The sequence below is a fragment of the Poromitra crassiceps genome, assembly GCF_964638095.1.
Source record: "Poromitra crassiceps genome assembly, chromosome: 3".
NCBI lineage: Eukaryota > Metazoa > Chordata > Actinopteri > Beryciformes > Melamphaidae > Poromitra > Poromitra crassiceps.
The window spans coordinates 56577995-56688223 of record NC_139625.1 but is presented as its reverse complement, the minus strand read 5'-3'; the positions used below and the strand labels follow the sequence as shown (position 1 = coordinate 56688223).

General features: G+C 43.5%; 2 protein-coding genes across 4 annotated transcripts; one reads left to right on the top strand and one right to left on the bottom strand.

Annotated features, from left to right (window-relative positions):
• Window positions 1-35161: 35161 nt before the first annotated feature.
• On the bottom strand, window positions 35162-81545 carry txndc16 (thioredoxin domain containing 16). 3 transcript variants are annotated; one of them, XM_083633606.1, is made up of 20 exons: window positions 81441-81545; window positions 74979-75163; window positions 71792-71874; window positions 71036-71109; window positions 68207-68281; window positions 67502-67623; window positions 67095-67185; window positions 66769-66922; window positions 65887-66056; window positions 65582-65642; window positions 65307-65436; window positions 64390-64536; window positions 64050-64109; window positions 61721-61925; window positions 60939-61075; window positions 56443-56527; window positions 56027-56168; window positions 47858-48039; window positions 47039-47229; window positions 35162-37548 (listed from the first exon to the last, which is right to left on the bottom strand). In XM_083633606.1, exons 2-20 carry the CDS (start codon window positions 75133-75135, stop codon window positions 37331-37333), a joined length of 2484 nt encoding a protein of 827 aa, XP_083489732.1. In that variant the 5' UTR covers window positions 75136-75163; window positions 81441-81545; the 3' UTR covers window positions 35162-37330. The 3 variants fall into 3 exon arrangements, with proteins under 3 accessions (XP_083489732.1, XP_083489731.1, XP_083489733.1); XM_083633605.1 differs by lacking the exon at window positions 81441-81545 and adding an exon at window positions 79941-80211; XM_083633607.1 differs by lacking the exon at window positions 81441-81545 and adding an exon at window positions 79941-80211 and having other exon boundaries at window positions 37424-37548; window positions 47905-48039.
• gpr137c (G protein-coupled receptor 137c) lies at window positions 81140-102521 on the top strand (the record flags this gene model as incomplete). The annotated part of the gene is made up of 8 exons (XM_083633608.1): window positions 81140-81774; window positions 90361-90410; window positions 91296-91403; window positions 91578-91716; window positions 93790-93939; window positions 96454-96579; window positions 97956-98077; window positions 102239-102521. Exons 1-8 carry the CDS (start codon window positions 81394-81396, stop codon window positions 102519-102521), a joined length of 1359 nt encoding a protein of 452 aa, XP_083489734.1. The 5' UTR covers window positions 81140-81393.
• Between the last annotated feature and the right edge of the window lie 7708 nt (window positions 102522-110229).

Below are 110229 nucleotides of genomic sequence, written 5' to 3'. Positions count from 1 at the left end.
AGAGAGTGCACTCCTTAATCAACCTTTTAATGCTTTGAAGATAACAGTGTGCCAAATTTGAATAACTTTTCTTTATATTTAATTTGCAAATGCTATTGACATATGCTGACTATGCTACTTCAATGGATGTGTGTCTGTGTGTGTGCTGTCCTGCACTTAAACGAATTAGGTACATTACTGTAATGCACTGTATTGTAATCACAGAAGACATTTGGAAAGTAGCCCTAAAAAATAAATCAGTTTCTACCACTCAGAATATTCCCTTGATGGGTTTCAAGTTGCTGTTTTAGTTTGTTTCAGAATCCTCCTCTGATGAGAGGAGGAGGGGGGCAGGGCAGGCCCACCACACTGAAACCATATCCTCTGATGAGAGGAGGGGGGCAGGGCAGGCCCACCACACTGAAACCATATCCTCTGATGAGAGGAGGGGGGCAGGGCAGGCCCACCACACTGAAACCAGACGTCAGCCTTTGCAATCAACGCTCTGCAGGACAGACAGCAGGATCGACAGCAGCAGAGGTGCCTCAATACAAAAAGTCTACTCTAAATAGATCGTTTCAGCCAAGATGATCTTCTTCTGTTGAGTTGGGGTTGTGTTAGTTTTGCTATTATGTTGGCATTGGTATAAAGCCAGGGACACAGCAGGACTACGGCAATGAAGGCCGACTGTTGCGTCGCATCGCCTGTGTCCAGGCCAAAAAGTTGTACTTGAACACACTGCAAAGACTACAGCCGACACTCAACTAGCAGGTACGTTCTGCAACTGTGAGACTTACTGTAGGACTGCGGCTGTACAAACCAGATACATGAAACAAAGCTGTGTTTGCCAACGATTTTCACACCATCGCTCACACTTTCATAATACAGGTAGGTTACTTCTAAAGCTTAATTTATACTTAGTATAAAGTGTCACTCAGCACATGGTCGCAGACGAAAAAGAAAGTGTCGCTCATGGTGTTGCATTTATACTTCAGACTGAGGACGTTCGCCTCGGTTCAACGGTCACGTGACGCTCGAAAGCTATAAGCAGCTGCAGACAGCCACGGCAAGAGAGGGAACGAAATGCACAGTGAAACCACCTCGGAGGCAAGATGTAACGTACTTGGCTGCATCCGCATATAAACAGCAAACAACCACACAACTCACCTCCTCTTTCTCTGGGAAATTGGTCACGACGTTCTTTGTGATTTTCACGAAGTCATACATCAAGGACAGGCTGATAAGAATAGCGGGGACATGTTCATTCATTTCAATCGAGCGAACACTAGCGGGTGGACCCCAACCGTCTATATAGCCAATCAGACTTGCGCGATACTATGACGTAGTCAGCGACACTAGACATTTCACCAGGTAGCAGACACTGCTCGCCGACACTTGAAAGTTTCGACTCAAGTCCTCATTTCTGTCAGCGACCGTTTCAAAAGTGTCGGCAGATGAAGCATAAATTGGGCTTAAGGATGCGTTTACACTGCAGGTCTTGATGCTCAGATCAGTTTAGCCTACATGCGATTTCTTTTTACCTTCTGCACGGTGGCTCAGTGGTAGAGCTGTCGCCTCGCAGTCAAAAGGTCCTGAGTTCGATTCTCGCCTGGGACACTGTGGGCGACCACTGCTCCTGGCCTGCCCCCCGGAGGAAAGGACAAAGCCAGGATGGGTTAAATGCAGAGGACAAATTTCACCGGCCACCGTCAGCATGTGTGTGTTGTGGCCCTCCGTGCATGTGTTGATTGTAATCGTGTGACAATAAAGACGGGCTTGTCCGTCTGAAATCGTGTTGTTTTTTTGTTTGTTTTTTTAATCGTGCTTTCTTTGGGGGGACCACAGATGGCCCGAAGCCAATTCAACATGTAGAATCGCCTGAAAAAGCTGACGACAAGGCTGACGACTGGAGCAAACGGTGTGGGACACACCACAGAAACTAGGTCCACAGACACTCACCGACGGTCCAGACATTGTAGACGGCCGAAAATTGCCCCGGTGTGTCCCAGGCTTTGCCATTGCATTGGTATTTGTAGGATAGGATAGGATAAACTTTATTGTCAGATTTCTCTGAGTAAAACACAGTAAAACACATAATCACACCACATTCAAATACACATCAACATCCGAATTGCACATAAATAGCAATAATAGCACAGTTCTCCCCATCCTGCATTAAGCTGCTTTATTGCACTCTCCACCCAAAGTCCACAGTTCACATGTTACCAATAAACTTACTGCACAGGGGTCCCTGCACCACTGAGTGGTCTGCTGTTAACCGACTGGGAAATAAAAGACTTCCTCAGTCTAATGTGTTGGAACTGCGGAACTCTGAACACCCTTGGGACAAATTAAAATAATCTTGAATCTTGAATCTTGATCTTGAACTGCCTGTGTGAGGGCAGAAGTTGGTGTAAAGCACATGTGAAGGGTCCGAGGAGACGGGCTACTTACTATCCGCTAGCCTTAACATGTTCCTCAGATACACTAAGCTGCCTGAAAAGGTTGCTCTCGGGCTGGACAGCCTGGCACCCGAGGGGATGGAAGTGTCCAAGGTAAACAATAAACAAGTTTCATTCTCAGTGGCTGGTGCGAGCATTCATCCTCATAATGGTACATGTTGAAATGAAGAAAAATAAAGACATTTTCTGGTGTATTAACTAAAATCACAATATGAAATGGCAATCCACATTAGCTGATATTCCAGAAAAAACAGCCAATACATTTTTTCAAAGTGGCAAAGATAACAGCAACAAATACTAAAGCTCAACTTGTTGCAGTCTGTGCAGACACTCCTCTGTTCCTCTTTCAAATTAACACGTTTAGCGAAATGTGAGAGGAAGAAACAAGAAGCACTTCTATTTAAACATTTACGATATCACTTTCTGTTTGGGTCACCGTTTTCACACTGCTCAACATTGCACTTATTATTTATTGAGTCACATCTTGAGGAAATGAGTCTTTTACATCCCATGAGAGCTTCCCCTCCTCCTTACGACACATAGAACATGTCAGAAAGTTACATCTGATCTTGATTTGGCTCTTGTAAAACAGATATGTGACTCTGGGACACATCATCACCGGCCGACCCGGGATGGAAATATATGTTTGATTCCCAGGACACTGCCATCGCCATCCACGTCCCACTCCCAGGAAACTTCCTTTAAAACAAACTCTGCTTTAAAAGCTGCAGTTTATCACATGCTTTTTATGCACCGACTTCCTTGTCTGTGTGTTAACCAATAAAAAGCTGACCCACTCGCTGAAAAGCATAAAAATTATTTTCTGTTTTTGTTCTCAATCAAATCCAGCTGATACAACTCAGAAGCTTGTATCAGTGTTGTTGTTTTTACGGCGTTGAACTCTGACCTCTGGCAGAGGTTCGAGGCACCCGGTGTTTCTTCACGATGCCTCTACTCTAGTCTCTGCTGGATCAGAGTCTCTGGAGGACGACGGGGGGGATGTGGAGCCCTGTTTTTCCCTCTCCCTGGGTCTCTCCCTCTCTCTCCCTCTAATCGGCCTCCAATAAAAACACCTCATTTAATCTGTTCTGAAGTCAGAAAGCAAGTATGCAAAGTATGCTTGTTATTATAGGAGCAAGATCTGTCATCAAGAACAAAGCCAAATTAAAAGGGCACTACAGACAAGAAATACATTCTGCATATAATTCTAAGTACAGTATGTACGCATGCTTTTTAAAATCCTCTTGAGTTACAGTAATAAGAATTCGAAGTCAGTGTGTGTGTGTGTGTGTGTGTGTGTGAGTGAGTGAGCAGAACAGCCACAGCTATGACATTTTACGTGCCATCAGGCTGAATCTTTCAGGAAGTGTAAAGAGCACTCCTGCAGGTGGCCTAATGCAGACCGATTTTTGAATTAGGTAATTAGGGCAAAAATGGGCAAAAATGGCTAATTAGTGGCCAAAATGCCTCAACACATGTTCAGCACCATGGAGAGCTCCAGAGTGGAGCAGCACACATCTGAGTGGAGTTGGAATCAGCCAGTGAAGTAGACTATGAAAACCCTCTGGGGAGAGAGAGGAGTGGCTGCATGCCAACTCTGTGAGCGAGGCCTGACTAAATGGCCAGTCACACATTCTGTGAGTATGATGAAATAGTGGCACCATCATTATGAAAAGTCTCTCTCGCCCTGACACACCTTGATCTCCACCTGGGTCTGTCCATCCGCTGCTGTGGAGAACACCTGGCTCTTCTTGGTGGGGATGGTAGTGTTTCTGTTGATGAGTTTGGAGAAGACTCCGCCCAGCGTCTCGATGCCCAGGGGCGTGACGTCCAGGAGCAACACGTCCATCACATCGCCCGTCAGCACGCCGCCCTGGATGGCTGCCCCGATAGCCACCGCTTGAAGGGGATGTTCTTCAGGTCTTTCTGGACCTCCTTGTCATCGAAACAGCAACCTATGAGCCTCTTATGGCCCATTTCCACCGCAGGTAGTAGCGCGGTCCCGCTCCGCCCGACTCGATAAATGGTCTCATTCCACCGGTAAAAACTGTCCCAGCCCGGGTTGTATTGGAGTTGAGTCATGCTACTTTTCGTACCTGCCTCGTCGGGGTTCTATTCTGTGAACCCGGTACCATACGGTGACGTGAAAACATTGTTGACGACTGATTGGTCAGGCAGAATCGTGTTTACTCTGTCTATCTACTGACTGTCAATGCAATGCTGCATACCAGTTTAGTGGGCTTACCTTCTCTTCTGTTATGTATATTTCCATCAGTCTTTTGTGTTGATGCCTTCGCCTCTGGTGAAATAAAATCGTGGCGGTGGTTTCAATTGTCTGAGAGAGAAAAAAGTCCGCTGCTCAGGAAGCTCCTGGTAACGAGCGTCGGGGGGCAGTAGCCATTCCCCCCCATGTTAAATCGCCCGACTTTGTAACATGATTAAACATCTTTCCAGTTAGGGTTAAAACACGGTTTTGGTCTATATAGCTAATTTCACAACAACTGTAGGCAGGTAATTTTTTATATAACTCGCCCGTTTGGAGTAAAATAGATGATAGAAAAGGGGGTGATTGACAGATCGCCTGTCCAGTGATTGCGCAGCTTGCCGATCACGGACCAATAGCAGGCGGAACTGCGGCTCTGGGAAACTCCCATCTCACGTGAGCAGCGTAAGGACTCAACCCATTCCCTCCCACTCTGCTGACAAAAAATCAAGATGGCGACAGCCAACTCCAAACGGGAGACCAAGATCAATGGGATAGCCTGGCCATATTATTTAGGTCAGTGGACATAACATCATCAGTGGGTAATGGGTATGAGATCGTCAGTCACCAGTGGCCACCACTTGACGTTTTGAGCAAACTTATTCTGCCCTGGAGGTGGTTCGGCTGAGCCCCTTCAGTCGTAGGCTGATCCCACCCAAGTGCAGGACTGAACGTTACAGGAAGTCCTTCCTGTTAGCTGCCATCAGGTTGTTTAATCAACCCATCAAATAATGTCTTTATATGCTGTGCATATACAGTATGCACTTCCCTGCACTTATATTTGTGCAATGTACCGGGGTATGTTTTGTGTGTGTGTGTGATTTGATTTGATTTATTTATTTAGACGGGACAATGCAAAATTGATGAACACAATAACCATGGAACAGATAAAAACATCTGGAACATATAATAATAAAAGTGTAAAGATCGCCGGATTTAGCACGAGGCTAGTTTCCATCCGTTGTCCCCGAAACATAAAACACAAAAACATAAAAACAGAATATATAAAACAACAAAACATAGGCATCAAAGTGCTTTACACCCTTAAAACAAGTATACATGTGCAAAACAGCAAAACACAAGCAGCAGTAATACACTCAAAAAAACACAACAGTATAACATCTACAGAGAGATTCATTAAAGAAAAGAAAAGAAAAAAAAGTTCAGAAGTTGACCTTATTACCTGTGGCCACAAGACTGGTGGCTTTTCAGCCATTCTTTCAGTGAACCCTTAAAAGTGGCAAGTGTGGGACTTTCCCTTATGGGGACTGGCAGACTGTTCCACGTTTGGCTGCCTTTAACTGAGAGGACGTTCTGACCAAACGTGGTCAGTCTGCGCTGGACCTTACAGTCACCTCTAGTTTCAGACCTGGTGCCAAGTCCACTAGTTCTGTTTCTGTGAATGAATTCATTTATAGGCGGGGGAGCTAATCCATGAAGGCATTTGTAGAAAAAACACACACTTTTTAAGACCTTGATATTCTCAAAGGTCAAAAAGCGGTGTTGTTCCAGAATGTTACAGTGGTGGTATGACAATGGTTTTCTAGCAAATACCTTGATGTGTGTGTGTGTGTGTGTGTGTGTGTGTGTGTGTGTGTGCTTGTGCGTGTGCTTGTGTGCGTGTTGCTGTTTATATTGTATTTTATCTTGTTGGCGGTGCCTGTTCTTTATCTAGATACTTGTAAGTCACTTTATGCAAATTCTTTGCACGTTAGTATTATTATTATCAGTATTTTGCTGCCCCTTTTTCTTTTCTTTTCTTAGAACTTGACAGTACTTTTTGTGTGCCTTGCTACATGTTTCAATGTCCTCATGTTTTCCTGTTTTTGTCCTGACATGTTGAATGTAGCTGCATTACGTGACACATGAATTTCCTGCAAAGGATCAATAAAGTATCTATCTATCTATCTATGCCAGATCCCTGAACAGTGTTTTGGCAAAGTTTGGAGGTGTACCGGAGCAATGGTGTGCGAGTTACGGCCATTTAAAATCTGAAACATTGTTGTAGCGCTCCCTATGGTGCAATTCTTTTGTTTTTGGTGTGACCAAACTTCTGCCAGACCCTTGAACAGTGTTTGGATGATCGGAGCAATGCTGTGCCTTCCCTGTCTGTGTGAATCCAGCCAAAGGCACAAGAGAAAAGAACATTGACTAATAAAGAGAGCCATCGTCCCACGCACTTTACTCCTTCCCAAGGCACGCACACACCCACACATACTGTACACACACACACACACACACACTGTACACACACACACACACACACACACACACACACACACATACTGTAGCCTACACACACACACACACACACACACACACACACACACACACTCCCTGCTGATTCAGTGAACTTTTACTCCCTCCCTTAATAGCCTGCATTGACCCTAGAATTAATCTTGTAACGCGTGAGGAATGACAGGAGGCTTTTTTGCCGCATCGTCGTCATTCTTATGACACAACACACACATGTCCAGCAGTGACCTACCCGTCGGTTGTCACGGCGACGCGACGACAACTTTCTCCGCTCTTTGTCTTAATTGTTTCAGCACCTCATTCCCAACCTCCCAAAAAATCCCGGAGACTGTCCCAGGTGAGAAAGAGCACGCACGCACGCACGCACGCACACACACACACACACACACACACACACACACACACACACACACACACACACACACACACACACACACACACACACACACACACACACACACACACACACACACACACACACACACACACACACACACACACAGCCTTTGTTAACGACTCCAATAGGTGTTAAAAGGATTGTGGATTAGCAGCCAATAACTATTATTAACCTAAAATGACTGTGGGAAAGAATGAATTGATTTTCACCGCACTGAGGAGAATGAAACTCACAAAGCCTTATTTGATATCCAGTCTTTTCAGGTGCTTTGGTCCCAGGTGACACAGGTGGAGTGAGTGGGAGCAAACACACAGACCAGAGCATAAAATGCATCACTTTCCCGGGAAAGAGCTACCAGACAGACAATAGGCCCTTTTCACAGCAACCGTTTTGAGGTGGTAAAGCAGGAAGTAAAGCAGGTGTAACCAATTACATTAATGAGGGCCCTGGCACTGGAACACCAAAATGGAATGGAACCATCATTAATGGTCTACTATAATAAACAGATTAAATTCATAGATCATAGGAGAACAGAGCTGGAAAAGAGCAACATCGAGTATAATCGAGGTATAATCATAAGATGAAAACCAGAAGATTAAAATAAATTATAAAACGGCTCTCTCAAATCAAGCAATCTGATTGGTTCACAGCCATTGTATAATTCCAGTAACCGAGTTCAATAACCCATGGCCATGGGTTATTGGTTGCCATGGCAACTCTCTTACTAAAAGGCTCGAGCTCCGTGTTGGGCTTTCCAGAAAGCTCTCAGCTTCTCAGCAAGCGCCAGGATTGGCCAATGTCAACTTCAGTCTCCAGAACGATCCAATCAAATCACCCGCACGTCTATCTTCTTGCTAGAGGTCCCGCCTTACAGTAGTGTCAAAACAAAAAGCTACTCGCTTGCAGCCAGACGCATGATGGCGCAACTCTCTAGGCTTTGGTTACCTCAAAAACAAAATGGCGGAGACAACTTTCAGATCCTTGTGAATCGATCTTTGCTTATAACTTTACTAATACTTTGCAGAAAATGATGTTTTGTACAAGAATAGACGCGGGCTAATGTCTTAACCCCTCTCTCGCGCGCCCTCACTCTTAACCCCGCATTTCTAAATAAGACGTAACGTTACTTGGTGTCGGCATAAGGCTCTGGTGTCGGGCTATGCAAAACCTCTCAGCAAGCGCCAGGATTGGCCAATGTCGACTTCAGTCTCCAGAACGATCCAATCAAATCACCCGCACGTCTATCTTCTTGCTAGAGGTCCCGCCTTACAGTAGTGTTTCAACTGACTCTATCAGAATAAAATGCCAGTCGGACTTATAGTATTATTATTATTATATTATTATACTTGGAAACCGTTTTATAAAAGCAATATAGCACTCGAGCTGCGTGGTGTTGTGGAATATATCCCGCTGATAAGCTGTTATCCCACTCGGCCTGCGTCCTCGTGGGATAACAGCTTATCAGCGGGATATATTCACCACAACACACTTGCTCTCGTGATATATTGCTTAAATATAGGTCAAATTCAAATTAAGATAAAGTTAAGATAAAAAGATAAAAGAAGTAAAAAAGATAATAGAAACATGTTAAGACAAGCGCGAATTCGCAATAGCTGTGACAGCATGAGCAAATTTCCAAAATGCCCCCCCCGCCCCCCCTCCTCCCCCCCCAATTGGTATGAACACAACACACACCTTCACACACTTGGGGCTCTATTCTCCCCCTGGCCTTAAATGTGCGTTTATGGCTGGGCGCAGCGCAATGAGTGGGCGTGGTCACGCGCATTCCTTAATTTTTCCTTGACGCTAAACGCCAGAATGCGCCGCGCTAACCATTTAACCACGCCTTTTTAAGCGTAGAATTATTCACAAGTGTTTGATTGGTGATCTCCAGTAAAACAATCACATTCTTCCCTTCCAGGCTCCGATCTGTGCAGAGCGACTCCAGTCCGGTCAGGAAAGCCCTAAAGCCCCCGTGACCAAAGCGCTCTGAGCTCCCCCCCTCCCTCTCTGCCCACTTTCATCCCCGTCTGTCTCGATATGCTCCTCAAACAAATCTCACGGCAGTTTAAATACAGCAAGCATGTAAATACGCTACACTATAGCAAGAACAAAGTGAGAATAATGTTCTAAACGCATCGGCTAGCAAAATATAGCCTATCCCTGGATGTCATGATGAGATTAGATTGGTGAAAGTTTGGACAGAGTGATTGCATCATTTTCTCCCGGTGAGCTGCATTTTTTTCTCCCCCTCTGCACGGCAGACAGGTAGGATGATGCAACAGCCTCTGAATGACAGGGGCTCAAATACTACGGTATAACAACTTTTTTTTCATCTGTCATTGTGCCTGCCTACATATAAATGAGTGGCCTTTCCCCCAAAATAGTGATGGTTCTGTCATTCTGTGGTGTAGCCTACATTTCAGATCTGATGCTTGCAGTGCGCTATAGGGGCAGAAATTGACGCGCGAGAGAGAGAGGGAGAGAGAGAGTGAGAGAGAGAGGCGGGAGAGAGAGTGAGATAGCGGCAGAGAGAGTGATTGAATAACACCGTGGGTGCAACCCCCCGGCGCACTGAATAAGGCCTGGTTTTGAAAAGCGTTAACCGCAAAATTAACGCCCATTGGGGAAATCGCTTTAGGCTGGTATTTAAGGCCGAAATGCCCATTTTGGCCTATTGTGGCACTGCACCACGCCTCTTCAGCGTAAAGAGCATTTCGGGGCGTAAAAACATGATGGTATCCTCCCGACTCAGCGGTAGGCAGGCGTAAAGCGTGTTTTTTTGCATTTAAGGCCAGTTTAGCGCCTAAGGCCAGGGGGAGAATAGAGCCCTTAATCTCCATGCCAAATTTCAGCCCTCTGTATTTTGACTTCCCCCCCCCCCCCCTTAGCCAATTGGCATGAACACAAACACACACCTTACACACACACACCTACACACACACACGACTAGCCAACCAACCGACCGACCAAGTGACTTCTAGAGCTGCTGCAGCTAAAATGAGCTAAACGAGGCAATAAAAGAGGCCAAAGGAGCTTATAAGGAGAAGGTAGTGAGGCTCTTTCAGGAGGGCAAAGCTAGAGATGCCTGGAAAGACACTGGCTGGCCCCCCAAATAACCGGCCCCCATCCTACCCAAGATCAGAGGAATGTGTGGAGTTTGCGGAGCAGCTTTTACTGCAGGTTTGACAACAACTTCCCACACGAGAGGGAGGGGCAGACTCACTAACACCAATAGACGAATCACAATGTTTGTTTTCAATAACGTCCTGGTAGACAACGCCTCTGTCGTGTGTAGCCTACCTACAATTTAATGAAGCGAAAAGGGGCGGGACTTAGGAAAGGTCACTTGTGGTACCTTGGTATATCAATCAATCAATCAATCAATTAATCAATCAATCAATTAATTGTATATTTATATACCGCCAAATCATAACAGGCTCTTTATTTCAGATCCAACAATGAAGCAAATCTCTCACATGCACTGCCGATTTCTAAGTCCCGCCCCTTTTCGGTCTACCAGCAGAACATTGGTCAACTTTCCCTTTCCTGTTATACTCACCAAGGACACATCTGTTCAAAGGTAAGCACAAGTCAAGTATAATCACAGTAAACAAATGAGATCATGGTGGAGATGATTGGCTGCCTCTATCTCACATCAGTGGTATTTTTAGTGCTGGTGTACTTCAAAATTAAAAGCACATTTCCCATAAACCCTGTCACGTCATGTCATAAAAAAGAAAGAGCTTCCCCAGTATTTGCTCTTTTAATGAAGAGGATAAACAGTCCTTAATTCACAATCTGCTATAAGCAGGAACTCTGAAAGCATAACCCCTCTGCGGCCGAAGGCACAGCGATTCATCAGAAAACGGACAGAATTATAAACGGATAGATTTCTGTACGTTGGGTTGTTTATGTCCAGTGGGCTACGTCGGAAAGCCTTTATCGTGTCTGATTGGCTAAAAGGACAGTGACGAATCCGTTCATCCAGAAAAAGTTCAACCCCCTTGAACTTATGTCCATCAAAACGTATGGAAATCTGCTCTCCCTGCCTTAGGCTTTCCATGTAAGCGCATGGAAGGGCAGGAAGCTCCCAGAACAGAGCCATACTGCCAAATATAAATATTGCATATTATGATAGCTAATGAAGTTTATTTTTGACTATAGTGGTCCTGACAGAAATTAATTCAAATCACACAGAGAACAATAATAACAAAGGTTTTTGGTGTTCTCCCAAGTCTTAGTGATCATGGGTGGAAAAAAACTTGCACACATCAAATACTAGTTGTTTTTTGTTAGAAAGTAGTCCTTTCACTTTTTTTTATCCAATTTGTTATTAGTCTCCAAAAGGACATCGTAGTTCAAAGCCGGATTACAAAGCTTCTGAAAGGGCTGCAAAGCTTTCAGAGGGAAAACAGTAAGCGAATTGGCCATAGCGTTCCAGAGATATTCAATATAACATTCAGAATATTGCTGTCAGATATAAGGTCACCGACCAGGGTTTATCTTCCTCCGTTTTCATTTTATTCAGGCGACCAGGCCGGATTAAGTGCCTTGCTCAAGGGCATTTCGGTAGCAGTTATTAAAAGCAGAGGAGACCCTTTCCCATTTACTCCACACACCCCGATTTTGCCAACTGCCACTGGGATTTGAACTGGCGGCCTGTGAACACAAACGAGACATTTTTGGGAGGATTTATTTGGAGCGGTGTAACCATCAACCATCTCTCTCTCTCTCACACACACACACACACACACACACACACACACACACACACACACACACACACACACACACACACACACACACACAAAATTCCCTTTCCTGCCATCTGCAGCTCTATCCAGGGCTATTGTGTTTCTCTTCCCAGAATTGTATAACAAACCCAATAAAACAGCTCTTAGATGGCTCTCTCACTCTTTCACACACTCACACACACACACACACACAAACACACACACCCACACACACACGCACGCACACACACACACACACACGCACACACACACACACACACACACACACACACACACAAACACAAAACCTGGATTTTTCCCGTGTATCAGCCTGTACAAACAAGCATTAAAAAATGTCCGCAAATGCATTAATAGTTCTGTCTGCCTTTTTTTCCTTTCATTCAATACATCCAAGCCTGTAGCACAGCACAGTCGCCAGAATAAAATGTCGGCATATACGTTTGTAGAATCCACAGAAATGTCAAATATGAACATTTCTGAACCACAACACGTTGCATTTCACGCTTCTAGATACGTGAATAATTAACCTTATATATGTCATAGTGACGTGTAACGTTAATATTCACATTCATGACGGTCTCATGTGAAGTACTGTACGTCGCGGACGCCTAGTGGAGTAGGGGTGGGATTGGCGGGTAGCGCCCGTGTCTCTCAAACAAGAGTGTCAGAGCGAGGCATGTTGTGTTTTTACTTTCGCTTTTAACAACAACCCAAACCATAACCCTAACCCTATGCTTTAGTGGCCTAAACCTAACACATTGTTTTATTGCCTAAACATAACCAAAGTTGTTTTATTTGCGTTTAGCGTTGGAAAGGCAGCGAGGTTTTCTAATTAACCAGCGTTTTGTTTCAAATTAACGTTGCGATTGTAGACAGATTGTGATATGCAACAAATTTTCATTCAGAAATATATTTTACATTCCCGTGTATTCTAGAAACATACAATGCTGACATTTTATTGTGGCGATTTGGTTGTGTAGCAAGAGACACGCACGCACGCACGCGCGCACACACACACACACACACACACACACACACACACACACACACACACACACACACACACACACACACAAATCTTCCTAATTTGAACAGGATAAATCATTGAAACCCTCTCATGTGTTATTATAAAATAGACTTGGCACACGCACACTTTATCAATTCATGTGAACGACACTTCTAAATGAAACGACACTCGCCAGCGCGACACCTAGGTGACATGTGAAACACCTGTGTCTCCATTGTGAGTCTGTGTAAATTGATGCCGTGTGTTTAGAGGTTTGCTTGGATCAGGTTCAGCTTCAACTTTATTGTCACGAGGGGAAATGAGTCTTGGGCACACCACTGTACATCAGTTGCTGGCTGCATATTAAAAAACACATTGCAGAAACATCAGATATAAGTGTTTGACACAGTGCTAGAGGTTGCGTCACATAAAGGCCAAAAACATAAGACCTTTGACATTGACAACATGACGGCTTATAGCCAAGAGACTGTAGGAGTTAAAGTGCCAAGTGCTTTTATGTTCATTGCATATTGCTGGCTTTCAAAGTCTCACACTAGTTGGGTTTCCATCCAAAGGTATCGCAAATTTTAATCAAATTTTCAGAAAGTCGGCAAAAGAAAATAAGAAACAATGCGAGTTTCCATCCGCTGATATTATGCGAATTATAGAGCTGTCAATCACCTCGTGTTTGAGGCTGATAGGCTGCTAGACCCCATACAGCTGTATTAAACACATCTAACGCTATTAATTTAAAGCAGTGGTAGCCATCACGGTGCCCGCGGGCACCTGGTCGCCCGCGGGGTGGCGCCCAAAGGCCACGTTCAGATTTTTTTATTTTTTTTATTTTTTCAGACACAGGGGAAAGAAAGGAAAAACAAAACAATAATCAATTTTTTTTATTTTTTATTTGTTTTTCTCCTCCCTTCCCACAATAACACACGAATGTAGAAAATAATTGGTTTAACAATGCATACGTTTTAAAAACGTTTATTGTCTGTGTATAATTTATTGTCTGTGTATAATTAATTATTGATTAACTATTTTGATCCGCCTGGGCTGGGGTCAAAGTTTAGTTTTACGTTACGTCACTACGTCATTCAATCTGCGACAGTGCGACTGCCAGCTGCCAATGATTATATCAGTCGGCTAAGCTAAATGATGGAAAGCAAGAACAATGGCAGAAAAGCAAAAGAAAAAACATTACCTATTTCACGAGGAGTGGGAGGAAGAGTTCTTCTTCACAACAGTGAAAGAAAAGAGTGTATGTCTCGATTAAATGCATAATACTCATTATTTAAAGGTAAATCGAGCAAATTTCAACAGGTAGCCCCCCACATAGTCTCGCTAGCCAGCCTCTCTTCCTTTCCGTCAGAGAGTCTGGCGTCGCATGTTTCCATTGTGGGATTGCGAAAAAAATGCTCTGTTTGGGTTAACCAATCAGCCTCGTCTTGGGCGGTGCTTAGCGTTAGTGCCCTTGGAAAATAGTTTCGGGGTGGAACTTGTGCCGAGCAGGCCTTCTTTATTGCACAATCCAAATTTTCTTCAAAACTTGCCATTTTCAGCGTGTAGCAACGAGTTAGCCTGTAGGTTTCTGCCGTTAGCTTTCTACGCTAGCTAGTTAGCGTTCGGCGGGAGCATTACAGCGACACACATGGGAGCGGAAGCCGCTCTGATTGACATATGGTCGGAGCCAATGACAGAGCATGACAGAGCTTGCAAGCGGGGGAGCGGATATCCTGCTGCCACCGAAACAGCCGCTCGAATGGGAGAGCAGCTTTAGAGCAGGGGCGGGCTGATCCCTGTTGCCTGTTTCCCCAGCGCCAGACTCTCTGACGGAAAGGAAGAGAGGCTGGCTAGCGAGACTACCCCCCACATGACTCTCTACCCTTCAGGTAGCCCTCGACCTCAAAAAGGTTGGTGACCCCTGATTTAAAGCATACGTTTATAATCCACGGAGCAGATAGTAAGTGAATACAATTTCATTCAATTCTAGAAGTGAGTCGCCTTAAAGTTAATATCCCAGTCTTCTTCTGTTTACCACGGCGGGTATTGTGCGTAGCCTGTGTGTCCCTATTGTGTAGGCTACACAGCATGTCATGTTTTGCAGTGATCAAGGCAAACTGCGTGGTTTTTGAATGGAGAGACAATGGAATATCTCTTAATCTGTTTCCTCTGCACTTATCGCATTTTCCTTTTATCAACGCACCCGACTTTTCCACCTCCCTCAAGCGTGAAAACTTTTTTGCGATATTTGGAGGCTTTTGCGAATCTTGGAGCGTTTCCACTCAGTTTTTTTATGCGCAAATTGAAATTTTGCATAAAAACAGGTGGATGGAAACCCGACTACTGCGGGCCTCCCCCTCTGCCAAACCCTTGACCCCCCCCCTCCAGTTTACTTGCTTAGTTTCACTCAATTCCTAGATGTCTAAGGGATCATGATTGTTATTTGATCCCATAGACACTTAACAATTGAGCCAAGATAGCCTGATATTGCTGTTTGACTTCAGACTACATCATACATAAAAAGGTCTGTCTGAAGGCATTTATTTGTTTCTGTCTCTGGGAGTCACACACAAAATAGGCTATTCTATGTGATCTCATTTTGAGGGCTGTACAACTAATGTAGCTACCAACTAACTAACTTCCATTCACTGAGCCCCCCCTGGGAGGCCCACCTCCCACTTTGAAAACATCTGCTCTATGGCACTGAGATTTAGGCCTAGTGTCCAAATTAAATTCTTTCATGTCTGAATTCAGCTCTTAGATGTCCGAGGTAGGTGCTAGTGAGACGTTTGACATTGGTACCCTGAAACCTATACAAACACATGGACACGCACACACACATCTTTGCTCCTGGTTCCTGGAGATTTTGGGACATTACATCATGAACCACAGCAATAAAATACCCATTAGTGTATGTGTGCAGCTGTGTGTCTCTGTCTGTGTGTGTGTGTGTTTCTCAGTCCATGATGTTGAAGCCATGTACTGTATGCATACGTGCATGCTGTCTGTTTGTTTGCACAGTTAACAGGGCTACACATTTTTCCATAAAAAGTTTTCTGTTTCTCATCATTTCAACAGTGAGGTGAGAAACTGTGAAAACTTGAATTAAAGGGCCATTCCACAGATTTTTCCATATAATTTTCCAGCTTTCTGCTCGGCTATGATAGCCTGATATCAGACTGAATTGTCAACTCGTTAGACTCCATTTCCATCTTCTGCTTGACATTGCCTCCACTCTAACCGATTTCTGTGGGGGAGGGGGATTTGATTTCCCCTAACCAATCACTAGAGACCAACGTATCTGCGTTATAGGCTTTTGCACACCACACACGTTTTAAAATAAATATGACCTCATGTTGTGTCATTCACGTTCACACACTGACTCCGAAACTTTCGTCCGTCTTTAAAGTTTTCGGAACAGGTTTGATTTTCAGCATTTTTCACATCAGTCAATAGCCTTTTGCAAGCTCTTCGACCCGTGTGCAAAGACCTTTAGTCATATAGATCACCGTTTCTCAACTGGTGGGTCGCGACCCAAAGGTGGGTCGCGGGGCCGTTTTGATTGGGTCGCGGACATTGGCCAATTTTTTTTTTTTTTTTCATATTTCATTTGAGTTAAATTCAGATTATTGAAACTGGATTAGCCTGACCAGTTTTACTTGTTTAACAAGCTGAAGCATATGCTCTGCCTGTAATTCAAGAGAAGTCTGCCTTTTCATTTCATATTTAATTTTAGTTCAATTCAGATGATTGAAACTGGATTAGCATGGCCCCAGTTTAATTAAAAGTTATGACCAGTTTAACTAAAAAGCATATAGCCTGCCTGTGATTCCTTTTTATTTCATATTAGTTAAATTCAGACTATTTAAACTGGATTAGCATGACCAGGTTAACTTGTTTTATTATTATTATTCTGATTCTTATTCTTATTATTCTTATTCTTATTATTAACTTGTTTAAAAACATATAGGCATGTAATTCAAGATAAGTCTGCCTTTTATTTCATATTTCATAGAGTTAAAATAAGACTTTCTGAGCATGACCAGTTTGACTTGTTTAAATTTAAAAACATATAGGCCTGTAATTCAAGTCTGCCTTATTTCAATTGGGTTTTAGCCCTAGTTGCACTTCTGTTGCACTTTTTTGTTCATTTGAGGTTTATAACAGTGCATGAAGGCATTGTGTATTAAATTAATGCGCTATTTTTTGTGCAATAAATTTGAGTGGTTTAAAAAAAAATCTGAAATTTGGGTCGCGACTTCATGACAAGGAAAATAGTGGGTCCTGAGGCTACACCAGTTGAGAACCACTGCTATAGATGATCAGACCAATCATTTTTCAAAATGAGAAACTGCTATTTCATGTCACGATGCCAGACCAGAATCAGGGTGCTTTCTCACTGGGGACCCGGGAGCAGAAGCGAGCACACTTGACCCCAGGTGCAGTTCGTTTCATGAGTGTGAACATTGCGTTCCATGCCCGGGCGCGGAACAGCGTACCATGGTACCAGGGTCCACTTGAAAAGGTGGTTTGGGGAACGCCGTGTGTCCATCTAGCTTATTTTTCTGACCGTTAAATGCTGGAAGTACGCTGGGAAGCGCTGATCTCAACGCACAATATGCAAGGAAGCAGTCTGAAAGTAACGTTAGCTCAGTGCGGTAGCTAGCTTGATAGCTGACGGCTAACATTAGCTAACAACACACATACAGTGATTTAGCTCAACAAATATTAAGTGTCTAGCCAATCTGCTCCCACAATTGAGCCTTTCTGTCTCTGTTGTGATATTTTCTCCATATGATTAGTTGCCAGAAAAGGAGCAGGAGCAGGAGCTGGAAGCGCTGGGATCCAGTGCACAAAAACGCTGGAGCGCTCTGAAAATAAACGCTGGGCGCAGCGCACTTTCTCTAGATGTCCGTGTGCGCCCGCATACGCTCGCTCCTCATTGGAAAGATGCTGGAGCTGAGGAAAAGAAGCTAGATGGACATACGGCCTTAGTCAACTCGGTGGAGTGGGCAGATTCAAAGGTCTAGAGACCAAGGCAATGTTTATGAGGCATCTGGACTGTAAATTGGTGTTTTTAAATTGGAGTTTTTAATCACTGTACTATTCATTATTTTAGTGGATTTATTGCTAAGATGATTTTCCAGCAGCACAAACTGAATTTAAATTCACCAACACGGGTGCATAAAATACCTTAAAATTAGCATAAGACTTTTTTTGTACTTTAATTATGTATCATTTCCCCTCTCAAAATCAGTAGGCTACAGAGGAAAGTTATGTATCTGTATTAGTGCTTAAATTAGAAGAAGCTTCTCTCAGAGTCTTAATATCTTCACTGGTGTCACCTGCCGTAAATGCTGCAGTTGCAGTTATACAAATGTGAAACCAGTCAAAGTTTCATCTTTGTGTTTGCTGTTGGGTGTCAGCTTTTCAGGAACCTTTCATAAATAATTCAGTCTTGTTTTTAGTTTGGAGCTTATCCAACACGGTTTTGAAAGGGTTTTTCTAAGCTTCTATGGTTTGCAGAATTTTCTCAACCCACAGAGAGACGTGAAAAAACAACCATCACCATAATTGAAGCTATTTTGTAGGTCCAGTTGCATTATCTGGTAGTCTTTGATTTTAACGTGTGGCTCCCCCTATTGGCTGATTGTACAACTGATGCAGTGACTCCTTGGACCAATCAGTAAATCAATGAAAAAGCTGGATTAATGCATTAGATTCCATGTCATTCCAACTTCCAATATGGGAGATGTGACTGGCTATTCAATATCAGAAGAAAACGGTCAGTGGTGAAATGCTTTACTTCCTTAAAACTGACAGTAGCTGCTGCTCTTGAATGAATAATGAAAAAAATAATCTATATATATTCTGTTGTAGGAGCACATTTTTTAGTTGGGTCGATTTTTCCGGATGGACATATAATAATTCTCTGAAGCAATGTGTGCAGGATTGCAAAGTCAGATGAGTCACAAATGCCCGGCCTATGGGAATTGCCCTTAAGCGTTCTATGAAATAGAAAAATAAATGTGTCTCTTACTTCTAAACCTTGATTTTTGTTTACTTCTGTTTGAAGTCACTGCAACTTAAACTCTGCAAAACATAATCTTTTAGAGCTTTTGGACAGATCGGTTTCTTCACCTTGGATCATTCGGGTCCAGTTCCTGGTGATGTCATCGCCCAATTCTCTTTTTCCCACTTGGGTGGGGAGGCAGGATATGACACGGAGCGCTTCCCACAGTGAGGTGGTGTGTCACCTCACCAATCACATCAGGCCAAATATTAGCACAGACCTCTGGGGCTGATAAATAAAACATATTAATAAAACATTTAGAGCGAGTTTGACCGAGGGCCCCGCGGGTTCAAACACACACATCATAATTATTCCTGACTGCCACAATGCTCAATTTCCTACTGCGTGTGTTTGGACTGACTTGAATGGAAACTCAGGTGAAGCTCAAGCGGAAATATCAAATAACTGATTTTATTTGAAACCACTCCAGTGTGCAAGCTGCCATCACCAGCTTTTCCATTACCAATAACACAAGGTCTTTTTTACACCGTTTTTATGGCTCGTTCTGCTGTTTTACTGGAGGGTATACAGCAGAGATGGAGTGCAATGATGAGAGAGAGATCCACTCTTTACAAAAAGGGTTCTATAGCACCAGAAAATGGTTTCAAGCTTGAACCATATCCGAACCCTTGATATTGCTGTGAAGAAGCATGGGACCAGCAGTATGAACTATTTATTCTGATTTGCCGGTTCTGTTATTATAACAGATCATTATGGTTCCATAACCACAAGCCAAACCAGTTAACCCTTGATGAACCCTCCTTTTTCCAATGATACCAAATTCAGACCAATGATCAATCACCAATGACCAATATCAATATCATGGGTTACTTGACCCATGTTCAACCGTTCATTTGTCAATTCACACCAAGTCAGTCAACACTGGTTAATCCCTGGTCATGACAATTCAGATATGACCCAGGTCACAACCAGGGAGAAATGTAGAACAATAACTCACAGGCGTCTGGTAGTCTAGAGGTAAAAGCACTCACCTACCATCACATAGACCCGGGTTCAATTCCCAGCAGCGGTACTTCCGTCTTGGTCCGATGCTCTTACAGACACAATTGGCCGTGTCTGTGGGTGGGAAGCCGGGGGGTATGAGTCTTGGTCGCTGCACTAGTGCCTCCTCTAGTCGGCCTGTTCAAGAAAGAGAGGAACTGGGGGGAATAGCATGATCCTTCCAGGCGCTACGTCCTGCCGGTGAAACACCTCGCTGTCAGGTGTAAAGAAGCAGCTGGCGACTGCACATGTATCGGAGAAAGCATGTGCTAGTCTACATGGGGGCGGCATTAGCTCAGGAGGTAGAGCTGTCGCCTGGGAATCAGAAGGTTCCCGGTTCGAGGCTGGCTCCTCCCAATAGCTTGTTGAGGTGTCCTTGAGCAAGACACTGCACGCCTAACTGCTCCCGACGAGCAGCTAGCGCCTTGCATGGCTGCAGATGCTGTCGGTGTGTGAATGGGTGAATGTCAGGTATTCATGTAAAAGAGCTTTGGGTAGTTGATAGACTATATAAAATGCACTCTATAAATACAGTCCATTGACAATTTCCAACTCTCCCCAGATGGGCAGATGTGGTGGAGCAACGACTGGGACAGCAGGGGGAATTTGCCAAGTACAATTGGAGAGAAAATGGAAAAGAAAAAATAAATCTTTCAAAAAATAAATAAATAACTTCAGCTGGAAATGGGTACATGGTCCCCAATGTTGTTTTGCTACCACGAGGCATCCTAAATGCGTTTCATCGTGGAGTATGATGTTTCTGTTCTGAAAAGTGTGTGTCTCTCGAGACTCCTGTCAGCTAGCGATCTGTAGCTAACGGCTAGCTGCTACTGTAGCACTAACCCTGCTGGGCACCCACATTTGTAACCAATGAGTTCCGTTTGTCTCTCCTCGGTTGTTAGCAACCCGGGTGGTGTTTCACACTGAAATCAACCCTTATCCAAACAACATCTTGAGGTGCAGCTGACGTCAGCAACAAAACGGAGCTCATGGTTGTGGCTCCCAGTCCCAAGGTGCTGCTCCGGAAGTCCTCGATGTGGACGACTGCTCCATCTCCCCATCTCCTGAAGTCCGCAACCTGGATGTCATCCTGGACTCCGCCCTCTCCTATCAGTCACACATCAAATCCATCACCAAATCTGCCTTATGCCACCTCAAAAACATTTCCAGACTCTGGCCCTCACTCTCTGACTCTGTTGCTGAGAAGCTCATCCATGCCGTCATCACCTCCCGTCTGGATTACTGCAATGGAGTCCTGTCCGGGGTACCCAGCAAAGCCCTGGACAGCCTCCATTATGTGCAGAACTCAGCTGCGGAGGGTTCTCACCCACACCAACCCCTGGCAGCACATCACTCCCACCCTCATCCACCTCCACTGGCTCTCGGTCAAGTCCCGCATCACCTATAAAATGTTCCTCCTCACTTACAAATCCCTCGACGCTCTCGCCTCCCCAGTATTTGTGACCTCCTCCACCCCTACACCCCGTCCGGGGACCTGCGATCCTCTGACACGGGTCTGCTTTCCATCCCCCACACTCGCCTGCGGACCTTTTGGGACAGAGCTTTTAGTGTGGCGGCCCCCACCTTATGGAACTCTCTCCCTGCAAGATCTGCAGTGCCCCGTCTCTGTCCACTTTCAAAGAAAACCTGAAAACCCACCTGTCCACCAAGGCCTACGGCTTCTAGTCTTTCGTTCGTCCCTGACATTCATTGCCACTATTATTTATGTTTGTGTGCTATTTATTCTGATTTGATTTCTTGAAAGGCGCTTTATAAATCTAATTTATTATTATTATTATTATTATTATTATTATTATTATTATTAGAGACTGAATGGTCTGCAGGCTTTTAAAGCCAAATGAGTTCACCGGGCCCAGGTGCACTCAATCAGCCTAACGACCCCAACCACCAGGCTCCTGCAAGACAGAGCCAGGAGAGTGGGAGGGTCATCACAGTCACTGTGTGTAGCAGTTTCTCGGAAGGATCCTCATTTGGCTGAATTTCAAGGAAGTACTGTTCCAATGTCTGAATCCTACAAAGGAGATGTGTATCCTCAACGCACGTGAACTACCCACAATTCTATGCACGCGGATGAATGATTGCCAGCAAATGTTTTAATGTCCAATTTTTTATTAATAAGCTAGAAACTCTGATGAAATCTGACGGTGGGACCATGACGCAATCTAAAAAAGTGAGAAAAAGCCAGCACTCAATAAAGTCCTTTAGGCGTTTTCATACTTAGCATGTACAGCAGCAACAACGTATGCGTTTCAGCAGGTAGCCTTCATCAGCGTTGGGCGCAACCATGACGCAATCACACACACGCGCTAGCCTGTTCCAAATGTTTGCTCTTCCAATGTGAGGATGAACTCTTGCCTGCAGAGGTAGGATGTGACTAGCAAGGACAAGTCCTGCCGAGGAAGGATCCTTGACATTGAGAAACAGCTTGTGTGTGTGACCATGTAATCGAGAAGTGTGCACTCACATGCATGAGCCTCTGTATCTGTCTCTCTTGTTTCATAATTAGCCTAATGAGAGAGAGCAAGAGAGAGAGAGAGAGAGAGAGAGAGAGAGAGAGAGAGAGAGAGAGGACTCCCACTAGCCATCTTGCAGAAGCCTTTTGGTTGGGGTCATTAGGCTGACTAGTGCAATGCCCGTTCCCCCATGCACCACTCCGTGGGTGCTCCCCCTCGCACACACACTGAACTCTGTCAGGTCCCCCTAAGCGCAAGTTTGAAGTCGATCCAACAAACGGTTCTCGAGATATGCGAAGGAAATACATACAAACAGTCCTGGAATAAGTCCAAATTGCATGAAATGCACACCATCGGGGTCCGAGCAGCGCACTCCCCAAGTTTGAAGTCGATTGGACGAATGGTTCTCAAGATAAACCACTTTTTGTGTGGCCAGTAGGTGGCGCTGTGCCGAATTGCACAACATTCTGTCTTTTTTTGTACAGAGCGCATGCACCTTGCCCCGTTTGCGCCCGTTATAGCCTGTTTGAGGATGCTACTCCGAGCTCAAAATGTTCTGTGGACATCCGAATGAAACCAAAGTTATTTGGGTGAGTAAAAGATCATATTTTAAGCTGGAAATAAGGACCGTGGTGTAAAAAACCGAAATTCTCCTTTAACCTAACTATCAGGTGTGCACAACATTGTCAGACTAAACTCCGGCTGACACCCCAAAAAACTACAATCCGCTACAGAAAAATGTATATTGTTTGTTTGTTTGAGGCCCCTGGCCTCCTATCATTTCACAAAAGTGGCCCCCGGGCAAAGCAAGTTGAGTATCCCTGACCTAGAGGATATTATTTCTGAATGCGTGACTCATTATAGCCTACCATTATAGTCACATGAAAAACTGAGCTCTACTGATTATTTCCCCTTGATTTTATTCATGACAGACTTGTAAATGAATATTTGGACAGGCACATACATAGGAGGAGATTTCTTCACCCTCTGCTCTTAATTGGAACCTGAGGAGAGATGCTGCCCCCCCTAAACACAGGGTCGTTCCTCTGTTTACTCTCTCAGTAGGTGTGAACGGCCCTAATTAAAGCTGCGGCTTAGGGCTGAAGGAGTAGAACTGAAGGAGCAGAACTGAAGACAAATATTCAAATATTGAACGTGTTTCACGTCCGAATCGCACGGAAACAGGGCACTGCCCTCCGTCGGGTCGCCATCAGCGCACCCCCCCAAGTTTCAAGTCGATCCGACCAACGGTTCTCGAGATACACGAAGGACTGAGAGACAGACAGACAGACGGTATCGTCATTATAGTATAGATAGATAGATGGGGTGCACCTGGGCCTGGTGAACTCATTGGACTTTAAAAGCCTGCAGACCATTCAGTCTCTCTCCCTCTTCATCTGTGTGCATTTTTTTGTTCCATTTCGGTTCGTTGTTGTGTTGTTTGGTTCTTAGTTTTAAGTAATGAATTATTGTTATAACTTTTACAGGTACATTGGTGTGTGACTCCCTCCTTTTGTTACTTCCTTCAGAGTCGAGTTGTAACAACACACACACGCCCATGGGAACGTCCTGTAAGTGCTCATCATAAGAGCATGATGTCATCTGATTGCTGTACAGACAGAAGCTGGCTTTGTGTTCAGACAGTGAAGACAAGCCGGTTGGTTTACAGGCCACTGCAAGTGAGGTCCTGCTGTCAATGCTGTGTCGTCTCCCCACACTCACTCACATGCTGTGTGTCTGTCTCCCCACACACACTCACATGCTGTGTGTCTGTCTCCCCACACACTCACATGCTGTGTGTCTCTGTCTCCACACACACACACTCACATGCTGTGTGTCTGTCTCCCCACACACTCACATGCTGTGTCTGTCTCCCCACACACACTCACATGCTGTGTGTCTCTGTCTCCTCACACACACATGCTGTCTGTCTCCTCACACACACTCACACGCTGTGTCTCTGTCTCCCCACACTCACATGCTGTGTGTCTGTCTCCTCACACACACATGGGGTGTGTCTGTCTCCCCACACACACTCACATGCTGTGTGTCTCTGTCTCCTCACACACACATACTGTGTGTCTCTGTCTCCTCACACACACTCACATGCTGTGTGTCTGTCTCCCCACACTCACATGCTGTGTGTCTGTCTCCCCACACTCACATGCTGTGTGTCTGTCTCCCCACACTCACATGCTGTGTGTATGTCTCCCCACACACTCACATGCTGTGTGTCTGTCTCCCCACACACTCACATGCTGTGTGTCTCTGTCTCCTCACACACACTCACATGCTGTGTGTATGTCTCCCCACACACTCACATGCTATGTGTCTCTGTCTCCTCACACACACTTACATGCTGTGTGTGTCTCCCCACACACTCACATGCTGTGTGTCTGTCTCCCCACACACTCACATGCTGTGTGTCTCTGTCTCCTCACACACACTCACATGCTGTGTGTCTCTGTCTCCCCACACACTCACATGCTATGTGTCTCTGTCTCCTCACACACACTTACATGCTGTGTGTGTCTCCCCACACTCACATGCTGTGTGTCTGTCTCCCCACACACTCACATGCTGTGTGTCTGTCTCCTCACACACACTCACATGCTGTGTGTCTCTGCCTCCTCACACACACTCACATGCTGTGTGTCTCTGTCTCCTCACACACACTTACATGCCTGCCGTCATCTGTGTGCCATTATACCATCAAGCCTGTGTGTGGACCTGTGATTGCCTCCATCGGCCATGTAACCAGGCCAGACTGCTGTGGTCTGCGTTTCCACTAGCTGATCAAATGCTTGGAACCAATAGCTTGTTGTTGCTATTTAACTGTAACTGTCATTTGCTTTGGCATGTTTCAACTCAAGTGTTAGAGTTAATATTGCATCAGAAGCTGGCCAGTTTACACATGAATGAAGGATTGTTACGATAGAGCAGTGATCCTCACTATTTCTTCGATGAGAGCCGCACTGGCAGGACAAAGTCAATAGGAGAGCCACTTTTACCGCAAAACACCAAAAGCCACCCCAACCAAGCACATCTCCCTACCATTTTTTTGTGTTTTATTGTTTTCCACACACACACACACACACACACACACACACACACATATACCAGTTTCCCCTAGAAAATCTTTCAGGCCTGGAGGGATTTCGAAACGTACCCCGACCGCAACGGTGGGGGCCGTCGCTGGCGACGCTAAAGTTTTAGCTAACCTGTTCACATCTATGTTCGCAATGGCATCCCAAGTATCATCATACTATTATAGATGCGATGTGAACAGTTGTATTATGGGATGTGCGTTTCCCAGGCAACGACACACGTTGACACGTTTTGGAACAGCACTGCACGCTGGCACAATACTCCTAAAAGCAAAATACTTATTGTTTTGAATGATTTGGCACCTTCTATTACTGTCAACACCAGTGTTGTTGTATTGTAATAATATGCCATAAAGGTTTATTGAAATTTTGGGGAGAGCAGGTTTTTTTTTTTTTTTTGCAATTTCTTAGAGCCGCCAACTAAAGCTTCAAGAGCCGCCAGCATCTCGCAAGCTGCGCAATGAGGAACTAGGCGATAGAGCATTATAGCTGGGGTGTGTGGTTCTGTTAGAATAGGAGTAGGTGTGGTGGACAGGTTGTTAGAATATCGATAGGGAAAGACTGACATCACACAAAGGGGTGGAGTGGTGTTTGATTCATTAGCCCCAACAGGTTGCACCTGGAGGGCGGCGGAGATTCGGTGGCGTTTGGATTGTACGCACACCACGACGAGCAAGGACGCTGAGGCGGACTCTAGAGACAAAAAAGACTCTATTCAAACAACCTTACACACACGGACCACGGGTGATACACTCAACCGCGCTGGAAGTGGGGAGCTGCCGGGGCTGCAGCCCCCCCTGGTGGCGGCCTCAGCCCCTGCACCTTCCTGACGCAGCCCCCCCCAGCAGCCCCACCCTCATTTGGCGAAACTTCAGTGACTGTCACAGGCATCTCTATCTCTCTCTCTCTCTCTCTCTCTCTCTCTCTCTCTCTCTCCCCTCATTTCCCCGTGGGTGCTCTGCTCTGGGCTCTAGGCTGTGGCTGGGCGGGGTCGAGTCTCTTTACATTGATTTGATAGCAAACTCCACCCACCCCAGGCCCGCTGGCGGCCCCGGGTTACAAAACGAGTTGATCAAAACATAGCCCAATCTGATTGGCTGCATGAGTCAGTGCACTCTATGTGACCCTGCTGACGTAGTGAGTAAACACACTTGCGCATTGAGCGGTATCAGAGAGAGAGTGACAGACTGACACATCTCAACACAAGTAGCCAAAACAAAATGAGGAGATTTTTGATCACAAAACCTAGTGCGTTTTCCACCACCACCAGTGCAACCGTGACGAGTAGCCTACGACTTCCAGTTCCAGGTGAGGTGTAGTGGTGTATGTTATAATGTTGGTTAAAACTTTTGATGTCTCAATCAATGTGTCTGTGTGGGTCGGTCGCTGATGCTGACGCTGTTCATGTTCTATGTTGCTGAGATGAGTGTGGTTTACAGCATGCTTCGGTCGCTTGTTCCTATTCTGTCGAACTGAAGTGGTGTGTGAAGTGTGTGTGTGTGTGTGTGTGTGTGTAGGTCGCTGTTAAATCTCCTATGGTGCGTTTGCGTCACTACAGCTTTATCGCTTTATCGGGGGATGGGTTGGGCGACGGGCATGCGCAAGCATGGGCACGCACTGGCACAGACAGAAATCGGCACCCCTGATTCCATTCAAGTTTTAAGACAATGTGCATTAGGCTACAAGTGCCAACTTCACGCAGCATGCTCGCACAAGGCCGCGCCGCGCAGCGCACTTTGCGTGTGCTCGCACCTCGCACGTGCACGCGCACGCACCTCACACGTGCACGCGCAAAGTGCTCGGCGCGGCAAGTCCGAGTATATGCTTCAGACCCCCTCGTGGGAGATAGCTTCCCGCGCGCCTGGATACACTTCCCCTAACCCCTGAACTTCCACACGGAGACCGAGAGCGGGCTGGCCGAGTTGAACAGACAAAGCAGCTGACGAGGGCTCGTCTGCTCAGGCGAGAGCTGGCCGCAGAGCCAAGAACAACACCAGGAGTAGAGAATGTTAACGACAAGGCTTGGGTGAGTCAAACCTGCATGATACCCCTAAGCAGGCCAGGGCGGTTCTAGGCCTTTTTTGGGTGGGCCCAAAAAAATAGAGGCAAAAAAACCTTTTTTCCCCCCCCTCCAAATCCATGGTGGTCATTAGTAGCAGTTTATTGGTGTCTTTCTAGTCACACAATTTAATAGTCAGTGTTTCCCATACACTGATCTATTTGTGGTGGTACACCCTACATAGATTTTGACCCCCACAAATACTGCCACATATTAATTTCAACTAGTTGACTGCAAACTCCTGCTTTAGTGCTTACAGTATATTATTATCTTGTCGGAATATTATTCCAGCCAATAAGTTAGGAAGTTCCCTTTTGATTTAATTTTACTTTTGTTTTGCCTACAAAGCAAAATGTTACTTTACTTGAAACTCCCCTGAAGCGATTTTGGTATTATTTATGCAAGCATAATTCTACCAGTAACCTGTATGCAGAATATAGTATATATCCACCTTATTTTTGGCGGCCATTTTTGCCTGATCTGCCTGATGGGTGCTTCTTCCGGTGTGATCCTCCCAGCCTTGTTGCTGACAGCTTGACACCCGTCTGGGCGAACGGAGCAAATCACTAATCAGGTCCAGCTTGGCAATAAATATCCGATAAATATCCCTTTAAGAGCGCAGTGCATTCATGGGTAATCGCCTGCTGTTGCTAATATTAGCCGCTAGTTAGTTATGTTAGCGTTAGTTTGTTGTTTATAACGTGGCTATATTCATAACGTTTTATATCGCGGATGCGTTATTTCGAATCCCACATAGGTTACGCCAAACCCCACATAGGTTACGCTAAAACACACATAGGTTACGCCTCGAATACCACATAGGTTACGCTAAAACCACCACCGCAAAGCGTGTGGGTTTCAGGACGAAACAGTCTCGAGCCACTATCGTCATCTTTAGAGCACAATATTCCTGGAATGCAAGTTTAACTAAACAGTTACATGTCCTCTGCATTCTACATAAAATTAAGATATTACGGGTTGTTTTATTTGGTATGTTACATACTTATTGGCCAAGTTATGTTCAATTCAGCCAGGGTACAAGAGACTGAGTGTAGGTGGCCATCTTTTCAAATCAAGTAGCCATTTAGGAAATGGCAAGCTGCAACAATAAGTCACGTTAAACCGGACCTTGTACGCACAATTATTTTTTACAGTGAGGCATTCAAAAATAAGGTGGATAGGGAAACAATTATTTTTTCATCGCTGTAATACCACAGAACGGTAAAGAAGATATTGATGTGTGTCTTCATAGATCTAGTCTCTTCATTTTGATCTCAAAGTGCGCCAGTTTGATCAATTTTTACTTGAAACTGTACAAAATTTTCTTCCGGGGGAGCATGCCCCCGGACCCCCCTAGGGGTTCAGTGGTCCATGACCTTTGGGTGGGCTGAGCCCACAGCAATTTTTGGGTGACCTTTGGGTGGGCTGAGCCCACCCAAAGCTCTGATGCTAAAACCGCCCCTGCCCCTCAGATAGAATTACATTCACCCAGGTAGTTTCACTTTCACGTTAAAACACACGTAGGGAAGCGCCAGTTTACGGGCTAACTAACCTTAGTCGGGTAAACTAGGAATTAGCACGAGCCAGGTTAGCTAGCAGCGTAACAAGGATCTAGGAAGTAGAGCTGAACAATTAATTGGTGGGGGGGGATCACAATATGAACTTCTGCAATATCCAAATTGACTTTTAGTGTGAATCAAGTAGAATATTGGTGAAAACCCTTCATCAGACTCAACTCAGTAAATCCTGTATACCAAAGTCTGAGACTGTGGACCCCCCCTACCCCTAACCCACACACACACACACACACACACACACACACACACACACACACACACACACACACACACACACACACACCTCAACAATTGAGCCAAGATAGCCTGATATTGCTGTTTGACAAACACATTTATTTGATTCTGACTCTGGGAAACTGGGGGGGGGGGGGAACAGTCAAATTATCTTGATCTTTTATCTCTTGAATCAAATCACACACATTTAAACTATTGTATGTGATCTCCTTTTAATAAAAATTTTTTTTTTTTCATTTCCATTCACTGAAGCTCCCCTGAAAATATTTAGAGCCCCCCTGGGCAGGGCTGCCTTCCACTTTGAAAATCTCTGCTATATACAAATATCTACTTTACTTCAACAAAATCACAACAATTTTGTAGTTCTAAAGAATGATTCTAAGATATAAGAAAACCCGTCATGAATCACAGTTTAAATCACAATTGCAACATTGTGCCAAATAATTGCAACTAGTACATATTTTTTGTAGATATATAGGCTATTGATCAGCCATACAAGCAAGGGGAAATAATTGTTTTTGAATCACCCCATTGACTTGACCTGTTTCCGTTTATAGTACTATTAAAAAAACAAAGTCTGATTGGTGAAGAAAAGTGTGACATCACCACTAAAGCTGCCTTCACACCGACCTATTAAAGTTTGTCGCTGGCGTCGAGTTTACATACAAAGTCAATGCAAACGAGCGATTGAGCGTATATTCGCCTGGGAGAATAATCGCTGGGCGTCCGAGCGGCAGAGACAGAGCGATAGGGAGAAAATACGCTCGTCGCTCAAGATGAAATATTCCAACTCGAGCGAAAATACGCTGGCATCAGTCGCTCGCTGTTCAACGCTGATTGGCTGCCGTGTGAGAGCGAGTCAAGGATCACTCTGGCTTGGAACAAACCGCTGGTTTATTGTGTGGCAACAAACCGCATTGACAGGCTGATAGCTGACATGAAGTGAAGTCTGTACTACCGGTATGCAGCTCGCAGTAGGAGCACGCTGATAGGCTTAGCTTGTAAACAATGACGGTGGCTCGTAGTGGACAAACAGCATGACATTGCGTAACGTTATATCCCCCACATGTCCGTCATTTCGTGTGCCTGTTGATGAGCGATTTAAACAGAGCGACAGAGCGATTCCAAAGGGTTGACTTGAGCGACAGAGCGAAAAATAAATATCTCGGTGTGAACGCCCCTTAACTCATTGAGTGCCAAGGACGGACATGTTCGTCATTTCAAATAGTAACGTAGAGTGCCAAGGACGGACATGTTCGTCAATTGCGTTTTTTGACGGTGGGGCGTCGATCAAAGCCTTCTGCCTCTGATGTACAAATATTATAGCTATTGGATGTGTCTAACCTATTTTACAGAACCCTTAGGTGGCGACAGTGCTCTCCACATAACAGAAAGCCAAGGAAAAAACAAAGAAGAAGTCGTTATGGAAACGGAAATCGCATCGCATCCGTATGCATCGATATGCTGAAGCACGTTACTGCAGCTGTGCCTGCAGCAGCCAATCTGCTCCCACAATTGAGCCGCTCCGTGTCGGTTGCGACAGCACATCCGCACATCCACACCGTGGAGTTGTTATTATTCTCAACTGGAAGCATCGTTGCCGGTGACAAACACACGCGGAACGCTGTAAAAAAGCAGGATGTCGAGCACCCTTCACTGTGCGCACAGCAAACTCAGCAGAGAGCCACCACAGACAGGAGGAGGAGTGTGCAGTTGAGGCGAGGCGGGGCGGGGCGGGGCGGGGCGGGGCGGGGGGGGGGGGGGGCACGCAGAGCAGCGCGCAACACCCAGACAGACCCAGGCAGCAGGACAGGATTGACAAACGCAAGCCAGAATATCCGATGCCCACCAGCAGCAAATCAAGACCAGCAAGAAGCTGCAACCAGCAGCGCACGCAGGGGCCAGCGCTGCTGGTTGTAGCTAAAAAATATTATTCTGCCAAACAGAATTCCCTGGCCTTCACTGTTTTATTGAAGGAAATTATTTTTGAGGTGTGACTACATTAGAAAAGATTAGCTTCAGAGTCAGTGATGTGCTTGAAATGTTTAATTTCACAAAAGGCCAATTATCTCAGCTTCTAGAAAAAAATTGCTGTTTTTGGATGAATCAAGCTATCTTCTCCGGCTCATAACTAAAGAACGGAAAATGGGATCAATAAACTTTTTTTTGCAGATGATAGAATAGAGTCTCATCGTTCTTTGTGCGTGTTCAGTGTTTACATAGTAATATCACACAATATTCTGTGGGCCTCGAGAAATCACTGAAAACGCTCTGAAACTCTGGCACTGGGAGCATCCGTTCTCCAAAAGTGGCTGGCACTCAATGAGTTAAGACATCCCTAAATTGTTTTGTTGATCCATGCTTAGTCTGACTTCACGGAAGCAGGCTGCTGGTATAAGCTCTGCCATTGGGGGCGACCATTTCAGTCGGGAGTGGAAGAAACCCCCTTTCCGCTCCCTGCAAGCTCTGCCACTGGCTCCGATCCGCTCTGACTGACCAGCTGCCACCATTTCTGTATTTCCTTTCCGCTCCCTCTATGTTGAATCTATCTCAAATGCCTCTGCCACAGTGCATATCGAATCTGTCGATCTCAAATGCCTGTGGCACTGTGAAACAACAACAATGCTAGCTCATTGCTACACGCTGAAAATGATTGGATGTGGATTGTGCAATAAAGCAGGCCCACTTGATACTTTTGGTGGATGGTTGTAAAGGGAAACAGAGCCTTTTCCCCCCACTATACCAGAGTGGAGGTATTACCAGCCAGACTCTCTCCCGGTGCAGGGAGGGAGTCTGGCAAGTGAGACTAATCCATGCTTTACTTTGTTCATGCACTTTATTTTGAAATGCCCCCGCCCCTCCAAATTTATAGAATTTAATCTGAACTCTCTCCTTGTCATTTTTGGATTGTATGGGAAAGATGGTTAAGTGAACATAATTCAGTTGTTTTTAAGTAACTCATTAACTTTTAAAGTTCATTATAAATGAGATACTTTTGACTTTTTCTAAAACCAGTCATTTGACTTCTCTCCTGTGAAATTGCACCAAAGTAACAATTCTGTGGACTCACAGCTTGAGGCGTCTGGCCTGTGTGTGTGTGTGTGTGTGTGTGTGTGTTGGCCCACAGACATAAATCAAATCACGTACAGGGTCTGTGTATTCTAATATCATCACTCACCCGGTCTCAAATCTAGTTAAATACTTGCTTTACGTAGAATCATCTCTCTGTTGATGCTGATAGGATAGGCAAATAGGATTATTTTGCGTGTGTGTGAGTGTGTGTGTATGCGTGTGTGTTTGTAACGCCAGATATAAAACAGGCCACACACCACACACTTTTATCATATCAAAGAAAGCTACACAGCTCCAGAACATTTCCACAGGAACAATAAAGCCGACGTTTTTCTTGAGTGGCCCAGATCTGCTGATCTATTTTAATGTTGGTTTTAAGTCGAAAAGATTTAATATTGATAGAGATCTTTCACAGAATCCACATCACGGCAGCTTCTCAGAGGAATGAATGGCTGCTATCCCATTTGACCGCAATACACAATACAATGCAATACACACTCTCTCTGTGCCGGCACCTTACCCAATAGTCAATCAGATTCAGCAGTACTGTATTTACTAGAAAAATCTTGAAACGTTCACAAATAAATACTAAATGATTCATCATAATGATGGCTTGCTGCACTAGGCAAGATTTATGTAACAAGCGCAAACCTTTTAGACCACAGCGCCCCCCGCCCCCACCCCAACACCACCCAGATCCCCCTAGTCACTAATCCTATCCAACCCTCCAATCCTGACTCTCCTTCCTATCCTGAGCTACGGCCCTTTCTAAACTTACTAAACGTCCATAACTGACTGTCCTGACTTTTCTATCTTATGACCCCGGTGGACCGGCACCGCGGTAAAAATACACTTGTTTTATCAAAGTAAGGCTGCAATAGATCTGTACAACAGCTGCTGTATTTCACACTATGTTTCACAATTCACACTATATTTGTCAAATTATTATTAATCAGGTTTAATACATATAAAACTTAGTGAAGTCACCTCACAGGATTTCTAGGCTTTGCCATTTAGGTCCGCCAATGTGTGAAATTGCCCTGGTGCAGCTTGAAATTGTCAGCACCAATCACTCAGCTCCAACTGCACAGTGCTTTTTCTGCTTTTTCAAGCCAGCACCGGCACTTTGACAGATAACCCACACATCAGCTGAGATTCAGATCATCTTGTAAGACCACGTCTCTTTTGGGAAAAACTGTTTTTAAATCCAAAAACATTTTGTCAGGCAGGCAGCTTATGCACTCCAAACATTCACAGATCCAAACAGTCAGGGTCCAGACACAACACACAGCGATTAGCTTGGCCTTGGCTTCCAATCATGTGTTTCCAGTCAGCTTTACTTTAGCTTTGACACTGATCAGCTTACAGCACAGTGACTGAACCGCAATATGAAGAAATCCACCCTAATAAAACACAATTCATGTCTTGTGACTTGTGACTACTTTTGGTCTTTGCATTGCATTTCTGACTAAAAAGTGTGTGAGATCATTAAATACAGATAAATAAATACAAATAAATACAGAATTGATCACTTCCGCATAGCTTCATCTGTCCAGCCCCCAGCTTGTCGCCTGGGGGGCAGCTTTGATTGCAGTTCCTCGAATAGCCACTTGAGGCTGGCTCCAAAAGCGAGAAAATCCCCATAGACCCCCATGTGAAAATGCCCGAGTTTATGTTATAGCCTGGTTAAAAAAATGGTTTTGGTCTCTATAGCTACAGTAATTTCCCCTTTCATGCCAACTGTACAGGGTGTTAATTTTCGATAAAATAGAATATCGTGTCATTTGCCGCGATATTTTTTACAATATCGAATATTGTATTTTTTTCTTTCTTTGCAGTTTTGCACGGTTTGCACTGCTGCGATGTCCGACAAACAAGACTGAGATAAATGAAACTTTTAACTGCTGTTATTTTAGTGGCAGCATCGTGGGGCTTTTATTTTGAAAAGAAAATTAAAGAGATACTCGACACTTTTTCCACTTTTTTCTGCTGAAAATCAAGATATATTGGAAATTAGCTGGGTTCTTGATGAATCCAGGTCAAAGTCCTGACATTTACTGTAAATCTGAGTAATTCCTCATCCCTATGCAGTTCCATACATCCCGAAAGGCAAAAAGTCCAGGCCAGTAACTGAACAGCATATCAACCTCTCAGTCCTTTACTCATACTACTAATTACAATATATAATGTATTCCTGTGTACACATATATGCTATTCCTGATTTAAGGTGGATGATCTGTTTCAACATGGACACAAACTGTCTGACACCAACAATGGAGATAACAGAGAGTCCACATTGAGTAAAGCCTCAACCCAACCCATTTATTTGGCCACACTGTACATTTTAAGTATATTCACATAGATGGTTGAAAGGTTTTGACTTGGAATTGACTTTACATGTAAAATAGTTTTTTACAACATTCATAGCTCACTGTAGCTCAAAATACCTTATTGTATTGTAGTATTCTCAATATGATCAGCATGTACTCTCTATTTATCTTTTCCATATCCTATTTTCCACTGCTCTGATTACACCCCCCCCCCCCCCCCCCCACACACCCCCACAGGGATCACTCGAGACAAAGTCAAAATACAGCAATACAGCAATTTCATGTGGGGGCTTCAAAGGGAAAATCCACCCTAAATTTACAATCTAGGCCACTTCAGTCTAGATTTGGTGTAGGATGGATGTTCCCTTTTAACTTTGACACCAATAGGTTTCAAACCACACAAGGTAACAGGATCCACCTCTCAAACCGTGACACTAATTAAAATGGACCGATCCGGTAAACCAAATCCACATCTTTTCCGCAAATCAGCCAGGAAAATGGCCCAGTGATTATATGATGCCACTGTCATTCCGGGATGGGAGATGGAACGATGGGGGGAAATATAACGTTGGAATCATTTACAAGACATATCCTGGATATTGCTGGTCAAATGCACAAGGATATACCGGCACTCAAAATCCCAAGTCTCCCGTCATTCTAATTTGCATGCTGAGTCATGATTTCACAGGACCAATCAAACGTTTTCCATGTCTTTTTTCCCCATTTCATTTTCCAGATGTTTTTCCCTGACTGGAAATCTCATCTAGATATTTGTCTTTTTTTTCAAGATGTGAAATAAAAATGCAGTATCTCTGTTGTTTGATTAACAAATACTTTTTTTTATTCCAAATTTCTGAAGCAATTGTTGAATAAACCACAAAGGGGGCATAAATCTAATGAATAAGTTGATATTTCTGTTTTCCATTACCGGTTATATATTTGCCAGACATCCCATCTCATACACCACTCAAGTCTCCTTTAAAGGGACATTAAGGTCTCTTTGATATTTATCGACCTCTACTGGCAACTAGGAGGAATTGCAACAACACTAGCTGAAGATTGTTCTTCAAGGCCACAAATATCAATACATGGTTTCCATTTTAAAATGCAGTATTTTTCCAGACTATGTTCTTGACTGGATTTGATCTTGGTGGGTATTTGATAGAATGCATGCTGACAGCAGCTGGGTAATAAGATTATTCTTCACATCAACAAAAACTGTGGACTGAAAGCGGGTCTACACAACAACATAAAAACTATAATTATGTGTGTATCAGACCTAAGCCACAACATTTCCCATACTTTTCCAGGCATTTTCTTCAAATTCCCAAACTATACAAGACCTGGAAATGATCAAATTCATTTTTAGTACTTTTCCAGACCTGCAGGAGCCCTGAATATTGCAGATATTACCTAACTACAGCCACAGAACACTATTTTACCATATTTTGAGGAAAGAGCTTATGATCAAGTTTCAGCTGTTATTGTAAATGACTTCATAGTTTTGTTTAAAGTCGAATAACCAGAACAAACCACCAAATGAAACTGATCAAACAGCTGACCGAGAGTCAGTCTCTGTAACTTCTCTGGGAAAATGTGTGTGTGTGTGTGTGTGTGTGTGTGTGTGTGTGTGTGTAATGTCACATTAACAGCAGGAGACAGATTATAAATACAATTGATACAAAAATATATTCATCCGTATAAAAAGCTTTAAAAAAAACAGCTTCACAGTGACAAGCCACACATTTTTCTCCTCTCTCCATCTTCCCTGTCGGCCCCAGAGCCATGGATACAGTATAGTTGTATAGTTGGCTAGAAATACTGTATGTCAAAGTTCCCTTGATAGCCCGATTAGACCGACATATATTATGTTTGTTGATATACAGTATTGGGCTGATAATTATTGTTACAACACTGAGAACTTATGTTTTCCAGGCATAGCTGAAGGTTCGTTTAACGTTCGTTTTCTCGCTTGCTTACCATGGTGTCCATTTTCAAAAACTATCAAGACATTGATTTTTTTTTCCCCTTCTCAAATTCACAAACTTTCAAGACTTTCAAGGCTTTCCAGGAGCCGTGAGAACCCCGCTGTCTTATGAAACTACTGAATATCAACTCATAATATCGGCTATCAGCAGATTCCATCTAAAAATGTTGCTATCCAGAAAACATATATCGGTCAAAGCCAAGGCTAATTAGGACAACACAACAAAGCAGGAGAAGAAGAATCTCCATTGGAACCACCATAGTCCTCTGACCTGAAGCTCCATGTTGTTCATTCACAGCTCAGAGTGCAGCGGAGGAGTGGATGGACTGGAGGCTCGTGTGTCTCCTCCCTCCACACCTCCCCTGCTTACCCACCTCTCCTCCCCCTCGCCTTTCTTCTCCTTGGACTTTGGAGTGCGCTGCTGGGCGTAGCCGGGCACTTCCTGGTCCATGACGGACAGGAAGTCATAGAACGGGACTACGGGGGTCCAACGATCCTCATCCATCGTTCCTACCGAGACAGATAGATACTGTAACTACGATGTCAAATTAGATACAGGATAAGACCGATATATCAGGCTGAAATTGGCCATCCATCCATCTTCAACCGCTTATCCAGAGTCGGGTCACGGAGGTAGCAGATCCAGCAGGGGCCCCCAGCTTTCCTTTTCCCTGCACATTAACCAGCTCTGACTGGGGGATCCCAAGGCGTTCCCAGGCCAGCGTGGAGATATAATCACTCCACCTGGTCCTCGGTCAGCCCCGTGGCCTTTTCCAGCTGGATGTGCCTGGCAAACCTCCCTAGGGAGGCATCCTTACTAGATGCCTGAACCACCTCAACTGGCTCCTTTCTATGAGAAGGAGCAGCGGCTCTACTCTGAGTCTGTCACAGGTGACCGAGCTTCACCCTATCCCTAAGAACCCGAGGAAACTCATTTCAGCTGTTTGTATCCACAATCTCATCCTTTTGCTCATGACCCATACTTCATGACCATAGGTGAGGGTTGGGATGAAAACTGAAATTGGCCTTTTAACAAAAATCTGATATGGTCCAGAGAGTGTCCACCTCCAATATCATGGGTAGTTTTTGCATTTTTATTTGATTTCATTGCATACATATTATATAGAAATTATAGTGCACTGCCTGTGTATAGGAAAACCTTAACCTGAATTGATTCTAATGTGACATTTTGAGCAAAAAACATATATAATAATAATAATATATAACATTATATATATATATATATATATATATATATATATATATATATATATATATATATATATATATATATATATGCATGCACGCATGTACACACACACACACACACACACACACACACACACACACACACACACACACACACACACACACACACACACACACACACACACACACACACACTTACTTCAATGGAGTTTTAGTGTCCCATGATGGTCTAACGGCCCATAGAGGCTTTTCCACCCTGGCCAGTGGCCACCATACAAGTTTTGCATGAAAATGGTAACAATTGAAAGATCTGAATTTTGGCACAAATATCGGCTATCGATTTAATCTAAAAAATATCTGTATCGGCCTTGATTATCATATCAGTTATTATTATATCAGTCAAACCCTAGTTTCATGGCTTGCTAAGGAAAATACAACCTAACTGACAAAACAGCAGACCTTAAGTCTATAAACCCCTACATCTCATTTAAATCATCAGTAAAGAGTTGGATCAGGAGAAACAGAAGCTGGGTTTAATTTGTATTATTTTAGTTCTTATTCATTTTATTGATTTTATTGGATTTTATTAGATTTTGAGCAGTATATTTTAATTATTGTTGTTTTTGTTTGCTTTTTAATGCTTATTTTATTGATTTATGTTTGTTTTTATTTCCCCATGCAGGGAGTTCCCCAAGCCCTGGCAGCCGGCTATTTCTCCGCCTACTGGCCTCTGGCCTACCGGTTACTTTATACACGGTAAAAAATAAAATAAAAAAAATTACAGTGCACCTGAACGCAACATACAAGATACCCGCTGAATAAGTGTCCAAATGTTCATCTCATTCTGGCCAATACTCCACTTCTGTTATAACATTTCAGTCTGGAATATGGAATATCTTTCAATAATCTTTATGACTAAAAGGCTAAAAGTACCGGTAATCTCATGTGTAAGAAATGACTGTTCTACAATGAAGTAAAACTGTAAATAATTAACTTGTTGGTTTTGGATTTATTTAGCTTCAAGAGTGCATTTTTGTTCTTGTGTGACCCTCAACACAGGCTTTGAGAATCCCGGGCCACTTACTGATACTTATGCTTAAATTAACCCACTCATATTCTGGTTTATTTCGAGAAAAACATTTTGGCTAGTGGAAATTCTAATTGGCTGGTAACTTCTAGCAGCCATATTGGCAGGTGGTCAAAAAAGTGAATTTCAAGCCCTGCAGGGAGAGCAAGTGGTGACATAGGAGTGAGTGAGAAAAGGATAAAATATTGGTGTTTAAGACTGAATAATGACATCACAACTGTTCATTTAAAATTAGTTATTCCTCTAAACCTAACTTCAAATGCCCAAAATTCTTCCGCGCCAGCGCCGTTTGGCCCCCAACCCTCAGCAAAATCTAGCCCTCTGGTAGCGAGGACATTATTTTGTGGTCCTCTCTATCATCAAAGTTCCTGGGTTACGGCATGACAATATTTGTTCGGCCCCCAGCAACAATCTAGGTTTCTCATGTGGCCCCCCATGAAAAATAATTGCCCACCCCTGATCTAGCCTCTTAAATTGGTTCTCAAAGTGAACCAGATTCATGCATTTTAGTTTAAAATGTACACATTTTTCTTACAGGGGGCATGGCCTCCCGAACCCCCAAGAGGGTCCAAGCAAGGTCTACCCACCACAATCTCTCCAAATAATGTGGGAAACATAGTTATTAGTATTTTCTTTGTTCTTAAAAATATACATTGCCTGTTTGAGTTTTGCAATATGGATATTGTTTTATTTATAATTAACACATTCACTGCCAGCCGTTTTTTTTTTACTGTAGGTAGGTTCTGCCAGAGGGTTTTTTTGAGGATTCTGGCTCATCTTTCAAGACCCGAGGATTCTTTTCTGCTAAGATTTTGTGAACACACAATATCTCAAAAGAACTAATAGAATGTGTGCTTTCTCTGTCTAAAAGAGTTAGTTTGTAGAGTTAGTAGTTATGTAAGCATTAGCAGTTGAATACAGCATGGTTTCAGCGTCAGAAAAATTATTCAGAGATAAACGGCTTTTTGTGAAATTCGATAGAACAGTCACTTTAACCATTCATTTTTGGCATCAGTAAGACGTCAGACATCTAAACAATAGTTTTGAACAGTAATTTCCTCCATAACAGCAGGAAACCCCCCTCTGCTTCCAACTCCTCCCTCCGTGGGCGTTCTTCTTGGCTGCAGCGGCCGTGTCACAAGCTTGTCACCAGTCTCACTGCTTTGCTGCTGCTGTGCCTGTCTGCGCGGCCGCTCTTTGAGGAAGTCTGGATGGACTCGCTCGCTTCTTGGAGTTTTGGTTGAGAGCTTTGATGAAGGTTTTGCGATTCTGGTCATATTTATGCTGCGTGTTTCAAAGTGTGTTCCACCCGTAATCTATTATGCAAATTTGCAATCCCGCACCGCCAGAAATCAGCGCGAAAACGAAAGCGTTTTCGCCAATCCATTTTCATGAGAATGGCTTCGTCACACTGCTTTTTGCTTGCCTTCCTCTAGTCAGGAAAGCACTGTCGCCACTTAGTGGGTCGGTGGAATGGGTTGTACACGTTGTACACGTCCAATACTTATATAAGAGATGTAAAAGGGTTAGATGCACATCCCACCGTCAAAAAAACAAAATCGAGTTTTTTTACGTAAAAACACGTCATTGGCAGTGAACGGTTGGATTTTGTTTGACGTAAAAACACGTCATTGGCAGTGAACGTGTTAAATTGAGCATTGGGCCTTTATAAGAATGTTTATTTGTATTATTTCAATTGTCACACTCATGGATACATATTAGGGCTGTCACTTTTCATTCGAAATTCGAATGCAACTTCGAATGTGGGGTAGGGGTTCGTGTTCGATATCTAAATTGACTGTTCGATTTTTTTTTTTTTTTTTTTTTTTTATTATTATTATTTTTTTTTTTATGAACCAAAATTAACCAACTGCTGCTTGCTGGTAATGTTAATCCCATGTCAGAAAAAGTCTCCAGATTTGTCGCGTTAGTCTCTTCTGAGAAAGATTGTCTCCAGGGTCTGAAAAGTTGTCTCGAGTTGGATGCAGCCAAGTTTGTGAGGCAGTGTTGTGACTGTGAGCGTCCAAGCTAACACGTCGGGCTGATGCCCGGTGGCCTGGACTGAAAAAAAAAAAAAAAAAAAAAAAATTTTTTTTTTTAATTACCGTAACCAAAAAACTTAGAATATATTCGAACGAATTTCGGGCAATTAAAGTTCGTTCAAAGTTTATTTTGGGAAAAAGTGACAGCCCTAATACATATTTGAGGTTTGTTTAAAACCAGTGAATGTTCCAAAGTTACAATTGCAGCCAGCGACTGGAGTTTTGGCTCATATTGCTGGGCGACAAAACATTGTCCTAAACAAGTCCTAAGAAGTAAACACTGAACCACTGGCGGCTTAACGAAGTTCTAGACCCCTCAGAGCTGCAAGGCTCTGGTTTCTCCACAGAGAATGCATGGAATGTGTTGGGGATGACACTAATCCATTGGTTGTCGTGTCTCAGATAGAGACGAGTCAGAACGAGACCAGTTATCCAGGCCTCTAGTTGTACAAACTACAGGGTTCAAAGGTCAAGGGTTAATGACATCAGACAATTGAGTTTTAAAGCCAGAAATGACCCGAACAACCATCATGATCACTATAATCTAAAGAGCCTTTTACGGTCATTACAGATACAGACCAGATCAAAGCCTCTTGCACATACCGGTCACATCCCTTAGATAAGCAACACAGAGGAATGCTGAGCTGGGCTTTGTCACTGTTGTCCAAATAGCTAGTTGTAGAGCAAGAGCACCCCTGCATAATAATGTAAATGGGTGACCTATCTAAGTTCTATACGCTCGGAGAAGATAGTTCCATTATCAGATACCGGTAGTTCCATTTCTCTAATGTCCATAGTGGGAAAACTTACACCATTATGTTCCTAGATAGCTGTAAAATCAATGCTATAATTGGTTTTACAGTACTTTGCCACACTTGTTTTCCACATGTGCTCCATAGATTAGTGTTGTTCCTAATCTATTTCACCTCATGATATCCGCTGACTCACCCCTTATCATTTAGGCTGGTGAATGTTAATCATCATTCACTTAAGTTACTGACATGCCATCTGAGGAGTGGTTTTCAACATGCTCCTCAATTAGTCCTGCACTTTCTGTCTCTCTCTAGTCTGATCCCTGCTTACACTCAAATCTGAGCTCTCGCAAACATTTACATTCTAGACATTCAGCCTTATCCAGAATTACAATCAGTGCAACGGTACAATAAGTTGCCATTTCTAAGTCGACAAAAATGACAAACAATCAAAAATAAGAGTGCAAAGGCCGTGGGGCTGGCTGCACAAAACCCCTTGAGTTAAGATTTCACGAAAATACAATCTGTATCTGGAGGAGGAGGAGTGGTGTAAATGCAGTCTGTATCTGGAGGAGGAGTAGTGGTGTAAATACAGTCTGTATCTGGAGGAGGAGTAGTGGTGTAAATACAGTCTGTATCTGGAGGAGGAGTAGTGGTGTAAATACAGTCTGTATCTGGAGGAGGAGGAGTGGTGTAAATGCAGTCTGTATCTGGAGGAGGAGGAGTGGTGTAAATGCAGTCTGTATCTGGAGGAGGAGGAGTGGTGTAAATGCAGTCTGTATCTGGAGGAGGCGTAGTGGTGTAAATGCAGTCTGTATCTGGAGTAGTAGTAGTAGTGTAAATGCAGTCTGTATCTGGAGGAGGAGGAGTGGTGTAAATTTATCTGGAGGAGGAGTGGTGTAAATGCAGTATGTATCTGGAGGAGTAGTGGTATAAATGTATCTGGAGGAGGACTGGTGTAAATGCAGTATGTATCTAGAGGAGGAGTGGTGGTGTAAATGCAGTCTGTATCTGGAGGAGGCGTAGTGGTGTAAATGCAGTCTGTATCTGGAGGAGTAGTGGTGTAAATGTATCTGGAGGAGGAGTGGTGTAAATGCAGTATGTATCTGGAGGAGGAGTGGTGTAAATGCAGTATGTATCTGGAGGAGGAGTGGTGTAAATGTATATGGAGGAGGAGGAGTGGTGTAAATGCAGTCTCTATCTGGAGGAGTAGTGGTGTAAATGGTGAAAATACAATGTGTATCTGGAGGAGGAGTAGTGGTGTAAATGGTGAAAATACAATGTGTATCTGGAGGAGTAGTGGTGTAAATACAGTCTGTATCTGGAGGAGTAGTGGTGTAAATGTTAAAAATACAATGTGTATCTGGAGGAGTAGTGGTGTAAATGTTAAAAATACAATGTGTATCTGGAGGAGTAGTGGTGTAAATACAGTCTGTATCTGGAGGAGGAGTAGTGGTGTAAATACAGTCTGTATCTGGAGGAGGAGTAGTGGTGTAAATACAGTCTGTATCTGGATGAGGAGTAGTGGTGTAAATACAGTCTGTATCTGGAGGAGTAGTAGTGGTGTAAATATAGTCTGTATCTGGAGGAGGAGTAGTGGTGTAAATACAGTCTGTATCTGGAGGAGGAGTGGTGTAAATACAGTCTGTATCTGGAGGAGGAGTGGTGTAAATACAGTCTGTATCTGGAGGAGTAGTAGTGGTGTAAATATAGTCTGTATCTGGAGGAGGAGTAGTGGTGTAAATACAGTCTGTATCTGGAGGAGTAGTAGTGGTGGTGTAAATATAGTCTGTATCTGGAGGAGGAGTAGTGGTGTAAATACAGTCTGTATCTGGAGGAGTGGTGTAAATACAGTCTGTATCTGGAGGAGTAGTAGTGGTGTAAATATAGTCTGTATCTGGAGGAGTAGTAGTGGTGTAAATATAGTCTGTATCTGGAGGAGGAGTAGTGGTGTAAATACAGTCTGTATCTGGAGTAGTAGTGTAAATATAGTCTGTATCTGGAGGAGTAGTGGTGTAAATACAGTCTGTATCTGGAGGAGGAGGAGTGGTGTAAATGCAGTCTGTATCTGGAGGAGGAGTAGTGGTGTAAATACAGTCTGTATCTGGAGGAGGAGTAGTGGTGTAAATACAGTCTGTATCTGGAGGAGGAGTAGTGGTGTAAATACAGTCTGTATCTGGAGGAGGAGTAGTGGTGTAAATACAGTCTGTATCTGGAGGAGGAGGCGTGGTGTAAATGCAGTCTGTATCTGGAGGAGGAGGAGTGGTGTAAATGCAGTCTGTATCTGGAGGAGGAGGAGTGGTGTAAATGCAGTCTGTATCTGGAGGAGGCGTAGTGGTGTAAATGCAGTCTGTATCTGGAGTAGTAGTAGTGGTGTAAATGCAGTCTGTATCTGGAGGAGGAGGAGTGGTGTAAATTTATCTGGAGGAGGAGTGGTGTAAATGCAGTATGTATCTGGAGGAGTAGTGGTATAAATGTATCTGGAGGAGGAGTGGTGTAAATGCAGTATGTATCTAGAGGAGGAGTGGTGGTGTAAATGCAGTCTGTATCTGGAGGAGGCGTAGTGGTGTAAATGCAGTCTGTATCTGGAGGAGTAGTGGTGTAAATGTATCTGGAGGAGGAGTGGTGTAAATGCAGTATGTATCTGGAGGAGGAGTGGTGTAAATGCAGTATGTATCCTAAGGAGTAGTGGTGTAAATGCAGTCTGTATCTGGAGGAGGAGTGGTGTAAATGTATATGGAGGAGGAGGAGTGGTGTAAATGCAGTCTCTATCTGGAGGAGTAGTGGTGTAAATGGTGAAAATACAATGTGTATCTGGAGGAGGAGTAGTGGTGTAAATGGTGAAAATACAATGTGTATCTGGAGGAGTAGTGGTGTAAATACAGTCTGTATCTGGAGGAGTAGTGGTGTAAATGTTAAAAATACAATGTGTATCTGGAGGAGTAGTGGTGTAAATACAGTCTGTATCTGGAGGAGGAGTAGTGGTGTAAATACAGTCTGTATCTGGAGGAGGAGTAGTGGTGTAAATACAGTCTGTATCTGGATGAGGAGTAGTGGTGTAAATACAGTCTGTATCTGGAGGAGTAGTAGTGGTGTAAATATAGTCTGTATCTGGAGGAGGAGTAGTGGTGTAAATACAGTCTGTATCTGGAGGAGGAGTGGTGTAAATACAGTCTGTATCTGGAGGAGGAGTGGTGTAAATACAGTCTGTATCTGGAGGAGTAGTAGTGGTGTAAATATAGTCTGTATCTGGAGGAGTAGTGGTGTAAATACAGTCTGTATCTGGAGGAGTAGTAGTGGTGGTGTAAATATAGTCTGTATCTGGAGGAGGAGTAGTGGTGTAAATACAGTCTGTATCTGGAGGAGTGGTGTAAATACAGTCTGTATCTGGAGGAGTAGTAGTGGTGTAAATATAGTCTGTATCTGGAGGAGTAGTAGTGGTGTAAATATAGTCTGTATCTGGAGGAGGAGTAGTGGTGTAAATACAGTCTGTATCTGGAGTAGTAGTGTAAATATAGTCTGTATCTGGAGGAGTAGTGGTGTAAATACAGTCTGTATCTGGAGGAGTAGTGGTGTAAATACAGTCTGTATCTGGAGGAGTAGTGGTGTAAATACAGTCTGTATCTGGAGGAGTAGTAGTGGTGTAAATACAGTCTGTATCTGGAGGAGTAGTAGTGGTGTAAATACAGTCTGTATCTGGAGGAGTAGTAGTGGTGTAAATACAGTCTGTATCTGGAGGAGGAGTAGTGGTGTAAATACAGTCTGTATCTGGAGGAGTAGTAGTGGTGTAAATACAGTCTGTATCTGGAGGAGTAGTAGTGGTGTAAATACAGTCTGTATCTGGAGGAGTAGTAGTGGTGTAAATACAGTCTGTATCTGGAGGAGGAGGAGTGGTGTAAATACCAGCAACACACATTGTGATAGAATGTGATGGGATCAGCGAGAGTCAGCCAGGGGGAAATCCAATCTGTACAATCTGAGTGTTTCTCTGAGGGAAACAACATGGCTGCCAGACAGTCCCAGTAGAAATGTCATAGTGCACACAAAAAAGTTATATGTTGTTAATTACCTCCACCAAGGAGGTTATCATGTTTTCGGTGCAGTTTGTCTGTCTGTTTGGTAGCAGGATTACGGAAAAACTACTGGGCCATGAAATTTGGTGGAAGGGTGGGCCAAGGAAGAACCCATTAAATGTTAGGGCGGATCCAATCCGACTCACAAAATGTGCATATGATAGCAACTGGACAGAACTACGACTATAGGACTATTGGCCGGCTGCATTAGTCATCCCTACAATACTGTCGCAATTTGATAGAGGTATTTGGTCAAAACTATTGTGATATTTGATATCATCCAGCCCTAATATCAGCACAAAATATGATCAGCAGCTATGTAAAACCCATATGTAAAAACCCATATTGAACACTAGTAGGAACCCTGTTAAATTTTGCATGCTTCTATCTCCTTTTCAATTGTGGTTGACGGACATGATCTCTGCTATACGGATGGAGAGACTCAGGTTCCTGAGAACCCCACTTTAAAAGAAACAAACTATCTGGGACCCATCTCTAGCCTACCTTGATGAGGTTAGGGGTGACGGGTGACTCGCCAGGTTGGTTTCTCATGGACTCACGCGTGGGATCCTATGTGCACATAAGCACATTATGTGGCTGGTAGCACCACATTGTAATATTGAATGTTGATGATGTTTGTATGTTATTTTCTTTCTTTTCTTTTCTTTTCTTTTCTTTTCTTTTCCTGTGTCTGAGTCTGTTTTGTTTTGTTTGTGTACTGTTCAATTAAAAATAAAAAAGAAGATTTTTTGCACGCTTCTTTCTCCACTCACTCTCCACCTCTATTGTATTCTATTCCAGTGTATCCTCTTAATTCTACTAGACCCTCCCCCTTACCTGCGGGTGGTTCGCTGCCATCTTGGATCCTCTGTAGCCAGTGCAGGATGGAGCGCACCACTATGGGAGCGTTGGGAGGGTAGTGGTAGATCTCCCCTCCGGAGGGCAGCTGGGTGAGGAGCAGAGCAGGGAGGGGGGGCAGAGAGCCCAGGTATGACTCCAGGACAGAGATACCAGCTGGAGTACGGCCTCTGCAAACACACAGCATCAGAATATTGTTTACAGCAATCTATTCATCTATCAATATCAACGTTAAATGAAAAAGTATGAATGGATGGGTTGGGGGGGGGGAATCGGTAAAAGACAGAAAAAGAATATTCAGTTAATGCGACCACTGGTTGACGGTAGAGGTGTGCGATATGATTTGTTATCTTGATATATCCCAATACATATTCATATGGTAAAAAATTCATATTGTGATAATGGCAATATTCCAACTTGTTGATGTAATGACGTCACACCGTTACCCTGTGTAACGGTCCCACAGCAACAACAAGCACGGCTGACAGCAGCTCCACGGTGGAGGAGTTAATTCCAAAAAAGGCTGACTTCAGTAGTGTGGAAGTGGTTTGGCTACAAAAGAGCAGGTACAACAAACCATGGTAATATTTGAAGGTATATTTGAATATTTGAAGGCAAACTGTTATGTCTATGCTAACCTATAAAACCATAACACTTATTTTGTTGCAATTGTATGTTCTTGAAATTAATATTTATATTAATATTTTTCAGTATTTTGTCATATCGTTCAGGGATCCCCTGAAATATCATGAAATTCTTTTAGAGCCATATCGCCCACCCCTAGTTGACGGTACATACAGGTGCATCCAGCAGGCCAGGTATCTCTCCATCCACCTCCCCCCCACCTCCACTGCTCGGCTCATCTCCTCCAGCACCGCCTGGTTCTCCCTCCTCCCCCTCTCCTCCTCGCCCACGAAGAGGAGGAGGAGAGCTCTGCCCGCCGAGAGGAAGGACGGCAGGTTGTCCACTGTCAACTCGGGCTGGAGAGAGACAGACAGAGAGAGAGAAAGAGAGCAAGACACAGAGAGAGAGAGAGAAAGAGAGAGGGAGACAGAGAGAGAGACAAAGAGAAAGGGAGGAAGAAGATGAAAGGGGGGAGTGCAAAACACAAGGTTAAATTGCCATCTTGTGCAAATTAAAGCCATGTTCACACTATTCTGTTTTTTTCAAAAGGTGGTCTTTTTTTGTTGAAAAGGCCACTTCAGCTGGACGAACCAATCACAAGGAAGATGAGGTGGGGTTTGATGCAACAAACAACAAAAAAATCTAATTCATCCAGAGGAACCATGTAAAAAGTAATAAAGAGAAAACAAAACAATAAAAAAGGTGAGCTGAACTTATTGTTAAAGTCGAGCTGAACCCAAAAATGACTTTTCTTTTCTTTTAGTTCAAATACCTGGGTATGCAGTGCACCTATTTAATAATGTATGCCAAAAAAATCACAAAAATCTAATTTCTTTAGTTTTTCACACTTTTTCACATCAAAAGTTCATTTTTCAAGATTTCATTGATAACAGTAATCTACAGTTTGCTGACGTCACCTAGTACTATCAAATTTCTACCCCATTTCAACCAATCATATCACGAAATGCAGCTGTCAATCAAATCTTCATTTCAGGATAATTTTCTCTTCCAAATGAAGTAGAAAATGGCACCTAGTGCCTGTCATCTGGCAGAATTCCTATCGCATAAACTAACTACTAACTTGGCCAATTGTATGAAACATGAAGAAAAAACAAAAACTATAATCTCTAAGAATGCAAAGAAATGTAACTGGCTCGTTAAAACGCGCATTCCAGGAATATCGTATTTACAGAAATATCGTAAATGGCGTGCGCTTGAGAGCGTGGTTGTCAGGGGTCGCTCCTCGGAGATTTCAGGCGGGCGGGGCAGCACCCATGCATCGGATTGTCCGCTCGCTCCGCACGAAGCAGGTGGCTGCCTGGCACCCCGCCGATCCCACTCGCGTAGCACGACAACACGCTGAATCCCACTGGATTTGGGGGTGGAACACGCCATGATTGACCAATGCCAAAGCCAGTCGACAGAATTGTCAAATCAAATCGTCGACACCGTATATGGTCCGCCTCTCAATTTGTTTTCGCGCTAGTGCATTCCGTTCCGGTTCACCTCGACTTTAAGCAACATCTGCATTCAAGACTGCTGGATGTGCGTCAGTCCATTGCATTTGTTCACTGTAGCAAATGTGGACTCAATTTTCTATAAGGACAGATTCATTTGGCCTTGGCCCAGAATCACTGTGAATGCCCATATGGTGCTTGTTACTTGTGACATACTGTGAACTGATTCCATATTGTTCCTCTAACAAACTTCCAAGAAGTGACACCTCCCCCTGACATTTATACTGCTGTGATGGAGAATGAGATTAAAATGCAGGCAGTGTTCCAGATGATGGAATTAATTCAGCTATTTACTCTTTGAAGACAATTGTGGAGAAAAAGTGTCAGTATTGGCACTTCAGCTGACAAACAAATATTCAATATTCTGTATGTGACACACTCACATACAGGAACACACACACACACACACACACACACACACACACACACACACACACACACACTAGGGCTGGCAATATTTTGATATTATATAAATGTTGTGATATCTACTAGATATTAGGGGTGGGAATCACCAGATGCCCACGATACGATACTGAAACGATACTTGAGTCACGATACGATAGTATTGCGATATATCGATATTGCGATATATTGAATATTGCGATATTTCGATATACTGCGATTTCTTACATTTTCAACTGCAAATGATGTCCCCAAAGGAAAACTTTGTCATCAGCTGATTTATATAAGAACAATTTTTCAGTCTGTACATCTGACTTCAACCATTTTATTGCAGCAACATTGTCAAGTAGACAGACCAACAACTTTCATAAAGTCATGTCATAGTTGCATGCACCTGACAAACTGAACTGTTTGTTACAGTCTACTTACAGTCCACCTTAACTGGATGTGTGTGTGGACTACTGTACTTATGTAGTTTTTGCAACTTCACTTCACTTACACAAAACATCTTGTGCAGCCCATTCAGTAACTGGGGAATTTGTAAATTACTGTTATGACAAAACTGTTACTGTTAAAACAAAATGAAAATATGCTACCGTTTGTTTACTGCTGGCCTTGGAACTAAAGTTTATAGTAGCCCGGTGGCATGGCATGGCCTGCAAAAAAAAAAAAAAAAAAATTTTTTTTTTTTTGCAATATCGATACTTGGCGTCCAAATATCGATACAATATCGTCAGGCAAAATATCGCGATACTGTGGTGTATCGATTTTTTCCCCCACCCCTACTAGATATCGTCTTAGATTTTGGATATCGTAATATCATGATATGGTCTTGTCTTTTCCTGGTTTTAAAGATGAGCTGAACCCAACGGACCCCAAGTGGCGCAAGGGGTCGGAGACGTTTCAGACTGAAAACAAATTTTGTCTGAGATGACAGAGGGTTAATGATTGGCCAACACCAAATCCAATCCTCATAATTGTCAAATCAACACGCTATGTTGAACATAGCGTGTTGATTTGACAATTCTGAGGATTGGATTTGGTGTTGGCCAATCATTTTTTTTTATGACTTTATTTACGGTTTTGCAATTATTTAAACAAACAAACAACCACAACCACATAGACTCTTACAGACATAAACCCACATATTACCCACCCTTTTCCCCTCCCTACCTCCCCTTAGACCAAGAGCACATACCAACAGACGGACAACAAAAACAAAACAAAACAAACAAAAAAAGATCCAGTGTCAGACATAGGTTGTAGTAGCAATAGGCTAAATGTTCAGGTGACAGGTCAGAGTAGTTCTTTTACATGCACAATGAAAGGAGACCACACTGAGAAATTTCCCATACGACCCCTTCAGTGTATGTCGTATTTCTTCAAGTTGAAGCAAGGATAGCACCTCCTGAATCCATCTCTTAAAACGGGGGTGTTTGTTGGATTTCCAATTTGTTAGAATCAATCTGCATGCTATGAGGCTGCTGAATGCCACCGCTTTCTTTTGTGAATTTGTAACAAAATTTTCCAATGGAATAACCCCAAAAATGGCGGTCAGTGAGTTGGGTTCAAGAGACGCATTGCATAGAACAGAAAGGCATTCAAACACATCAGACCAAAAATTAATTAGCGAGGGACAGGACCAGAACATGTGACCTAAGGAGACTGGGTTACTGCATCTAGGACAGGTGGGACTAACAGATGGGTATATTTTAGCAAGTCTGTCATTGGAATAGTGTATTCTGTGGAAAACCTTGAATTGAATTAACCCGTGTCTAATACAAATAGAAGAAGTATGAATAGTTGATATGCAGTCTTCCCAGACATCCTCCGAGATTTTCATTTCTAGGTCATGTTCCCAAGCCTGCCTTAGTTTAGTCGTTGTTGGTGGGTTGATATTCTGAATGACGTTATACGCCCTGGAGATTAGGCCCCTCACATACGGATTCAAGTTCAACAATCGGTGAGTGACATCCTTACTTGGAGGTTTAGGGTAGGTGGAGAAATGTTTTGACGCAAAGCTGCGAGCTTGGAGATACCTGAAAAAGTGTGATTTTGGGATGTTGTGATCTTTACATAGATGTTCAAACGACAAGAATGATTGGCCGTCGAATAGGTCTTCAAAGAAGACTAACCCATGTCTGTGCCAACCCGCAAAACTTGAATCGATCTGTGACGGCAGAAAGAGATGGTTCAGAGACAGAGGAGAAAGTCCACTTACAGTATCTGGTCAAAATTAAAATGTCTGCGAAATTGTATCCAGATTTTAATAGAGTTCGACACTACTGGGTTTGAAAAAGTTTTAGTCTTAGTGCATGCTGATAGTGGAGCAGATAACAATGACATTGGTGAGATTGATGAATGTGAGGCAAGTTCCATTGGTGCCCAGGAGGGCCCGTCTTCACCCGCGAATGCCAAAGCCCAAAAAGGTAACTTAGAGATATTTGCTGCCCAGTAATCATTTAAAAAAATTTGGGAGGCCCAGCCCTCCTTCAAGTTTAGGTCTCTCCAGATAGATCTTTTTCATTCGAGGGGTTGACTTGTTCCACACAAAGGTTGTAATACATCTTCCCAGTTTAATAAAGAATTGTTTAGGGAGCCAAACAGGGAGTACTTGAAATAAATATAGGAATTTTGGTAATACTGTAATTTTGATGGTGTTAACACGTCCGGCTAATGAGATCGGGAGGCTTGACCACCGCTCTAGATCTGCTTTCGTTCGGTCTAACATTTTATTAAAGTTTGCCACTGTAAGTGATTTGAAGGAGCCAGATATTTGTACCCCTAAGTATTGAAAGGATTGAGGTTCAACTTTAAAGGGGAATTGGTCATATTTTAGTGTTTTGCTGATACTGTTCGCAGGAAAGAGGAGGCTTTTAGTTAAATTCAATTTGTAACCAGAGAAATTCCCAAACTCCTGCACCAGATGTAAAAGGTGCGGGATGGACTGTAGTGGATCGGCTACATAGAGGAGCAGGTCATCCGCGTATAACGAAACCTTGTGAGTTACTCCGCCCCTTGTGATGCCCCTGATTCTCTCCTCATCTCTGATCGCAATAGCGAGTGGTTCTATGGCTAAATCGAACAGAAATGGCGAAAGACCGCAACCTTGACGAGTCCCTTTGCATAGTGGGAAATAATCTGAAATTACACCATTTGTCTTAACAGACGAGCTAGGGCTGTCATACAAAATACTGATCCATTTACAGAATGTTTCCCCGAATCCAAATTTCTTTAAAACTGCATGTAGATACTCCCACTCTATCCTATCGAATGCCTTTTCGGCGTCTAGTGATAAGACTACCTCAGGTAGCTGTGCTGGGTGGGCTGAGTGTATTATGTTGAGCAGCCGCCTCACGTTAGAGAATGACTGCCGTCCTGGTATGAAGCCTGTCTGGTCTTGATGTATAATTGTAGGCATCACCTCGTTTAGACGGTTTGCAAGAGATTTGGTCAATATCTTGTAGTCACAACATAGAAGACTGATGGGTCTGTAGGATGAGCAGTCAAGTGGGTTTTTATCCTTCTTTAACAAAACTGATATGGTCGCTTGTGTGAGGGTTGGTGGTAAATTACCCTTTTCTAGCGTTTCATCATACATGGCTTTGAGGATCGGTACTAGCTTGGGGGAGAAGGCCTTGTAATACTCAGCCGGGAACCCATCAGGTCCCGGGGCCTTTCCGGTCTGCATGGACTGAATCGCGGCTTGTATCTCACAGATGGTAAGTGGCTCATCAAGAGATGTCTGGACTTCTGAGTCAAGAGTGGGAGTATCTAATTCATCCAAGAATGATTGCATTGTGCAGTTATTTGTTCCTACGTGGGAGCGATATAGGTTTGAATAGTATTTCTTAAATTGATTGTTAATAAGTTGGGTGTTGCATGTGGTTGTATCTCGACCAGTATTTATCTCTGTAATTTGGGAGTTGGTGGATGTTTGTCTGAGTTGGTGCGTGAGTATTCTGCCTGCTTTGTCTCCATGTTCATAGAACCTGTGTTTCGTTCTGAGTATATTCTTCACTGCGTGATGGGTGGAAAGGGTATTGAATTCTACTTGTAAAAGAAGACGCTCTTTGTGAAGTTCTGATAAGGGGGAAGCCGCATATCTTTTGTCTAGATCAAGTATAGATTGTTCAATTTCTAACAGACGCTTATTACGTTGTTTATTTTTGTAGGCTGTGTATGAAATTATTTGTCCTCTGATGTAGGCTTTCAGTGTCTCCCACAGCGTGCATCGTGATATGTCTGGGCTGTCATTTGTATCGAGAAAGAACCCTATTTGCTTGTCCACAAATTCTTTGAACTCGGCGCACAGCAGTAGCGAGGGGTCAAGCCTCCACGATCGTCGAGAATGTACATTGTCAGGAAAATGTATGTCCAGCTGCACTGGAGAGTGGTCTGAAATAACAATACTATGGTATTGTGAGTTGGTGACTGATGGAAAGAGACTGTCATTTATTAAGAAATAGTCTATTCTAGAATAGCTTTTGTGGACTGGTGAGAAAAACGAAAATTGTTTTGTAGCGGAATTAAGTCTCCTCCACGGATCTGTAAGACCATAAGATTGCATGAACGTGTTGACAACAGTTCCCGCTTTGGATAATTGACTGCCTGGCTTGGGGTTAGATCTGTCTAGTTGTGCATTCAATACACAGTTTAGGTCTCCAGCAACAATGAGTTGGTGAGTATCAACATCAGGGATAGAAGTTATTAGTTTAGTGAAGAATTGCGGGTCGTCCCAATTTGGGCCATATATGTTTATGAGTATGACAGGAGTATTGTATATTATGCCTACTAGTATAATGTAACGGCCATTAGGGTCTTGAATCGATTTGGTTAAATCAAACCTTTTTGAAAAGGATTGCTACACCCCTGGAATTATGGTTAAAATTAGAGTGATAAACCTGTCCAATCCAGTTATCTCTAAGCCTAGTGTGGTGATTAGTCTTTAGGTGTGTCTCCTGTAAAAACATGACGTCTGGGTTAAATGATTTTAAGTGACAGAATATTTTCTTGCGTTTAACCGCACTGCCCATACCTCTAATATTCCAGGAGATAAAACTTACAGAGCCAGTAGCTCTAGGTATCTGTCTTCGCGGCGTCATCCTAACCAAAAACAGCAAGGGAATGAATCAGCCATTGCTTACTATAAACAAAATATTCAGATCTTTCAAAACATACATCACATGTAGACAAAATGAAAAACAAATACTCTTGGTTCCTTCCCTAGAGGCTATCTGCCCCAAAATGAGAGTTGCTCTAACGCCAGATGAGCTTTCCATCAACCAAAACACTTGGTATCGGACTAAACCTGTAAGAGCTATGCATGAATCGAACAATAGAGGTAAAGTAATCCTCTGCCACATGTACTCATTTGGTAATTATTGCCGTCTATAACCATTCAAGCTGTGATAGCGATTCAAGCAGGGGACAACAAATAAAATGAAATAAGAACGGCATTTAGAGTAAACAATCTGGCCTATGAATCAGTCTAGAAGGCACCACAAGTTTTTTTTTTTTTTTTTTTTCCCCTCTCCTTCCCCTCCTCTTTTACACCTACCACTATTGGCAGTCGGGACTGGTGACGGCATTGGGAGAAATAAAAGAAAAGAAAAAGAAAAAAGTCTGTGTTGCCATATCACAAAGTATCTGAGGCACAATCAGTTGCTATTTGACATCCGCGCCGCCATCTTGAGTGGGACAAACCGGTAAAGGCCAGTCAGAGGGAGGCTCCGTCAGGCCAAAATGGCGGCCTGCCTCCTCTTGTCAATGTAAGCATCGCCTCCTCTTGTCAGTGTAAACTCTTTATAGACCACTGTGGCAGTAATGTCCGTTGCCAAAATTAGGGTCAGCCTGCGTGCTGCCCTTTGCTTAGCAATAGCATTAGCGTTAGCCTAGGTCCCTCGTTTGTAAATGGCTTACTATATATTCCCTTGCCTCCACCGGATTGTCGAATGATCTCCGGTCTCCATTTGGGGCTGTAATCTGGTGTTGGCCAATCATGGCGTGTTCTGCCCCCAAATCGAGTGGGATTCAGCCTGTTGTGGCACTACGTGAGTGGGATCCGCAGAGAACCGCCTGTAGTGCCGTTTGAAAGCCGAGGCAAATGTGCCGCCTGCCGGCCTGGAATATCCCAGGGTCCGGGGTAAGACCATGGACCCGCGAACGTTAACGTTATTCCTGGAATGCCAGTTTAACGAGCCAGTTACATGTCTTTGCATTCTAGATCAAATGAAGACATTACAGTTTGTTTTATTTTTTATGTTACATACAATTGGCCAAGTTATTAGTTCGTTTATGGGCTAGAAATTCTGCCAGGTTACAGGCACTTTGTAGAAAATTCCAAGATATATATTGTGTAACACCATTCAGCCTAAAAATACCATATTGCCCAGCCCTAACACATGCACACACACAGACTTGCCAGTGTGTGGAGCAGCGCAGTGTTAATGTGTGTGAGCAGCTCTTCGGCAGAGGAGGGCAGAGGCAGCGGGGAGGGGTGTGTGAGAGTCCTCCATGATGGGAACACCAACACTACAGGCAGGTCCACCGTCTGCTCTGTGGCCCTGCGCGTGCACACACACACACACACACACACACACACGCACACGCACGCGCACGCACACACACACACACACACACACACACACATAGCAAAGAAGTATTTTGTTAGTGTCATCATTTCCAACCGCAAGCACTTGAAGGGCTTTAAGTCACATCTACTACTAAAACTACTACCAAAACAGGAGTTTACGAGGAGCACTTGAAGGCAGCATAAGCCTCTCCAAATGTCAGACCTTGAAAATGCAGGGATTATGTGACTGAATGTAGTGTTGTTACCATTTCTCTGCCAGCATGTCTGTTAGCAATCCACCCAGCACCGCTCCTCTCAATGACTTGGCTGCTTCAATAAACACTGCAACACCTGGAAAGACACAGAGAAAGAAACATATCACTCAGTATAACTTCAAATCATTTCATTAGCGCTAGTAAGGCAAATGGATTTTGGGGCTGGGGGAGAAGGCCAACAACTTCAAGCCATCAATTAAAGGAGGAAAATATAATTAGACCGATTATTTCCACTGGTTTGTAGATAAAATTGGTCCTGGAAAGATCATGGAGGGATATTTTGAAATCTGAGATATTTAAATGCTAAAAGGCATTGAGCCGCTTGGCCTTTCCAGTGCAACTGGCTTATTATAACTTTATATAAATTTATAAATCTACTTTCCAGTACCATGCTCTAGAGCATGGGTGTCAAACCCAATTTCATACACATCAGCATTATGTTTGCCCTCAAAATCCAGTTGTAAATGTAAGACTCTAAATGATAACAATACTTGTTATCATATTACATAATTTACATAATAATTTATTTGTTTTATTAATAACTTGATCATTAATAACTAGCTCTGAAAGCAGAATTACATGAAAAATAATGACAAATAGACATTCAAATGTACAACTATTATACATTTTATTATTATTTTTTGTAAATATACAAATTAGTATAAGTAATTTGAATGAATGAATGAATGAATGAATGCATTTATTAAGACAGATGTAAACACAATAAAGTACAGGAGTTGTTTTCCATTGTGGTCCTCGTTTGTAAAAAAAAAAGGAAAAAAGAGTCAATGGTCAGCAGAGCACTAGCCATCCAAGACACAGAAAAACATCATCAACAATACATCACCATGAACAGTAACCTACAAACAATGCGGACATTACACACTGAACTGGCTGTCAGCACAGTAGCTCAGCAATAAAGTCAAAATGTTTCAGTTTGTGCAGCCTACACGCAAGGTTTCAAATCCAACAATATTGGTCGGTTTAAAATTAAATCCAAGCTGCTTGGAGCTGTCGCACGCATCCCCGAAGTCTGCACATCACATCCCTAGGTATGGACTAGTGCATACTAGGGCTGGGTCGGTTTGAAAATTTTAAAACCGGTTCGATATTGCTGTCTAAACCGGATCGAACCGGTATACCGATTTTTTTTGTAATTAAAAAAAAAAAAAAAAAAATTTTTTTTTTTTTTTTCAAGCAGGGCTCCCGAGTGTGGCCCATAACTGTCTGTAGTGCAACTTCAGTCCACCTGATAGCGATAATACACCTCTAAGCTGGTATTGTCAACCAGCAATGATACTGAATAAAAAGAAGCAGGACACCTGTGTAACAAACACACCCTGTATTTATTTCTCATAACTATTCAGCTCAACTTTTCTTCTAAACATCAAAATAATAAATGAAATAAGACTTCTGCCTATAGTGCAACTTGAGAAAAAGGCTAATAAAAACACAAGCAGTGCAATCAGAATGGATTGGCTTACAGCTGAGCTGCCTTATAAACTTCAAAACTCACAAATTCACACAATATAGGGTAGGGATGCACGATATATCGGCAATCGTATCGGTATCGGCCGATGTTGGTCATTTTTTAACATATCGGTCATATCGGTATCGGTCAGATGTTGCAATGTTAATATCGGTTATCATTATCAGCCAAATTCTTCACATTGATATGAAATAATGCAGTAAATCTATGATTTATGGGCTTTTCCAAAGGCTTTGCAAATAAAGAAATGCATAACTTTTTCAAATTCAGTGTTAACATGTGTTTTTCAGTATGTACAAAATGTGATGATCATAAAAATGTGGTTTTATACAGATGATATCGACATCGGTAAATATCGGTTATCGGCCATAACAGCAATGTTAATATCGGTTATCGGCATCGGCCAAAATTTTCATATCGGTGCATCCCTAATATAGGGCCTAGGCATGGGTCGGTTTGAACATTTTGAAACCGGTTCGATATTCCCCAAAAAAACGTATCAAAGCGGCTGCAGTTGGTGGCGATAATGCACCTCTAAGCTGGTATGCTGCCAACCAGCACGAACACTGAATACAAATAAGCAGAACCTTTTAACTGTAACAACACACTGTTTTTATTTCTCATAACTATTCAGCTTAACTTTTCTTCAAACATCAACATAATAAACAAAATAAGACTTTTGCCTACTAGTGCAACTTGAGAAGAGGCTAATACGAACAATAGTGCAATCAGAATGGACTGGCAAAAAAAAAAATAAAAAAAAATAAAAAAAAAAAAAAAATAAAAATTTTTTTTTTTTTTTTTTTTTTTTTAGGTTTTTTCGGTTTGCACGTGATCAAACCGGTTTGGGCTCGTATACCGAACCGAACCGGTAAAACCGGAAATCGACCCATGCCTAGTGCATACATGGGCAAACTACGGCCCACGGGGCGGATGCGGCCCGCGGGCGCCACCTGTGTGGCCCGCGATGGAATTGCAATTTTTTTTTAATTTTTTTTACACAGTGCACCTGAACGCAACATGCAAGATACCCGCTGAATAAGTGTCCAAATGTTCATGTCATTCTGGCCAATACTCCACTTCTGTTATAGCATTTCAGTCTGGAATATGGAATATCTTTCAATAATCTTTATGACTAAAAGGCTACATTGAATTAGAAATTTAAATAATTAACTCATTGGTTTTGGATTTATTTACAGTAGCTTCAAGACTGCATTTTTGTTCGTGTGACCCTCAACACAGGCTTTGATCATCCCGGGCCACTTACTGATACTTATGCTTAAATTAACCCACTCATATTCTGATTTATTTCAAGAAAAACATTTTGGCTAGTGGAAATTCTAATGGCTGGTAACTTTAAAATTCAGCAGCCATATTGGCAGGTGGTCAAAAAAGTTAATTTCAAGCCCTGAGAGCAGGTGGTGACATAGGAGTGAGTGAGAAAAGGATGAAATATTGGTGGTTAAGACTGAATAATGACATCACAACTGTTCATTTAAAATGAGTTATTCCTCTAAACGTGGCTTCAAATGCACCAAATTTTTCACGCTGGCGCTGTTCGGCCCTCAGCAAAACCGGGTAGCGAGGACATTTTTTGTGGCCCTCTCTATCATCAAAGTTACCCATCCATGGGTTACGGCATGACAATATTTGTTCGGCCCCTGGCAACAATCTGGGTTTCTCATGTGGCTCCCCATGAAAAATAATTGCCCACCCCTGGACTAGTGTATACATTGTACAATAGTTATAGACTTGAATGTTTATATGCCATTATTCAAAGTTAATGTTAATAATATCTCAATTTAATATAGTGATAGGGGTGGGGCACACAGGTTTAGATCCTGAATTACATAGTTAAGACGTTTTTAGTGTATTTTGGTTGCCAGTGTCTTTAATTATCAAGTTATTACTAAAATCAATAATAATCGAATGCAGAGGCAATGATGTAATATGATAAGTAGATGCATTTATATTGTCTTACACTTACAACCGGCCCTTTGACGGAAACCATAATGCTGATGTGGCCCGGGATGAAATTGAGTTTGACACCCCTGATCCAAGGAGTCTGACAGAACACACTTGGTCCTTATCTCCATCATCATCATCAGTATATAAATGGGCTCGCTCTGTCTGTCTGTTTCTCTGTCCCACTGATGACATCATCAGTGATGTCATAAATTCCTCACACACTGATGACATCATCAGTGATGTCATAAATCCACTCACACACAAGGCTATAGTTCAGTGATTATGTCACTGATGACATAATCGGTGATGTCATAAATTCGATGTCATCAGTTTAATTTCATTTTATTCAGTTTATTTGGCAGGGACAGTGTGCATGTACATTAATCATTCTCCGTAAAGAACAAAGAGATGCCTTGCACCACATTATAGCTTCAAGCTAATTTACATCTGTAGTCCCCTCTAGTGAGTTCAGTGATGATGTCACTGAAGAGAGAGAGACTGAGGAGGCTCACGAAAGAGACTGAGGGAGACCAGAAGGAGGAGGTGAGGGATGCCAGCTGGCAGAAAACACCAACGAAGAAGAGGGATTCAGCAGGGAAACAGTGGATGGATGGACGCAGAAGATGGCGGTAATGCAACATTGAGGATGCCAACTGCCATAAAACACACACAAAAAAAAGAAGAAGAGACTGAGGGAGAGGGAGAGAGAGGCGAGGGAGAGGAGGAGAGGGAGGGAGAGAGAGGGGGAGAGACTGAGAGGGAGAGGGGGAGAGAGACTGAGGGAGATGCGCGTCAATAGGGCAGGCAAGGCCACACAGCAGCCGAGCTTCGGGCAAGGACGCACAGCGGGCAAGGACGCACAGCGGCCGAGCTGCGAATGTGAGCTGCGGGCGAGCCCGCACAGCGGGCGAGCCTAGGAATCGAGCGCACGCTGTCATAAATAAATGAAAAAACAATTAAATTAAAAAAAGCTAAAGAAAATGAGATTTATATATGTCAGGCCAACACACAGACAGTCCCAACCTCCTACCTGGGTGTGTGTGCGTCTGAAACAGCCCCAGTACTCTGTCAGGTCTGTAGCCCACTAGATCAGGGAAGGGCACTTCTTGCAGAAATGATGTCACTTCCTCTTGGGCAGACAGCAGTATAGGGGACCCTGGACGACTCCTGGATAGAGAATAGACAAATAGGCCAGTGGGTCTCAAAGTTGGGTCCCTGAGAGGGATCCAGGGGGTCCCCAGCAAAAAGGGGAATCATTTATTTTCAATATAATTAAAACCAAGTAACACAATGACAGAATGTATGACTATTTTGGTCATGGGTTTCATACACTTTCTGTAATAAAACATCTAAAAGCAAAAATCACATCAGATGGGGGACCCTGGGACAAAGTCTTGTCAAATGTGTGGTCTAATTTGTATCAGTTGAGAGGTCCTTGACATGGAAAAGTTTGAGAACCAGTGAAATAAGCATATACATCTCTCTACTTTAGCACATATCTCCAGAACCGTTTGTCAGACTGACTTCACACTTGGCGAGTGTGTTGCTGGGAACACCGGGATGCTGCAGTGGATGTAGCAAGCAGCCCCCTCTCAGGCAGGGCTCTCTAACTGGCTGACCAGGTACGCAAGAATGTCAAATACCAGAGTGACGGAAGGGCAGCAGAGAGAGTGATAATACAAAGATCTTACGCTACAGCTTGTGTAAATGCCAAAAATGTCAAACATAATGTAATTCAGCTCTAAATTGTCAAGGCATTACTTTACTTTAACCAATTCATATCATAGCTTTGTCGAGTCAGTAAAAACTCACAGGGTGATGAAGCGATGCAGCGCCTCACTACCCAGCATCCCGCCGTAGCGCTGGGCCGCCTCCTGGGGGCGGAGCAGCAGGACGCTGGGGAAAGCCGTGATTGGCTGGAACAGGGCCGGGTGGGAGTCGATTGGCTGAGCGGCGCAGAGGAGCGTCCATTCTCCACAGTCGACTGCGCCCATCTGCATGTCTGCAACCTCAGAATCTGAAGAGAATTGATAATTAATCAGTCAATCCATTAAAGACCAAAGTTTACTATCTATCTATCTATCTATTAGGGGTGGGAATCACCAGGGGCCGGTTGCACCAAGTGGTCTTACGACTGGTCTTAAGCTACGCCGGTCGTAACTTTACAACCTAACAGCTACGCCGGTTGCACCAAGAGGGCTTAACCTTCTTTTCACTACGCCCAGGCGTAACTCTTACGCCTGGTCAGGAGGAGGCGTAGTGCCTGCCTGTAACAGAGATCTCCGTCACATATATCTCCATATCAGCGGAGACCTTTTTGAGTCCTTACCGTCATCGTCACCGTCACCGTCGTAACACAGCCATCGAAGCATGATGTTAGATTATAACGAACTAGTTGTGTGGCTTAGCCTTCCCAAATGTTGCCGTTAGTTTTTTAGAATTTAATACATAGAATTGGGAATGTTACATTCAATTTCATTCAGACTGTTTGGCACTCAATCGCCGCCATGTTCCCCCCGGAGCGAGGGAGGGTGGGAGGAGGGAGGGTGTAGTGATGCACATACAGTAGTGGCTGATAGAGCGTAGTGGCACAGTGACGCTCCAAGCAGGTCGCGAGGCACATTTTTGCAACATCATCCAATCAGGGTGCATTCCCTGGCAATTCACATGGACGCGCATTGCTACGACCGGCGTAGTTAAGACCAGACAAAAACCCTGTTGGTACAACAGGCATAAATCCACTCTAAAGACTGGTCTTAACTAAGACCGACGTAGGAGTTACGACCAGGCATAGTTAAGACCACTTGGTGCAACCGGCCCCAGATGCCCACGATACGATACTAAAATGATACGATAGTATTGCGATATGCTAGTATTGTTTATTTCGATATATCGTCACTCCTAACTCCTTTTCCTACCTTTTCCTTGACCTCACCGAAAGTAAAACATGCAGTGTTTTTTTGTTTTCTTTTCTTTTTGCCCCACACGTAGGCTACATTATTAAGCTTCTCTGGACTCAATACGCCACTGCAGGCGCAGACTGCACCATCGGGTGCTTCGGGCAGACGCCCGGTGGCCTGGCATGGCATGGCCTGCAAAAAAAAAAAAAAAAAAAATGGAATATCGATACTTGGCGTCCAAATATCGATGCAATATCGTCAGGCAAAATATCGCGATACTATGGTGACTAGGTGACAACCAAGGAATAGATTGGTGACAAACTGGAGAGACAGTTGACGGTCGGAGAGACGGCAACCCGGTACGGGATGGGTTAGCAACCCAGACTGGCTCTCTCGTGAGGGAGAAATCCACAAACGCTACGGATTAGTCTCCCGAAAATCTGTGTGAACATCGGCGCGGCCTGGGGTCCTCCAGGCTAGAGCGAGGTGCTCGGCGCAGCCGGATGACGTGCAGCGCACAGGCCTTCTTGAGGCATCTATTTTCCATTGGATGCCTGACAACCAGGTACAGACTAGCTGCCTGTGTTGTTGGGAAAGGGCCTGGTAAGACGAAGGAGGAGAGCGGCTGGGAGACAACCCACAATGCCTTAGCCTCCATGCACCGAAGGGTCTTTCAATGCTGCGACGTAGCACTGGCTCTATTGCAGCGGATTGGGAGTGATCAACCCTTCCGCGGGCAACGTTGCAGACAGAGTAGGAAGGCTGATCCGTAGCGGCTGCTTCCGGGACGCGGGTCGGGGTCTTAATCGGCCTCGGCCGGGTCTACTGGGCGAGGGTGTATGATGTTGGAATGACCCGAAACACCTTGCGACCCCAGTCAACATCACTGATGACGCGTCCCAGCGCATGCTGAAGTATGTATATTTTGAATGGTGTATCGATTTTTCCCCCACCCCTACTATCTATCTATCTATCTATCTATCCATCTATCTATCTATCTATCTAACTATCATCCAATATGTCGGGAATTAGTGATTACTGACATAACTTACAGAAATTATTTAAACTATGACAATGATGCTGCCAGCCTAAGTCACAATTTCATATAATGCATAACTGGATAATTATATTAGTAACTCATTTAATAACAACTAACGGAATATATTCCAAGCATGGAGGTGGGAAACTTCCCAGTCACCTTGAATGCACCATGAGAAGTGTATCTGCACTATCATCTTTACCTGCCAGTCGCTCTGCTACTTCAATGAAGGAGCTGAGAAAAGCCATGGAAACAGCATCCCCTGGTGGTAAGAGAAGACACTACTATGAATCCCATAAACATTTTAACTTCGATTTCATTCATGATCATATAAGCTGAGAAAAGGAATAGAATAGGACTGTGCATTTTAATTACATTATTCATATTCTGAATTAATAATACCACCATTTCCACCAGATATATACATTTCACTCCAGAGAGAACATGCACTGCATCTAGAGTGTATTGAGACAGAACTCTCACAATACAGACACCATACAGACTCTCGACTGCATACTGTACAAAGAGTTGAGGTGACTTACATTTGAGGTAGAAGAGCACCACCGTGAGGCTGTTCTGTGCTACTGCGGTGTGGAAGTTGTCAGCGGTGAGCTGGGTAATTGAGTCCAGGTCCAGAAACTGGCCTCGATTTCTGTAGACGGACTCCCCGACTTCATCGTCCAAGATGTCTGGAGAGAGGCACAAACACACAAACAGATCCAGATGTACCGGCATGGCAAAATATATTCACACATGCACACAGACAGATGTACCGGCATGGCAAAATATATTCACACATCATGCACACCATTGCACACAGACAGACTGGAGACTCTGCTGCCCGCCTTGTCTGTCCCCTTTCTTTTCTTCCACTCTCCCTCTCTGTCTTTCTACAATGTTGACCTTATCTTCTCTTCCTCCTCCTGTCCAACACAAACACCAGAATAAAATGTTGGCATTGTACATTTCTGCAAACCTACAATCTCAAAAATGTTGAAACAAAATGACTGTTACTTTGAAAACCCTTTCCGACGTTGTTGTAAATAAAACAACTTTAACAACTCTGGTTATGTTTAAACAAGTAAAACAACTTGAATTTGGTTAAGGTTATGGTTTAGGTTAGTCTTGAATAACAAAAAGGTTAAATGTGACTTATGGTTGAAATGTAGACTTTGGAAACCCTGGGTATGAAACACGGCCCTCCGGGGTGAAAGGCAAGTGTTTACGCCCTCCATCCACCCCGACCACAACACTATTTCAATAGCAGACTCTATGACGCGTATCAAGTTGATGTAAATACACGTATCTAGATACGTGATATGCAATGTATTTTTGGTTCAGTAACGTGATATTCTACGTATAGCCGTGGATTGCAGGAGCGTACAGAGCTGACAGACACGATGTCCTGTCTGATCACTTTCTCTCCTTCGCTCTTGTTCTGTCTGTTATTCCGCCTTACCAAGTGTGGGCCAGTTCTCCTCCTCCTCCTCTTCCTCCTCTCCCGCCTCCTCCTCCTCTCTCTCTTGGTTGGTGAAGAGCTCCACGGCCTCCTCAAGGTTGGTCAAGGTCACATATTTGACCTCTGACCCCTGGGAATGAAGACATGCGCATGCACACATGCACACACACACACACACACACACACACACACACACACACACACACACACGGGTAAAACACACAATCAGGTAAAACTAATGATGGGACTAGAATAGTACCATATGAGCTCCATACATGCCCTGGCAGCCTGTAAGCAGCATTGTATTCCTCGGGGGTTGTCACTGCTGGACTCTCCCTAGTAACACATGCACACATGCACACACACACGCCACACGCCACACGCACACGCCACACGCACACACACACACACACACACACACAAGATGAAAAATATATGAATCTACAGCAGAAATACAGGATGCACATATTCATATGTGTAAAGCTGGAAAACAGGAAATCTTGTTTAATAAATAAAGTCATCAAATGAGTATGGATTAATCAAATTAATAATTGATATAAACACATTCACGTTTCCCTACCGGTGTACCAGCAGCAGCAGGGCGAGGCCCCGGAGCCTCCAGGCCAGAGCAGTGGCCGTGTCCAGGTCCAGGTGCTCGGTCTCGGGCCGCGAGAACAGGAAGAGCTGGGGGGTCTGGAGGTGGGGGGGCTGGGGAGGCTGCACTGACGACGGGTCTTCATACACCTCAGACTGTGGCAGTGGTATAGTGTATACAGTCATTATAAATACTATTCACACCATCAGTTGCTACATTTGATCAATATACCTGCTTCCTTTGGATATTTTTTTAATGGCTCTAATTTGACCTTTCTTGTAATAAATAATCATAATTAAGGTGTATTGTCCCTTTAAGGCATCTTAATGGGAGCTTAGCATGTAGGGTGTTGGGTATTCTTTCACTACTATGCATGCCATTTGGTTCCAGTTTCTCTGGTCCAAAAGAGAAAATAAACTATCATCCCATAATCGGTTCCGATTGTGTTTACACTTCCTGTTAGTCTCTCAAGCCAGACTGTCTCTTCTAAGGTGAATAGTTGACCAGATAAGTCAATGAAGAAATCAGACAGCCACGCACGCACACACGCACGCACACACACACACACACACACACACACACACACACACACACACACACACACACACACACACACACACACACACACACACACACACACACACACACACACACACACACACACACACACACAGGGTAAGAGGCTTGTGACTGGCTTGTGACTCCACTTCAGTATGACAAACTGCTGATGCAGGGAACTGAACGAGCAGTGCTTCGACTATTGCTGAGTGTGTGAGAGATTAAGAAATGGAACAGTGCCAAAGATACTGGAGGGGTTAATCAGTCAGTTAATCTGTCTATTTAGGCATCTGCCCTCGGTCTGTTTACCACGAGCGGAGCCTCCATGAGCTGCAGGAAGGAGTAGAGGCCGAGGGTGGACAGGGGCTTCCTCATGGGGCTGAGAGGGCAGCGGTCAGACCACCGCAGCTGGACCCTGCAGTGGAGGAACCACACGCCGGGCGAGCGAGAGGACGGACTCACACTGAGAGAGAGAGATGGGGTTTATTAAGGTCATGAACTCTGTGAGCCTGCAACCACAAAGCTAACAAACCAGAGAATGGTTTAACAGTGTTAGAGGAACGACAAAAGCAACAATACTAACCACAATACAAAGAAAAGTGGAATAGAATAGAATAGAATAGAACCAAACCTACCCTAAGTGTTCCAGAATGGGCCCTCCAGTTGTGAGGATGAACTGGTACTTGGCTCCATACACAAACACTGTCTCCATCAGCGACCTGTGCTCTAAGCCATGCAATCAGTGCAGACATACAATGAATTAATCAACTGAGTGACCCATCTGACAAACGGTATCAGTAGCCAATGCTCCAGACAGTGACTTCAATGAGTCAGTTAATACATCAGACAGTCTACTCTGTCGAATGATCAAAATAATCTGTCAATCAGTGAATTACAAAGAAAGAAAGAAAGAAAGAAAGAAAGAAACAACCGGGCTCAACATTAAGCAAGTGGGTTAGAAATCGACTTGCCTGAAGTACATTTTTGACTTGCCCCTATGCAAATAGTGTTAGTGTTCTCTGCTCTCCTCAGCCCTCCGTACCTTGTGTCCCCAGCATCTGGACGTATCCCAGCACCATGTCCGTCTTCCCCCTGGCTGTCCTCTCCAAGGCCTGGAGGTCCACGTCCGACTGGACGTACCTCACCTCATCGAACAGGATGGCACTGAAAGAGAGTTTTATAGCTTTCAGTTGGTCATATTTCATGCTTCCTAAGATGAAAACAAATAAATTCACTTGCTGATATTCTGATGCACCAAGTAATACAACCATAAAGGAGACTTATACATCATGCATCATTACATGATGTTTCTGGGAGGTTCCCAATGCCACTTTTCAACTGCTGTGCAGTGAAAAGTGAACTACACTACATTAATATTTATTCCACAAATATGTTTTCATAGCTATTCATTGCATCACTCTGTTGGAGAGAGAGAGACCGAGAGGGAAAGAGGCAGGTGAAGGAACCACAACAAACTGAATGATGCTTCCTAAAATATAACGGCGATTGTCCGTTCGTTCGTGACTGAGTCACACTGTAATATTGACTTCTTGCAACTATTTTTGACAATGAATAGAGACTCAGTGGTAAAGCAGGAATCACTGAGTGACCCAAGGGTGGAATTACATCACTGGTTGGGGGATAACATGTTTAGTATTTGCTTATTTATTAGTAGCCTACAAGCCGGTAGTTTTTTAAGACTGACAAAAATTTGGGTTAGGAACTTAACTTGGGAGTGTTTACTTACAACAGGACATGGGAGACTATGGCGTTGACATCAAACACGGTGTCCACATCAAAACTCTTCAAAACCTCACCACTCCTGAGACAAGAAGGAAGGGAGAGTGAGGGGGTGAGAGAGATAGAGAAAGAGAGAGAGAGAGAGAGAGAGAGAGAGAGACAGACAGACAGACATACAGACAGACAGACAGACAGACAGACAGACAGAGAGACAGAGTCTAAATCAAGTATCTGATTATTACATTTCCCATTTGGATGTATGCCAAAATCCAAATCTGTTAAATTCATTGTCCAAAAATCAGCAGCTGCCATTCTTCACAGCAGATCTCACAAGATTTCTATGGTTCAGAGATCCTGAAAGGAACTTGCTGGTGGCATCGTTCTGAGATAAGTAAGTTGTTTGATCTATGCATGGACAACAACACTGTAAATCTCAGCTCAATAGTTTCCACTGGACAAGATATACACAATCAAGGCTTTGGATCAGTCAATTGAGCTTTACCTGTAGATATAAGACTATGTTCTGTACGTGGCAAGTTAAAAGCTAAGTAATGTAGGCTAAGGGAATGCTATTTACTGCTTTAACTAAATTACTATATAATAATAATAATAATAATAATAATAATAATAATAATAATAATAATAATAATAACTAAATTAAATAAATCTATCTATCTATCTATCTATGACCGACTTCTGGAAAGATTTCCCTTCCCATTTGACAGAAGTGAGACTGAACAACTCTGAAATTTAAAATGATGGAAAAAGATGTGGATGCTGCAATGGATTCTGTGTTGCCATGATAATGAACACTGGTTGCTATAATAATGAATGATGTATTAAACGATTGGCCTGAGGCTGGTTTCAGACACTCTGTCGGCCCCCATTCATTGTTAATGGGGGTAGAGCGTTTAGGCTGTGACAGTGGGCACAGCAGGGGCCACAGCGCCCCCTTCAGGCTTCAGACACTTCAGTGTGTCTGAAGTGAACCCAGTGTAAGGTGCCGTGCAGACAGGACGTATGTATTTGAGAAGCCAGTGCCTTTCTGCAATTCATTCTATGGTAAGGCCGTGCTAGGCGCGCTCCTCTTTCAAGCGCTCTTGGCGGCTTGTGTTATTGGGTGGAGCGCTCTGGGCGTCTCAAGCTGAAAACAGTTGAACATTTGGAGGAAAAGCGCGCTGCTCGTCAGTCACTCCTCCTACCTCTTCTCCTGCCAGGGGGATCTTCAACCTCTGCTGCTGCCAGAATTGCCAATAATCTGGCTTTCATGTTTACAGTGCGAACAATCAACAACATCAAACAGACAAAACTAGCTGGCTACCGTCTGTCTGTGTGCGTCCTGAACTCAAAACAAAACAAAACAACGCTCCGTGCGCTGTCTTTTGTGCACATCTGAAGCGCTCTCGACATGATTTCCAAAGCGTTCTTATGTGAAATACACAAGTCCAGTGTGCACGGCCGCTAAGTCAGCCTCATAAGTCATTGGCTCTGTCCAAACATTTGCTCAACAGAATAAATACACAGCGTAGCATATGAGAAGATCTGACTGCATGACAGTCGTAAGTCATTACAGGATCCAATAAAGGCATGAATAGCTTTCTCTTAGTTCTGAAGATTCATGTAAGAGTCTGGAATCATCTTTGTCCAATACTCGAATGGATCTCATCTATTTAGATCATGTCAGCGACTCATGTGAAGCATCATGTGGCCCAAATGTGTATTGTTTGCGTCATGTTTTGGATCGGTACAACAGAGCTCTGGTCAATGTTGACCATTCAAAACGACAAGAATGTTCAAACACGAGGCTGAAAGAATATCAGAGAAAGCCCTGCCAAGGCCTTCCAGATCACTTAAGTTCATCAAATGATTTGGTTTGAAAATTCAAGTTAACTTTGAAAAGCCACAATGGTTGACCCTCTTATCAACCACCAACAAAGATAACATTTTAAAAGCTACAGGAATTCTACATAAAACAAACAGCAGCCTTTACTATTTTTTACCCCACGTTCCAGTTAACCTGCATTATTTGGTACCAACACAATCCATAATAACTCTAGTTTCATTTAGTTCCTCAGTTGCCACTTAAAGCCTCAACATGGCACTCTCCTCAGGCTGTTAAATTAATGAGACAACCACTGGGTGCAATGAAGGGGAAGGAGCGGTATATGAAAGTCCCTTTATAGCTTATACCAGACACCAGAGTAATATTCTCTCAGGCTGTTGGGGTATTTCTACTTGACTACCCAGTATTGAGTACTCTATAGCAGAGGTTCTCAAATGTTTTTCAGCCAAGGACCCCTTACAAGATAGAAAATATACCGGGGACCCCCTCATTCTGATTTGTGATTTTGGGCTAAGCTTAATTGTTTCCACGGTAACGTGCTTGACTTTTAATTTGATAGGTTTGTTATTAGAATGTAATCCATGAACCATTTTAGATGTAAAGCATAAACTATTTTCGTTGAACTATGAAGATTTTGCAAAAAAATATATATATATTTTTTTTTATTACATTACATTTACATTACGTCATTTAGCAGACACTTTTGTTTTGTCCAAAGCGACTTACAATATCACAATTTGTCAACAGTACAGAAAACCACTATGCAACACAATCAATGACAGCCAAGATATTTTGATAGACTAGCACCATGTAGGAAGTAGTTTGAGAAGGAATAAGTCACATGTAGCATTTTATTTTTTAATTAATTAATTAATTAATTTTTTTTTACTTGCAAACTTTTCGCGGACCCCCTGGCAAAGTGCCACGGACCCCTGGGGGTCCGCGGACCCCCATTTGAGAACCACTGCTCTATAGTATGTCTAGTCAATGTACCTGAATAGATAGGCTTTCTTCATTAACTTCTCTCCTGTGCAGAACTTGGCCACCAGCTCTCTACTGCAATTCACCTGCCGAGACGAATCAACAGATAATGAGTGTCACTGACTGTCACCTCACTCATTCATCTATTCATTCACTCATTTATCAGTTATTATCCACTCATGTATTCATCCATCCATTGATCACAGACAATTCACCTATTCCTGTATTCTTACCCTCCTTTATACCCTCCTTTTTCTGTCTTTTTTGATCACTTTTCTTTTCTTTTAGATTTTTCTCCTCAATTGTACTTGGCCAATTCCGTCATTGCTCCACCCCCTCTGCCGTTCTGGGAAGAGTTGTAGACTAGCACATGCTTCCTCTGATACATGTGTAGTCGCCAGCCGCTTCTTTTCACCTGACAGCGAGGAGATTCACCGGCAGGACGTAGCGCATGCGCATGGGAGGATCACGCTATTCCCCCAAGTCCCCCCGCCCGCCCCCCTAACAGGCACCTCGACCGACCAGAGGAGGCACTAGTGCAGTGAGCAGGACTCATACCCTTAATCGGCTTACCACTTGCAGACACGGCAAATTGTGCCTGTATGGATGCCTGACCAAGCCGGAGGTAACACGGGGGCTCGAACCTGCGAGCCTCATGTTGGTAGGCAGAGAAATGACCGCTGCACTACCCGGACGCGCATCCTGCTTTCTTTCATCTTCCTCAACTAGCCATTCATCTCTCCATCCACTAACATACAGTTTAGTTACCTTGGCGACAGATATCCCATAATCATGCAGAGCCTCGGCAGACTTCTCCAGCTGGGCTAAGAAGAGAGAGATGGTGGGAGAGACTGGAGGAGGAGGAGGAGGGGGGGGGGGCAGAGAGAAATACTGTTATCACTGCTCACTCAGACTGGAGGAGGGGGGGGGGCAGAGAGAAATACTGTTATCACTGCTCACTCAGACTGGAGGAGGAGGGGGGGGGGGCAGAGAGAAATACTGTTATCACTGCTCACTCAGACTGGAGGAGGCGGGGGGGGGGGGGGCAGAGAGAAATACTGTTATCACTGCTCACTCAGACTGGAGGAGGCGGGGGGGGGGGCAGAGAGAAATACTGTTATCACTGCTCACTCAGACTGGAGGAGGAGGGGGGGGGCAGAGAGAAATACTGTTATCACTGCTCACTCAGACTGGAGGAGGCGGGGGGGGGGGGGGCAGAGAGAAATACTGTTATCACTGCTCACTCAGACTGGAGGAGGAGGGGGGGGGGGCAGAGAGAAATACTGTTATCACTGCTCACTCAGACTGGAGGAGGAGGAGGGGGGGGGGGGGCAGAGAGAAATACTGTTATCACTGCTCACTCAGACTGGAGGAGGAGGAGGAGGGGGGGGGGGGGCAGAGAGAAATACTGTTATCACTGCTCACTCAAGGCTCTTTCACACCGGCCTTGAAAGCCGAAAAATGCACGGAAAATAGGATTCGCGCCTCCGATGTGAAAGTCGTGAACGCGCTTTGGTGGATAATTGTTTTACGCCTTTTGTCCCGCGACGGTAGGTAGTAACAGCGCCGGGTTACCTGGCAACCCACCTCCATTTGAAAGCGTCGTCGCAGCGAGCCGGAAAAGGTGCGAATGGTCAGCTCATTCATAAAAAAATTACAGGGGAAACCACCTCATGTATCAAGAAAGTGCACGAGTGAAAGTAAAAAAAGTAGCCTATACAATCATGACTGGGGACGCCAGGAGGAATGCTCCGTGCGGTTAGGCTTTATGCTCAAACGATGTTGACATTAGTAGGTAAAATTAACGGATATAATAATAAGCTTCAGAGGGCTATAGCTGTCTGTGGCGAGTTGGTCTGAGGATATTCCCTCTCGAAATCAGCTCTGTGCATTCCCTTACAAAAATTACTAACGTTAAGTAGTCATGTACATTTATAGCCTATGCTATTCCCCCGACGAACGTTATGCAGACTGCAGCTGTTTGATATGCGGGCGGTCGTGTATCGTTCCAATTTTAGTAGGGGTGGGAATCACCAGATGCCCACGATACGATACTGAAACGATACTTGAGTCACGATACGATAGTATTGCGATATATTGAATATTGCGATATTTCGATATATTGCGATTTCTTACTTTTTCAACTGCAAATGATGTCCCCAAAGGAAAACTTTGTCAACATCTGGTTTATATAAGAACAATTTTTCAGGGTTAGGGTTACATCTGGTACATCTGACTTCAACCATTTTATTGCAGCAACATTGTCAAGTAGACAGACCAACAACTTTCATAAAGTCATGTCATAGTTGCATGCACCTGACAAACTGAACTGTTTGTTACAGTCTACTTACAGTCCACCTTAACTGGATGTGTGTGTGGACTACTGTACTTATGTAGTTTTTGCAACTTCACTTCACTTACACAAAACATTTTGTGCAGCCCATTCAGTAACTGGGGAATTTGTAAATGACTGTTATGACAAAACTGTTACTGTTAAAACAAAATGAAAATATGCTACCGTTTGTTTACTGCTGGCCTTGGAACTAAAGTTTATAGTAGCCCGGTGGCCTGGCCTGGCATGGCCTGCAAAAAAAATTTTTTTTTTTTTTTTTTGCAATATCGATATTTGGCGTCCAAATATCGATACGATATCGTCAGGCAAAATATCGCGATACTGTGGTGTATCGATTTTTTCCCCCACCCCTAAATTTTAGTATAGCCTACTCAATTGGAACGATACAGAGAAGACTGGCGTGCGGTCGTGTATCGTTCCAATTTTAGTAGGACACCATATCGATCTGCCCGCCCACCATGCGAGTGCACCTATCCTCCCTGCTCAGCAGACTAGGAGAAGGAGGGAAGTCTTGTTGTTGAATGAATTCGTTCATCATACAGTAGCCTAGGCTACACTAACCTATGAAAATATTCATTTGGGCTAGGAGGAGCAGGAAATCCCTCCGCTCGCCTTTCAATCCGGGAGCGGGGGATTTCACCTGAAAGTACACCACAGCACGGGAATGTGGCTGTGCTGCTTGGCTCTGTGTGAAAGCAATTTCTGTGGCGAGGGTGCGGTCTTTGCGGGACTCCTAAACTGCAATTTTTGCGCGATCTGATGCTTGTTTTCCAGCTTTTATCATGTTATGAAATTTTTGCTATTTTACTTGTCTTTGTGGTTTTTCCAAAGTAAATATTTTTTTTAGATAAATGACTGCGGGTAAAGAATAGGGCTTAGATTTTATGTCGTAATCATGTAAAATAAAGTTGTATTTTTCGGTTTCATTGTATGGATGTACTATACTTGCATGTACTACTAGCGTAACCGCAGTTTGGAATTGATTACAAGGGACTGAATGAGCCCGAGAGGTTTGGCAGAACTGCCTTCATTATATACTGCTAGACGTGATGTCCCTCTGAGCAGCTAGTTCATTATATACTGCTAGACGTGATGTTCCTCTGAGCAGCTAGTTCATTATATACTGCTAGACGTGATGTTCCTCTGAGCAGCTAGTTCATTATATACTGCTAGACGTGATGTTCCTCTGAGCAGCTAGTTCATTATATACTGCTAGACGTGATGTTCCTCTGAGCAAAGTAGAAAGTCAGGTTGCAAGCACACTCAAAAATATTTAAAAACTCACTGGGTGCAGGGCAAGCACGAGATATGAAAAAGAGAAAAGCCAGCACTCCTCAGCACTCCTCAGCGTTGAGGAAGGTCTTTGACTGAAACGTTCGTTGCTGCTGCCCAGGTATATGAGGAAATAAACCAACAAAAAAGACATTTGGAGTGCTGGCTTTTCTCTTTTTCATGTTCCTCTGAGCAGCTAGTTCATTATATACTGCTAGACGTGATGTCCCTCTGAGCAGCTAGTTCATGATATACTGCTAGATGTGATGTCCCTCTGAGCAGCTAGTTCATGATATACTGCTAGACGTGATGTCCCTCTGAGCAGCTTACCTTGATGGCCAAAGTAGACAAAGACCGCCTTCCCAGAACTCCATTTCTCCCTGAAGCCCTCGGCTGTGTATTCAATTAGGTTGGAAGTGTTTGCCGTCACCGTGCATCGTCCCGGGCTCGTCCACAGCAGGACGACAGCCACGCACATCCACTTCATGGCCAAGAGTCAGACGCTGCTGTGCTCTCTGTGGAGAAAACATCTTTGTCATTAAACTGGAGTGTGTGCTCTCTGTGGAGAAAACATCTTTGTCATTAAACTGGAGTGTGTGCTCTCTGTGGAGAAAACAGCTTTGTCTTTAAACTGGAGTGTGTGCTCTCTGTGGAGAAAACATCTTTGTCATTAAACTGGAGTGTGTGCTCTCTGTGGAGAAAACATCTTTGTCATTAAACTGGAGTGTGTGCTCTCTGTGGAGAAAACATCTTTGTCATTAAACTGGAGTGTGTGCTCTCTGTAAAGAAAACATATTTGTCATTAAACTGGAGTGTGTGCTCTCTGTAAAGAAAACATCATGTCATTAAACTGGAGTGTGTGCTCTCTGTGGAGAAAACAGCTTTGTCATTAAACTGGAGTGTGTGCTCTCTATGGAGAAAACAGCTTTGTCATCAAACTGGAGTGTGTGCTCTCTGTGGAGAAAACAGCTTTGGCATCAAACTGGAGTGTGTGCTCTCTGTGGAGAAAACAGCTTTGTCTTTAAACTGGAGTGTGTGCTCGCTGTGGAGAAAACATCTTTGTCATTAAACTGGAGTGTGTGCTCTCTGTGGAGAAAACAGCTTTGTCATTAAACTGGAGTGTGTGCTCGCTGTGGAGAAAACATCTTTGTCATTAAACTGGAGTGTGTGCTCGCTGTGGAGAAAACATCTTTGTCATTAAACTGGAGTGTGTGCTCTCTGTGGAGAAAACAGCTTTGTCATTAAACTGGAGTGTGTGCTCTATGTGGAGAAAACAGCTTTGTCTTTAAACTGGAGTGTGTGCTCTCTGTGGAGAAAACAGCTTTGTCATTAAACTGGAGTGTGTGCTCTCTGTGGAGAAAACATCTTTGTCATTAAACTGGAGTGTGTGCTCTATGTGGAGAAAACAGCTTTGTCTTTAAACTGGAGTGTGTGCTCTCTGTGGAGAAAACAGCTTTGTCATTAAACTGGAGTGTGTGCTCTATGTGGAGAAAACAGCTTTGTCTTTAAACTGGAGTGTGTGCTCTCTGTGGAGAAAACAGCTTTGTCATTAAACTGGAGTGTGTGCTCTCTGTGGAGAAAACATCTTTGTCATTAAACTGGAGTGTGTGCTCTCTGTGGAGAAAACAGCTTTGTCATCAAACTGGAGTGTGTGCTCTCTGTGGAGAAAACAGCTTTGTCATTAAACTGGAGTGTGTGCTCTCTGTGGAGAAAACATCTTTGTCATTAAACTGGAGTGTGTGCTCTATGTGGAGAAAACAGCTTTGTCTTTAAACTGGAGTGTGTGCTCTCTGTGGAGAAAACAGCTTTGTCATTAAACTGGAGTGTGTGCTCTATGTGGAGAAAACAGCTTTGTCTTTAAACTGGAGTGTGTGCTCTCTGTGGAGAAAACATCTTTGTCATTAAACTGGAGTGTGTGCTCTCTGTGGAGAAAACAGCTTTGTCATTAAACTGGAGTGTGTGCTCTCTGTGGAGAAAACATCATGTCATTAAACTGGAGTGTGTGCTCTCTGTGGAGAAAACAGCTTTGTCATTAAACTGGAGTGTGTGCTCTCTGTGGAGAAAACAGCTTTGTCATTAAACTGGAGTGTGTGCTCTCTGTGGAGAAAACATCTTTGTCATTAAACTGGAGTGTGTGCTCGCTGTGGAGAAAACATCTTTGTCATTAAACTGGAGTGTGTGCTCTCTGTGGAGAAAACAGCTTTGTCATTAAACTGGAGTGTGTGCTCGCTGTGGAGAAAACATCTTTGTCATTAAACTGGAGTTGTGACCCCCCATATCTTCAGTGCCTACTGCCCAGGTGGGCTATCTCGTCGAAAGGGCCTTTCTTTGTGGAGTTTGCATGTTCTCCCCGTACCCCCCAGGGGGTTCCTCCGTACATAACCCCCCACTAAAAACATGCAGAAGATCGTCATCTGACCAGTGACGACAACATCTGAAGTTGGTCCAATGATGGTCCCCGGGCGCTGGAAAGAAAAAGCGACCACTGGTCCTGGCCTGCCCCCTGGAGGAAAGGACAAGCCTGGATGGGTCAAATGCAGAGGACATATTTCACCGGCCACTGTCAGCATGAGTGTGTGTTGTAGCCGCATGCATGTGTTGTAGTGTTCGTGTGACAATAAAGACGGGCTTCCGTCTGAAATCGTGTTTTTTTTTTTTCGTGACAGGCTTCCGTCTGAAATCGTGAGATGCTCACGTCATTTTTTGCAAGTCCAAGTCAAGTCTCAAGTCTTTGAGCTAGAGTCCAAGTCAAGTCTCAAGTGTTTTGAGCTATAGTCCAAGACAAGTCTCAAGTCTTTGGTCACAAGTCCAAGTCAAGTTTCAAGTCTCATAGATTAGCGTTCTATCATCTGCTCTGCATAGAACACTGCATAGCTAAAACTAAGGAATCCAAAGCACTAGCACATAGGTGGATTATGACATGACGGGCCCCTGGGCCTGGATGCATAAAGGGCCCCCCTCACAGCGCACATATGCACAATTAAGGCCAGAATAATAACTAAGACGTACATTCACCTGCATCTCAACAGGATTTACAGCACAGCCATCTGAACACTCAAAGCTAACAGCACAATAACATGAAATAAACTCACCTGTATCTAACACAGGATTTACAGTGCAGGCACACTCAATTAAAGCCAAAAGCACAATAACCCTCTAATTGTCCATAAACGTGTGAAACATTGCGTCAAAAATATAGGGTTGGGGCCCTAAATACTGTAACATCCCCACACATCCCCGGGGAATTTGGGTTCAGCATGATACTCTTCACAAACGTGAATAACTTTTATGCCTTTTGAAGCGTTTTTATAAAAATCGTAGAATAGTAAAGACAAAACCACAAACGTACTTCTTAGAAGTAGAATATTAATGAATAATATAATAAAATTGTAAAAATCATTAAAAATTATAAAATAATATTATAAAATAGAAGAGCTTACAAGAGTTTGAGTGACAATAGCTCCTTAGGTAGAGGACCTCCTCCTAACATCCTTTGGGATGCTACAACCGTGAGGTAGAGCTGGTTGTTTGTTATAGAAGTTGGGAGGAAGGAGAGCTTATAGCGATTACTCTTGCATCGACTAGCTCTGTAACATCTGCCAGAAGGTAACAAATCATATTCAGATAGGCAGAGTTTTTCTGTTGATCACTTTGGTCCATTTCAGGAGCTTGCTGCTGGAAAGTTTGGCGTTGCGATTATTTGCACATCCAAGTCTTTCATAAAAAAGTAGGCTAGTAGCTAGCCGCAAAACGCGACTATTTCACTCGAGTACCTCTCCCATCATAGTCGCGCTCGCCCGACCCCTTTATCGAGGGAAAGTTGCACATTTAGCGATCTACAAGCTTCAAACATGCACCAATCACTAATATAAACTACGCACCTTGTTGCCACGGATGTTGTCGAGCAGGCCGCGCTGAGGCCGCGCTTTGTTAACTCGTATTTTAAGAAAGTTTGGGTTATTTGTGTGTCCGGAAACATTATTTTCCCTTCTCCAACGACTCTTCTTCTTTTTTGCTGCTCACCGGTTCAACTGCTCAACTGCGCCACCGCATCATGGGGTATTACATCATGTGTCAAGTATGGGGTTTGCCCTGTGTCGTTCTGTCATGTAATACCCCATGATGCGGTGGCGCAGTTGAGCAGTTGAACCGGTGAGCAGCAAAAAAGAAGAAGAGTCGTTGGAGAAGGGAAAATAATGTTTCCGGACACACAAATAACCCAAACTTTCTTAAAATACGAGTTAACAAAGCGCGGCCTCAGCGCGGCCTGCTCGACAACATCCGTGGCAACAAGGTGCGTAGTTTATATTAGTGATTGGTGCATGTTTGAAGCTTGTAGATCGCTAAATGTGCAACTTTCCCTCGATAAAGGGGTCGGGCGAGCGCGACTATGATGGGAGAGGTACTCGAGTGAAATAGTCGCGTTTTGCGGCTAGCTAGTAGCCTACGTTCTTACCTCGCAGGCTCGCAAGCACTTTGGACTTCCATGGGCAACCAAACGATGTTTCTCATCTCCTCCCGATCAGAAATGTGGGCTTTTCTTTTCGCATGCCAGAGATGACGGATTATAATGACTATATCGCCTCTTCTAGCGCTTTCTAGCACACATCAGTTGACCACAAACAGGCAACATGCATCGCAAACTGCAATAAAAACCCTGATTGAGATCCATATTCCTGCGCTGTATACATGATCAAAGAATCCTCCTAAAACCTGAATAATACTGGAATAACCCAGATGTCTTAATCGGAAAATGGGGAAAAAAAGGGCAAATTCGGTAAATGCAACTGGAATATGCTGTTTACATGACCCTGATCAAATTCAGAATATTGTCATTTTCATAAATAGTGGAATATTGTGTGCATGTAAACGTAGTCAGTGGTGTAGGCTAAGGGATCAGTTCGTCCCAGGCCTGGGCAAGTGGGGTGGCCCTGTGAAGAGGCTTTGGGTTATGGGCCCCCTGAGCTCTTGGGCCCCGGGCCTGGTAGGCCCATTTGGTAATACCCTGGCCCATTCGGTAATACATCCCTGGACCCTGACTGTATTATCCTCACTCCTTTATCTAATCTTAATTGTATTAATTAATAATCAATTAGCATACAGTATCAGCATTGATTAGTTGAAATTATTATTGGTAGACCTTTAATAAATACAGAAAAATAAAGATTGGTCACAAGTCCCAAACTTCAAGTCCAAGTCAAGTCTCAAGTCACTGTGTGCCTCAAGTCAGTCCGCATCTCTGGCTAAGATAAGAACAACAAAGCGCGGGGAGGGGGAAAGTGCTTATGTTACCTGGGTGAGTCGAGGTGGGTAGGATTCAACTTCTCTTTCTCTTGCTTCCCTTTTTATATAGCGCTGTCTCTGCAGGTACAGAAAACATGAATCTTCAATGTTCAATGTGAAGCAAATAGCCAAGGCTGGGTTGCATCAACTGGTCTTCACCAACTGGTGTGTATCCTAAAGTCTCTGAAGAAAGTCCAGACAGGATGAGTTAGCTGTAGAACGTAGCCATTGATGTAACTACATTTGAATGGCGTTTTGCTAACATTCCTGTATTTCTTGTATGCCGGCATATTTTCCACGGAATGTAAGCCAAAGACATAGCTACTAGTTTACAAAGTTAGGAGATATCGCCAAGTTTTTACACATTATTTTAAGGATAATATCACATCACAAGTGAGTGGAATATGTCCGTCGCTTGTTCAGGGATCCAGTGTCAAGTTACCAGAGTAAAAACAACTTCCCAACTGTCATAGTGTTAAAATAAAACGGTTTGGCCAATATTGTGTTGCCACTTGCCACGTTTTTTTTAGTACTGAAGTGAAAGCGGGAGGATCTGTAGTACATAAAAATGCAATTGTTGTCCATTAATTCCGAAGGTTGCTGCTCTTTGTGTGTGTGTGTGTGTGTGCTCACCAATTCCTACTTATTCTATTTTTCCAAGTCAAATTGTCGCTTTTATTCTGAAAGCCAAATCGACCGACTACCGGTGTACTCCTCTCTCTCTCGCTAACTTGACGCAGCTTTCTGTTTTGATGTCTCTTTTCCTGCGACACAAGCCCACGTGCTCCGACGAGCCAATCAGTGAAGGGATATTTTTTTTACTGGATTTTAATGACCAATCGCATGGGATTAAGGGGGCGGGGCGCTTCTACAGCTGACATCATCACAAACCAATCGAGTGAGAGGCTTGTGGGGGTTGGGTGGGACGCATAGCCAATGAACTGTCACATAGGGCAGGTGGGCGTATACACGTCGTTCACTTTGGAGATTAGCGAGGAAACTGGGTGCAATCTGTGGATCCAGAGCGAGGCGTTTTGGTTTGAAAGCGAGCCGGCTGTTGAGCCAAAATGGCGCCCTACGGAGAGCCAGTTTCCGTATTATTGGAGAGCGGGGAGGCGGGTCCAAAACTGCATTACAGCTGATCCGGACCCCCCCCACCCCCAAGTTGTTTTTTGCAGAGAGAGAGCAGCTTTGCAGAGATTCACAGGGGGACCTCTCTGTTTTTTTCCCGTTTCCCCTCTCTTGTTTTTGTCTTGTTTTTAGCCTCTAGCTCTTTCTCCAACCAGCCAACGGACTTTAGTTACACCCCAGCGCAGTTCACGATGCCACTTCTTTTCAGAATAAACTGCTTTTCTTGCATTTTTTGCACGGGAACACCATCGTCTTTTCTCCTCAATCACGGCGACGGCGAAATTAACCCGAGTTTGACCTAATTGCAGTGGTTTTTATCTTCGAGCCGTCAATGGAGATGTTTTCGGCAGGAAAAGAGGCCAATTCCCATTTGTTTACCTCAATGAACGAGTCCCCCGCAGCTGCGATCTCCCCGACACTGGAGCTGAGTCTGACGATCATCTACACAGCGCTCTACTCGTTCCTGTTTGTCTTCGTTTACCTGCAGCTCTGGCTCATTCTGCACTACGGGCACAAGCGCTTCAGCTACCAGAGTGTGTTCCTGTTCCTCTGCCTGCTGTGGGCAGCGCTCAGGACCACTCTCTTCTCCTTCTACTTTAAAAATGTGCTGCAGGCCAACCAGCTGCGGCCCCTCGCCTACTGGCTGCTCTACTGCTGCCCTGTCTGCCTGCAGTTCTTCACCCTCTGCCTGCTCAACCTCTACTTCACCCAGGTACCACTGATCTGTGTGTGTGTGTGTGTGTGTGTGTGTGTGTGTGTGCGCGTTATGTACACATAATCACATAATATCATCATCATAACTAAAAGTGAGCAAGTGGGCTCTGTGATTGTTGTCCCGGAAGTGATGTCACTCAACTGTAAGTGATGTCATCAGTGATGTCACTTGAGCAATTGTACATTGTGACATCACTGATGATGTAATAGGCATTGTGACACCATCAGTGATGTCATAAGAGCAATTGTGATCGATGTCATCAGTGATGCAAAGTTGTGACATCATCAGTGATGTCATAAGAGCATGTGAGCCCACACAGCGGTCGAGCTGCAGGGCGGGCGAGGCCTGTGAGTGACATCATCAGTGATGTCATAACAGCAATTGTGATGTCATCAGTGATGTGAAGTTGTGACATCATCAATGATGTCATAAGAGCAAATAATCCCGCACAGCGGTTGAGCTGCAGGGCGAGTGAGGCCATGCAGCGACCGAGCTGCGTATAATGCGAGCTGCAGGGCCAGCTCGGCGAGCTGCAGGGCGGGCAAATCGAGCGCGTGTAGCACACAAAATCCCTAGTTAATTACATTACCATTACATGACAAACCTCATCCGTTGCCCTAACCCAAATCTAACCTTTAGGGGACTGTCTTGTCTGTGTCCAGACCTTCGAATCCACGGCAGGATAAAGCTAGCAACAATTTTAGCCAGCAACAATTTTTGGGTTAGGTTGTTTTAGGGTTAGGGTTAGGTTTAAGGTTAGGGTTAAAATCGCTAAACCGGAAGTCAGATTGTGGGAGATCGTTGCTCAGTTCACGGAGATCGAATAAACCCACTCCACCGAGTTGAGTTTTGGCTGCCTCTAGATTAGAAGATTGAAATGGACACAACTGTCAACTTAATTTAAACAGATTGAAAAGATTTTAGTGAGGCATTATTTTGTATCCTCCTTCCTTGAAACATTAAACTTTACACGTGGAGTCATGGATAAGTGTCAGTCAGTGTGTGTTAAAGAGGCAATATGCAGTCTGCACTTTGTACATTGTTGTACATTGTTTCATCTCAATCCTATGAATAAATACATAATTCATGATTTTTGCCTTTTTTGGGGTATTTTTTTCCTCTTCAGTTACACAAATATCGTGATGTATCGCAGACAAAATTTCTTGCAATGTACCTACCATACCATATCAAATACCATTGTTATCAAAAGCCAAGTATCGATTTGCGATACTATTGTATCGTGAGTTACTCTGAGATTCCCACCCCTAGTCATCAGTCATTATCCCTAAAGTCTAAAGATCATCCAGTCTTTCAAACTTGTTTTAATCTGTCACCCAAGAACTACGGTAACTCATGTGCTTAAAATGTAATGTATTTTAGTTTTTCAAATGGTGGATATCTCATCAAAGGAAATTAAGTAAACCTGGCCTCTCAGGGAGAATACAGTCAGACTGCTTTAAAGTACCGTCATCATTTCATGGACCATTGTATTTTTTTAAGACAGTATTTTCCTGCATTTTCATATAAATACACATGTCCATTTTGCTACTTTCTATAAGCAACTTACAGCAAAACTTAAGCAAATACAGTATATCTCTCTTAGAGATATACTGATATTTTATTGTGTGAAGATGCAAGACAGACAAAAACCGTTTTTGGAGTTGAACAATATATGAGATGACTTTTCTGTCTGTGTGTGAGGGAGGGTGAGAAGCAGGATGGAGAGAGGAGGTGTGCGTGACGTGAGAGAGAGAGAGAGAGCAAAGGTTGTGTGTGTGAGAGAGAGGGATGAGGGAGAGAGACAAATGGAGATATATAGAATGTGTGTGTGTGTGTGTGTGTGTGTGTGTGTGTGTGTGATAGAGGATAAAGAGACTGCGCACAGTGTGTGTGTGAGCGAGGATGAGAGAGTGTGAGATGTTTGTGTGTATTCTTTATATTGTGTGTGTGTGTGTGTGTGTGTGTGTGTGTGTGTGTGTGTGTGTGTGTGTGTGACCTGATTTCACGAAACAGCTGACGCTGCAATACTGCACTCATTGTATTTGTTTCATCCGGTTCAACTTTAATCTATTCACTGTTGACTGAAAAAAAAAATCTAATCTATTCTGCAACAGATGTGTCCAGTCATACAGTGGATGTGAAGGCAAATAGAATGGCATTTGATTGTATTCTATTGTATGGACTTCATTCCAACATGGCTGCAGACATCTCCCCTTAATTCCCAATCGACGCTGACCAAGGACACCTAGCCACCACTCAGACAGCCTATCTCCTCACAAATAGCTCCAAGGACAGAGGCGCTGTGTGTAGCATTTCAACATCAGTCATCATTAGCATAGTCATTTTGAGACATTAGTATACAGTGTTTCCCCTAGAAAGAATTTCAGGCCTGGAGGGATTTCCAAACGTACCCCGGCCGCAACGGTGGGGGCCCTCGCTGGCGACGCTAAACTTTTAGCTAACCTGTTCGCATCTATGTTCGCAATGGCATCCCAAGTATCATCATACTATTATGGGATGCGATGCGAACAGTTGTATTATGGGATGTGCGTTTCCCAGGCAACAACACACGTTGACACGTTTTGGAACAGCGCTGCACGCTGGCACAATGCTAAAAGCAAAATGCTTATTGTTTTGAATGATTTGGCATCTTCTATTACTGTCAACACTGTCAACACCAGTATTGTTGTATTGTAATAATATGCCATAAAGGTTTATTGAAATTTTGGGGAGAGCAGGGGGGGGATAAAAAAAAATGCAATTTCTTTTCTGGCCTGGCGGGGGCGCCGTTGGCCTGGCAGGCCCGCCAGGCCTGAAGAATGGTAGGGGAAACACTGGTATAATTACTGTAAACAAACAAGACCATGTGAAGAGGTTTAGAAGGCCTCTGCACTGCATTTGACATCGGCTCTTCTCAAACACAAGGAGGCATCAGCATCACAAACACTTTATTCATCTCTGAGGGGAAATTGAGTCACACATTATAATTATATCACGCTAGAGTTGCTCACAAAGCTATAAACATAGAGGCATTAAAATAGGCATATAATAGACCATAAAAACAAGCAAATAGAAGTTAGGTAGCCTATAATAAAGTCACAAATATGTGCTTTCTCCGACAATCAAGTACCATTGAGTAAAAAGTGAAATATGTGAGGTACATGATATGTATACAGCAGTGTGAGTCATATTAATAGCTATAATCATAAAGTGTAAGGTGCATTAGGTCCAGTCAGTAAAGTAAGTGAACATCCGTAACAGTGTGGATTATTTATTTGATTATTGCACAAATTGCATTAGTCTCTCAAGAAGACACACTGTCTCTTCTACATTTTGTGAATGCAGCTTAGGCAGTCTGTAATTCACGCCCACAGAACATGGACAAAGGGAGTTGGGGGGGGGGTGCTTCATACCGGAGGAAGTTGGAACCCATGCAGGTGATTGGAGATATGAGCGGATGTCTCCCTATCATCGCTCATTATTTTCCCTTTCCGTTTTGACCAACGTTTAGGTGGAAGCATTTGAAAATTGCGAGGGGCCAACTGTCTGTTTTAAGAGACTACAGAATTTAGCTGTTAATCAGTTATTGCACACTGGGTTTTATTTTATTATCAAATATACAATATCAAAAGTGGGTTTTTGATTTGTAGATGTGTGGAATGAGTCCAAGGCTATCTTATTGACTGACTCAGAGTGTCTGCTGAGGAGTTAAAGTGTTTGATGGTCACAGGCAGGATTGACTTTCTGTGGTGCATCTGGGTGGAATCAGTCTTGCACTGAAAGTGCTTCTGTGCTCAACCAGCTCGTCATGGAGTAGGAGACGTTGTCCAGGATGGAACGTAACTTGGACAACATCCTCCTCTCTGTACCACTGCTGTCAGAGAGCTCCAGCCACAGAACGTCCCTGGCCTTGCAGATCAGTTTATTGAGTCTGGTGGCATCCACTGCCTTCAGCCTGCTGCCCCAGCACACGGCAGCAAACAGGAAGGCACTGGCCACCACAGACTCATGAACCATCCTCAGCATTGTCCGGCACACGTTGAAGGACCTCAGCCTTCTCAGAAAGTAGAGAAGACTGTCCCCTGCCCTGCCCCAGTGTTGCTGACCACTGTCCGACACACAGTTTTGCAAGCGCACCTACTGTGGTCCGCCATACAGGTAGTCAACAATCCAGGACACAAGGAGGGCATCCGCCCGCATCGCTGTCAGTTTCTCACCCAGTACAGCCACCCTGATGGTGTTGAAGGCACTGGAGAAGTAAAAAAACATGACCCTCACAGTGCTGACCGGCTTGTCCAGGTGGGAGTAGGCACGGTTGATCAGGTAGATGATGGCGTCAACTCCAAGTTGGGGCTGGTAGGCGAACTGGAGGGGGTCCAAGAATAGCTTGACCATCCAGACCTTCCTATCTAGCAAGCATTTTCTAGGTAGGTCAACATTGTCAACTCGATTGCACTTCTGAACAAACAGCCTGCTCTTCCCCCAGGTTGTAGCAATCCATAGTATGTAGGTGGAGGCACTCCTAAGTAGGAACGGTAATCATAGCCCCATGTTTTACCTTCTTATCTTATTTCTTTTACTTTTCATTTAATCTTATTTTAATGTTTTATTCTTCTACTCTTTTATTCTTTTATCCAATATCTTGCTGCTGGTTTTTATTATTGATTTTATATTCTCTTTTACCTATGGGTATGTATGATTTAAACAAATTGTGCAATAGGGCTGTGCAATTGTATGTCTCAGTTGGCATCTCCCCACTGTGTCTTGGTGCAATGCTGTGTCTGTTCTGTTTGTGTGTTCTTGTGTTTTTGTAACGCTGGATGTGGCTGAGCGCACTTTTTGCCCAAGACAAATTTCCCTTCTGGGTAAATAAAGTTGATCTTATCTCATCATCTCATCTCATTTTCAAGTTCTGTCTCATTGTGGAAGGGCATTGCGTGTCTGTGTGTGAAAGAGAGTCAGTTGGTCAGTCACAGTTGTTTAACAGCTGCCCACTCCAGTTTGTATCTCTCTGTCATTCACACACATACAGACACTTTGGGAGGTTGGCTGAATGACTGGACGTGAGGCGACGCAGTTGGCCTTCGTTGCCTCTGGTTCTTTGACGTTGGTTTGGTCTGTCTGGGCCCTTTTGTGAAAATAGGTCAGAAATGGATCACATTTTTAGTAGTATAAGCAGCTAAATTAACAGTTGCAAAGTGCACAGTTCAATTCACTGAACATTTTTAGAATTGGAGTCATTGCAAAAAATGGTACACTACATCGATTGAAGATGTTTTGATGGCGAATAAATGCAATAGTGCTAAATAAACCATCTTAACCCGGGTTGCCCGACTCCTGCTACAGCAGTGTTCCTGACTTCTGACCCCTCTGGTGTAACACATTACAGTAATGTACAGTACTTTCCCAGTCATGAGTTATCCTACTAATAATATTACAGGTAATAAATAAAAACAAGTCCCCCTCTATCAGATTACAGCTATGGCTATGTGGTCCAATATTGATGTAACTTGGAGAGATGAGCCATCTTTGCAATGTTTTTTTATGACACAGAATAGCGTAATATCAACATTTTTCAAACTTTGAAAGGCCTAACTGCTACACCAGCTGACCAATTCTGATGAAACCTGGAGCAATGATTCACCTTGTGACTGATTGGCCACTGACACACCGTCATGGAAACCCGTGTGTGTGTGTGTGTGTGTGTGTGTGTGTGTGTGTGTGTGTGTGTGTGTGTGTGTGTGTGTGTGTGTGTGTGTGTGTGTGTCTGCGTGTGTGTCATGTTTTCTGATGAGTCAGGCATGAGTCGTGACATGTGATTTAGTTCCCCTTGTTGTTGTATTTTTAACTCTTTCAGAGACACAACCTGCAGTACCCTTCACACAGGGTGCACAAAATGGTAATATTGGCCATATCACTTATCACTTATCAATACATTTGAAGGAATCAGTGATTATTTAGTAAAATCACTGAGACTCTAACATGCATGCAAACATGAATGGATGGAAATTGTTTTCCATAACCAAACCCCACTGTTAAAAAATCAAAGCCTGCTTGTGAATAAACTGTTGATTTAACAGGATTTCTATGGCTTTTCGAGGCAAATAAATCACACACATGCACACACGCACGCACGCACACACACACACACACACACACACACACACACACACACACACACACACACACACGTATGAACAGGCAGTGTGTGGCTGGTTGCTTCATTTCTAGGTTTACCGCCCTCTGGCCTACATTCTCACACAAAAGGGTTGTGTGTGTGCTTGCACACGCGTGTGTGTGTGTGTGTGTGTGTGTGTTTAGTTAAATTGAATGTTGACATTGTTGAGCAGGTTTCAAGACCTTTGGGTCGGTTACACCTATTGTATAATATCAATAATATCAAAAACAAGCTTTCATCAGACTGACTGTCTGTATTTGTGAAGCAGAACTGAATATGCATTTTGACAAACATCTCTTGGAAACAGAATGCCATTCTTAGGAAGTGAGTGAGCTGAATCACTGGAGACGTTTCCCCCCCATGCCAGAAGATTGTCGAAGAAGTATTCATTGTTTCCCCCAGAGTTTTATTCTTCTTCTCAGGGTGGAAAATCTTCTGAATCAACATTTAGACCAGTGGTCCTCAACCTTACCCTCTACTCGGACGCCACATTGACCTTTTTTTTTTTTTTTTGCGCAAGAGTCACAATCCAAAAATGTCCCCTGGCCTGAAACCAGTTGGGTTGTGTTTGAGTCTCCCCAGCTCTTCAGCCCTTACTTGGCTCTCCACTCGTCAGAAAGTCACTCAGTATTGAACCTCGGACGGGTGCTTTGTTGCAAATTGGACCTTTTGAATTGTGAAATGACGCTATCACAAAGTAGAGGTAGACCCGCTGGCCGATTAATTGGCGCCGATAATTGGCATTTTTAATTAATCGGCATCGGCCGCTGCCTGCGCTCACAAGGCCGATTATTACGGCAGGGTAAAAACATGTAGCGTGACAATTTATACTCGATGTTCATGATTACTACATGCATAGACATCGGCCCCCGCAAACAGACGCGAGATTAGTCCCGCATGATAAATTCAAAATAAGTGGGAATTCCCAAAAATATGCGCGATTCCCGCAATCCCACGCTGAATTTCAGGCCCACACTCTTTTGTAATAATATTGAGAGAGTTTGGGAGATGACACATTCTAATGCCAGGTGTAAACAGGGTCTAAAACTCTCCACTGAGAGCCAGACTAATGAAGTTCTTTCAGGGGGTAGCACACACCAATTGACCCTTCTCACGGGGGCCATTTTGTGTGGAAAAGGCAGGGTAAACACAGGTGCAAGCAAAACACTAATGAGCGTTTCAAACTTCCATGATTGGAATTTGGAAACCCTCATTAGTGTTTTTGCTTGCACCTGTGTTTATTCTGCCTTTTTGACACAAAATGGCCCCTGTGAAAAGGATCTATCAGGTGAAAGTGAGATAGACCACTTTAACAGATTTGACCAGGCCGGTATAGTTAATCCTCAAACAGACTCACGGACGTGCGTGCAATATACATGACATGTTGGCACACAGCGTCATGTGATGTGCTGTGGAATGGCCCTCGTGTTTTTTTCTCCAGTATGGTGTGTACTGTAGGTGTGTGTGTGTGTGCGTGCGTGCGTGCGCGCGCGCGCGAGTGATTTAAAGGCATACAGGAATCTCCACAGGCTCTGTTCATTTCACACTCTTCTCCTAAAGTGACCCAGCGAGCGCTCATTGGTGTTTAGCCGATAAGATATTGCCAAAGCAATAGACCAAATCAGCGGGATGTTTACATTTACTTCCGGGTACCCCTGGGTCCACACATTATAATGGCGGTGAACGGCACAAACTGACGTGTTGAAGACAAAAACAGACAAAGAAGACAAAAATGGTTCGTCCGTGTTGTGTTGTTGTTTAATATCATTCATAACAACACTTTCACTAACGTTAGTGGAGACCAGACTAGCTTATTTACCTGTTGGACCAGACCAGAGTAGACTCTGTCTGTCTGTAACGTTAACGAGTCTGCTCTCGCCAAGAAGAGCCTGGTGACGCGAGGTTACGAGTCTGCAAAAAAACTGCGAGTTTGACAGACAAACAAACATTATTAGCTAGCTAACACTACATAAAACAAACACAGAAGAAAGGCTAGATACGTCGGACAAGCATGTTTACCAACCGTTTAACCATTTAAATTGAAAGTAGTCGGCCGAAAACAACGAGAGGGTTTGACAGCATTTATTTGACAACACGCACATTTAAACCTGCCGCCTTCCCCAAGTGGTACCCGGAAGTAAATTTGTTTACATGGTGACGTCACGGTGATTTGGTCTATACAAAACTTAATAAAAGTACAATAAAATAAAGCAACTGTTTGAGCATTCAGACCACACAGATGATAAATAATATTGTTTGAACACGTGTGTTTTTTTTTCACATATTAAATTTTTTTTTTAAAGACAAAGAAAGGAAAACAACAAAAAGCATGTCTCTCTACCAATCTACAATATTAGATGATCACCAATATCTATAATAATATTGAAATGCTTCTCTCTGTCTAGGTGATGTTTAAGGCCAAAGCCAAGTATTCCCCAGAACTCACCAAGTACAAGTAAGTCAGTCATGTTGTTGTTGTTGCTGGTTTTCATATCATTTCTCATCGACATTAAAAACATCTATCCACCTTATTTTTGGCGGCCATTTTTGCCTGATCTGCATGATGGGTGCTTCTTCCGGTATGATCCTCCCAGCCTTGTTGCTGACAGCTTGACACCCGTCTGGGCGAACGGAGCAAATCACTAATCAGGTCCAGCTTGGCAGAAATCTCGTCGATAAATATCCCTTAAGAGCGCAGTGCTCTTAAGTATGGGTAATCGCCTGCTGTGGCTAATATTAACCATTTCGAGTAACACTGTTTCCATACGGATCACCAGCGTTAGTTTGTTGTTTATAACGTGGCTATATTCATAATGTTTTCTATCTCGGATGCGTTATTTCGAATCGCACATAGGTTACGCCTGGCGCAACCTATGTGGGTTTCAGGACGAAACGGACTCGAACCACTAACGTCATCTTAAGAGCACAATATTCCTGGAATGCAAGTTTAACTAAACAGTTACATGTCCTCTGCATTCTACATAAAATTAAGATATTACGGGTTGTTTTATTTTGTATGTTACATACTTATTGACCAAGTTATGTTCAATTCAGCCAGGGTACAAGAGACTGAGTGTAGGTGGCCATCTTTTCAAATCAAGTAGAATACATTAGGAAATGGCAAGCTGCAACAATGAGTCACGTTAAACCGGAACTTGTACGCACAATTATTTTTTACAGTGGGGCATTCAAAAATAAGGACGCTAATATTTCAGTTTTGGCTCATCTAACTGCCGACGTATAAACCTTTTTTGACTGGTGACCCGCTGTTTTCTTTCTCTCTCTTTCTTGTTCTGTCTCAATCTCTCTCTTTCTCTGCCCCCCACCCCCCTCCCTGCAGGCTTCCTCTGCGTTTGTTCTTCCTGTGTCTCAGTATATTTTTCCTGGTGGTGAATTTAACTTGTGCGCTGTTGGTGCAAGGAGCTCTGGAGCGCTCTGAATCCCCAAGGTGAATCATCAAATACCTTTTTGTACTACTACTGGAATCTGAAATGAGATGTCCTAAATACCCAAGTAAAAAAAAAATCTGCCTTTCTCTAATTTCTAGTCATTTTCTTTGTTTCTTTCTTTGTTTCTTTCTTTGTTTCTGTCTGTCCGTCCCTCTTTCCGTCTGTCTCCCCAGTGAAGGGGGTATCCGCCATGCGGTGTTGGCCCGGGTCCTGATCAATGACAGCCTGTTTGTGCTGTGCGCCATCTCTCTGGCCGTCTGCATCTTCAAGATCGCCAAGATGTCCTCTGCCAACGTTTACCTCGAATCCAAGGTATGAATACAACCATACAGTATGTCGTATCATAGCATATAGCCCCTTCTAAATATGCGGTGAACTCCTGACCATTAAATAAAGGAATTGTCCGCACACTGATTAGCAGCTCCCGTTTTTATTTGCGCTCAAGGTTGGCAAGCTTTCGACCCTATTGGGTCTTCATCAGGCAAAAAACTCCTGACCATTACCAGATGCTAGCCGGTCGGCCTGCATGTTTAGAAACAATTATCCGCTTGACCCGTGTGGATCATTACCATCCGAGCCCCTAGTATAAGTTCTGCTTTGCTGGCAGAGCAGCTGTAGTTTAGCAGCTCCCAGCTCATTATCCAGAACATGCTGTGAGCGGGCGGGTGGTTAAATGGCACTTTACAAACCATTAATGTCCCCGTGATATTGAATAATTTCATGAATGAACATAGTTAGTGGCTGGATTATTTGGAAGAGAGCCAAATTGGTGAGTAAACAAGTTGAATCGTTTCTTTTCCCCCATCTGCCAGTTTGAAAATGCAACAAGGAGATGATGGCCTACTACTGCATTAGGCTATTAGGTGATAAGTGGCCGCTGTTAACGATCACATATTAATTAATCGTTGGTGCAGTTGCGCATATCAATGAATTAAACGAGCAAACTCACTGTTTCCTCAAGTGCTGCAAAAGGCTTGAATGGTTTATTTTCCTCCCGACCTGTCTTGTAAGGTATGTGAAAATGCAAGAGTGTGATAGTTTGCATTATATATTTGAGACATGATATAGCCTAACTTTTGTGGGTAGAAATACATTGAAAACTATCAGATATGATGAATGCCACTTGTAAAATCATCCACCGTTTAACGTTAGTGCGACCACTATTTTGAGGCTTTTGGGCGATGTAACAAGGCAAGTGCTCGCTTTTTGGCACATTGGGATGGGGAACTTTGCAGTGAGACACGTGCGTTATGGAGTAGTGGGGAAAAGTGTTGGGCAGAGACCTCGTGTTGTGGATGCAGTGTATGCAGACCTGTGCGCGCGTTTTAGGCATTGCCAATTCTTGCCTCAGGCTCTCCTCCGCAGCACCTCACTCCACTCCTCGCCTCCCCCCGCGCTCCCCCCGCCCGCTCTACTCGCCTCCCCGCCCGCTCTACTCGCCTCCCCCCCGCCCGCTCTACTCGCCTCCCCGCCCGCTCTACTCGCCTCCCCCCCGCCCGCTCTACTCGCCTCCCCCCGCGCTCCCCCCCCCGCCCGCTCTACTCGCCTCCCCCCCGCGCTCCCCCGCCCGCTCTACTCGCCTCCCCCCGCGCTCCCCCCGCCCGCTCTACTCGCCCGCTCTACTCGTCTTCCCCCGCGCTCCCCCCGCCCGCTCTACTCTCCTCCCCCCACGCTCCCCCCGCCCGCTCTACTCGCCTCCCCCCCGCCCGCTCTACTCGCCTCCCCCCCGCCCGCTCTACTCGCCTCCCCTCGCGCTCCCCCCGCCCGCTCTACTCTCCTCCCCCCGCGCTCCCCCCGCCCGCTCTACTCGCCTCCCCCCGCGCTCCCCCCGCCCGCTCTACTCGCCTCCCCCCCGCCCGCTCTACTCGCCTCCCCCCGCGCTCCCCCCGCCCGCTCTACTCACCTCCCCCCCGCCCGCTCTACTCGCCTCCCCCCGTGCTCCCCCCGCCCGCTCTACTCACCTCCCCCCCCGCCCGCTCTACTCTCCTCCCCCCGCGCTCCCCACTTCAGGAGCAAGTTAAATATGAAGTAGCCTATTCATGTTTTCTGTATTAATCACTAAACTATTTTCATTACCCTTGGCTATAGGGAATTTCACAGTTTCCGTCAATTATAATGCACAGTTACAGATGGTAGATTTGATAATTTTTTTGATGGTAGCTGAGATAATTCTTTACACTAAAATAAACGGGAAAAATTGTGGTTTTGTCATTTTTAGGTTATTATTGATTTTCTTTGTCTGGCCCACTTAAGACAAAATTGCGTCGCCTGTGAACTAAAATGAGTTTGACACCCCTTTTAAGTGAACCAGTAGTTTTTTAATAATGGGACAACACACATAAATGGATATATCAGAAACCCTATGAGTACCAAATCTGTCTCCAGGGTACTTCAGTGTGCCAGGCGACGGCCATAGGAGCGATGGTGATCCTCCTCTACACGTCCAGAGCCTGTTACAACCTGGTGGTGGTAGCTCTGTCTCCACAGGACAGACCCAGCCCTTTCAACTACGACTGGTACAGCGTCTCTGACCAGGTACTGTCATGAGCGATATGGACCAAACAAATCACATCTTGCTCGTTTTAGGTTGAATGGCGATACACAATATATATCTGTGTGTATTTCCTATGAAGTGGGCTAAATGTTCATTTGTAAGTCAAACCCACAGGTGAGATGTCACAAACACTTTTATTAAAACAAGACTGTACTTGACCAAATACCTTGATATTGTAACAATATTGTAGGGATGACATGACTATTGGTGCTTTCACAAAATATTTACACAATGAGATTTTTGATAAATAGTCATCAGTAATGTGGATATAATGACTAAGTAATAGAACAGCAACAGCTACAGCTAGAACAGCCTGGTAATATTTATATACTGCCCAGCCATAATCTGTTCACTTCTGCATGTGAAATACATATTTATTGTTTGTTGTGTGTATGTGTGGACAATCCATCTTAGGAGATTTGGGAAGGCAATGCTTAGTAGGGTAAAGGGCTTTGTTTGTCTATAAATAACCTGCTTTTTTGTGTGTGTGTGTGTGTGTGTGTGTGTGTGTGTGTGTGTGTGTGTGTGTGTGTGTGTGTGTGTGTGTGTGTGTGTGTGTGTGTGTGTGTGCGCGTGTGCGTGTGTGTGTGTGTGCGCGTGTGCGCATGTGCGTGCGTGCGTAAGTGCGTGCGTGCGTAAGTGCAAGTGTGTGTGTGCTGGCCTACATCAAGGCTCAGCCCTTGAGACAGACAGGCCATTTTAAAGGGTTTCCTCCATTAGGGTGTGGTGTGGTGTGTGTGTGTGTGTGTGTGTGTGTGTGTGTGTGTGTGTGTGTGTGTGTGTGTGTGTGTGTGTGTGTGTGTGTGTGTGTGTGTGTGTGTGTGTGTGTGTGTGTGTGTGTGTGTGTGTGTGTGTGTGTGTGTGTGCGTGTGCGTGTGCGTGCGCGTGCGCGTGCGCGAGATGTGATACACACCATACATGTCCTTTGTGTGTATGTGAGTGTAATCTGAATTATGAAATCATGAATTGTCCCTTTAATCTGTTGGAGTCAAACTGCCAGTAGCTGGGTTTCCATCCAAAGGTATTGCAACTTTTAATCGAATTTTCAGAAAGTCGGCAAAAGAAAATGCGATACTTTGCACGTTTCCACCCACTACCGTTATGGGTAATATCAGGAATGGTGAAGAGGAGGGGCAATTCATTGACATGATTAAAACATGGCCAGACACCAGTCAAACCTTGTCTCGCTATGAAAAACATCACATATTCATTTAACGGTTCTTGATTATACAGAGGTACGTAAAATGTATTACCAGACCAGACGCCACTCTTCTGTCAATTCTGGATGTGAGTTACCTGTTATCCCGCTGTCTTCCTCCGTTAAAATTGCATGTTTTTCAATGGAGTTTGGTTATAGATTCGCTAAAGCTGTTTCCACTGCATTTATCGCATTTCCTTTTATCGATACACCCTACTTTTCCGCCTCCCTCAAGCGTGAAAACTTTTTTGCAGTATTTGGAGCTTTTATTGAATTTTCTGGTGTTTCCACTCAGGATTTTAATGCATAATTTGACATTTTGCATAAAAACAGGTGGATGAAAACCCAACTAGTGTCTCACCATATCTGTGTGATCATTGTGTGTGTGTTTGTGCGTGTGCGTCTTCCTCTTTAATAAAACAATGAAAAATATCCATAAACAGGGATGTAGTGGGTGGTAATACCGACCTTAACTCACTTTTCCCACCTTTTCCCCAAATACTGTATATATAAGAATATAGACAGTAATAATAATAAAAATACAAATACTATAAAGCAGGGATGCCCAAACCTTTTTAGGATGAGAGATACTTACAAAAAATAAAAATAGTTGCGATCTACCGTACTTCTTTTCCCCTTGTCCCCCCCAAATACATATTTAGCGCATTTTAACAGTACTGTATTATATTATTTAAAATTATTTAATAATGTTATAATGTTGTGCATGTTGTGCAATCGGTGGCTCAATAGTTCAATAAATAAACAAAACAAAACAATAAAATAAAATCAACAATAAAATAGTTCAATCTGTATCGATATGTCCCTTGATAATGTAGCGTGCTACGACTTGTGACACGCAAACAGCCTTTAACAGACAAACCCTGAGGTTCCCACCTGAACTATAAGTGGCGGACCAGACATTAGTCTCTGCCTCGCACTTTGAAGCTGCAACACTCAATTTGTGTGTTTCTATTTGTTGTGTTAACATTAAAATTCTAATATAATCTTGATAAATAAGGTGGTTCAAAATAAAGTCGTTAAATTCAACCATTTCTTTTCTCGTGGTCTTTATTAAAAATAGGTAATTATCAATATTATCAATTATTATAATTATCAATAATAATCAATATTGACAGATAAAATATTTTATATCGATACACATTTTGGCTAGCCCTATGTCCTGAGGTAATGTATGTACTGTAACTGATACATAGTATATCTATATCATACGTGTGTGTGTGTGTGTGTGTGTGTGTGTGTGTGTGTGTGTGTGTGTGTGTGTGTGTGTGTGTTGCAGGCAGATGTGCAGGAGATCAGCGGTGAAGCCTACATCGTGTTTGGGATCATTCTGTTCTTCTGGGAGCTGCTGCCTACCAGCTTAGTCGTGGTTTTCTTCAGAGTCCAGAGACCCAACCAAAACCTGGTAAACACACACACACACACACACACACACACACACACACACACACACACACACACACACACACACGCACACACACACACCCACTCATTCATTATATTAGGGCTACCCCCGACCAAATATCTTCCTGGTCAACTAGTGGTAATTTGTTCAAGCCATTTGTCAACTAATCGACACACGTTTATCATATTAATTTAATTACAGTATTAATTTGTATTTATTTATTTATTTTTGACACACCCAAGACGCTGGTTCTATTCTGTTCTGTTCTGTTCTGTTCTGTTCTGTTCTGTTTTGTTCTATTCTGTTCTGTTTTGTTCTATTCTGTTCTGTTCTGTTTTGTTCTATTCTATACTATTCTACATAATGCATTTGGTTGTGCTGTGTTCTCTTGCTGTGTTATTCACAAACCTTATATGTATTAAAAAAAAAAAAGGAGTAAAGATTCAGCTGTCGATGGAATGTTCTGTTTTTTGTTGAGGTCTGTGTGATATTTTTATAACTTATCATGAGTAGTCTGGCTCCACTCCAGAGTTGTGACATATTTCCTACACATTGGAGGCTCTGGTATCTGTCGGGCAGAATGAAACAAGTCCACGTTCTGTACAGAAGACTGACTGAGTGGTCAAACACTGTGTAGGCGGAGTAGTTCTTTCTGAATATGAGAGGAGAATTGTGTGAAAGTTTACAACTGGGATGTGAAGACTCAAGGCTTTGAGTCAAAGCTATGGTCAAACGTTCACAATAATACAGCTTTGGCATCCGGGTAGTGCAGTGGCAGATTCCCTGCCTACGAACACGAGGGTTGCAGGTTCGAGTCCCCGTGTTACCTCCGATTTGGTTGGGCATCCATACAGGCACGATTGGCCGTGTCTGCGGGTGAAGTAAGAGTATGTGTTCTGGTCGCTGCACTAGTGCCTCCTCTGGTCGGCCGGGGCGCCTGTTCGGGGGGGGGGGGGGGCTGGGGGAAATAGCGTGATCCTCTCACGCGCTACGTCTTGCTGGTGAAACCGCTCGCTGTCAGGTGAAAAGAAGCGGCTGGCGACTGCACATGTATTGGAGGAAGCATGTGCTAGTCTACAACTCTCCCCAGCTCGGCAGAGGAGGTGGAGCAACGGCCGGGACAGCAGGGGGAATTGGCCAAGTACAATTGGGGAGAAAACAGGGCGGGGGGTGTCGAGGGCTTGGTCCCGGGGGGTGGATATAATACAGCTTTTCCTACATTTTTATTAAATGTAAATAACTAACTAAGATGTATAGAAAACTTCTAGGTATCGAGTGGTATCTCTGACCTACTGACCTGACTTTGATTCTTGAAGACTAGTAGCTCTAGGTAGAAATGTAAACATAGTAATTTGTGCTTTGCTTCTCTCCTCCAGACTCCAGGAGGGATGATCAACAGCCACAGTTTCAGCTCCAGAGCCTATTTCTTTGACAACCCACGACGGTACGACAGTGACGACGACTTATCCAGGAGCAACAGCAGGGCCGACCGGCCTAGGTGGGTACACACACACACACACACACACACACATATACACGATTTACAACTGTTAACAGCAGTTACACACGCGCGCTTGTGTGCGTGCAATTTTCCTGTAACAAATGTTGTAAACTGAATTTGAAAATACTGTAAATATAATATAATATAATATAATATAATATAATATATAATAAAGATAAATATATTGTAAAAAAAATACACACTGCATACACACACACACACATAGATTTGACATGACTATGCATAATTATTACCACTTCTGCACTGCTTTAATCCTGATTTTCATGGTCAAAAGTTTTTTTATTCAAGAGCATTTTCATAGGCAATTTACAACATACCCATATGAGTTTTTAAGGCCAATATAGATATTTTTTAATCCAAGCTACTAATGTTTTGTGCCAATAGCCTAGGCCCTATGCAACATCTGTACATTTTATCTACCATTTTAATGTAAAAAGAAAAAAATGATTGCAGGTATTCAGTGTTTCCCCTAGAATTGTTTTCTTGTCGGTGTGGAAAATCTTCTGAAACAGCATTAACTAAAAGTCTCATTTGAAACCCATCTATCTACTAAACTTAAAGGATCATTTCAGTTTTTTTCAACCTGGACCAGAATTGTCTCCAGCACCACACTGTTGATGAGAGAGGGGAAATCCTCTGTGTTGACACAGCACAAGCTTCCCTGTCTTGCTGGCTGCCCCTCTGCCTCTGCCTGCTCCTCTCTCTCTCTCTCTCTCTCTGTCTCTCTCACGTGTTCATATGCCAATTTTCTCTGTCTGACAGTAAACCCCTGAGAATAATATTCATGTATAGAGTCGTGTCCATGTTGCCAGACACTATAATGACAGTTTGAGTCTCCCAGCAGCAAAACAAGCAGTTTTAGGAAACGTGGAATGACTGTGCGCAATTGCCCGACTCGGTTACACTGCCGATATTGCTCGAGCTGTAAACAAGGCTATCTTATGTCACGATGAGTCCAAAAAAAATAGGGTCCAGGTTCGAAAAATAAAAATAAATCCTTTAAGCAAGTCATCTCTAAGTCTATGTGTGAGCATGTCCTTTATCTCTAAGTCTATGTGTGAGCGTGTCCTTTATCTCTAAGTCTATGTGTGAGCGTGTCCTTTATCTCTAAGTCTATGTGTGAGTGTGTCCTTTATCTCTAAGTCTATGTGTGAGCGTGTCCTTTATCTCTAAGTCTATGTGTGAGCATGTCCTTTATCTCTAAGTCTATGTGTGAGCGTGTCCTTTATCTCTAAGTCTGTGTGAGCGTGTCCTTTATATCTAAGTCTATGTGTGAGTGTGTCCTTTATATCTATTTCTGTGTGAGTGTGTCCTTTATATCTAAGTCTGTGTGAGCGTGTCCTTTATCTCTAAGTCTGTGTGAGCGTGTGTCCTTTATCTCTAAGTCTATGTGTGAGCGTGTCCTTTATCTCTAAGTCTATGTGTGAGTGTGTCCTTTATCTCTAAGTCTATGTGTGAGTGTGTCCTTTATCTCTAAGTCTGTGTGAGCGTGTCCTTGATCTCTAAGTCTATGTGTGAGTGTGTCCTTTATCTCTAAGTCTATGTGTGAGCGTGTCCTTTATCTCTAAGTATATGTGTGAGTGTGTCCTTTATCTCTAAGTCTATGTGTGAGCCTGTCCTTTATCTCTAAGTCTATGGGTGAGCGTGTCCTTTATCTCTAAGTCTATGTGTGAGTGTGTCCTTTATATCTAAGTCTGTGTGAGCGTGTCCTTTATCTCTAAGTCTATGTGTGAGTGTGTCCTTTATTTCTAAGTCTGTGTGAGCATGTCCTTTATCTCTAAGTCTATGTGTGAGTGTGTCCTTTATCTCTAAGTCTATGTGTGAGCGTGTCCTTTATCTCTAAGTCTATGTGTGAGTGTGTCCTTTATATCTAAGTCTGTGTGAGCGTGTCCTTTATCTCTAAGTCTATGTGTGAGTGTGTCCTTTATCTCTAAGTCTATGGGTGAGCGTGTCCTTTATCTCTAAGTCTATGTGTGAGTGTGTCCTTTATCTCTAAGTCTGTGTGAGCGTGTCCTTTATATCTAAGTCTGTGTGAGCGTGTGTCCTTTATCTCTAAGTCTATGTGTGAGCGTGTCCTTTATCTCTAAGTCTATGTGTGAGTGTGTCCTTTATCTCTAAGTCTATGTGTGAGTGTGTCCTTTATCTCTAAGTCTATGTGTGAGCCTGTCCTTTATCTCTAAGTCTATGGGTGAGCGTGTCCTTTATCTCTAAGTCTATGTGTGAGTGTGTCCTTTATATCTAAGTCTGTGTGAGTGTGTCCTTTATCTCTAAGTCTATGTGTGAGTGTGTCCTTTATTTCTAAGTCTGTGTGAGCATGTCCTTTATCTCTAAGTCTATGTGTGAGTGTGTCCTTTATCTCTAAGTCTATGTGTGAGCGTGTCCTTTATCTCTAAGTCTATGTGTGAGTGTGTCCTTTATATCTAAGTCTGTGTGAGCGTGTCCTTTATCTCTAAGTCTATGTGTGAGTGTGTCCTGTATCTCTAAGTCTATGGGTGAGCGTGTCCTTTATCTCTAAGTCTATGTGTGAGTGTGTCCTTTATCTCTAAGTCTATGTGTGAGCGTGTCCTTTATCTCTAAGTCTATGTGTGAGTGTGTCCTTTATATCTAAGTCTGTGTGAGCGTGTCCTTTATCTCTAAGTCTATGTGTGAGTGTGTCCTTTATCTCTAAGTCTATGGGTGAGCGTGTCCTTTATCTCTAAGTCTATGTGTGAGTGTGTCCTTTATATCTAAGTCTGTGTGAGCGTGTCCTTTATCTCTAAGTCTATGTGTGAGCGTGTCCTTTATCTCTAAGTCTATGTGTGAGTGTGTCCTTTATCTCTAAGTCTATGTGTGAGTGTGTCCTTTATCTCTAAGTCTATGTGTGAGTGTGTCCTTTATCTCTAAGTCTATGTGTGAGTGTGTCCTTTATCTCTAAGTCTATGTGTGAGTGTGTCCTTTATCTCTAAGTCTATGTGTGAGCGTGTCCTTTATCTCTAAGTCTATGTGTGAGCGTGTCCTTTATCTCTAAGTCTATGTGTGAGTGTGTCCTTTATCTCTAAGTCTGTGTGTGAGTGTGTCCTTTATCTCTAAGTCTATGTGTGAGCATGTCCTTTATCTCTAAGTCTATGTGTGAGTGTGTCCTTTATATCTAAGTCTATGTGTGAGTGTGTCCTTTATCTCTAAGTCTATGTGTGAGCGTGTCCTTTATCTCTAAGTCTATGTGTGAGTGTGTCCTTTATCTCTAAGTCTATGTGTGAGTGTGTCCTTTATCTCTAAGTCTATGTGTGAGCGTGTCCTTTATCTCTAAGTCTATGTGTGAGCGTGTCCTTTATCTCTAAGTCTATGTGTGAGCGTGTCCTTTATCTCTAAGTCTATGTGTGAGTGTGTCCTTTATCTCTAAGTCTATGTGTGAGTGTGTCCTTTATCTCTAAGTCTATGTGTGAGTGTGTCCTTTGCATATCTCCAGAACCATTCGTCCCATCGACTTCACACTTGGCAGGTGTGTTGCTGGGGACCCGAGGATGGGCAGTGTTGGATTTGGTGCAATTTGGACATGTGCCACTTTCAATATCAATAATCTTTGAATAAACAAGCGGGCACTGCACTAGTAATAATAATAACATAAAATATATATTATTATTATAGGTGAACAACACTGACTGGCTGATATGTTTTTTGTGTGATAAATCAGTCTAACCTAACTTTAAATTGTATGCTTCATATTGAAAAGTAAGCACCATGATAGATAAATTGATTGATTGATTGATTGATTGATTTTTCCCTCCTTCCTTCCCCTCCTCTCTCCTCCCTACTGCACTTTGACATTGCCCTCTCAATCCTCATCTCTGTCTGTCTCTCTCTCTGCCTGTCTGTCTCTCTGCCTGTCTGTCTCTCTGCCTGTCTGTCTGTCTGCCTGTCTGTCTGTCTGTCTGTCTGTCTGTCTTCCTGTCTCTCTGCCTGTCTGTCTCTCTGCCTGTCTGTCTGTCTGTCTGTCTGTCTGTCTGTCTGTTTCTCTGCCTGTCTCTCTGCCTGTCTCTCTGCCTGCCTGTCTGTCTCTCTGCCTGTCTGTCTGCCTGTCTGTCTGTCTCTCTGCCTGTCTGTCTCTCTGCCTGTCTGTCTGCCTGTCTGTCTCTCTGTCTGTCTGTCTCTCTCTCTCAGCCTTCTCTCCTCCACCCCCCAGCTGGGCCCCTCTAGCTGGTACGGCACCATCCAGCGCAATGGGAGTCTAACGGGCGGCGTGGCGTCCGCCCCGCCGCCCTCCTCCACGGCCCCGCTGCTCTTTGCCTATGGAAACATCCAGAACCATCACCACCACCACCACCACAACTACTACTCCACCCCACAAAACAACTACCACCACCACCACCCGGGCAACTACTACTCCACCCCGCAGAACTACTACTGCGGCTCACAGACCTATTTCTGCACCCCACAGAATTAACAAGGGTCCATTGGACAGCGGTGTTTCAATTCTAAAAGTTGGGTCGCTGAAGGAGGATGATCACCATCAGAATAAGTACCAATCAACCAATCAGAATGGCTGTTGTGGCTTCATGCAGATCTCAGCCCTGTAAATCCTCACGTGCGCCATTTTGCTTCCCCAACTAAATCAAAGCAACTACCTAAGAGTGATATTCTAGTGCTCAGGACCAAGATGGGCAACAGGAACATAAAGAAAGTGGTTCAGTAGATCTTTCTGGAGAGATGTGGTGGTAAAGCCTAATATTGCATTCCTGGAAGAGAAAGCAACCACTGCTTTCTGACAAAGTTACATTAAACAGAAACTTTCTGGACTTTTTAGAGAGCTTTCTGGCAACATGATTATACATTATTGTATTAAAAAATGCCAAGACCCACGTTTAGGTTCCTTTTCTTTGATTTCAGCCGGAGTTGAAATGAAAGTGTATGTGAAGAGACACAAAATGGCGGCTGCAGTGGGAGCCATGAGCGATGATGACAAAGGATGCATGGGTGTCCACACTGTTACATTCCATTATCCTGTTTCCTTACATCATTTAACCCCCCCCCCCCTCTCAATTATTGTGTTGAGCTGGGGTCCTTTGTACGTACAGTACCACCATCCACTGTTCTCTCTCACAGAGATCTCCCATTCTTTTTTTGAAGGACAAAAAGACTCCTGAGGATGTCGTCTGCTTTAAACGGCACGTACTAAAAAGGAATCGAATTATCAGGAACACCATGGGCCAGGATTTCACCACACATTGAAAACCACAATGACCAGACCTTTTTTCTGTATATCATGGCTTTGTCCAGAGTACCATGTCTGAGACTGGAACCATCGGGACCGCAACCCCCCCCCCCCCCCTCCTGTAAATTTGGTTCAATTCACTGGACAATCCCTATTCCATGGAAACTACCATTCTGTGCACACAGGTGCCATGAAGCCAATATGGCTACTGAAAACTGCAATGGTCTGTCAATCAACAGCGCTGGACCATAAGACTTGTCAAACTATGATTTAGGACCAAAAATGTGTTGTGGGACTGCTTTCCAATGGGTGCACTTATGACACGAGTGTTTGTGTTAGCCAGGGCTGAAAAAGTTGAAGGACTTTTGCTGCAAAGAAAATGTGTCACCACTATAAAAAAAAAGAAGAAGAAAAAGAAATGGAGAAACCTAGACAACCATTCCGTTCTGTTTGGGACACAAATATGGAAGTTGAGGATTTTGGATGCTATAGTCTTGCCATCTTGGTTCCCTCTGCTTTAGCCCTCGCTAAACATCAGGCTACCGGTACTCTGGCTAGCAGGAGGCTAGGATGTTTGTCTAGCTAGCTTGTCCGCAAAGGAGATAAACACTTAAATGTATGTTTCACCCACACAAAGCATTTCATTGTGTTTCTTGCCTTGAGGAGGTTATATTGGACAGTAAATGTCTCACAGTTACTGTAACTTAGCTGGCTTCTGCAAGTGTTTGCTAGCTACAGTATGTAAAATGCTAACAGCTAGCTTCCCTGCAATATCTGTATTAACAAAAAGTTCACACCCCAGCTAAGTTTCTAAAAAATTACTCATCAAAGCTCACATTTACACTGTCCAACACAGACTTTACCAGGTAAGGAACACAAGGAAATATTTGCATATCCTTTGTTATTAAGACAATGTTTGTTCATTTTGGAGCCACACAGATGGACAGTGGTACAAACAGCATTAACAGGCTTATATATCTGCACAGAAAACAGCCTACAGAGCTACAGCCGTAAACTCTGTAGTATACGCATTTGGAATATTGAATAGTTTGACTTGAATTAGTAAAATAAGCTCACCACAATGGTGACCCTTTATTTTACAGGTCCCTAACTACATATGAACTACATATGAACACCAATTACAAATACATTACACAGTAATTACATTATGGTTCATATGTAGTTAGATGCTACTGGACCTGTAAAGTGGAGTGAGTCTATTGAACTGTAGTTCATATATAGTTACATGCTACCGGACCTGTAAAATGGAGTGAGTATTCAACTGTAGTTCATATGTAGTTATATGCTACCGGACCTGTAAAATGGATTGAGTCTATTCAACTGTAGTCCGGACTCCATATGTAGTTAGATGGTACCGGACCTGTAAAGAAGCGATGGCCTGGGACAGAGATTGCTAAAACCCAGTGGTGGATTCGACCCACTGATTTTCTGATTGCAAAGCACGCAGCTTTAACCACTCAACCACCAGGGCTTTGTGACTTTCATAGTGGAGTTTGAGAGGATAACTGTATGTCAGTCAGATAGTTGTCACTTCGCAGCTGTGTTATTATACACAGAGACTTGGGATTTTTTTTTAATACTTTGATAGTTGTAGCTTGAAAGACAGGCAATATTGATTAATGTGAAGGCATTTCCGCAGTGTGACTGTGGCACAGTTAAGTTAGCCCCCCGTCTCAAAAGGCACATTTTTTAAATATAAATGTTTCTAGAGCACAGGGCATAACATTTATTTTGCATTATGCTTCACATCGGGGGGATTTATAGACTGGAGGGCGGTAGACAAATTGATGTGAAAATGACTCATTTACAAGAAGCTAACAATTAGAGAATGTAGAAGAATGGCTATTTTGATTATAGTTTCACTGCTACCCTATTTTATTTTTTTGTATGGGAATTATGGACAAAATCATCTACAGCTAACAAAGTATCAATATTTCTTCCCAAGTCTCTGTGCATGAAAACAAAGTCAGAAAGCCCTTGTGGCGGAGTGGTTAAAGCTGCGTGCTTTGCAATCAGAAGTTCAGTGGTTTGAATCCAACACTGGGTTTTACCAATCTCTGTCCCAGACCCGGTAGCATGTAACTACATATGAACTACAGTTGAATAGACTCAATCCATTATACAGGTCCGGTACCATGGAACTACATATGAACACAGTAATTACATTGGTGTCTAATTACAAATAGTTCATATGTACTACACTACATATGAACTATTTGTAATTACCGGTAGACATGAACACCATAATGTAGTTCATATGTACCGTAGTTAGGGACCTGTAAAATAAAGGGTTACCTGTCAGTCCCAATAGCAAAAACTCAGTCAATAAGTTATTATAAGTCAAATCCAATTACCGGTAAGCGATTCATAAACAAAGCCAGTGGTTCAACAGGGGGCGCCATACTGTAAAGATGGATTTGGGTTTTAACACAATCTGCACAGTTACAAGGACATATCACTGTTGTTGGATTTTTTTTCAATAGCCTACCTAATGTGTTTCCCAATTGGTTTCATTAGACCTGATAGAAGTTAATCAAGTCATTTAACCCAACTGTGGCCAAATCCATCAAGCTTAGTCAAATGACACACTCAATATGGAATTTCATTTTTAGCTTCATGTCAGGAAGCCCTTAAAAAAAATCTTAAAAATTAAGAAAAGACTGGAAATCATTTTCAGAGAGTGTGTGTCTGGATTTGGCAACTGTCCCGTTAGGACCATGCAAACGGTCGAATTGTTGATTGATTGAAACGAAAAACGCCAAATCGCAACATTTTCCTGAGATAACGATTTGAAATTAGCACAGACCACATGAACCTTCAAATGCAAATGTGTCCTTTAATCGGACAATATCACGTGTCGTGACAGATTAAATTGATGTGGATGACATAATGTAGCTACAGTAAAATCATCTGAGGAGTAAAGTGGAGTAGAAATCATCCCTAGGAATGTTGCTCCGAATACGGATTTTTGACTAGAGGACCCAAAAAACTCTCCATGTAAACCAATACTAAATGGCCCTTTGTGAGTTGTGAGGCACCGTTTTGCACTTGGAAGACTCTTTAAACTTCACCTTCTGAAAAAGGCTGTGGGTTTGAATGTAGGACGCCATCTCCTGTCCTTGTGTGTGTGTGTGTGTGTGTGTGTGTGTGTGTGTGTGTGTACCACTTCACCTTTTCTTCAGTAATTGTATAGTGTATCTGGTCTGACTGTTTCTCATATGAGAAATGAAATATCAACGTGCCATCACATCATGTCATATCTAGTAGTTGTATTCCTTAAGGAAAAGCTTTTTGCACAAAATGATAGATGGATGGATGTTTTTTGTTTTTATGTCCCCCTCCTAATCGGTTTCTAATCCAGTGTGTGATTTACTGGCGTTTTGACTCAGTTGTGTGTGTGTGTGTGTGTGTGTGTGTGTGTAGTCTTTTTATGTTATACGTTTCTTTTTCATTTATTTTATTGTTTTCCCTCTCACGCAATTCATGATCTCATGAACACTGAAAGACCGCAGCCTTAGTTTAAAAGCAATATTTCACTTTGCGAGAACATGGTTTGCGTGTGACGCTGTTGTCAGGCCAAAAGCCAATTTCTGGCAGAAACTAAGTTTGTCAAGAATGAAGAAGAGTATGCCAATATTCTATGATGTCCATGTATTTTTGAATTGACACTACGGTACTTTAACAAACTTGAACAGTTACAAAACTGACTCAAAATGTAAATGGGGGGGGGGGGGGGGGGGGGTAGTGCATGCAGCTCGAGACCCGTTTTATCTCTGGCTTGGTCGGACATCCATACAGGCACCATTGGCCATGTCTGTGAAGCCGGATTAAGGGTATGTGTCCTGGTCGCTGCACTAGTGCCTCCTCTGGTCGGTCGGGGCATCTGTTTGGGGGGAGGGGAACTGGGGGGATAGCGTAATCCTCCACGCGCTACATCCTGCTGATTAAACTCCTCACTGTCAGGTGAAAAAAAGCGGCTGGCAACTGCACATGTATCGGAGGAAGCATGTGCTAGTCTACACTTCTCCCCAGATCGGCAGAGATGGTGGAGCAACGACCAGGAAAGCGGGCGGAGGGCGAACAAACACATAAATTGACATCTCAGTGTTGACTTCACAGAAGAAAACAATATTTAAGTTGGGTTTTTCCTGTCAGCAGCAAGAAGTTATGCGAGTTCTTGGAACAGTCAACCACCAATACTAGTCTTTGTAATTGGTAGTGGTAGCTAACTTGCTCTCACTTTAAATGCCTCTAGCATACAATCTACCCACTAAAGCAGGGTGACTGACATATCGGAAACTTGTACACTTGATATCAAACTTGGTTCCGTTTCTTGAGACGAGTCAGAACATCTTCAAATCAAGTATACCATTCTTCTTCCTTCACAGCACTTGTTTTGTAAAACACACACACTCACAACCGCATTGAAAGAAGCAAAATTATCTCACTATATGGGTCCATTCTTTCACCTGTTTCAGAAAAAACATTTACAGTGCATGCTTCAGCAGCAAGCAGAGCCAGAACTCTCATGTTTTCTTTCCAGGGTGATAATACCCGTGTACAAATGTATATTTGCTAGAAGACGATAATTGTTTCATTAATTGTTTTTGTTCCAAATTGTTTTATCCGTGGCCATATTGAATGTAATTGTGCTATAGATCACTAATGATGTATGCAAGGCAAAGCACTACCCTGTTTAAATAAAGGCCTACTGCACTGTTTTTAAGATGAAATCGAACTGGAGTTCATATGTCGCTCTTCTAAAAAGTCACAATTCATTCGCTTGGAAGTTCGCATGCACTGCAACATCATCAGAAGGAACACAGTGGAAAAAGTAGAGCAAGATGCGTTCACCCAAAAATGAAAATTCAGTCAATATCTTCTCACCCCCATGCCGTACATTCACTCCTTTGCAAGCTGTGCTCTGCAACTTAACCTTATGCATTAGTTACATAAATAAATGACCTAACCTGATCTAACCTAACGCACACAGGAATTAATTGAATTACACTGCTGCCGCTGGCTGGCCGGGCATGTGATCAATTTACCAGTTAACAAGTTCATGAGGAACATCCGCATGTGGCATGAAGTCAAGTCAGCTGACCAGGCCCCCTCACTGCAAAACAGTTTGTGTACTGAGAATTATCAGACATTGAAGTGAAATTTAAACAGATAAATCTGACGTTATGAAGAAATTCCACCTGTTTTTATATATTTGAAAATAGCAAAAGTAGTTTCTCTTTTTATTTTAATGCCTCCGCCGGTGATAGCCGTGGCCGGAGGCATTATGTTTTGGGGTTGTCCGTCCGTCTGACTGTCCCATTTCTTGTTAACGTGATCTGTCAAGAACACTTCTTCAAACTAGTGGAACAGCTGTCCCTGTGTGACGGGCCATGTAGTCAAGCCTCACTCACAGAGTTGGTATGCAGCCTCTCCTCTCTCCCCAGAGGGTTTTCATAGTCCACTTCACTGGCTGATTCCAACTCCGCTCACCTGCGTGCGGCTCCAGAGGTCACTGGCTCATTTAAACTCTGCTCACCTGTGTGCTGCTCCACTCTGGAACTCTCCATGGTGCTGAACCTGTGTTGAGGCGTTTTGACCACTGATTAGCCATTTCCCCCCATTTAGTCGGCCCTAATTAACCAATTCAAAAATGCAGCTCTGTTAGGTCACCCGCAGGGGTGCTCTTTACACTTCCTGAACAATTCAGCCCGATGGCACATAAAATGTCATAGCTGTGGCCCAATACAATTTCTGCTCACACTCTCTCACACACACACACACACACACACACACACACACTTCACATTCTTATTGTAGAATTTGGCACAAATGTCCGCTTGGACTCAAGGATGAACCAATTACAATTTGGTGGTCAAAGGTCAAGGTCACTGCGACCTCACAAAAGACGTTTTTGTCCATCGCTCAATAATTCATTATGCTAATTATGACAACATTTCACACAAATGTCTGATTAGATAAAATGAAGTGATGACATTTCATACCCAAAAGTTAAAAGGTCAACTTCACTGTGACATCACAATGTTTTGCTTAGCACTGTAGCTGAGAAAACAATATTGGGTCATTCTACAAAAATGGTGGATATGCTGTCACTTTTTCATACGCTAAAATCCTTTAAGTTGACCTAATAATCACATGGACGATTTGGACCCTATGATACTTGCACGTGACCCCCGCCCCCCCCCCCCTTCCCTGGATGACAACCAGGACAGGGGGCGTGGCCTCCTGTTCCTCTGGTAGTCCACCACAAGCTCATTGGTTGAGCTGATATTGACCTTCAGTGATTGTTGTTGCACCATGTGACATAGCTCTCCATGAGTCCTCTGTGTGTGTGTGTGTGTGTGTGTGTGTGTGTGTGTATATATATATATATATATATATATATATATATATACAGTATATTTATACAGTATATATATATATAAGTCTCAAAGTGAAGATGTTTCTCACTGGAAAGTATTCACTGGAATCATACATTCAATATAACTTCCATTTAAAAAAAAAAGAGGTAAGAAGCACATAATATCTTTTATTAAATTCCTTCAAAGTCCTCACTATATATTTTATGAGTATGGACAGACATGGATGTAAATTGCAACTTGACATGGAGGAATACAACAGCAAGGCTATTTGTAGTGTTTAGGGTTATTTCTAGTTTCTTAATGAGTGCACTAGTAAAATAATTTGGCTTGAAATGTAAACGAGCCCAATAATGCTAAATGAGATCAAATCCCCTGATATGCTCGTCTTGTGCGAGAGTGAAAGCAATTTTGGATTGGACTGATTTAACTGGTGCTGCCAGACAAATTGTTCTGCATTCTTGAGTGGTGGTCAGCAGCTCTCCTCTGTTAAAACACACAAACCTAATGAGCCCCCCCCCCCCCCCCCCCAGCCTGTT

Bases quoted from the DNA above. Each gene is read 5' to 3' on its own strand.
- txndc16 (XM_083633606.1), bottom strand. From the start codon at position 75,135: ATGAAGTGGATGTGCGTGGCTGTCGTCCTGCTGTGGACGAGCCCGGGA. The intron at 71,875-74,978 runs GTAAGCTGCTCA...CTCCTCCTCCAG, and splicing joins TGTCTACTTTGGCCATCAAG to TCTCTCCCACCATCTCTCTC. The intron at 64,537-65,306 runs GTAAGGCGGAAT...GCCTCTCTCCAG, and splicing joins GGAGAACTGGCCCACACTTG to ACATCTTGGACGATGAAGTC.